The 144,179-nt window shown below is 44.9% G+C and overlaps 3 protein-coding genes across 3 annotated transcripts in view; 1 reads left to right on the top strand and 2 right to left on the bottom strand.

Moving 5' to 3' along the window:
* Positions 1 to 51,277, top strand: part of Piezo2 (piezo type mechanosensitive ion channel component 2) — a 345,375-nt gene extending 294,098 nt beyond the window's left edge. The window contains 29 exon segments of the mRNA XM_042055171.1: positions 93 to 214; positions 1,199 to 1,270; positions 5,395 to 5,501; positions 6,773 to 6,871; positions 10,446 to 10,560; positions 13,017 to 13,076; positions 16,362 to 16,382; positions 16,385 to 16,455; positions 16,457 to 16,528; positions 17,869 to 17,881; positions 19,284 to 19,388; positions 19,391 to 19,445; positions 24,215 to 24,388; positions 26,848 to 27,255; positions 27,865 to 28,123; positions 30,283 to 30,465; positions 33,028 to 33,280; positions 34,113 to 34,245; positions 35,351 to 35,498; positions 35,598 to 35,812; positions 36,858 to 37,016; positions 37,976 to 38,123; positions 42,554 to 42,742; positions 43,319 to 43,411; positions 44,625 to 44,797; positions 46,233 to 46,361; positions 47,923 to 48,002; positions 50,178 to 50,361; positions 51,025 to 51,277. Of these exon segments, the coding sequence (XP_041911105.1) occupies positions 93 to 214; positions 1,199 to 1,270; positions 5,395 to 5,501; positions 6,773 to 6,871; positions 10,446 to 10,560; positions 13,017 to 13,076; positions 16,362 to 16,382; positions 16,385 to 16,455; positions 16,457 to 16,528; positions 17,869 to 17,881; positions 19,284 to 19,388; positions 19,391 to 19,445; positions 24,215 to 24,388; positions 26,848 to 27,255; positions 27,865 to 28,123; positions 30,283 to 30,465; positions 33,028 to 33,280; positions 34,113 to 34,245; positions 35,351 to 35,498; positions 35,598 to 35,812; positions 36,858 to 37,016; positions 37,976 to 38,123; positions 42,554 to 42,742; positions 43,319 to 43,411; positions 44,625 to 44,797; positions 46,233 to 46,361; positions 47,923 to 48,002; positions 50,178 to 50,361; positions 51,025 to 51,277 (4,093 nt within the window).
* Positions 51,278 to 59,913: 8,636 nt separating this feature from the next.
* On the bottom strand, positions 59,914 to 81,913 carry Napg (NSF attachment protein gamma). Its single transcript, XM_038330091.1, has 12 exons — positions 81,762 to 81,913; positions 79,180 to 79,247; positions 77,212 to 77,296; positions 76,375 to 76,392; positions 75,767 to 75,797; positions 74,440 to 74,549; positions 74,256 to 74,322; positions 73,928 to 73,998; positions 67,168 to 67,246; positions 64,943 to 65,022; positions 64,229 to 64,358; positions 59,914 to 62,349 (listed from the first exon to the last, which is right to left on the bottom strand). Exons 1-12 carry the CDS (start codon positions 81,815 to 81,817, stop codon positions 62,206 to 62,208), a joined length of 939 nt encoding a protein of 312 aa, XP_038186019.1. The 5' UTR covers positions 81,818 to 81,913; the 3' UTR covers positions 59,914 to 62,205.
* A 24,089-nt stretch (positions 81,914 to 106,002) lies between these two features.
* On the bottom strand, positions 106,003 to 135,749 carry Apcdd1 (APC down-regulated 1). Its single transcript, XM_038331249.1, has 5 exons — positions 135,666 to 135,749; positions 123,985 to 124,168; positions 120,632 to 121,163; positions 109,411 to 109,732; positions 106,003 to 107,838 (listed from the first exon to the last, which is right to left on the bottom strand). The coding sequence occupies exons 1-5, from the start codon at positions 135,721 to 135,723 to the stop codon at positions 107,393 to 107,395; spliced, it is 1,542 nt and encodes a 513-aa protein (XP_038187177.1). The 5' UTR covers positions 135,724 to 135,749; the 3' UTR covers positions 106,003 to 107,392.
* Between the last annotated feature and the right edge of the window lie 8,430 nt (positions 135,750 to 144,179).

Genomic DNA, 144,179 nt, shown 5'->3' with positions numbered 1-144,179 from the left:
TGGATTCAGATAGTTGGAGAACAGCGTGCATCCACAGAGCTGACCGTGGCATAACTGTGCGTGCACTGCTACTAACCCTGCCTTATTTACAGGATGGATCGCATCAAAGCCCGGCAACAAAAGTACAAAAAGGGTAAGGAGAGGATGCTGAGCTTGACCCAGGAGTCAGGGGAAGGCCAGGACATCCAGAAACTCTCAGAAGAAGATGATGAAAGTATGTCACGTTTTCCTCTACTCGAGTGCTTTGACATCTGATAGGAGCATGCTCTTGGTAGGGCTGTAAGATCCTGCTCATTTTCATTCTGTTAGTTGTCTTGCTGTGTTCCACTCTCCCATCGTGAACAGATATGTTCCTTGGGGCATATTTAGTTAATGAATGATTTTGCAAGCATCGACTCTTCAACATGATACCTTTAATGAACACTGTCTGGTTTAGGTCACAGACATGTTCCTTATGAGACTGGCATGATTTTTGCTTAATTTGCTCCTTTAGGGAATAGGTTTTAGGTATGCTGCTGTTGGTTTCTGTAAATTTAACGTGGGAATTAAAAATGCATGCGTATTTTATGTCACTAGTGCATATTCATAGTTCACATTTCAGCTGTTATGCATTTCAATGAAATTTACTGAGAAACATATAATGTATTATATTTAATTATATATTTATCCAGTTGCAGCGCTAACAGTCTTGTTGTAGGAGCCTGCATGCTTTCCTGCTTAAGGAAATAGAAAAATAATGCATGGTCTCTTTCCAGTTCCTAGAATCTCTTCATTCGCAACAACTATCTTCCAATCATGCTAAATTAATCCAAAGAAAAAAGTCCTATTCCTTGTTCTTGGTACATTTCAATGACTTATTTACCACTACGTGGTTCTTTGAAATGGGCAATAATTCTCTTGAGCTAATTTACTGAAAAAAACAAATCGGTGCAAGACGCATTTTTGGCTAAGAATGCTTCTTTTTAAATGTTTCTTTACGTATGCCCTCAGATCCTAGGAAGAAAGTGAGCATGTCGCTTACAGTTAAGAGCACTCAGCGTTTGCAGCAGACTGCTAGTACATGAGTACTTTTGTAGTTAGTGAACTTCCTTTTCCTGACCTCTGATGTGTTTTGGCAATTGAGTTTTTTAAAAACGTGGTTTTCAAAGCGTGTGTGCTCACTTCCTGAGAATTAATGTCTGGACATATTTCATTTTAGGAGAAGCAGACAAACAGAAAGCCAAGGGCAAAAAAAAGCAGTGGTGGCGGCCTTGGGTTGACCATGCTTCCAGTAGGTTCTCTTGATCCTCTTCCCATCTTGTCAGTTCTAACCCTTATATCCTTGACCAGAATTCAGGCTTCCCGTAACCTGTGTGCCCCATGCATGGTTTGATCCTTGTGACTTGATAGGGGGTCAGAGTGTAAGAACACCACAGTGCTAATGAGCCTCTAGGCCCCAGGGATCAATTCTTCCGGAGAAATTAGCATGTTGGCTGAAGGAAGCCAAAGGTGTGAAAACAAAGAACTGAGTTGTTAACTCAATCCCCAGAGTTCTGCTCCTCTCCACTGTGCGGTTTAAAGCCCTTCCGGATAAATCTGTCTGGTGCCAGGACTCAAGAAAGATGATTGCGCTCTCCTCTAAGTGTCTGTGGCCCTCTTTGTAAGGCCCTTGGCATGGCTGTCAATGAACCTCCCTCTCTATTTTCCCAGAACTGGGATTTCCTTCGCATTTAAGAGTTTCAGAGTGTGTTTAGTCTAAAGAGGTGGGATAACCTAAAATGCGCTCACTTTGTACTTTAACCTCTCCCAACCTCAAAATGGTTCTGCAACAACCAATATCCCAAACACCCAGGCCCAGAATGCAGACTAGCCTCAGATAGGACCAACTAATATAATATAGAATATATATTAATATAATAGCAAAACCAGGAAAATAGCGTCTACTAGCCACAGAAACTGCAATGCATTTCCCTCCTAATGATAAAAATGGGATGTGTGGGTGTAGACACCATTGGCTATATTTGTTATGTTTAGTTAAAAAAAAGTCAGTGCTGGCCAATGGCTTTACAATGGAATGATGAGTGGCCCACTATAATCTAGTCTTTCTGGATTCCTTAGATGTTCTAGAAGACTGAGTGATTCTTATTTTAAAAATAATGTGTAGTATCCTCAGCCTTTTTTGTCTTACACTGCACAGCCACAGCTGCAACTGCTATAATCAGACGAAGAAAGTCACACATGGCTGAGAACAACCCTGCTCTCAGGAAACCTTTAGAAAACTAAGGATATCTATCTCAGTTTGCCACCTGAATTAGGAGAATCACAATGACCTGCACTGGGCTAAAATCGGCAAACTGTTTTAAATGGCATGGAATTTGAAATTTGCTTAGCATCTTTGTATTTAATTAGATTTCATCCATAACGTTGAATTTCAACAGTACAGTTAAAAATAAGAGAGAGAAAGGGAAAGGGAGAGAGAAAGAGAGAGAGAGAGAGAAAGAGAGAGAGAGAAAAAGAGAGAGAGAGAGAGAGTTACAAAAAATTCCACTTAATTTTATGCCCAAGTTCAAAGACAAGGGTTCAAGTTGAAATCCAGTGTGGCTCCTCTGTGGTTCATTGGCTCGTTAGGTTAACAACACACGGAGAGCACTGAATACCTATTCTATCAAGTCACAAGTAAACTGTGCCTACTTTTCTGTTTTTAAAGGGCCTTTGCTGGTTTAGAGTGACCTATCCAATCACATCATATTGAATGTTTCTCCTTCAGCGGGGTAAATTCCCACTGTGGGTACTGCGGTGGTTTCTCCCCTTTGGCATCTAAATTATTTTAAAAAGAATTGGATGTGGTCTTTGACAATCATTGTGCACATTGGTAATAACTTAACTCTCTGTGATGGTTAATGACCTTAGATTTTTTTTTTTTCAATTCATTTCACCCTCATTATATCAGATTTTTCTGGTGTTCAACTCCGTGTGCCGTGTTACAACGTGTTACGGTGCAATAATGCAGGGCCGTCTGTCACGCATGGTTTGGAATCATGTCCTGACGAAGTGGCACGAAGTTACTACTGCATAACATGTTTCCTTTGCCGAATTTGAAAGGAACAAAAGGGAAAGAATGCCCTTGACGGTTTTTAGTCTTTGATGCTCCAAAACGTATCTTTAGATCTGGAAGAATGTTGTTAGAAGCCGTTGACTGATCTGTTAAAGTGATGGGGCTGGGTTTTCAAATAGCTTCTGAGAGATGCTGATTCAACTGCAGCTGCTGTTGTTGATATCGTCGGTCAGCAGCAAAGATGTCAATGTAAAGCTGTGGTGATGAATTAATTTGCCAGTTCCAAACCTATGCACGCACACCGGACTGCATTATTGCTGTTCAATAATACCTTCTTTCTTCCCATGGTTGGGTGTCTCTGTGTCAGGTCCACACCACCTTAAGCAGTACCTAACTCTGCTTTCTTGATAAATATCTGAAGAGCCATGTTTCTGTGGACACAAGCGGTGAGATTCTAAAAGTTAAGTTCCTACTAAGCAATTTACCAATGACACTAGCATCTGTGATTTGTGGCTAGGCACAGCCTAAAGGCAGCGTCTCCAATCTGCCCTAATGTGCACGGGAGGATTTCTTAAATTCTCATTAGTAGCACACACTAAAAGAAAGTGATTTTCTTAGTGTTGCTTCAACAAAGTTTTTTGAAGAACTAAGAGACTTAAAAAAGTATTTCATTTTTTTCAAATGTACCAGTTTCACTTGTTTACATAGTAAATTGATATTACTAATGATAAAATCAATGCTTGAGATAAAAAGATTATTTGGGCTCAACCATATCAATAAAAATGATAGAAGGTATGATTGAATACAACTTCAGCTATCGTTGATCTTAGTGCCTATAATGAGGGTAAAATGTTCCACCTTATGATGCCCTGTGTTTGTCCCAAATGACCATGTGATGTAGAGTCCACAAAACTTCCCTGCAATATCTTTCAGCTTACGTGAAGGCATTACTTTAATGGTCTCCCTCACTGTCAAATGTAATGCTATGACTTTGGTTTGTTCTTGCTTTATTATGATGTTATGTTGTATTGCATTGATTCCCTCAGGCCTGGATCCAATACTCTGGGCCTGGTTTTATTCCTTCAAAACATGAGTAACAAATCACAGTGCTTCTGTTCAAGGATATAAGGCCCAATTCGTTCACTCTGCATCTTCTTGAATGAAGGCTCAGAGTCATCTGATGCTGTAAACAAAATTGTTCCGCTTTTAACCATAGCTAGTGACATTCACACAATTGGTTTTAAACAAGCCAAGGTTTCCTATGACCAAATCATAGTTTAAGACATCACATCACCACCCCTGGGATGACTCCACAGTTTGAAATCCCAGCTATAATTAGAAAACCTGAGTATGCTTCCCCACGATGATGGTACAGTTCTTGTAGCATCAGAAGTGAGTCTCTTCTCTCTATTAAACTTAAAAGTTTTCAAACATACAAAGATGGAATTTCCTAAATTACTCTAAGTCTCTAGACATCTCTGATTTCTCTGTTCCCATTCCTGACACAGACAATATATTCTTGCAGGGCCAGTGTCGGATGAGGCAGAAGCAGGGCCATACTGTTTGTGCTCTGTCCCTGATGGTCATTACCGTTCTCCTTGGATTTCGTGATGCTCTCAGGGAATGGCTTGCTGACCAGAAGCGGGGCAGAGCCAAACCCTATGGACCAGGGCTGCTGCTCCTCAGTCAGTCCCTTCGCTACATGTAGAAGCAGTCAGAATGGATGCTGTTGTCTTGTTTTCGTTGTTGATGTTACCTACCCTTTTCCTCCTTGTGGCAATGTGTTTGTTGTCGTCGTTGTCGTTTATTTTATTTTGTTTGTTTTTTTAACTCTTTCGAATGTCTTGTCTTACGTTGCCTCGTGCGTCACGTGTGGACAAGCCAGGTCTGCAAAGTATAAAGTGAAGTGGGGACTGGTGGCACCCCCCTCTCTCCATCCTGTGTCGCCCTGGTCGGTTTGTCTGTGACAGACCGTGCCAAGTCTGCTACTTCACTTCGGCCTTTGTCTGATTCATCAAAACTGATGAATTGAGAAGCAAACGTTGTCGAGTATTTTGGCATCTGCGCAACAAATGGACTCAGCCCAATAAAGCAATGAAGATGGAAGAAATTGCCAGGGGTCAATGCGAGCCTCATAAATGGCACAGACAAGGCCTCATGCTCTGTAGACCCAGCCATGCCAGCACCATATTGCACTAGATAAGATGGGTTCTTTTTTTATCTGTTTTCTCCTGCTAACAACTCTGGACGTGGTCCTCTCGAGGGCCATCTATGTGTCTTTAGGGAGGAAATTTCATGAATAGGCCCCCAGGTTTCTCATATCTCTTTCCAGAAGTAAGCAAATATTTTGTCTCGCTTAGTGGTCAGGAGCGGAGACTATTATTTATTTGAAACGGATAGTGAAGAAGAGGAAGAAGAGGAGCTTAAGAAGGAAGATGAAGAACCCCCGCGGAAGTCAGCGTTCCAGGTAACTAGAGGAATGTGCACAATGATACCCTTTGCTAGTTAGAAACACTGCGGTTGGTTTTTAAATTAACGAGTCTTGCTTGCAGGCCTAGATGACCTCTTCTGTAGCCTGTGATACGGCTCTCAGAGTCTTCTGATGGACGTCTGGAATTATCTAGTTTTAATTAAACTACAGCACTGTTCCCCCTTAGGAATGCCGTAACTACCACATCATGTGAACGGTGCGGGTCAGCACGCCATCCCTGACATCCAAGCGTTTCTTGATGCCCCAAACAACAATAACAAAAAAAATTTCTCTTGCAAGTAGACAACTTCCTCAGCATTGCTTTGGATTGCTTGGATGCAAGGCTTACAGCTCTCTGCGTGAATGAGTTGACTGTGTAAATAAAATGCATGCTCCTCTTTGAAATGATTGCTTAAATGTTGCATTGGGTTTTGAAAATTAACTTCATTTGTATTGCTAATGATACCAGAATGATTTCGATAATAACTATAAACATCCAGCCTGGTTCTGATTTTTAAGGCTGAGTTCTCTCTGTTCAGGAACCTGCTGTCTCAAACACAGCTCTGACTCACCAGCAAGCACAGTGTTAGTGGCGGGGGTGGGGTGGGGCGCAGGGTGCAGTCCATCCTTCTTAAAGATGAGGCCTTGTCAGAGGACAGGGCATGAACTCTTTCTGCACATTTCTCTAACCTCAGGACCACAGGCTGGGACAGTTATACCCCATGTGTCGTAGTACAGATCATATAGAAAGGTTCTCAGAAAACTTTGTGATTGCCCATGATAAGACCATACACTGCTCCCTAGACAGGTTTTCATAAATGGGCAAGCCCAAATGCCTGGTCTTCCTGATGACATTGAAGAACCAAGCGACTTGTGGCAGTTCTTCAGTGTGGTGCTGCCTCCCTGGCTCCAATGCCCCTCTGTGTGCTTGGGAACATGTTGGTGTGCATGAGTGGGGGTGCTTGCCAAGACTAATGACTTAACAGCCTTACTTTTTAGCTAATGAGTTTTATGCTAACCACCACTCATGGTACAACAAAGAAGAGAATGTGGACCATCTTCACTGTGTTTATGGACCATATGCTGTGTCTGAGTGCGCTCTTCTTCCTAACTTCCAAGCTCAGCACATTTTATTCCAGCTTCAGCGAGTGGCATGTTTTAACCTCAGTGTTAATTGTAGAGACAAGCTCATGTGACATCATATATTAAATTGTTAACTTTGGGTTTTTTTTTCCTACTAATTACTCTTGCTTTGTCCTTCTTTGTAGAGAGCTATTGGGAAGTTTGCCTCAGCCATTTTAGCCTTGCCAAAGTCTGTCATTAAACTTCCCAAAACTATTCTTCAGTATTTAATCCGAGCTGCAAAGGTATTTCATGTTCTACTGATGTGTAGTGTGTGACTCTCTGTTCCATAGAACTTTAGCAAAACCTTTTTCTATCTACATTTTCTCTGTTCTATGAATCGCACAATGAAAGCATCGTATGGATGTGAAACATTAAATTTTCCAAAACAGAGTTTTTAGGAGCCAGACTACTTATCATTTCGCTACTTTGAGAAGTAGACACCAGATATTATAAAAAATAGGAAGAGAAAATGCAGATATACATGGACTTTCTCTCCTCGTAGTTTTGGGTGAGCTACATCTCATCTTAAAAGGGTGGCATCTGGTTGCATGCATCAGTTTATAATGAGTAAAGCATATATAATAATTCTTTCTCAGAAAGCTGGTAAGAAATTCCAAATAAGCCTATAAAAGACTCCTCTGGTTCTGACCCTGCTTTCAGCTTCTAGTTAGTTTCCGGCTTCCTAACGTGGATACAGATGTGTTGTATCCAGCACATCTCCTTTCCCAGCTGCTGATGACCAGAGCACAACAGTGCTTCTCAATAAAGTTTAACAAGGCCCTTGTTCTTTCACCTAATACAGAATGGATGTCAGTCAGCTGTCTGTATCATACTTGCTTCATTATTAAAAACCACAAGGAAGAAATTATCCTCTTGTATTTTGTAGCATGTTTTTCCTTCCAAACTCAGCCCGGAAGGAGCTCTAAAACTCTTGGGTCATTATGATCTGATGGTCGTTGAGTTCACGCAAACAGTTGGGATAGTGACAGAGACCAGTGCACCTGGCCTTTTCCCTGCCATCTTGTTTCCATGCTGATTCTGGTCCCACTGGTCATACAGAACCTGAAATGCAGGGTGTCTCTGAAGCTCTCAGGTGAGACTGTATTGCTGGTCTACCTAGGGCCTCAGAGTCCAACCCTCCGACTGCCTTTCATTCTCCATTCCAGAAGACTGGCTTTGATTAATAGTCACTGTTGCTGTTTCTGCAGGGACTTTATCTTTTCTGCTCTATGAATCCATGTGAGTGTCTAAATTTGTAATTTAGAAATTATTAAAGTGAAAGATGGCAAGTTATCCACCCCTTTTGTTACTTAAAACAAAGCTAAAGATGATTATATGACAATAAAGGTGTAAAGGAACTCTGTATCCCAGTCTACTTAGAGGGCAAATTATAAAATGCTATCAATTCGAGTTAAGGATATCCGCTCCAATGAAATACTCTCTGTTTAAAAGAATGTATACAGTTTTACTTCATGACCTTCTGGTAAAAAGTGAATCTCACTCGCTAACAATAAAGGTAAACTTGGAGATAAATTCAAAGACACACACTCGTGGCGGTGACTATTAACTGAACCTTCAGACTTTTTGTGTGTACTTCCAAGCACTTTCTCCTTCTGGCTGATGTAGTTTGGGGCCTGGCTCCCTAGACAAGCCACCAAATTGGGTGAAAGTAAAAGATACAATGTCATAATTTGGGAGGTCAGCAAAACCCTTCCATTTCTAGACTCAGTAAGGGTCGGAACCCTTCTCTGAAATAGGAGAAGGCAAAGCTGGCCTTCGGTCAAGTGTTTGGAACTTTAAAATAATTACTTTTCAAAATGGCAATCTTAAGATAGCTTTGCCTGAGAATAGGGACTCAACAGCTCACAGCGTGGTTGCTCTGTCTTGCTTCCTGAACTTGCATGACCAGAAGGTTCCTCTCGTCAACAAGACACTGATGGCTTTCATCCCTAGGGGACCAATGTAGGGTTAGTAGTTCTTCTCACCATGTCAGACATCGATGGTCCCCTCCCTGCCCTTCTTAAAGTCTGCGAATCCTGCCCTTCTCAGCCTTCCTCTCTCCCTCCCAGCTGTTTGCTTTTTCTTTAGAACAAAAGAAGTCGTACAATGCACACCTGCTATGCTCATAAATTATTACCTCTTAATTTCTGTTTGGCATCCCTTTCACTTAATAAAACAATGATAGAATAATACTTTTCTTGAAGTGTTTTGTTTTTGAAACCATCCTATGCTGTTCTTAAACCTGAAGATGTATTTATTAGTTGAGTTTCTTTTAAAGCAAACTATATTATGCAAATTTGCTTTCTAATGTCCTAAACCTGAGAGATAAGTGGCTAGACTCCCAAACTGACATGCTCAGTAAGGACCCACCAGCGCTTGCTTTGATCCTTTTGAGTATCGGTTCATGCCCTAGTTCCATAAAATACATTTAGCGTACCATAGGACATTTACCTCCCAGATTTGTTATTCAGAAATAACACCAATTTTACATTGTGTGTGTTACCTGTACAATTCAGATTTCTACCTCTGAGGAAAAAGGAGGTGCTCTTTATTGTACCCTGTGCCCTCATATTTCCATATGTGGAAAAGTTGAATCTCTACTTCCTAGTGGCATCAGAATGCCAATCTGTTTATGTCGTGTCTTTCAAAATTTTCTGAAATATGAAAATAACCTAGGATCAAATGACAATATATGGGTTCACAGCTAGCCCTTATGTGCTCTTATCTTAATTGTGACAGTGGAAAACCCAGCTTCCCTGAGACCCTGGGGGTTGCATGTTAAGCATGCTGGCTTGGTTTTATGATTTCGGGAGGGCTGATTGTATGCATCCTGTCTTGGTTTTGTTGTTTTTGCATGCTTCTGGGGATGTGGAGGGTGGGTTCTTCCAAACTATTGCTCCTTGGTGATTGGTTTTAAATGTTGATGTGGTTGTCCTCGGCTCTGGAATGCAACTGACAAATGGGAACCCGAGGCACCAGTTTCCCTCTCTGCCCTCCTGGGCTAGCTCACTCTCACACTGTTTTCCCTCTCTGCTCTCCTGGGCTAGCTCACTCTCACACTGTTTTCCCTCTCTGCCCTCCTGGGCTAGCTCACTCTCACACTGTTTTCCCTCTCTGCTCTCCTGGGCTAGCTCACTCTCACACTGTTTTCCCTCTCTGTTCTCCGGGGTAGCTCCCTCTAACACTGGCATTATTTCCCTCGTAAAATCCATCGGCTTTTTCAAGTTACTCATAACCACTACCAGGAGAGTATTGACAATGTAAAACTTACTTCCGCCCAAGCAAATGAGAACATTAAAGAAGACATCTTCCTTTTGACTGAGACGTTTGCGATAGGAGAAAGTCCTCTGATGATGCTCGTCAAGACTTCCCAACTCCAGCTTGTAGCGTGCAAAGCAAAAATTCTGTCATTGAGGATCACAAACGGTGGTGGTGTTTCAGAGAAATGATGGTTTGCTTTTACCCAAGTTTATGTCATGATCATCTTTGACACCGAGTGAAGAATGTCCCCACATCTATTTATATATTATATCTTACGGTAGCAAATGAAAAGCAATAAGATGCCTTTAATCCCTACACTTGGAAGGCAGAAACAGCCAGAGTTACAAAGCCAGCCAGGGCAATATAATGAGACCCTGTCTCAAACAAGCAAGGAAAAAAAATCTAGACCAACAGAAGTCAACTTAACATAAGAAGCAGGGAAGCGATACTTGTGAGGAAAAAAAAATATCTTACATGGAAGAAGCTTGGCTTAGGTCCATTTACATTTTAAGTTACTTTTAAAAGTCAGAAATTAATTGGACTTTCTCCTTTCAGTTTGTCTATCAAGCCTGGATCACTGATCCGAAAACAGCACTCCGACAGAGGAGGAAAGAGAAAAAGAAGTTGGCCAGAGAAGAGGAGAAAGGAAGGCGCAAAGGATCTGGGGACGGTGAGTGCCAGGCAGGAAGCAACCACAGCCTTTGCCCCATGGAGGAAGTGTTACAGGGGACACCAAATGCCAAGAGAGGGCATTTTCAAACCAACTGAGTTGAAGATTTTGAAGGTATTATATTGCCAAAGCATAAAGGAATACTCTCTTAATTGGGTTTCTATAAAGACCATGACCACAAACAGCTGAAGAGGAAAGGATTTACTTAACCTCCCAGCTTGTAGTCTGTCACTGGGGGAAGCCAGGGCATGAAGTCCAGGAAGGAAGCAGGAGACAGGAGCTGCAGAGCCCATAAGGAATGCTGCTTATTAGCTTGTTCCTCCTGTCTTGATCACCCTGCTTTCTTACAACACCCAGGACCACCTACCAAGGGGTGGCATTGCCCCACAGTGATCTGAACCCTTCTACAACAATTATCAATTGAGAAAATGTACCGCCGGCTTGATCCTAGACCAAGGTGGTGGGGGCATTTTCTCAATTAATATTCTCTTTTCCAAAATGACTCTAACTTGTGTCAAATTGGCACAAAACTAGCCTGTACATATACTATTCAGTAGTTTCCCAACTTAGTATTATTTAAGTGAAAAACAACATTTTACAAAGTAGCAGGCAATTATTTAAAGCACTAACTGAACAAAGAAAACCGAAGTACTCCAAGCAGTATTTTACAGTTTAAGTGGGTCTGTATTATGGTGTTTAAATGTAAGAGAAGGATTTTTTACAAAGTGTATTAATAACAGCGGCTGCTTTTTAGAAAAGGAAAAATTAAATGCTATGACTAAAAGGACCCTAGGTTTATCTGCTATCATTGATTCTGTACAGAGATAATGTAATCATGAATTTCTTAGAAAATTAAGAAGTCAAACAATCAAGATTTCTCATGCAACTAACTATAAAATTTGTTCACTTTACCTTCTTTCTCTCAGTATATCCTGGTGGCTACACCTGCATTTTATTGATTGTTTACAAAGATAAATTTAGTCTACCTTCAATATAACAAGCCAAGTGATAGCAGGAGATTCAGAATCTGGTGTGTGTCTGCATGCACACACAGACACACACACACACACTTACAAACACACACACACACACACACACAATAAGTCTCCAGGAAAAATGCATCCTACCCAGATGGGGCATTAACCATCTCCCCTTTGGCAAGTACATATTGTTTGTTCATTAACTTTTCAGAATTAATGTGCACAAAGGCAGCTTGTACTTTCATTAGCAATGTATCATGAACAGTTCTCCAATTAACTATTCATGAAACTGCAGGGTTTTTTAATGGCTATAAAAGCTTCCATAGTACAGATATGCATAATTTATTCAATTATTTCACCATTAATGGACAAAAAGATTGCTTCCTGATTTCACCACAACAAGCAATGCTGTAATAGGTACCCTTACAAAAAACATTCACAAGGAGTTATCCATGATGTATATGCACCCTCACAGAGTAGATTCTCAAGAGTAGGAAGACTGGGCTAAAGGAGATGCCTCAAACACTTTAATAGCTTTTCCCCCCACAATGTTTTAGTAATTTATACTCCAATATGTCAGATAAAGGAAGGTACCTTTCTTATAGCTTCATACCAAGGCCCTCTTTGCTCTTTTTATTGTGTTTCCCCCCCCCCCCCCGGGGAAAAACAGATTTCTTATATTTTCATTGGCATTTAGTTTAATCCATAACTAATGATTCTGGGCATTTTTATTTTATATTGTCTATATAATTTGTACTTCAAGTTTAAGGTCCAAATACAGCTGTCATGGTCCTCTGCCGTTCTCTTGGAGTGTTTGTTCTTTGCTTAGTAATTAGGACCGCTTGGGTCTCAGGCATAGTGCCCATTCTGCTGTGTTATAATCATGTCTCCCTGTTCAGTGCTCGTATTTGGTTTGTGATACATGACTCTCTAAACGATGTGAAATCAATCTAATATCGAAACATGCCTAAAGTCATGTTTTTAGAGTCAATATCTCACTAAAGAAAGTCTCTGCCCACCCTCAGTATTAAGCAAATGTTGTCCTGCATTTCCTACTGGTTTTACTTACACCTTGAATTTTTTTATCACTCTGTACAATAGAGATATATTTTCATACAGTTAGATAGATGAGCAATGACGGCAGCCCTACTTATTTAAAAAGTCTTCCTTTTGTGTTAGAAACAAGCAGGAGCCGGCCCTCAGCTCCTATTTTGGCTTAGATATGATTTGGGGCTGTATTCTGACTCTTTCTTCTATTGTCAAGCTCTGGATCTCAGTTGCATGCTTTTGCATTTAATACCATGGGGGTTAGTTTTAATATTTAATGAAGCCAACTCCTCTCACTACATTGTTTTATTCCACGTTGTCTTTGTTATTCTCAAGTGTGTGTTCTGCCAAAGTTTTTGGATATTCTTTAGTCATAAAAACGGCACAGGGCTCTATATAATGACACATCTTTTATCATATATAACGCAGGTCCAGTGGACTGGGACGATCGAGAGGATGGACCAATCAAAAAGAAATCCGATGGCCCAGGTAACAGAACAGAGACAGAGATGAGCTGTGAGCATTTGAAAATAGTACTGCCCTGTGGGATAAGAAGAGCTGTTGCAAAGTGGCAAATCCAGCCGTGACTCCAGACAGAGGCTGCATAATCGCAGTCCTTGACACCTCGTCTCTGCTGAGATGGAGAAAGACTCCTGAGAGCCCATCCAGCCTCATGGGTTGTAAAGTCCTTGGTACCTGCGCCTGCGGATGAGGATGTTAAATGCTGGTGCTGAGTAGAAGCCGCCAGGATAAGAGCATTGAACAAAAATACTTAAATTTTCTTCTTTTTTTAATAGAACTTTTTAAAATTTACCTTAACTGAGATAGAGTAGTGGTACACATGCAGATTATGGTAAACATTTACGATATGGGATCATGACATCAGGTTAACGAATGCTTACGTCATCTCAAATATTTGTCGTTTCTTTGTGCTAAGAACACTCAGAATCCTCTCTGTTAGCTATTTTTAAATATACCATAAATTATCTTAGGGCAGATGTCACGTGACCAAATGTTCAACAACTAATAATGACTATTTCTAGGAAAGTAATTTTGAATGGGAGAAAAAATAAGAACAAATTGTCAAAAGCATTAAGGCCTGCTGGAGCATATTAGTGGCTATTCTTCTATGTCCTTTAGCCTGCAGGGCCAAAACCTCCCTCTTATGTCTGTAAAAGCAGCTTGAGGTCTTCTCCGAATAAGTATGGGATTTACCCACCTTGGTCTAGAGTTTCCTGAAGGGGAAATAAGGGAGGCTGGAGCGATGGCTTGAAAGTTAGGAACTCATGTTGTTTGTCATGAGGCCTGTAGTGCAGATCCCAGCACCCACATAACAAGTCAGATCCTGCACAGGCCTGTAACTCCACTTCCAAGGTGAGAGGTGAGCTGGGGGATTTCTAGGGCTTGCTGACTTCCAATCTAGCCAAGAAAACATAAGCCCTAGGTTCAAGGAGAGAACTTACCTCAATGAAATGGCAGGAAGTTGTGCCAGAGACCACTGGGTGCCCTCTTCTGGCTCCACCCATGGGTACAGACACATATGCACACACAAAATAACAAATAATTAAACTAAATAAGAGGCCAGAAATGCAGAGAAAATGGGGGCCTTGTAAAGTCTCTCTCTTGAAATCACTCTGCTGTGGCATCAGTGAAGCCTCCCGTCATCTCACTTCATGAGGCCCTTCATCTCTGCCTTTGCTACTTTGCTCAGCGAAGGGGACCCTCTGTTCTTTCTCACCCCCTAAAACCTGTGAAAGGCAAAGAGATACCACAGCCCGAAAAGTCCTGAGGAGGAGAAGGTAGCTGCATAGACAGGAAATGGTTCCATGGGAATATCAGAGATCGAGATTCTGGCCCAACCTGGTCCTTACATTTTGCTCTCTGCCACCCCTTCCCCTCCTGCCCCATCAGGCATGGCCTTCACTTGGAGGCTCCATTTCTTGTCTTACCCTTAAAAAAGAGCAAAACTTTACCAGACGTAAGCGTTCCATTCTTCCTAGGCCACTCAGAGCAGTTCTAGTCCTCATCATAAAGCCAAGCTCCGGTTCACACTGTGGCCTTCAAATCAGAGAGGAGATTATTGGGGAGCAAAGGCGGGCCATTCGGTACTCACTCTGAGCACAGTAGACAGAGGCCTGTGTGGCAGACACGTGATTGGGTGACCATCAGCTTACATACGTGATTAAGACAGACAGACAGAATGATCTAGTCCTTCTGTTTAGGTTCTTCCTCATTACACTCAGTAAGATGCATATAATATATGGTTTCGTTGTACCTGTGCGTAGCTAAGTGACTGCTGTAGGCAGCAGATAAACTGTCTGTCAACCCCCCCACCACAGTTAGAGCGCCTTAGGTCTACTTGTTGGCAAATCCCAGCATAGTACAGAATTGCTAATTACCACCTGTCTCTGAGGATCTCTAGAGATAACCCTCCCATGTAACTGCAAGCTTGCCTCGACCCACTTCTTCTCAGTCTTTCCTTTCCTTGGCCATGTACCATGGCTCTGCTCTCTGTTTCTGTGAGTATCACAAGTTTGTGTTCTGAGTGTCAGTGATATCATCTGGAGTGTGGTTTTCCACACCTGGCTTATTCCGTGTAACACGATGTCCTCTGCGGTCATCCACATTGTTACGAATTTTCCTTCTTTTTAAAAGCTGAGTGATGTCCCAGAGGGTGAGCTCACCAGTTGTAAAACCTCCTCCAATCTTTCTGAGTATTCAAAGGGCTTGAATTGGAGCCTCTCCGGAGTGTTGGGAGATGTGTGTGCGTGCCTGTCGCCAATTCCGAATGCCACTGGCCTCCTCTGAGCTGAGCTGCTGTGTGACAGCTCTCCAGGGTCTCCAGTCACAGCTGCAGTCCCGGGACAAAACTCACCACTAGCCATCCCAGCCTTCTACTAACCACAGATGATGGAGCCCACGTACAGACTTCTGTTATTGACGTGCAATCCCATCTGATTGTCTTAGGAAGATGGATCAGTTAAGCACATGAGCACAGGCAGCCTGGGGGAGTGAGCTTTGCCAAATGTAAGATGTTTTGACTGAAGTACAAGCACACGGGCAATAAAACAGGTTCCACCAACAATCCCTCAGACACTTGTAGAAAAGCCTCAAAGGGCCCCACAAGACAGGCACAGGCCGTCTCCGTTCCTGAGTTAATACTAGATGAACCTTTGAACTGCAATCTCTACACTTACTAAACTTCTTACAGTAAGGCTTCTAGAAATGTAGGCTTCACAGCCTCGGATTCATCCAAGCGTTTACCAAAATGTTTTTGGGGGGGGGAATTCATCTGTACTGAATGTATATAGGCCTTTTCTCTGTCTTCCCCTAAATAATGCGGTGTAGCAACCACTATCGTAGTGGGTACCTAGTAGAAGTGATAAAGAGATGGCTTCGAACTATGAGGGAGGGGTGTGTGGAGATTCTATACATAGAGTGTAGTTAGAGTTGCACATGTGTAAGAGACTTGACTATCCCTGGAACATGATATTTTGAGGAGTCCTGTTAGCCCCTGAGGGTCTGTTATGGCAAACATGAAAGATTTTACCTGAGGCTTTGGCTTAGTTCTGCCATTGCATGTATAGAGACTACAACCGGTGCTCAGGCCTTGGTCCCCCTCATTCTCTAAGTATAAAGAGTCCAGTACACATTGAGAGGCATCCTGAAAAATCCAGGGCTGGGTGTGGTCTACCCCACAGTGTCACAACACAACCCTTTGCAGTGTGGTCGTGTTCCAGACCCTTTAACCTGTGTTGTGCTTCTTCTGCCTAGATAATATCATCAAGAGGATATTTATATTCTGAAGTTTACCTGGGTCTTATTCCTGGCCACGGTGGATAGTTTCACCACTTGGCTCAACTCATTCCTCAAGGGAACACATCGATATATCCACAGTTCTGAGGATTGAAAGGTGTATGCTAACCCGAGAGATTAAGAAGGTAATTCCTTTTACTGCTTTCTACTTTCAAAGAGCTGCCAAGTCCCCGTGGGCCGTACATCCCAGTCCAAAATGCATGAGGCAAGAGAAGTTTCAAGTTTCCAATTTTGGTTTTGGATGTGGAAATATTTTCACTTACATAATGAAACACCTTGGGGAGGGAACACAAACATGAGCGTGAAGTTTTACTTCGATTTCATCATATATGTGGCCTGACAGTAACTTCCTAGACCATTTCAAGTGCACTTGGGTTTTAACGGCAACTGTTCAGGAGTGCTTATATAGAATTTCCCACCTGCCGGGCGGTGGTGGAGCACGCCTTTAATCTCCCAGCACTAGGGAGGCAGAGGCAGGTGGATCTCTGAGTTCGAGGCCAGCCTGGTCTACAAGAGCTAGTTCCAGGACAGCTCTAGAAACTACAGGGAAACCCTTGTCTCGGAAAACAAAAAAAAAAAGAAGTAGAATTTCCCACCCGTTGGCATCATGTCAGCATTCATGGGAGTTAGTTCAGACATGGAAGCAATTGGATTCCAGATAGTGTCCTGGTTAGTTGTTTTGTTGTTCTTGCTGTTTGTCGTGTTTTGTTCCCCCAACCCCAACTTGGCATAAGCTAGAGCCGTTTGAGAAGAGGGACCTCAAGTGAGAAAATGCCTCCATCAGAATTCCAGTAGGCAAGTCAGTGTGGCATCTTTTTGATTAATGACTGATTTGGGAGGGCCGCATCACAGCCCACCGAGGGTGACACCACTTCAGTGTAGATAATTCTAGGTGGCATAAGAAAGAAGACTGGAGAAACCATGGCAAGCAAGCCAGTAAGGAGCGCTCCTCCACGGTCTCTGCTTCAATTGTTGCCTCCAGGTTCCAGTCTTGAGCCCCTGCTTGGCTTCCCTTAGTGATGGATTATAAACTGTAAGATTAAATAAATTCTTTCCATCCAGTTGCTTTTGGACACGGTGTTAGTCACAGCAATAGAAACCTAACTAAACAACCTTATCTAAAATTCTAAAATAAAATCCCATCTTTCTGGCCAGCTGTTTCATAACCCTTGTTCTGTGTGCATTGAGGTCTAGCCCATGCTCATAAACAACCACAAAACACACATGCACACATGCATATGCACACACAGAGAGACACACACACTCACACACATGCACACACTCACCAGGAGTCCTCAGAAAATCCCGTTTATTCATTTTCTCTCTTCTATCAGAGTTAATAGGTTTGTTGTGCCCCATAAAGGATTATAATTTTTATCTGGGAATTTTGATCTGAAAACTCCAGAAAAAAATTAGAATATAAAGAGAGCTAACAAAATATACAAAAGTTACATATGACTTATAGATTGTACTTAAAGGTAAGTATTTTTTTATACATATAATTTTGTCAATTACACCTTAACAGGGTTGGGAACATTTTTTTTTAAATATACCAAAATAAAATAAAAATTAATAATGAAAATAAATTACAGAGCTTAAGTTAATCTAATTGAAAACAGATTTGATAATTTTCTCTACTAAGCTTGAGCCGATTTCTGGAAAGTGACTATTGTGAGATAGTAAGGAATTGTACCAGCAGCTATTACCTACCTTACGTTTTGTTACTATAAACTCTCTGGCCAAAGCAATTTAGGGATACAAGGAAGGCTGTCTTATAGCTTGAAGGGACACAGTATATGGCTTGGCAATGGGAGGAGTAAGGCAAGGCCACATTGTATCCGCAGGCAGGAAACAGGGAGAGATAAATGTGACTACTCAGCTGGTCTCCTGGGGAAGGACCACTGTTGCTATGATGAACACCAGACGAAAGCAACATGGAGAGGAAAGGGCTTCTCTGGCTTCTGCTTCCACAGCCACTGCCCATCATCCAAGGAAGTCAGGACAGGAACCCAAGCAGGGACAGGAACCTGGAGGCAGGAACTGATGCAGAGGCCGTGGACGGGTGCTGCTCTGCTTACTGACATACTCAACCTTTGTCCTGCTCTGCCTGCTTTCGTCTAGAACCCAGGACCATCAGCCCAGGGATGGTGTGACCCACAGTGAGCTAGGATCTTCCCTATCGATTAGGGAATTAGGACAATGTTTGTATAGCACCTCGTCTTATGGAAGCATTTTCTTAATTGTGGCTTCCCTCCTCTCCAATGAATGTATCTTGTGTCAAGTTGACAAAACAAAACAAACAAACAAACAAAAACTATCCCCCCCACCATATCTTGATTCCTCTGTTTTTACTTTTTCTTCAGTCCAGGATCCTAGAGCATGGAATGATGTTGCCAGCGCTTGACAACTGGCTCATCTTCCTCAGTTTAAACCTTTCTAGAAATGCCCCTTGGAAGCTGGGCAGTGGTGGCGCACGCCTTTAATCCCAGCACTCAGGAGGGCAGAGGCAGGCGGATCTCTGTGAGTTCGAGACCAGCCTGGTCTACAAGAGCTAGTTCCAGGACAGGCTCTAAAGCTGCAGAGAAACCCTTGTCTCGAAAAAAAAAACAAACAAAACAAAACAAACAACAAAAAAAAAAGAAGAAGAAATGCCCTTGGAGACATGTGGAGATGTGAAGATCAACCATCACATGTAGCAGTACTGACTGACACTAATGACTGTAAAAGGCCTCCTGACATTAATCCCTAAATTAACTAGCATCCTCATCAGTCCTTACTCTAGGTGTGCACACGGGCTGAGAGCTGTCAGTATTGCAAACTGTTGGCATTGTCCAAACAAGTGCTTCTTAAGAACCACCTGTGATGTCTCCTTTTCCACAGGGCAAACGTTCCAACACGGGGAAAGCATCCATATGTACTACCAAAACCACATCATGAACCTTTCCAGAGAGTCAGGACTGGACACAATGGACGAGCACCCTGGAGCGGTTCCAGGGCCCAGGCAGCTCACAGGATGGATAGCTTAGATTCCCATGACAGTATCTTCCAGGTATTTCACTTTCTTAACAATCGGTTGTTTTGTGAAATGAGGTAGATGCCAGCAAATGTGAGAAGTGATTGCGTGAAGTGAAAGCTAACCAAACACCTGGGATCCATACAGCAATGTTGGGGGAGGGAATATTGTCCTCCTCTAGGCTGACTGGGTAACAGCAGGACACCAACAATGAACAGTTTGACACACACATCTACCTCACTGGCACAGTCTAGGGGTTTATAAGATCCAGGCAAATAAGAATGGTTCATCACATTTGGATTTTACTCCTTACTATTTGTGTCAGGCTACGCCTTTACTTCCTCCCACAGGCTGTCTTTTGTTCTACCATTTTCTACCTTCTGTTGATATCACTGACCTTTCCTTTCAGAATTGTTACTTCCAAGTTTAGAATGAAAATTTCAGAAACAATTCTGTTAGAAAACATCCCCCCATCTTCTATAGGTTTCAGGTCTTCCATGCACCTGTTTTGCAGGAGGACAGCAGGCGACTCGATGCTAAGGGTGGTTTGGTACACTGAGCACATACTGTAGCCAGCCTGATTCATCCCTAGAATTATATAAAATGTGTGTGCCATTATTACCCATATTTGTTGCCAAGAAAAAATTTATTAAAGCGTGGTTTAAAGTGTGGTCTAAGCCTATAAGAGCAGAGCCAGGATCCAAAATCCACCATGTTCTATGCAGAACCCAGGTTTTGGACCTCTTGATGTCTCTCCCTTCTTCCCAGGCAAGTGTACTGTCCATCCAGAAAAGCTTCAGGAGCCTCCTGCAGCACGGCTCTAGATCCCTGCTGTCCGTTGTATCGGCTGGCTAATCCAAGTCACTGTCTTAGGAAGAAAAACCGACAATACCCAGGGGGACCATCTGACTGGGTGAACTGCACCATGCAACTGTCTTACAGGCAAAGAACTTTATCTCCTGAAGATAGCTGTGTATTTTATCATCTAACAGCTAAAATAATCTCCTATTCTAGGCCAGGACCTGAACTCATTTCTAGAACAAAACAGACATAAAAGTCATCCCTGAGTAGTGTCGTCTGGAAAAGGCTCTGTAACACAGTTCTTGCCTCTCTGCCTGCTGAGGAAGCACGGGTAGCCCTCCCAGGTGGGTCCCAGACGCGTCACGGGCACAGTGGCTGCCAACCATACTTTTCTTTTGCAGATACTGACTACATTTCATTCTGGATGAAAGGGAGGAGGAAGGGTATCACTTCACCGATAGCAAACTCAAAAATAGAAATTAACTATCAAAGGGACCGAGGATGTAGCTCAGTTGGCCATATTTACATACCAAGCCCATCCAGGCCCAGGGTTTAGTCACTGGTGCCAGAGATTGAAACAAACAAACAACAAAGTCCTAAAATTCAGAATTGTACTCATTGAAGAGAATGATTAGAGAATTTCTTACTTTGAATATAGTTTCTTATCTGTTGCTGAATTATTGTCTTTGAGTCGGCCAATTAAAGAAAACTCAAATACAGCAAGCCACCATATTTGCCTTTGGACACAGACCCAAATCTACTGGCATGGAAAAAGAATTTGTTTTTATTTACACACACACACTCACACACACACACACATACACACATATTATATATGCAATATGTAAAAACCTCAAGCTTTAAAATAGATTGCTTAATTTAACTATATATATGCATGTATTTGCCTATATTGATTTTGTGTAGATAAAACTGTTCATGGATGTAGTCTTTCATCTCTTTCCCAAACAGATGCTCCTTTAAGGTCTTTTCAGGAATAATAAAAGATTATGTTTCCTTATTTTTAAGCTGTAAAGTCAACAATATTTAGCTAATGTGATCTTCATGGAAAGAGGAACTATTTGGCCCCAGACTTCTCTTAGGGTTTCGAGGCCAACCATTTATTTCCTAATTGAGATGGTGCTTCCGATGCCTTTTAATTCCAGAATAAAATAACTGTTAGCAGACAAAGTGCCATAGTAGTAAAATTCATTTTCCATTTCTTTCTTGCCACACTTTTGTACTCTTCTCAGACTTAATTTCTGAAACTAGTTAGTCAAGCCGCAGCCACAAAGAAGAAATGTCAGCGACAGCGTTCAACCCGTTCCTAGCACCGTGTGTCCTGTGAGACCGTCCCACAGGCTTTATGGAAGAGACGCTTTACCCTTTTCTGTCGCAAGGTTTTGGTGAAGCACAAGTTCGCTGTTTATTTATAGTTCACTTAGACAATTGGAAACCATAAGTTCTGTCCTGGAGAGAAGCTTGTAAATCCTCTTCGTCGACTGTGTCCCAACAAGTCTCTCTCTGTCTGGAAATCAAAGCATTTAAATACAATCACTCTAGTTCATTTCTATGCCATGAATTAACATCCATTTTGTCCCCATTCTTCTTAGCGCTTACCTATTTCAGTCCAGCTCACAGTAACTCCTCCCTTCATCAGGGAAGGCCGACTGAAGACGTGGTTTAGTGATGCAGCATAGCCGGTGTCGTGTGGGACACTAGGTTCAGTCCTGACCGCAATACACGTGACAGTGGATGATGGTGCTCAGTTTGAGACTGTGCAGGGCAGATGTGCACCAGTGTGCAGATGTGTGCAGTCGGGCAGAGGCGGGGTGGAGGAGGTAGGCCATGTCTGGATGCCCTGGACACGCTCAGTTCCTGTGGCAGGGGGAGCATGAAGGTGGAGTATAAAGAATCCTCATTTCCAAATACCCAGCTGTAGAACCAAATCATAAAGCAAACAACCATTTTAATAAAAAAAAAAAAAAAAAAAAAAAAAAAAAAAAAAAAAAAAAAAAAAAAACCCATCATGGGAGCAATAGAATAAGAAGAAGAACACTGAGATGAGAAGAACCCTGGGCATTCCTCTAGAGACATTTCCAGATGGGTCCATCCATCCTTCATGCAGGTATTTTTCCTAACACGTACAAGAGCTTTCCTCAGAGCTCAGACCACCCTGCTCTACAAATCCGCATCAAATACAAACTATATTTATTGCTTGGATTCCAAAAAGAGTTCAGAAAAATCTGTTTTACTTGTGCCAAAGTCACACTCACATCCAGTTGCAATTATTCCCACCCACACAGTGAAGAACATATTATATGCACATACAATATATAACTTATACCTTTTCATTTTTCTGTCATCAAGATATGCTGTCTCTTAATGTGACTTGTAATATTTTTTTTAACCAAGCACCTGCCTTTAAATATGACCTAAATAGAAAACCAAGACCAGAATGAAAATTGGGAGTCAACAGACATCACACTTATAGACCATGTTTTAAGAAAACAAATGTTAAAAATTTGCAAAATCATAAAACTGTCATCAGTACTGAATGGAAATCAGCAGCATTAATATTCGGTAATGTATTTTGATTTTCATTTTACTAAAAGGGATGCTAGGTTTACTTGTGAGAAGTCCATGAACCCACAAATTTGCCCTTCACAGTGGCTCAGCAACACTCCCATGTGTCTTCAAACAGAAATTCACACCCATTTAAAGTTTCTGGGGAACCCCTGCACTAGAGAAAGGTAGCGTGTCACCAGGAGAGTCCTCAGACACTGCGCATTTTGGGCAGGACAGGTCTTGCCGCCCTCCTTCCAGGAAACAGGCATGGTTGTGGTCTGTTCCCTTTACATCTTGTGTCCCACACGGTCCACGTCACATTTTTTTTTCCACATAAGACAACATGAGATGGAATCAGAATAAGAACTTAGCAACAAAAACCAGATTTCCTTTGATATTAAATCCTTTAAATCCAGGGTCAGACGGGCGAGCTAATTCTAAGAGTTCCTCCTAAGATCGGGCGTGTGACTTTACCATCTGCTCTTGTTGCTGCCAAACGGTGTAACGTGCGTTCTATGAGGACGCTTTCCAATAAAGGGGTGGCTGTGGTTTGAAATCTGCCACCTGAGAATTGCTGTACCCCTTCCGAGGATGGCATCTCTATTCTGTTCCCCCCATGGCCGGTCCGTGGAGTAACAGGAAATGAGGGATTTAGTCAATGGGTTTTTCTCCTTGGGACGCCCACCCAAACTCGAATCATGATCTTTAATAAAAATTAGTAAAAACAAAACATTAACAGACAAAATATGTCCAACATTACTAGTAATTCCTTTTATTGTTATTGGTGCCATTTTAATATTTACCTTGGTGATATTTCTCGTCACATTATCAGATCAGCGTCTCTTCTACAGGCAAGGAATCTGGTTTGGCTTAGTCCACGTGATTTAGCAAATGAGACGGAAGATTCAGTATGCGGTGGCATTCCTGAGTTCCCGGCTCTTAATTTGAAAGTTGTATTATAAAACTAAAATCTTTCCTACAAAGTGTACATGCAGGTATTCCTGCATTTGCAATTGAGTTGAGACTCTTGGCTCACAATTCCAAAGAAAGCATTTTTAATTCAGTCACAAAAGAACCAATCAAGGACCTGAACGTTGTAAAATGACGCCTGGGCGTGTCCTCATTCTGCTTAGTGTCTCACCCAAGAAAGGGCCATTTGGGAGTTTATCCCTAGCCAGTAAATTTTTGTTTCAACTCCAGTTCTTCTTTTTTATTTATCCTGCCAAACAGGTCCTTCCCTACCCTGGAGGACTCGGTCGTCCATTCCCCCCCCCCGCCCCCTCCACCCCCGCTCCGCCCCCATGCCACGGCCATCCTGCCCGTGGTGCTGTTGTGTTGTGGTTGCCGCACGGCGGTGTGGGGGTCACGCTGCCCCTGTGTGACTTGGTGCACCGCTTGGGTTTAACTCTGTGTTTCTGTAACTGTGTTGCGCTGTTAGCTGCTACACTGAAGCAACCTGCTGATCTCAAGGCAGTCCCACCCTTGATGATTTAGATGGACAAGACCCTGTTCCTAAAACAAGCGAGCGCGCTCGGCCTAGGCTCCGTAAAATGTTCAGCATGGACATGTCCTCCTCATCAGCTGACAGTGGCAGTGTAGGATCAAGGTGCTTAACTTGTGCATGCTTGTTCCATAACCTACGCCCCCCCTCCCCGTGGATGTCATTGCAACATATGAGTTCCTGAGATGAATGCCATTTTTCTTTTCTTTGCCCTTTGATTTTTAAGAATTTGCATGAATAAAGCATAACCAAGCACCTTCTGTGACATAATGTTTCCAAGACAACGCTCTGTGAACTAAACTATGTCCCTTCGTTTTGTCTGTTAGGGATTGATTAAAAACCCTAATTGGAAATGTTGTCCTCCATTTTCAAAGAGTTTTCACTTTTCATTTATAAAGATATATATTTGATATATCTAATAGATACATATCAATATAATTAGGAAAATCCGTTCCAATATATAGCCACTTTCAGTTAATGTAAAATAAAATGTCTATATTTGGCGTGTATATTTAACAGGAAAATTGAATGGTACTTTTACCATTGACTTTTGAAAAGAAACATTATGTAGAAACCTACATCTTTATTGACTACCATCTACCTGTTTGGAAAGGATTATTCTGGGCTTAAGTTTTCTTTTTAAATTCTACCAGAAAGCAACATTCAGCTAGAAATTATCTGCATAGAACTGCAAAACCCTCCCCCCCCCTCCCCCAACAAAATCTTAGTGTTGTTACCGGGACCCTAACTATATTGTGTTCATCCTGGCATGAAAATAACCCAAGCCAAAGGCAACCTCCATTCTGACCCCTGGTTGGTCAGCAGAGGGCGGGTTTGTCTTTCTTTTGCTGGCTGTTGAACATGTTTGACCCTGTGGTGCTGTCCACGGGGCCTGGCTCAGGCAACATGTTTTGTTTTCTGAGCCATCCTCTCTCAGGCACGAGCTTGTTACATCCTTCTACTCTGAAGATCCCCTGAAGACACACCTCATCCTCTGAGGCCCTGAGGTGACCAACCCTAAACCTTGGAGACCATGCTTGACATCACTTAATGACCATGATGGAAGTTTAGACCTAATGTTTATCTGATTCCCATGGCCTGATCATTCCCTGGAGTGTTGCTCAATCCAGTGGCTTCCTACGAGGCTCTGTTTACTGAAATAAGCCTGAGCAACTTTGCCGAGGGCTATCATTCTCAGAGCCTTCTACGGCGTGGCGGGGGGTGACAAACTCAGAACCAAAGTCCTGAGCATGTTTAGTGCCTGCATGGTCATCCCAGCATCTTCAGTTACAAGGTGCCACAGAAGGTGTGTCAGCCATCCATTCATTGCTCGTTGGCTTGTCTACACTGGTATCCTGCAATTTGAGAATCTGTGTTTGCGGAAGCTACTTGCTTACATATGCCAGTGAGACAGCAGTGTGTATTTCAGAGTCTGATACACTATCCTTCCGCATCCAGCAGATCCCAAACATCTTGTCTCCTCGTCAGGGACCAAATAGTTAAGAAAGGCATGCTATGGGTTTCAGCATGCGATGAATTCAATATGGCTGCTTCGTTTTCTGTTCTAACCTTCTTGCATGGGTTTGCCAGGGAAGGCGAGGGAACACCTAGAAATGAGATGAGGAACACTAGAGAAAAGACAACAGGGAAGCCAGCATGGGACTAACAGAAAAAAACAGGGGAATGGATGTGAGGAAACTACAGGAAGAATGCATTTTTAAAAATAAAGAAAGAATGAATGAAAGGAAGGAAGGAAAGAAGAGAGGGGAGAGAAAGTTGTTGGCATGAAAAAGTAGAAAAAGGCTCTGAGACAGAGCAAGCAGCTGAGAAGGAAGAGACAGTAAAGGTGGGCCCCACATGCAAGACCAAGAAACTCACGAGAAATGTCTGAGAACAGGGGAGAAGGTAAAGATTCAATGGGAAAACATGCTTATTCCGAGAAGAAAGAGGCCAAGGACGAGAAAAGCAGAAAGAGATCAGCATTAAAGCAGGGGGATTTATAAAGCATGTGCTTGTTTAGTTCAGCCGACTGTATCTGATGGATTCTGTCATCCTCAGTGGGCCTGGGCAGGTCCCTTGTGCAGGACTGAAAGTAGGCTATGTCTTGATCAAGCACCTAGAGGAAACAATCAAGCATGGCTTCTCCTTCCCATATGCTCTCTCTTTTAAGGAGTGATGGCGGTAGGTACGCTCTGCTAAACGTGTGCTGACTTGGGAATGAACCTGGAGCTCATGGCTGTGGATACCGATCCTGTGTTGAACACATCTATGCATAGACGGGGTGGCTCCTTGCAAGGCGTGTCACTTGCTGCGGTTTGGAAAGGATGTAATGCTCACTGTCCACTCTCGCATCTGGAAGGCTACTGCTTGCAGTTTCTGCAGAGTGGGAGTGCATTTCTGGAAGGAACAAAGCAGATGGGATTCACAGAAGGGGGCGTTTCCCTTTCTCACATGCTTGAGGTTTTGACTTGGGAGTTCTAAGGCAATGTTGTAAGGACTGGGACAGGTTCCAAGCTGGTATAAATGCTAAGACGAGCCCTCTTGCCCATCTTCTCTCCTGACAGCGAGCCCACACAGTGCACCATGCTGTATTCACGCCAAGGGACGACAGAAACCATTGAGGAGGTGGAGGCTGAAGCTGAGGAGGAGGTGGTAGAGGGTCTGGAGTCTGAGCTCTGTGACGCGGAGGACAAGGAGTATGTGGCCGAGTATGAGGCAGGAGTAGAGGAGGTCAGCCTCACGCCGGACGAGGAGTTGCCTCAGTTCTCCACAGACGATGGGGATGTGGAGGCCCCACCCTCCTACAGCAAGGCTGTCAGCTTTGAGCATCTGTCCTTTGCCTCACAAGATGACTCCGGGGCCAAGAACCACATGGTAGTCAGCCCCGATGACAGCCGTACAGACAAGCTGGAGTCGAGTATCTTACCACCCCTGACTCACGAGCTGACAGCCAGCGAGCTGCTGATGAACAAGTAAGAGAAGGAACCACAGAAGGAACCATCACACATATGCGTAGAAGGCAAACATACAATCCTGGGTCAATACCATGACTGAGTGACTGACTCAGCCAAAAGTATCCAGTGACATTTGTGTTCCTACCTCTTTCTATAAGGTCTCAGACAGGTTGAGAATCCCTAATTTGAAAACCCAAGATGTTCTGAAATCCAAAAGAGCTCAAAAGCATCCACATAGTACGGGAGATAGATGAATTTGTGCCATTAATCTCTGTGCATACATAAAACCATTGGAAAGTATTCTGTAAAATGACCGTCAGTCCATATGAATATGGTATATATAAGGCATAGATTAACTGCATGTCGAAACTTGATTTCAATATCCAATAATGTTTCATTATGTAATTTAGTAGTCCAAGATATGTAGGCCCTCAACATCTCAGACACTTCCCAAGTGCTTTAGACAAAGGAGGATCAGCCTGTATGGGGCTGTTTTTCTTATTCTCAGATAGATAAGCATACACAGAGGAGGCATGTGTAGATGCACAACACAAGAGATAATCATAAATGCAAGTCATTGATTTGGAAAAGGTGCAGACAAGGATCCATTTGTGCTTATTTTAACAGGATGTTCCATGATGATGAGCTTGAAGAATCCGAGAAATTCTACGTGGACCAGCCCCGGTTCTTGCTGCTTTTCTACGCCATGTACAACACTCTGGTAGCCCGCTCAGAAATGGTGTGCTATTTCGTGATCATCCTCAACCATATGATCTCTGCCTCCATCATCACCCTCCTGCTGCCCATCCTGATCTTCCTCTGGGCCATGCTGTCTGTCCCCAGGCCCAGCCGGCGTTTCTGGATGATGGCCATCGTCTACACTGAGGTAGGCCGGTCTGCTGCATGGCCTACTTAGACTAGTGATCTTTATCAGCAATAGCGACCTGGTACTGACAATTTCATACACCTGTTCAGGCCTCACACCTTACACAGGGTAGGTTCCGGTGCCGTTCCTGATTAAACACACAAGGAGACAGCTGAGGTGGGATTCAGTAGTTGACCAAAGGTTGTGAAATTGCTGGAGACAGCTTTGGAAGCCTTCTTTGTGAGACCTGTGATATTAACCAGTGTCACTACTGCCGCTGTAGATGTCTTTTGCCAAATTGAGTGGAGTGTCTTGAATCAGTGAGTAGCCAAAGCATAGACTCAGAATTAAACTCACGGCAAAGCACCTCGAGTGTGGTCTGATGGAGCGCCACGCGTGTTCCATCCTTAAAGTCTCTTTCCGTGCATCCCAGCACGGAGCCTTGAAAATCTAAATGGCAGGAGGACACGCTGGGGATGATGCGCCCCTGCTTGAACAGACATGGGGCCTTGTTTGCCATCTTTCCTGTGAAATACAGAAGACTGCCAAGTCTCCTGCAAACTGTGCCCCTTGGCGGGGAGGAGAGGCTCACAGGGCATGTGCCCAGGCTTCTTCAGTTGAAGACAAAGGGACTCCCTGACTCAGAAAAGAAAGTTCACTCTGAAGAGCATTGTGATTCATGTTTATAGTACAGTGCTCATGAAAGATGCACCATTTAATCTAGAACCTACTGCGAGTTTATAAGTAATCATTTTGTAAACAAATGATCTCAAAACTATGTGGATTAAGTATTGATAGTATGTATGTCATATCCTTAATTTAAGAGAGAGAGAGAGAGAGAGAGAGAGAGAGAGAGAGAGAGAGAGAGATCGATCCACGGATAAGTGCATGTCTGTTTCTCTACTTGACCTGTCCCTCACAGTCTTGCCAAAATGATCGTTCCTGAGTATCACTTCCATTACATCCCTCCAGGACATAGATGACTCTCCTAAGGGAGAGGGTGCCATACCACAGCACCCAGCCCCACTGTGTGGGAGAGTTTCCTAGCACCTTGTTCTTAAATACATGGTTTTCATATTAAATAATATTCTTGCTTTTATCTCAGTCTGCAGCTGCAAGAAAAGTATTTGTGCAAGCCAGTAGTTTAGCAGAACCTCCAGTGGAATAAAGACTTTCTATTGGCTATAAAAAAAGTGTGTGTGTGTGTGTGTGTGTGTGTGTGTGTGTGTGTGTGTGTGTTATTGCTTAAGTTGAGTTTTTTAAATTTTCTCTCTCAGGGTAAATTAAGTGAGAAATCCCATTGACATTCCTTCCCTGTATAATTTGAGGTGTGTTCAGAAACCCAAGAGCTAGGCTACACGCAATGAAACAAGTAGAGAGCAAATCCTCCTTGCTTCCGTAGTCTGGAGAAGACTGTGGTAGGAGAAAACGGTGGGGGGGAAAACGAACGCTGTGTGCATCGGACCCTCCCAGTGTGGAGCTGAGGAGAGCTTGCCTAGCACACACAAGCCCTGCTTCTGTCCTCAGCACCGTAAAACACCAGTGTGGTGGCCTGCGCCCGTTAATCACAGCACTCTGAGGGACACCTGGAAAACAAATTCAGGCTCTCTTTGGCGTTTAGGGGCTAAATTAGGCCTCTAAAAACAAGAAGAAAAGGAAAAGGGAAAGGAAATGATGTCTGCCTACACAAGAGCAGGCCAGGCTTCAAGCCTCTCCACACCAAAAGAAACAAAACCTCACCAGCTCCCCACAAGTGCACGGTATTTCAGGAAAATTCACAAAATAAAGCCTTATATAATATATAAATATATTCATATTCGAGTTTGCCCTGACTTCCTTATTTGAATAGCTGGATAATTGAATGTATAATTAAGTCAACATAAAAATTGACCTCTTCAAAAACAGAAAATGATCAGTCATTTCAGGTGGCCGCAGGAGTAATCCAACGGCTTTGCTTGGCTACGGGTGATACTTTTAATAACACAGTGTTTCTCTTATTCTGGAAATGAGAAACATACTACCAACACTTTAAACCCAATCGCGTTAAGGTCATCATATATAGTAATTATACACCGCTAAAACTGTGTAGCAGGCATGTTTTCTTAATTCTTACTCCGCTATTTCTCAGGTACTGCTAGTCCTAGAAGGAATGACTTTTTATTTCTATCATCCAAATGTAGGTGGCGATTGTAGTAAAATATTTCTTCCAGTTCGGCTTCTTTCCTTGGAATAAGGACTTGGAATTGAACAAAGACAAGCCCTACTTTCCCCCAAACATCATAGGAGTGGAGAAGAAAGAGGGCTATGTTCTTTACGACCTCATTCAGCTGCTGGCTCTGTTCTTCCATCGCTCCATTCTGAAGGTACCTAAGTGTTAACAGTTCGTTACCCCAATATTGGTCAGTTTTGTCTGCAACAGTACTGAAGATCCTGAGCACTTGGGATCATTATTGACAGTGGGGCCAATGGCAGGGTTGAGCATTTACCAGCATTTGCGGAGCATCGCATGAAGGAGACGCGGTATGGTTTCAGCACTAGTCTGAGTCAGAGCATCCGAGAACACTGAGACAACGCCTTGTCTCTCTTCCCCGTTTCAACTCCTGCCCATCTTCTAGTGATACTGCCTTCACCAGGCAGTCTCTTATGAAGCTACAACTGGGAGGAAGAGGCTTCCCAGGGCGAGCCATAGACTACTGTGCCTAGAAAAATCTCACCATTGAGGAAGCTGTTGGCCCCATGGCCTGAGGAAGATCTCTGCAGGGCAACAAATCCCAGGCACACTCACTCTTACCCTTTTCTTTGAGTTACATACATCCATCATGCAAGTGTGCACATGCACACACATGTATGTGTATATACACACATATATGTAATATACATGTGTGTATGTGTACATAGTATATGTATGTATACATACATGTTCCCTTTTATTGAACATAGATTCTTCTCATACAATACAATCGCAAAGCAGTTTTCCATCCTCTTCCCCTTCCAGTTATCCCCCACTTACTCTCCCATTGCATCCACTTCCTTCCTATCTCTCATTAGAAAAGAACAGACTTCTAAGAGAGAACGATAAAACATAACGAAATAAAATGTAAGATTCAATGAAAACCATCACACTGAAATTGGACAACAGAAAAAGAACCTCAAGTGAAGGCACAAGAATCAGACCCATTCACCCCCACACTCAGAAGTCCTGTAAAAAACTAAACTGGGGCTGGAGAGATGGCTCAGAGGTTAAGAGCACTGGCTGCTCTTCCAGAGGTCCTGAGTTCAGTTCCCAGCAACCACATGGTGGCTCACAACCATCTATAATGAAATCTGGCGCCCTCCTCTGGCATGCTGGCATACATCAAGGCAGAATGTTGTATACAAAATAGATAAATCTTAAAACAAACAAACAAACAAACAAAAACACTAAACTGAAGGCCAGAACCTATATGCAGAGGTGCAGACCTGTGTAGGTGCCATGATCGTTGCTTCAGTCTCTGTGAGCTCGTACGCACCTTGCTCAGTTATTTTAGAGGGTCTGGTCATCCCAGTGTCCTCTGTCTCCCCTATTTCCCCTACTCCTTTTAACTCCTCTTCTGCAGATTCCCCAGGCTTGAAGAGGAGGGATTTGGTGGAAACATCTCACTGACCTGTGAGTTCCAAGGTCCTCCTCGAGCATAGTGTCTGGCTGTGGGTCTCTGCATTTGTTCCTGTCTGCTGCCTTTCTTTCAGCAGCCACGTGTGTGTTTTCCTTCTCACACACTACAAGTTGTAGACAGGAAGTCTATTGGCAGAAGCAAGCCAATCCGCCATAACTATAGAAATAACTCTACAGTTCCATTTCAGAGCCGCCACGCTTGTCACCGTCTGACTTTTTTCTATTGCTGCCCTGCTCCCTTTTCCAAAATACCCTAAATTTATAATTTATTAAATCAAAACATGCCTTTATCAGTCCTTATCAGATCCTGTTTAGAATAAAACTTGAAGCTTTGCTTTTTTGTTTGTTTTGTTTTCATTTTTTTAATGTATCCTGCGCCTAGCTCAGCATCCAAACCTGGCCTAGAACTCACTATGTAGCCGAGGCTGTTTTCAAAGTTGTCATCCTCCTGCCTCAGCCTCCTGAACTATAGGGTGACAGGAATGTACTGCTAGGTTCAGCATTTTTGATGCCTTAACGATGACTCACAAGGAGAACAGACCAAGGCTTGAGGAATACACGTACAAACAGAGCATCCGGGGCTCAGGGGAGGAGTTCCCTGGAGTTCTTCACATGCAAGTGGAGCCACACTACATACAGTTGATGTGTGGTCCCAACAAGGTCTCCCTCCAGCAAGACCAAGGGCTTCTCAGACTCCAGATCTGTACATTCTTGACCTCTTTAATAGCTCTTTATCCCATTTTCTTACAGCAGAAATCAGGATCTCCAGTAGAGCCAGAGTCTTTGCCCTACACCTGGTCAGCAAATTTCACATAGAATTTTTGCAGTTTTGCTCTGAGTCTTGAATAAGCCAAGGCTCACCCCACCATGTGGGCTGGGAGACGGCCAGAATCATTCTACAAAGCAGAGACACTTGTAACGTGGGATGCTAAGATTGAGCTCACCTGTGGATAGTAAGTGAGCCGAGGCTATTTCTAGTGAGCGCTCTAATATGTTCTAGAAGGTTCTAGAAATCAAGACACTCTCATCTCTTCCTTACCTATCTATCCTAACTATACCCACCTTGTCTTAGTTAACTACACAATCTCTTTTCACCAACAACCATCTCCACTCTCCTAGGACACTCGCACAATTCTGCACAGGCTTCCTTAGATACGCCTCCCTTGGATTTCCGGTTTCAAGGGGCTGAATGTTAGAACCGACACTATAAGAAAGCCAGTTGGCCCATCTGAGATGCTAGCTAGCCTCAGCTGTCACCTTCTCTGCTTCTCAGTGTCACGGCTTGTGGGACGAGGACGACATCGTTGACAGTGGCACGGACAAGGAGGAGTCTGATGACGAGCTGTCCCTGGATCGCGGCAGAAGAGGCTCCTCAGATTCACTGAAGTCCATCAACCTGGCCGCTTCTGTGGAGTCCGTGCATGTGACCTTCCCAGAGCAGCCGGGGGCGGTCCGGAGAAAACGTTCCTGCGGCAGCACCCAGATCTCCCCACAGTCCAGCTTCTCTTCAAACAGGTCCAAAAGAGGTATCCATTATTTGGCCTTTAGGCTGAAATAAGCCCCGGGCAGTCTTATTTCTCCGGTGTCTCCGCATCTGGGAAGGAGAGCCATCGGGTGCTATTGGTTGAAGATACTGTAATATGGCAGATCATCCTCTGGCATCAGACAGACCCAAGTTCAGGTCCTGTTTCAGCTCTGTAGCTTCCTTCATTGTTCAAGGTGTGCAAGCCCATGCAGGGACCAGAGTTTCAGGTAATAGAGGAGGCAGCCAGCACACACGCTAACGTGTACCAATGTAAGGCCCATGACAATTCATTCACCATATATGAAACCTCTGCTGGGTGGGTTATAAATCATAACAGATTTTGAAAATGGGCTTAGATTTTACCAACGGAGATTTGGGAGGGCGCTACTGGGACTGAACCCAGGCATTTATCTTCAGAACCTGCTTTTGGGGCAGATACTGAGAGATCAAGTCATACTGGTTTTCCAATTGGAGCAATCAGAATATGAGAAAAAGTCTGAGTCATGCACCCCCATCTGGAAAAACTGAGACCTAGAACACTAGTGAGCACAAGTAAAGCTAGCTATTCCCCTCTGTGTTTCTTCCTGAACAAATGCTACAGAACCATGCAGAGGAGACCCACTGGGTATGAACCCGCAGATCTATCGCAGCCTCAGATCAGCATAGAAGTCTGCTCCTTGAACACTCAGTAGTCAGTCCTAAAGCCATCCGTGCCCTACATAATCCTCTGGGGCAGGTGAAAGCCAGGGCCCTACACCCAAACTGAGTTCTGTTGACAGATCCACTGTTAACCCTCAAGTCTCTGACCTCTCTCCTTTTCCTGCTCTTCCCAGGTAGCACAAGCACCCGGAACAGTAGCCAGAGAGGAAGCAGTGTTTTGAGCATTAAACAGAAAAGCAAAAGAGAACTTTACATGGAAAAGCTTCAAGAGCATTTCATCAAGGCAAAGGCATTTACCATAAAGAAGTGAGTGGGCAGAAACACGCGGGCTGTGTGCTCTGACTGGAGCTGGGGAGCTGGTACCAATGGCTCCCTAGAAACCAGAGGTGAAGAAGGGAGAAGGCGTTTGTTGCAACAGAAGACAGTGACCCATGGTTATAGGGCTTTAGAAACCATTTCTTAGTGAATGCCTACATCAAGGGTTCACTTTATAAGCTTTCAGGCATTGCTTCTGAAAGCCCAGCCAGGCAGGGAGGAGCATGAGGTTGACGTCGGATGGGAGTCATGATGCCCTCTTTCCTCCAATAATAGGGCTGGGTGGCATTGGGCCAGGCTCCTTGTTCATCATCCTACAGTTGGTCCCTGGCCTTCTTTACAGGTCCCTCTACCTTGCTGGTGATTCAACAAGGCAATGCCCAAGCACAAGCAGGGAGAAAGACACAACAGGACTGGGACTGTAATGTGACACAAGCCCTAATATGGATTAGCTCAAACCTGGAGAGCCTGCAGCTCTTAAATGGGGCTTTGATTTAAATGCAGAAGCCAAGTCACAGTGAAGCTATGGGGCTTGAAGGACAATGCAGAGACAGAGACATGCTTGCACAGTGGTAGTGGCAAAGAAAAGAAACAAAAGCCAAGAGCAGCCAGGAGACGCCATGATGGGCATAAGACTCCACATCAGAAGAGACAGGAGACATCTGATATATGCTCAGCTATGGAACTCCAGGTCTCAGCGTCCTCATAGGCTCCCTCACTTTCTCCTCCTCTGGCCTCAGTCACAGTCTCACCCCAAATTTTATATACATTTAGGGTAAAACAGAGAGAATTCTGCAACACGGGCTTATATAGAATGAATAGCCAGACCCAGACAACCACATACCCAGTGCCTGGCTTTTAGGGCATTATGCAATTCTGTTCGGCTTCAAGTAAGAGAAGAGTCATGGAATCTTCCAGGTTCTACCTGCGTTGGCAGTAAACTCCTCTGTACTCCCTGAACAGGGGTCTCTCCAAGGGTCTCTGCCTCGGCTTGTAGTAGAAGGTGGGGCCTGGATAGGAGCAGGAGAGTGGAGTTGGAGCGGGGTCAGCCATTTTCCCATGCTACCCTTGTGAAACAAGCGGCCTTGTCTTGCAGAACTCTGCAGATATACGTACCCATTCGGCAGTTTTTCTATGACCTCATCCACCCGGACTACAGTGCTGTGACTGACGTGTATGTGCTGATGTTCCTGGCCGACACTGTGGACTTCATCATCATCGTCTTTGGCTTCTGGGCCTTTGGGGTAGGTTGGGCCAAGGGTCCTCCCTCATCCGCTGACTAGGAGAGAAGATTTCTATCTTGAGAAATGCCACTCAGGCTGAGCCTGTTCTTCCCTCCCCAGAAACACTCAGCGGCTGCAGATATTACCTCTTCTTTATCAGAAGACCAGGTCCCCGGGCCATTCCTGGTGATGGTTCTTATTCAGTTTGGAACCATGGTGGTGGACCGTGCGCTCTACCTCAGGAAGACTGTGCTGGGCAAGGTCATTTTCCAGGTCATCCTCGTGTTTGGGATCCACTTCTGGATGTTCTTCATCTTACCCAGTGTGACTGAGAGGTAAGGTCGCCCCCAAAGAGATCCACTGGGATGGTGGAACGGCAAAAGGCAAGGATCTGAGCGATGTTCGGTTCAGACGCAGAGTTGGAGTTCACTCCTCCTCCTCAGTGGATATCTCATCCATGTTTGCAGAAACAAAGGTTTCAGAAATAAGAGAAGTGGCAGTCTCAGATCCAGGGCAGACCAAAGAACTTTGAGCTGTGTTTGTCTCTACCACGCAGCCAATGTCAAGAGGAGCTGAGTTTGGTCTTAGGTGCACCCGTCAAAGGGGAAGAGGACACGAGACAGTGTCATGTGAGAAACTGATGAGAAATGGGGTTATTCAGCTGGTTCAAAGACATATCAGGAGGTGATAAGGGGAAAGTGATAATATCAGACACATGGATGATAATGGAACCCGAAAAGCCCATGTAGGGGACCAGGTAGACCCATTACAAAATGATGTTGTTTCTGTCAGGACTATTGCTAATGGTTAAAATAGACTAAGAATTGGCATGAGTGAATTTATAAAGGGTAGATACTACTGAGCAAGTTGAAGTATACAGTAATCCCAGAATTCAGGAAGCTGGAACAGTCATGAGTTCGAGACCAGCCTGGGCTATACAGCAAGACTATTTCAAGAATAAGGCAGCCTGAAGTTTACTAGGGGTGGGGTTTGAAGGTGGCTACTGGTTTTCCCCTGACTAAAATGGGATATAGATCTAAAAGTCCTCAGTAAGCTGAGTTCCAGTACCTCAAATTCTCTTCCACTTCTCCCATCTCTCCCACACCCAAAGCTCCCCCTTTTCTCCTATATGGCCTTTGGAATCTGTACTTCCACCTCAAATGAGTCTTGTAGCCCAGTTAATAATTAGTGTGTGAACAACTCAATCAATAAATAAAAGAAAAACAAAGCAGATTACTATAAACAGAAGGTGTCCACTCCACTCTCTTAGGTGATGTTATAGTGGCAGAGGGGAAATTTGTTTGTTCTTTATTCTAAACTGTTGCCTTCTGTACAAGAAAAGCATCCCGTTGCTTTATCTTCCATAATTTTGTCTTTTAGGAAATTCAGCCAGAACCTGGTGGCTCAGCTCTGGTACTTCGTGAAGTGTGTGTACTTTGGGTTGTCTGCCTATCAGATCCGCTGTGGCTACCCAACGCGCGTGCTCGGAAACTTCCTCACCAAGAGCTACAATTATGTCAACCTCTTTTTGTTTCAAGGGTGAGGGCACTGCCTTGTCTCTCACTGGGGGAGTGGAAGCAGTGGGGAGGCATTGCGTTTCTTCCACCAGGAGGGAGGAGAGAGAGAAAGCGGGCGTGTAAGGCACCCAGAAACTCTCACAGTGCCAGCCCCACACAAGGTCCTGCTTTAAGCACCTTTTCATACTCAGTCACCGAATACCTGCCAGGAAGGAGCCCGAGAACCATCCACACTGGATTATTTTCACTTTAATAATTTACCTAGTTATCATGATAATGTTTGGGAATAAAAAGCCTTCCCAAGGCTCAAGGGTCATTGAAGGAAGGGACGTCAGGAAGATTGTAAGAGCCCAGGGCAGGGGTTTTGAATGATTAACGACGTGGCTGTAGGGGATCCTAGAATCAGCCTACCTCCCCAGCCTGGCAGGAAAAAAATCTCTGCCATTCAAAGAGCTTGGAATATTCCTCAGAGCCTGCTAGAGCTCAGGGTAGCCCATTCCCCAGTACAACCGAAAGCAGTGAGCCTCTTTAACCTAGGCAAGCCACTGATCATGAGTCCTCTCTCTGGCTCCAGTGACATTCCCTGGTCCCTCCGCCTCCCCCATCCGCTCTCATCTTTATCAGATGGTTGACTCTTTCCTGACTCATCCATCAGCAAAGCCGTAACAACTCAAACAACCTCTGCCCATTAATTCTTACAGTACAAACACGTGTGAGAAAAAACAGAATCAACGTTTAATATGAAGTCCCAGTCGGTTACAACCATCAGAGAAAATAGGGATGAAAAATATCAATCCATATATTCAATTTATAGTGTGAAGCAGTTGTATTCCCAGATGGATTTTGCTGTGAGGATTACCTTGAAAGTTTTTCTTAACTCATCACCTTTTAAACAAATTTCTTCCGCATGAATTTCTGAGGTGAGCTAGACAATGGGGCCATCCTCCAGATGTCCGTCTGACTAAATGTGGTTCCCTGCAGGTTCCGCCTGGTCCCGTTCCTGACTGAGCTGAGGGCTGTGATGGACTGGGTGTGGACAGACACGACCTTGAGCCTCTCCAGCTGGATTTGTGTGGAGGACATTTACGCACACATTTTCATCTTAAAGTGCTGGCGAGAGTCAGAAAAGGTAAAGAGCCCATGAAAGCACCTCGTTCCTGCCAGCCGCTCGCGAGCACCGGTCGGTTACAAGATTCACGCGAATACTGCGTGTTTGCAGCCAAATGGACAGAGGTGGGAGCATGAAACCTGCCATGAGCTAAAAATACAGCATTGATTTCCATCCCACGGGGGTTGTAGGCTTTAAATTTCACTTCTGCCATTGTCAGCAACAGCATCCAGATGTTTCTTCTTTTGGTGATTGTATCGTAATTGATGTAAAAGAAGGGATGTGTTGCCACCTGACCCAGTCACCCTCGAATGCTTCACTGGGGAGCCAAGTGCAGAGAAACTAGGGTTGGTTGGGCAGTGTGGACTCATGCTCGCCATATGCTTTCCTCTGGAGGAGGGATAGGTACTTTAATCCCCCTGGTAAAGGAAATGATTTTTAAAAATGTTCTTAGAGTAGGTAGCTATCAAGTTTAACTATAGTTTAGTCTTACTGGATGGTCTGAAAGCTTGTCATATGGAACCAGAGTATCTTGTATCATGGTAACAGAAACACACAACCAACATTAGCCAAGGAGTGGAACATGTCTTCCTGTCTCCCTTTGAGATACTGTCTTTCAAAGCGTCTCTTCTAATGTGTGTCACATCTAGTGTGCGTTCCCAGCTCTCCCCCACAAACGGCTCCACAGTCTATCAGGAGGCACATGCATTTATGACGTCTATGGACCTGAAGGCATTGAGACCCTGTGAGAGATGAGGAGCTAGAGACATGGCTCCACAATGCCGCTCAAGAATTTGCACTGAAAAATTCCTCTAAATGTTTAGGGACCCCAGCTCAGGCCAAACCAGAATTTGTGACTTTGATGCTGAAAAGAATTTCAGGACTTTGGTCACGAAGCAGAGCTTGGAGATTTTGTTCGAGGTGTTCTAAGACAGGTTCAAGCTTAAGAGCTACGAGCAGGATAAGCACTCGGAAGGAAGAAACCAGACAGCACAGATGTGGGCTCCTCCAAAGAGAAATGAAGCAACCGATTGTCTCAGCATTAGCTACGTATACTCTTTCGATGGTTCTCAAGTTGCATCACGGAAGTCTGCTATGAAATTTTTTCTATTTTCTCTTTTTTGTTAAGTGCATTTGCAGGCTGTCCCTGGCACACTTGTGGTGGGATTACACCCTGGTAAACTACAACTGGAAGTCCCTAAAATTGGAAGGATGGTACAGGGGCACAGAACACCTTCTTTCCCTGAAAATAGGGTTTACGATGAGATTTTTCAGGAAACTGCAGGTTCGTGGCTTGGAGGGGCTGATAGATTCCCCTGGACTGGAGTTACCAATGCTTGTGAGTCACCTTGTGGGTACTGGGAATCAAACCTGGGTCCTCTAGAAGAGCAGCCAGACCACTGAGCCATCTCTACAGCCTCTTGTCCTTATATTTAAAGAACACAAAAACTGAAATGATGCCTTAGTCTGTGCTTTTGTTATTGCTGTAACAAACATCTGGAACGAGGTAATTTATAAAGAAAAAAAGATTTATTTTTGACTACTGGTCCTACAGGGCAACATCTGTTTGGCTTCCTGCCTCTCTATGCATGGTGAAAAAACAAAGAAAGAACCAAGAAAGTGTGATAATAAAGAAGAGGGGACAGCCTCTCGTGATAACCAGGCCATTTGAAGAGGGGACAGCCTCTCGTGATAACCAGGCCATTTGAAGAGGGGACAGCCTCCCCTGATAACAAGGCCATTTCTCAAGAAAAATTGAGTTCATTCATGAAGACACCTTGTTTGGCCCAAATGCCTTGCAAAGGTCCCATCCACAACTTCTCATAGAGAATGTCCCATTCATTGGTCCTCTGAGGACAAACTACACACAACCAGAAGGGAAAACACGAGCATCAAAGGACACAGGGTAATAGCGAGGGTAACGAAGACCCTAGAAATGGCCACATATGAGAACACCAGAAAGAATCAAGAAATCACTTGGCTCACTAGCAAAACATAAGAGGAAGCAGAAGTAACAGCTATTTGCAACAGTGTGAATATTTTAGAAAACCATGCAAAACTAGGTTGATATTTGTGAGACATAAACCAACAAAAAGACAAGTAGTCACAAGCTCCAAAAAATGTCAATGGAAAATAAGACAAGTTGGTTGCCAGGAAACATCCAAGTACATAGACACTTAGGACCCCAGGGTAATGTTTACTTTATGGAGACACTAAGTCTACTTCCATATGTTAGATTGCTGATACTATAACTAAACACCCAAGGCAAATCAACTCAAAAAGAAGAAAGGTTTATTTGTGGTTCACAATTCTGGAGATAAGGGTGTTATCTCCACTAACCTCCACTAGTAAATCATTTCTCTAGCACTCATGATGCTTAACAGCGTGCAGACGCTCTACAAATGGAGATCAGGCTGCATTCTTGAGTGAGTTAGAACAAAAAATAGTTCCCACAGTTCCCCTCTAGCATATGTCATCTGACATTGGCTGGATCCACAGTCATGGGGCCTACAGGGAGAGAGGATGATGGCCCTTCCCTTATCCTCAGAGAAGCCCCAGGTTCCCCTCCAGATGGCCTCACATTCCTGGGAAGCCTGGGGGGCTGAGGCTAAGAGGATTCTCTTCATTGTATCTGCCACATTCCCTTCCTATGGCAGCCCAAATGCCAGGGCATGGGTAAGCCAGAGTGGCTGGAACAACATGTGACGAAGGACTGTAAACGGAAGATGGCAATATGGGGCCTCTGTTTCCAGTCTGCTCTGAACACTGGCTGAGCACTGTCGGTGCGGCCAGACTCGCTACAGCATGCAAAGCCCCAAAGCATAGGCCTTGTGGTCCAGGAAAGACACGTGTGAATATCTTGTCTCACAGTAAGCACACATGGAATAAACAGGTGCTTGCCGGAAAGCAGCTCCTGGGAAAGCAGATTCACCAGTAGGTAGGGAAGCTTCGCTGAGCGAGTTAGTGGAAAACGTGAGTTGACTTGGGGCAGACGGAGCATCTGCTTTTCTGTTTGCTCGTAAGGTCGCTTCGCCAATCCCTGTCTCCTCTCCTCTGCTGTCACAGGGATGTTTGCCGGATACTTTTAAGACCTTAGTGAGTTTCTTTACTCTCTGAAAACTCCTGCTCACTTCTCCTGGTCTAACGCCTTCACAACCTCAAATGTCAAATGTGGCATTTTTAATTTTTTTTTTCCTCACAGGCCTTCCCTAGCTCCAGATTTGGTTCATCTTTCCCGGGGGCCTTCCTACTTCTCTGCACAGCCCATCCAGCCCTTAGCACATTGACCCAAGTGCCTCTTTCTAGTTCTCTGTTGGAAGCTCTGTGATGTGTGATAGGATCATTATAGCACTCTATGAAGCAAGAACAGTTTCCTGAAAGGCAAAGGTTTGCCGTGAACTTAAAATGTGAACTGCCAACTTTGCACTCATCCCCATGAGGCCACTTCCCAGCATGCTCTGGGAAACTAATTAGACATAACAGGAACAGCACCGTAGTTTTCCCATCTTCCAACAATAAGGCACTGAGCTACCAAGAGAGGAATGGGGAAGTAACCTGGGACAAAAAATTGGCAGCCCCTTTGAAAGGTCTTCTCTGTAGTCTGTCAAGGATTGCATATGGAATAAATTAGGAGTCCCGTTCACCATGAAGAGGGCCACCTCTAGTAACAGACTTCTTGTTGGCAAAGTTCCCAGGTGGTACAGGACATCGTAAAGAGAGACAAGGAAATCGCAAGAGACCCAGCTGGACTGGCATTCATAGCAGAACAACTCTCAAGAGAGCCAATTACTACCTTCTCTCCAGATGGGTTCATTCAAGGTTCTAATCATCTCGTAATGCTCATTATGGTGATCACAGCTCAACCTGAGTATCAGAAGGATCAAACCAAACCCCAACCATAGCATCAGCTAACCTGGAAAGTAACTGGGAAAGGGAGAAAAGTTGTGTGCAGGAGTAACAAGCAAGACACTCACATATCTCAGACACTAACTTCTCAAGCAAAGCCAGCTCCTCCCACTCGCCTCCCACCCTCAGGGGAAACTTATTGAGTCTGCAGTGTGGCCTGCGGAGGGGACACAGCCAGAGACTGTGCTGGCTATTTGTTCCTGTTCCTACCACATGAATTCCTCCTTTCCTCTCACCAGCCATGTCCAGAACTCAGAGGGGCTTTGTCACTCACTGGCCACAGGAGGGCCATGCTCGCCAGGCAGAACAACCCGGTCTTTGAGAGTGTGCACTATGCATTGAGTTTAACGGGAGCCTCTTGGGCTTTGGTACAACTTTATACCTCCATCCCAAGGCTGGGATAGGTCTCTGCTGCATGTAAAGAGGAATCAGGACCAAGTCCGTATTCCCCAGGGCAGTGAGGGAAGCACTCACCCTTGTCTGACCCTGCCTCCTCCCGCTTCTCTCGGGCACCTGCTGAAACTTTCTAAATCATTGTGTTGCAGAGATACCCCCAGCCCCGGGGCCAGAAGAAGAAGAAAGCAGTGAAGTACGGCATGGGTGGCATGATCATCGTCTTGCTCATCTGTATCGTGTGGTTCCCGCTGCTCTTCATGTCTTTGATCAAATCTGTCGCAGGGGTTATCAACCAGCCCCTGGATGTGTCAGTCACAATCACCCTGGGAGGCTATCAGGTAACCTAGCTTCCCCCATGCATTAGGAACCTCTCCTAATGCAGTATTCGTTCACGAGAGCCCTGACTGAGGCGCGTAGTGATAGTTCTCAATGCCAGTTTTGTTTTGTTGTTTTTTTCAGGACAGGATTTCTCTGTGTAGCCCTGACTGCCCTGGAACTCACTCTGTAGCCCAGAGATCCTCCTGCCTCTGCCTCCCAAGTGCTGGGATTAAAGGCATGTGCCACCACCCCCTGGTTGATGCCAGAGTTTTATCTAAATGCTCTCTGATCAGAAGACACATGGTATGTGAAAGAATGTGCACACACTTGGTGACGGGGAAGTTGTGTTGCCAAGGATGTGCAAGGGCCTGGGTTTGATCCCTAGCACAGCAAATAGTAAAAGAGCAACAACAGTAATAATAATAACAGTTCATTGGTTTTGAGTATAGGACTAATCCGTGTAAAAAAGAGATCTCTGAGGCCAACTGCCTTTCCGGGATCAGTAGTTCCTAACAAGGAAATATTTTTACTTTAACCCAAATGCGGGGAAGTACCAGCGTCTCCTGTTGAGTGTGCCGTGTACCTTTGTTTTGCAGCCTATCTTCACAATGAGTGCCCAGCAAAGCCAGCTGAAGGTTATGGACAACGCAAAGTATAAAGCATTCCTAAAGCCTTTCGCCACCAACACCGTAAGTAAATGTGGGCAGATCTCCAGGAAGACGGCCTCCACACGGTCTCTCTTGCTGGTGTCAGGCAGCTGGAAAGCTTTGCTGTGCCCCCTGGTGGTGAGATGGTGAATTTTTCTAGGCGCCTCAGTTGCCTGTGGCACCTGACTACTTTGATAACATAAGAAACATAAATGATAGCAAACACAAGTTTAATTTGAAACATTTTAATGAAGTTACAACAGGGTTTTTCCTCATTTAAACACATGCATATGGTGATATTGGTCTTTGATTGGCCTGCTTGCCCTGGGAATCTTGAATTAAGAAAGTAATTCGAAATATGGGAAGGCAATTAGGTGGATGCTTGCTTAAGAACGCATTGCTTTGGATAGCAGAAACTGAAGTGATTTGCATGTTTAAAAAAAGTACTGATTGGTTAAGGAAATCATACCAGATATATTACATGAATCCAGCTGGAACTGGTTCCTCCAGCAGTCCTCCTGGAAAAAAAGGTCTGCACTTCTGGCCATGTTCACATTACACGCTTTGTTATCTGAAGAGATGATTTCCTAAGTAATTTCTCTTGTAATAAAAAATGTCTTTAAGAATCCTATTAGTTTTATGACAAGTTCTCAAATAAAATATAGATGGGAAAAGAATCAGACTGTTACATTTTAAAATGTCAAACCAAAAGAAACGTGTCCCTTTGCTACATAAGTCCTGGATAGTATGCTCGGGGTGGGGATGTTGCTCATTTCTCTGTCGTTTATTTTCCAATAAGATAATAACATGAGTTTCATCATAAAAAAGTTTCACAGACGATAGTTTCAATTTACAGAACCAGATCAGGCAAACAGATGTTTCTATTTCAAATCGTCACCTAAAGTCCATAGCAACAAAGCTAATCTCAAATGATCAGCATCCCTAAGGACAGGGCCTGGTTGGATTAAATGCTGTCTCCTGTGAGGAGGATCCGCTTCCTCAGTTCACCGATTTCTTGGCAATGGGGAAACATGATGTGGATTATGAGGCTCTCCTTTCTGGGTGGATAGGAACGGTTGGACATGTGACGGGAGCTGCCATGTTCCTGCTCTGGGATCCTAAAGCCTGGGCACAGTGTAAACAATCCTCCCTATGGAGACTTCTTCGTAAAATCGGTTGAATGAAAGATGAGCTGCTTCCTTCAAGAGCATCGTGTGTAGAATCCATTCACACGTGTGCGTTTGTGTGTGTGCAGGGTGCTATGCAATTTCTGGAGAATTATGAAAAAGAAGACATAACAGTCGCAGAACTGGAAGGAAACTCAAATTCTTTGTGGACCATCAGCCCTCCCAGTAAGCAGAAAATGATACAGGAGCTCACCGACCCCAATAGTTTCTTCTCTGTTGTTTTTTCATGGAGTATTCAGAGGTAGTTACTGTGTTTCCATGCATCCTTCCCTAACCCTACTCTTCCCTTAGGCTGGGGGAACAAACAGTAACACCGCTTGACACAATCTTTACGTTCAGCCACTTGCCTTTGCTGCTAAAGCTCGCATTTCACTGAGGAAATATGGCTTTTCTAGGAACCAATGACCAGACTAAGAATGGCTTAGGGTCTTTTTAAATTAGGTTTTCTTTTCTAAAAGAGGACAGCAATGAATTATGTGAGCAAGACAGAAGAGTAGAGAAAGGAGGGAAAGAATGGGCTAGAAAATAGAGTCTGTGTGCTTAGTTAAGATCACTACGAAAAGCTGAAGTTTGGCTTGAGTAATAGAGAACTGTGTTTGCAGGCTTGGGTCCCACTAGCATCCCTGCTCCACTAGAGAAGCCTTGGGAGGTCTGTTCTGTGGGTGTGAGATTTGGGGGTACCATAGCAGTCCTGGAAGCAGGAGAGCCAGCTCTACCCCTACCCCACCACAATCAAGCCTGAGCATATGCCCCTGACTTTGCTTTTGTTTGGAAAACCTAAGGATGTCTTACTAAAAGGTCCTGCATCTAGACGTTCCACCCAGTGCTTTAGTCATGGGCACTGGGGGAATCTCAGCACAACAGAACATGGCTAGTTTCCTTTGTCACAGTCTTGGGAACTGTGACAGGACCCCAGGAAGACCTCCAGCAGGCTCATTTGAAACCACAACTTGAACTTCCTGGTGTATCAGAAATCATCATAGCTCACACCTGTAATTCTAGCATTCAGAAGGCCGGAGGCAAGAGGATCACAGTGGGCAGCATGAGCAACACAGCTAGCCTGGGCTACAGAGGGAAACCTTGTATAAAAAAGCTAAACAACAAGATGAAGGGATCATGACAAATTCTGAGGAAATCTTAGAATCTAAAGTGAGCTCACGAGGAAACAGGAAAGGGTCCTTTCAAAGAGGTCGCTCAGTGTTTTCCATAATCTTATTTTCTCCTTAATGTCTCCTCTCTCTCAATTCCCATTTGGACCAGTGGCCAAACACTTGGTTTCTGTCCCTTGCTTTGAAGAGCCACCAAATCATGACAAAAGTAACCTCTGATTAAACACAGGGTCTGCTGGTTACCATGCAGACTGACATCGTTACTTTTGCATAAGAATGTCTCTGAGATTCCCATGAGCTCATCATGACAGTTGCTGCTTGGCCAGCAGACCCTGATCCCTCGATTCTGCCTCATGGGGTTGAGGTCTCCCTCAATTTTATAAATTTGACTGCTTAAGAGGGTGGAAATGGAGGTGGGGTGACCAGGATGGTTGGGATGGAAAAATCTGGACTCACTGAAAACTTGATGAGACACAACAGTGAGTCAAGTATGCACGGGTCTCTCTTCCAGACTTTAGAACAATAGCTAACCTTCAGCTTTTCTTGTTCTTATTCTTTTCATCACAGAAACATGACTCTGGGTGCCAAAGCAGAAATAGCAACCGATAAGCTTTCTTTCCCTCTGGCAAACGAAACACGAAACAATATAGCTAAAATGATCGCCGGCAACGACACAGAAAGCTCAAACACGCCCGTGTAAGTTGTGTAGCCCTGTGCACAGAGCGAGGCTTCTGATGCAATCCAACTCGTTTGAGGATGCAAGTGACAGTTCTAAGTCCCAGGACTCTATCTCCAATTTGCCTGTCGTTACGTGTATGTTGTGAATGACAGTGGGGGTGGCTCCGGGGACATTCTCCATCCATGGCGAAGTGTTGTCCTGCTGTCCTTCCACCGTGAGGCACACTGTTCTCTACTCTGGGTGGCCAATGCCTGCTGCAAGGCAGCTCTCCCTCAGTCTTTAGACCCCATTCTCCACCCGCTGGGGTGTCACTGTGCTGATCCCCCGTGTGTCTCGAGGTCTCGAAACACCTCACATTCTCCTGCATCTACCTGTCCGTCATAATACAAGCCAGTGTTTGCTTCATTTCCCTGCTCCGAAGGTCACTCCCTTTACAGGGTAGGACAAGGACTTCACCTAAATAATTCAGGCTTTCTGACATCATGCCTACCTCCTGAGCTAGGTACCCAGTGAGACCATCTACCTTCAAAGAAAGAAAGCAGGCTGGAGAAGGCTTCACAGATTGCCTCCAGTGTTGAAACCTCCCCTCCCCTGCCTCTGTCTTCCAGCTTAGCGGGCTCTGACCTGACCTCTGAGTAACAAGCCTTGCTCCTGACTGCCACAAATCATCAAAATCCAAGGACAGACCCCTTCCTTTTATGACTCTTGTCCCAGGGCAGCTGAATATTGAACTGGCAGAATGTGGGGGGGGGGGGGGGGGGGATTGAAAGACAGGAGGCAAGAGAAGACTGGAGGAGGGAAAAACACGCCCCGTAAGTGCTCAGTTTCAAACTTACATTAGGTAACTAGGAACTCGCAGAGGGAAGAGGACCTATATTCCAAACCGACAGAATAGTCCGCATGCCCACTGGCAGTTTTCCCAGCGTGTTATTCCAGGCTGCCATGGCCTCATGGTGATGCACTGGACAGAAAGATTACTAGGACCCAGTCATTTGAATACTTAGCTCCTCCTTGACTTCACGAATCCCTGATGTTCCGGGGCTCTCGTAGATCACCAGTGCTTCACTGTCTGCCATTTCCAGAGGAGAGAACACGGAGTCAGGCAGCTCCTCTAAGACAAACAAAACTTAGGGTCCAGGTCACGTGCTGTGTCCTCAAGCTCGCTCTTCACCAGATACTCCTATTGACTGTACGTATCTTTGACATACCAAAATAAATAAAGAAATAAAGTCAGTAAAGAGCTCACTACTAAAGATAACTGTTAAAATAGTCTAGCCAACAAACATGGCTTTTTCTCAGTAACAGGTCCCAAATGTAAGAAAGGCCAGCAACTACTATATGTACTATATATTTCAGACTACATATACTATGAGTTACATGTCTTTCTGGGTAGACTCAATTGACTCTCAGCTTTGGGGAGCTGTGGCTATAAGATCCCATAAATGAAGATATCTCTATGTTATATCGTTGTGTGAGTACTTTTATCATTGCTTTCTAAAAGGTCAAAATGGCAGCAAAGACATCAGTCTTAGGTATGGAAACAGCTAAAGTCCATCTCTTTATTTTCTTAATGTGCAGGACAATAGAAAGGATCTACCCATACTACGTGAAGGCACCCAGTGATTCAAACTCAAAGCCCATAAAGCAACTTCTATCTGGTAAGAATGAGAAGCCATTCCAGAACTGTGAAACTCTTGTCTGTATTCAGTTTTAGACGTCTACCTTTTGAACATTTAGCATTCTGCTTTCTAGTTCTCTTACCCTGTATTACCAGAGCCATAAAGCCTCTGCCTTCTCTTGCCGAGGGGAACCATTGACACACCTGCAAGCCATGTCCTTCCCTTGCTTCTCCCTGACTGATCCGTACCCGTGTTTTATGACTTAGCTCACTTGATTCTCTGAGCAGCCAGATTGCTTACAGAGAATTGCCTCTCGCGTTGGTAAACACGGTGGTTTCTCCCAATAAAAACAACATGAGATGTGCTTGATTGAGCCCCAGGGTCAGTACACACCAATAGCGTCTCAGTTATTGGATTTCTCCGGCACAGGCGTGATGGAAGGAAGGCTGTTGTTTTGGGGGGGACAGATATATGCACCGTGATACTTCGGTCAACCACAGACTACATGCCTCTATAACATTTTTGGATAGCAGCATACACCACGGAACCTGGTTACCAGCAAACAAGTCAGGTCTGGGGTTATTATGCTGGCCCTGTGGCAAACTTTGTACCAGGCTATCTCCTGTCACCGAATGACCGTGTTTGACTTATAGAGAAATTGCTTGACTTCATTTCCTGAAGTTGCTGATCTCTTTGATCATGGCGAAGTGTGATGCAGGTGTCCAGCGTGGATCCTTTCACCATTCTAAGTGAAGCACTCTGCACCAGGCACCATGGGTACTGGCGACCTGGCTCCAGGATGCTCACTTTGAGCTAGTGAGCAGTTACAGCCTCCCATACAGATGGCGCTAGTGAGGCGTGAGGTCAAATGCAAGGCCAAGTCCGTCTCCGCAAGCTGTTCTTCATCAACAATAAATGGGCATGCTTTTATGAGCAGCTGCAACACGCATGGGGAAGTTTTCTTATTTCCCTTTAAAAGAGAAGTAGCCGTGCAACTGTTTAGTGTGAGAAAGATAGATTCTCCTAAAACGCGGTGTGAGTTTTCAAGCTCTTCCCAGCCACTGTTTGAGCAGACGGCCTCCCCACCGGCTGCCAGAGCAGATTCAGTTCAGCCCAGTGGCTGCTCCTGACATACCTCCCTCCTCCTTGTGAAGCGTCTTATTCACAGGGCTCTACTTCCTTCCCTGGAGGTTCAAGGAAAGCTGTGTCCCTGCTCTGTTTTCAAGGCCAGTCTGCCCCCCGTGCCCCACTCCCAGCCTTCTTGGTCTTCCATCCTGCAGTGTCATGGAATTCCCTCCTTCCTTACAGCTCCTGCCATCCCTTACATCCAATGATGTCACCCCAGACATGTGTAGCATAAGCGGATGGGTATCTCCAGCTTACACACAAAGAGATGGATGCTTGAGGCGTGGATGACACACCCGAGAAACATACTCAGTAGAACCAGATCCAAACCTAGAGCTCTCTGAACCCAGGACCAGACGGTCCCCTTGTGACTGCCTCTGAGCTTGAGAATCCCAGTTATTACTACACCCCAAAGTCCTAAGTTAATAATAATAGGTGGCCTAGTTTTGAAGAACTTCTTGATATCAGTCCTTCCTGAGATGAATGTTTCTGTTCTCTCCCTCGACATCCTGGAGCCAGCAAAAGTGGGCACTCATGCTATTTCTCTTTTAAGCTGTCATAGATTCCATCAATCAGAAGAAGTGGCTCTCTCCAAGGGAGGGACCTTGACAATGCTGGCCTTAGGCTAGTTGCCACATGACCGTAACTGTGAACACAGTCATTCCCACTAAAATAAGGAACATTATTATTACATGTCATTCTATAAACCCTCAACAGCTGGTAAAGTGCCTTCCTCCTGACGAGATACGTGCCAAGTGCTGGCAATATAAATGAATTGATCAGTTGCATCCAAGGTTGACGGTGAGGGCTTTGTGTGCACCCGGCTCTCTGGATGCTAAGCACAGCCTCTTAGGGGGTGGGCCCTCCATTGCTCCCCGTGATTTGGCTGTTTTGCATGGGGGTAGCAGTGACAAAACTCTCATCTGAGTGACGCTCAGGGCTCCCTTCCTCTCCACCTGCCTGTCGTGCCCTTCACGTTCTGGAATTGTGTACTTCGTACGTTGGCAGGTCTTGCCACTGGGAACTTCTAATTTGCATCAAATCCTGAGACTCTCAGGCTACCTTCATTTTGTTTTTCTCCTCTTCCAGAAAATAACTTCATGAACATCACCATCATTTTGTTCAGAGACAACGTCACCAAATCCAACAGTGAGTGGTGGGTTCTCAACCTGACCGGAAATAGGATATACAATCAGGGGTCCCAAGCGTTGGAGCTGGTGGTCTTCAATGACAAAGTCAGCCCCCCGAGTCTGGGCTTCTTGGCTGGCTATGGGTAAGGAAACATGTAACGATTGGTAGTTATAGTGTCTGGACGCTGTGAAGTTGGGAGAACAGCTCTTCTCCTACTAGGAGCTGAGTTGTGTCTCTACAGTATTGAAAGTCGCAAAAAAGCCATGCCTTTCCATTTCAAGACCCAGAACAAGAGACCCAAAAGCATCAGAATGCCCCATGTGACTCACACAGCCCTGGGAGACGCCTTTGTTTTGTGCCTTCTTGTTATGGCATGGTTTCACGCAAGTTGGTATGGTGTTACCACTGTTTGTCTTAGGTTGCTTTCTAACCCTGAGCAAATGGATTACACAGACAACACAATTCTGAGCAGATCTAGATCACTTCCTTGCCTTCTAGTGCTTAAATATTACAATACAATACAATACAATACAATACAATATCCCTCTTAAGATACAAGTACAGCATGTTACGTTTTTCAAAATTAACCTCATTTAAAAAAAAAAAAACTTCCCATCCAGCATTTCATTATTTAAAATAGACCTCCAAACAAAATTGTTAAAGGGAAAAGAGCTACTTTCAAAAGAGCATGTGCAGTGCAATTGTGTTTCCACCCAATATGTTGTGCTTTATCACCGTATTGCTAAAATGTGTTTCTAACCATAGTAATTGTTGGGGGACTATCTCTCCTTGCTCTCTCTTTCAGTATCATGGGATTATACGCGTCAGTTGTCCTTGTAATTGGGAAATTTGTCCGTGAGTTCTTTAGTGGCATCTCTCACTCTATCATGTTTGAAGAGCTTCCAAATGTGGACCGAATTTTGAAGTTGTGCACAGATATATTTTTAGTCCGGGAGACAGGGGAGCTGGAGCTGGAAGAAGATCTCTATGCCAAACTGATATTCCTGTACCGATCGCCAGAAACGATGATCAAGTGGACTAGAGAAAAAACAAATTGATACCTTAAGACCCAGACTGCGAAGGGAGCTAACATTTTTTTTTAATTAAGAAAAAGCACAACATTCTCATAAAGAGCTAAGCATTTCTAGTCTGGCAGCAACGGTTTCTCTCTGGCAGGTGGCCGAAAGAAGCTGATTTTGTCACCAAAGCCACCTCGCGCACGAAGGCGCTGTTGAAGTTCTCTGTACTCTCGTTTCTCTGAAATCGGGGCTCTTTGCTTTAGGGTCTTCTCAGTCGACAGTGTCTTGCATTCTTACTGATTATGTGAAGGGTTCATGGAGGGTCCCCTCCCTCAGAGAAAAGGGAAAGGCACCTGTGTCTTACTCTCTGGGGACCTCACCTTTCCTGAAAGCGCAACACACAGCTCTTCCCACACTGGGGAAACTGCTGAGCAGAGAGCCCCGGAGCCCTCAGCACACTCCAGAGGTGCAACAGCAATAGGAGGCGGCAGCACTGCCTAACGTTCAAGAGGAAAGGCGGGACCCGTGACCCAGACGGTGTTGGTGGAAGGATAAGCCTCAGCCTAAGCAAAAAGATAACATTAATGACACTCCTACTGCCTTATCTCAACTGAAGACTAGGAAGAATCTTTCTATTTAACACCAGTGACTTCTCAGGAAAAAACACTCAGCAAAGCAACTCCGTGGACTCTGGCTTTGAGGTCGGGTGGTTGCCAGCCCCAGGCAGCGGTGACCATTCTGCTTCGGAGGGCTCCTATTGCGTCAGAAACAGAAGGACAGCAGCGGTCAGTCCAGCTTGATGGGAACACCTCAGCTTTGTAACTCCAGGGACTGAGGCCACAGGGCTCTTCTGCCTCTCTCCGCCCCTTCTGCCTCTCCCCACCCCCTCTCATATGCTTTCTCCCATCTCCGTGATTTAAGGCAGTGGTTTTTCCAGTATGACATTTTCCTTGCTGTTTTTCAGGCATATCAAAGAGTTTACATATTCCAAATCACATTTTTACATCTAAGACGGGTTTTTTTAAGTTCATAATTATGAAAGAAATATGTATATTGAGCTTGGGGAATTAAAAAAACGGCCTTTTCTTAAATTATTATCATTGGAAACACAACCTCTTCATGAATTAGCAATGTAGCATGAAAATTTATGAGTGAAATATAGTTTTCATTCAATATTAAAATAAAGTTTCTGAGAAGAATCATTGAATGGGCTAGAATCTGTCAAAAACCCACTCCTGTGTACTTGGGGTTCAGGACTGACTTAAATAAAGCACATCTTGCAAAGTCAAGACCTGAAGAGTACTGTGTTTACGTATTCATTATTTATCTGTTTGCCCTTTGCGTGGAGTAGGAAAAGTGGTTCCTTTCCAGATAGCGTACTAAGAGTTAAAATAAGATAAGAAGGCACTTCTTGTTAATGTCCTTTGCCACACAGGTGCTCTACATGGACAATATCAGCAGGGAACAAAGTAATTCACAAAGGGGAAGCAACGATAGTTGGTATGGAACTTCTTAAATAGCAGAGCCCAAATAATTTCTAGTATTTTCTGGAGAATCGCATAGTACAGTGTGCCTCAGCCTGACAATATACACTGTTACAATCGATCATTGCAGCCATAAAATCAAGTCACTTAGCTGTAGAACTCTCTGATGATACCAGGCAGCTAGAATTAGCAGCTAGCCAAGTGGGTCACCTACAAGAGTTCACAAACCCAGCAGCCCCTTCAGACATGCGTAGTTCCTACCTTCATCCACTGATGAGAATGCATATTACCCTGCTCACCCTTAAGGGCTGCCGCCTGTGTGGCCCAGCCTGGTATTTGCTAACAGTCTACGGCATCTCTATTCCCCTCTGCCCCAGGGGTAGTATTGGCATGGTTTGGGTATAGGTTTTGGAGGGGAAAATGCTGCATAAGGAATGATGATACCTTGGGTGCCAGGCTGTGTGCCCTTAGCCTATCCAGAAGTCCTCTGCACTGTCTTTAACCACGACATTCAACAGAAGACTATATTCCAGTTCAGCGTGATTTCAGTGCTATCCTGGCCAACACAGTGGGACTCTGTCTAAAACTAGAAGTCAAAAAGGAGCTTTTAAATATGGCTCAGTGGTAGAATGGGAGGCCCCGTTCCAGCTCTAGATAGCCCATATTCATCTTCATCTGTGCAGAGAAGCCTCTTTGATGAAGGTCGATAGATGCACTAATTTGGGGGTATAAAGATAACTTAGGGGGGCAGTTTAATAACTGCCCATTTATCAGAGTAATAGTTTTGAGTTCTCCCCTAGGGCCTGTGACCTCACTGGTTTTAGTGTTTTGGTCCCCCCTCCCTCCCGCAATTAACAAACACTACCAGGCATAAGCTCCATCTTGTGGAATAGCCCTTAAATCCAATCAGAAAATAAGTGGTTGGTGACTCCCATACGATTCATGCCACATATCCTGCCAGGCTGTTCCCAAACAACATTACTTTTGTGTAGGATAGATTGATAAAATTACAGTCAGCCAAATAGATACAGAGATGTACTACAGCACTTGATCAAAACACCTTGCCTAAGTATCCACATCTGCCAAAACCTCTCCTGGGGATTCTTGTATTATAAACTCCACAAGAGATATATGCATTACACTTGCTTGGGTGCTGATGAGGTTAAAATGGTTCTCTAATTTCTTCCTCATTATAAAGGGTCTTCCTTGAATAAAATGGCATGCCAGTATTCACACTGAAGATAGTGTATTGTTTTGTTTTGATAAAGATATGTACAAACCAAAGACAAAATGACCGTTGTTCTCCAGGCTCACAGATTAGCTAGGGTCCCCTAGAGAAACAGACCAAAAGAACGAATATTTATTAAAGGGGATTTATTAGGCTGGCCTGCACAGTATTGTCAGGAGACACCAACAGTGGCTGTCTTCACACTAGACAGGCAGAGAACTTAATCTCAGTCTATAAGCATGGGATACCCTAGCAGCCCCACCCTGAAGCCTAAAGACAGCACGCTCTGATATCAGCAAGGGCATTTAGCAGCAGTGGCAGCGTTACAGCAGATGAACGCACCAGTAAGACATGAAAGCAACAGGTTAAAAGTGAAGCTTTTCCCTCGGACCTCCTTTTATCTATTTGGGGTGGCATAGGAAGATGCAGCCCACATTTAAGGTGGGTCTTCCCTCTTAAAATAGCCTGATCATTGAAATTTATCACAGGTGTGCCTCTAGCTTATCTCTTAGGTGATTTCTAATCCAGTCAAACTGACAACCGAATTAACCACGTGTAGTTAAAAGAAATCCTGTTTTAGGCCGCGGAAACGTTATGCGGAATTGCTGCATATTCCCCCAGGGAAAGAAAGCAGGGACCACCAGTTGAACCCCTTCCTCTCAGCCTCACTTCATCGGCTTCAGCTTTATCTCCTTGAGGACTTTCTCTTTGTTCTTCCCATTTCTTCCCAAAGAGAACCTTCAGGAGAGGGGATCCTCAGTGACCAGAGAGGGAGGGTGGATCCTGGTTCTCTGTTTGCTGCTCAAATCAGAAGGGTTGTGTAGGATGTTGTTGACCGAGGTTTCTGTCCTGCCCAGTCCTGCAGCCATTCAGTCCCAAAGAAACACACAGAGGCTTACATGCTAAAAAAGGTACCAAGCCATGTGGCTAACATAGACAAGAATAATGGGCTAATTTAAGATGTAAGAATGAGTTAATAGGAAGCCTAAGCTACTAGGTCAACCATTTTATAATTAATATAGGCCTCTGTGTATTTCTTTGGGACTGAACGGCTGCAGGACTGGGCAGGACAGAAACCTCGGTCAACAGGACGTCCTCCTGTATGCTGTGAATATATATATTCCTTCCATTAGTTAATAAAGAACTTGCTTTGGCCTATGGCAGGATAGAATATAGCTAGGCGGGAAATCCAAGCAGAGATAGAGAAAGAAGGCAGGGTCGAGAGATGCCAGCGAGCCACCCAAGGATGCCAGAATACCTAAAGTAATGCCACAGCCACATGGCGATATACAGACTATTAGAAATGGCTTAATTTACAAGGGAGAGCTAGCTGGTAAGAACTTAAGTCATTGACCACGCAATTATATTAATATTAGCCTCTGAGTGAGTGATTGTTCTATAAGCGGTTACAGGGACCAGCAGATGGGAGAGAAACCGGTCCAGGGGTCCAGCGAGACAGAGAGAAGCCTCCAGCTACCGAAGGGTGAGGCCACATTCCTAAGAAAGTCCTTTCCTGAGGAAGGTGCAATGAGAGCAGACAGTATGCTGTGTGGTTGTGCCTCTGTGGACAGAAAGCAGACCAGCCCAGGTGTGGAGTAGGGCTGCTACTCAAAAACAAGGGAGAATGCAGGAGCTGACTGACAGGCCTACATCCCGGCCTTTTCCAGGACTGCTAGATGCACATGCAGATGAATGGTGTCTTCCCTTCCCAAACTCCTCCAGCATCTCTCTGTGGGGTTTTGGAAAACACTCACCTGTCTATATAGGGAGTTCTCTAGCCCTAGTGGAGTAGATTGGATTATCTGCCTCCAGGTCTTTTCTAACTCTTCCCATGCTGTCATAGATACAAACTTCCCATGTTTGTGTCATGTTACATCCCATGGAAACCCAGACCGGATCCCAAAGCCAGTACTATAACCTTGAATATTCATGATGGTGATTTCTTTCCCCGTGAGCATGAGACCGTGTGAGGCCTTCACACGGCAGCTGTTTAAGGTTAGACGAAGGTCGAAGGGTGGAAGAGATGAGCTGTCTCCTGAGAGGTGAACTCACTCCGAAGGGAGGCACTGCGTCATTAGGAAGCGTCTGCACATGCTTGAGGAGCGGGAGGACGACATGGTTAGGTCGCTCGCCAATCATTCACCAGGGTGGTCTCCCGCGTCAGATTTGGTCCTATTTGAACAAAATGGGCTATCAGAGTCTACGAAAGGAAGAGCCTGTTGTCTGGGCAGTGGATGGGACCATGACCTTGTTTCTGACCCTGTGAGCCTGTGCCTCAAAAAAAGTGAGCAATAGGTAGAGCAGGAACAGAACAAATTGTTTTTACTGGGTGCTTTGTGGGAGCCAAATCAGACACCATTTGGAGTAGATTTGTTCCACAAAATAATTGCTGATTATAGAATTCTATAGAGCAAATCAAGGGATCTTAAAATATCATTGATTCTCACAGTGCCTGTGATCTAAAAATTTAGGGTCAGCATGGTAGGTGGTCCTGGTTCAGAGTTTCTGAGGAATTCCCTGGAGCTTTTGGGATGAAGGCCTCATTGTAGATACATGACTCGCTCACACACCAAGCAGCAAGCAGTGGCTGTGGTGGAACCAGGAACTGCCTTCCTGAGAACAACATCCCCAACAAGACACTTAAGTGTCTTGGCAAAGTGGTGGCTGGCTTGCTCCACAAACCCTAGGAACTAAGACTGAAGCAGAAGTGTGTCTGGTCACTTTGCCTCAGCAGACAGCCATGTTCTTCAGAGCTCCTATGGGATCCATAGGTCAGCCATGTTCACTGAGAGAGGAATATGTGAGGACATAGTGTCAAAAGGCAAGGCAACGGCAGACAGTGGAGGCTAGCTGCCATAACGGAGACCCTAAAGCTGTTTGGCAGCTTTGAAAGGAACAGAAATAATGGCAGGTTGTCAGAATAATTGAAGAAAGGCCTAAGGTTTTGCTCCTGAGCAAGTACCATATAGGAAATCATGCAGGCTTGGGCATACGGTGTCATTTGTATCTCAAAGCAAGAGAGAGCTGAGGAAAAGCTGGTTCAAACTGTTTCCACCAGACCACAAGTTCCTTGGGTGCAAACTTCACACCACTCATCTCCATACCGCCTGAAATATGGGAGATGGCTGAAGGAGCAGAAGGTCCTCAAACTGTGCTTACTCAAAGCTACCACTGGCAGAAGATGGGGAGAACCTCACACTTGGCTCGGGGGGGGGGGGCTATAACCACTTCATCTTCCAAAGCAACCTCTGCAAGCCCTTACTGGGTAGCTTTGCCATCCTGGGAAGCAGAGATTGATGCCTGGGATAAACTCAGAAGGTAATTATGCACAAACCTGGTGATACAGATATTCAAAATTAGACTTGCTCATCTTGACTCCCTTAATATCCTTGCATATTGGTAAAGAGTCGTTATGGCAGAAAAGCGGGGGGGGGGGGGGGCAGAGGTCACCATTGCATGGATCTGTATTCTTCTGAGGATGGAAATGCTTATGTTGTGTGTGTGTGAATTTGAGTGTGTAACTGCCAGTAGACCTTTTGAATTGAAAGAACTTGGATGGATTCTTATATTCCTGGATGTTAGGATTAGAGTTACATGAACAGATTTAATGAAAGTTAAGCCTTTCATATTGTATCCCCAAATCTCAGTGGACCTAAGTTGTAGTCTTAAAACTTAAGATTAAATCAGCAAATGCCTAACTAACCTGTGACGCTAACACACCCACCTCACATATAAGAAATTAGTGTCAGATTTTCAAATCCTGAATTTTAAACTCACAGATTATCAACATTACAGTCCATTCCTGAAACTAGAAAGCAGTATTAGCACTGAACCTGACTTGCTCAACATGAAATGAATATTTTTTTGCACCTACTTAGGTTAATTCATTAAATTTAAGCAAATATGGAGAATAAGCACACAGTCTTGGGAGTTTGAATGCAGTAGAGTTGGAGGTGAGGGTATGGCACCCCATGAGGTCTGCACATGCTCAGGGGAATACATGACCTTTGGTTGTTTGTACTCTTGAACCTACCTTTGGGGTTGAACTCTGTCAAATATAGAACAAGTCAACAACAGTGGGTCCAGAAAGGAAGCTGGATCGGTCCAGAAAGGAAGCTGGTAAGATCCTCTCCAGAAATGAGGTTGATCAGAATGAACAGACCTCAAGGCCATGGTCAGGCCTTGAAGTGGGAGAGAGAACAAGAGACAAAAATACCCCAAGAAATGGTAAGCCAAGCACGATGGGGCCTTAAATGGGAGGGGAAGCTTCCATTTAAAACCTGGAGGAGAGCTTCACTAAGAGAAAAATAAAAAAGATCAAGAAAGAGAATCACTTGGGAGGGATGCCAGAGGGAGGGGTGGGAAAGCCAGAGGAACCTCTTCAGAGAGCATCCCTAAGAGCCCCTTCCCAAGAAGATCCCCCTTAGGATCCTCTGGATCCATCTCCACAACACAGGGAAGACTTGACTTTCATTAAAAACCTTTCGGTCTCATGTCACATATGTGATTCAGTTCTACCTAGCATACATAACACGTGCTGTTTAGGGGCTGCTCTCGGGCCACAGCATAGAGAGAGCTGTGTGGAAGAGACGGCTTGATCTCCGGGCTGTGGGATTCAGCCTTTTAAAAGTGAAGTCTTTCCGAGTCAGACTCCAGTTCTAACAGACTTCAGTTTCCCAGTGCACTGGGCCATGGCATATAAAAATCTATTCCCTTGGGGGTTTTGTTTGTATTTTCTATAATCAATGCTTTGTTGTTAAATTTGGAAGAAGGTGGTTCTGTGAAGGACAGAAGGATATCTCTCAATGCATAGTTTGAAACAGCTTTATTGCCCAGTTGGTTTCTGCACCTTTTAAGACTTCACGGATTTTAGTACATAATTTAGTAGTCTTTGGTAAACTCAATCCAGAAGGCAGGATGTTGATCTATGTAATAGAACAGCTGCCCCAAAAATGTGATAGTCACATTTATGAAGGCAGGCTTCATTAAAAACAAACCATCAAAAGGGAACCATGTTATTCTGCATTAATCACTCCCTACTCTGCCTAATACAATCAAGATTTTTATTTGTGCCGTGTGTCTGCCACAGGTCATCTGAGAGTTCTGCTCTGGCAGGACAAGTGAGCACTGTGGGGCACAGGGCCAAAGAAATGGGAACCTGAGTACATCATGTGCCAGCAGCAAGTTGTCTAAGTGAGAGACCTGTGGTTGTCTGAACGAGAATGCCCCCACAGACTCACACTTTTGTAACACTTGCTCTTTAGTGGATGGCTGTTGTAAAAAATAGGAGGCATGGAAAAACGGGATTGCTCCATTTTTAAAATCAATGTTTGCCTCATTTTTTTTTTCTTTCAAGTCGGTATGTCTTTAGATCATCAAATCAAAGTGCGTCTGGGATGTTTGCTGGCAGTAGTCATATAAGAACAAAGGCCACCACTATCTCTCAGCCCCTTTATGGGACTACAAATGCTCTGGTGACCAAAAAGGAATTTGAACACGTCACCGGATCCTGAGAAACATGAATTCAGAGTCTAAGAATCTCTCTGGACTATTATTTTTACAACTTATCCTAAATTTAAATATCAAGTTATATTATCAATTTCCACTCAGAGTTAGGGACAATATTGTATAGCAAGTGTCTAATTGTCGGTTTTACATTCTAATTAAGTCTAACTGCGAAACAATACCATTCACATTTACCTCATCTGACCCTGTGATGAACTCTTCTTTTGGATGGTATGTTCATTAGTCTTCGACTTCCCCGGAGAGCAGCCTTTATAGCAGTATGTTAGGACATAAATGACTGGTATTTTAAAAGACTCAATATACAGTAACTCTGACAAAGCAAAAACACCTGAGGACAGATAAATACTGTTGTTCTTCTGGAAGATAACTAAAATAATGTAAATGATTAAGAAAATGTGTTCTTAAAGAGAATGAACAAACAAATAAAACTAAAAACATTCAGAGACTTGAGTTTTATTTTCATAATTATCTTCCTTCAGAAGTAAACATCTAATTTCCATTAACAACATATTAATATTTTACTCACCAAAAATCTGGAAAAATATGATAATGCACAGATTCCATACACAAATACCGTATTCTGCATATTTACAAATTCAATATAATAAATGTGTCCTGTAGACTGACTTCACCTACTATACACTAACTAAACACTAAATGGTTCTAGCGTATTCATGCAGACTTTCACTTTCACAGAGGGTGTTAAGAGTTCCAGAGAACAGTTCTTGTTGTAAACACTAGGTTTCCCAAGTCTGACTAAACTCTCCGGAGTGCAGACTTAATGCAGGTAGAAAAATAAAATGCTAGATACATAGACCTCTGTAAAAAAGAAAAAAGAAAACGTGTACACACGGAACAAAAGCTCCAAGACACCACCCAGAATAAGCGACACAAAAACGAGCTGTAGATCCTGAGCGCTGGCTCCAGGCGGTGGGAGGTGCACGGCTGTCTCACCCTCCGCTGCTTTACACCTGAGCTGCAGTGCTGCTCACAGTGCATTCATGGTTCCTTTTCGTTTAAGATGTATATGAGTAAAACTGACTCCCTGAAGGGTTTTATTGGATAACAGAGGCCACACAATTGTCTAAAGTAACTTTTAAGTACTTCCAAATCTACTTTTATAGAGTATTAATTTGCTCAAATAAGCATGATGTTTCTGGTTGGATCTAAAGGTAAACACAACATTGACATCATCTTTGAAATACCAATTTCCTCTTTAAATAAAAATGCCAAATACAGCTTTAGTCATAATTTCAATGCAATTAAAGACAATGAGCTGGCAACCCAAACAACTTCCAGGTAACTTAGGGGAAATATAAAACTTTCATTAGTGTTTTGCGTCAGACCTGTAGTCCGTGCAGGGACTCTCCGTGACATCCACCCACTCAAGCACGCCTGGCAGAGGATGCTAGTCTGAAGGTCTCCCACTAGGACCAGTATCATAAAGATACTTTCCTAGACTCTGGAACGCCAGCAAAAGCAAGCATACTATATGCAAATACGGTGTGTCATAGAGAGCCAGCGGTGGAGCTCGGCGACAGGAACTAGCCCTGTCGACACTGCCGCCTGGTGCACGCGCTGCTGCTGTCTGCATCCTCTTCAGTCCACACCAGCTCTGAGAGGGTCGAAGCCACACAGGTTTAGAAAAAGAGGAATGCTTCAAAACTAACTTTTAGGAAATAAGCATGGAAGGCCTTCTGAGGTATGAAAAGACTGGTAACCCAGTTCTAAATGTATGTCTTTCAAAAGCATTGTCATACACACATCCCTACACATCCCTACTAGCTTTTTACTTTTTGTAGTATACAGAACAACTCATGCTAAATTATGAACTCTAAATCAGAACTGCTTTGGAGGTCAGAAATGCACACATACTAGACTGAAAGGAACATTGCCTGTCATTCTGGACTCATGCAAATGGTCTTAATCAGTCCCAGTTTGGAAAACAGCCATCCTTTTTATTGTTGTTAAAAAAGAAATACCAATACTCTGGCTTCCACATTTTGTGGTCATGTGTTGAACTAAATATTATAAAGCTTTTGTCCCAAACCTGTCTCTGAAAATACTCAATAATTTAAATGTATCTAATATGGTGATGAATAAATTTTCTTTTCAGAATGAGACAAGTCCTCTGTCCACAGGAACATTGCTTTCATTCTTACATTTTATAGCCCTAAAAAGAGAACCCCAGGTCTTCGTCTCCGTGTTTCTGTCATGCTTCTTCATGGTCCACAATGCCAGCTACTGAACCTTAGTCAGACCATGCATGAGTACCATGTGACAACACTGAAAGATGGTGGGAAGAACCAGACTAGTTTTGAAATAATTATTTTTACCAAAAAAAGAAAGAAAAAAGAAAAATCATGTTTACAAGTAATGTTAAATAAAATGCAATGACAATTATTTAACAATAAATTACAAGAACCCATGAGAAAAGAGATTTATGCCTATTTCCTGCCTTGCTTATAATATAATTTATCTGAAATGTGTCTATACATTTTAAAACCAATTATTAAAGTAGGACCTCTCATTTCTGCTCTTAGAACGGACAGGACAGAGCTTCACAGGCAGCAGACACAATGGCTGAGTTGAGGAAAAGGCAATGAACTTCACATATATTAACACTCAGCGTCACAATCTCCCGTGAAGCAGATGACCACAGATGAGTCTTAACCCCATCAAGAGGCTCGCCAGGATTCCCAACTTCTCATCTCTCCGCAGGCACGGTCCTAGCACAGGCCTCCTGAATACTCGTCTTCCTCCTCCTCAGCAGCTGTGCTGGCAGCTCCATCAGGCTTGGCCTGGGGTGTTGCTGGTGATTTCTTCTTGATTCCCCCTCCTGGAACCACTAAGCTTAGGCCCAGCTTAGCATACTGTCAACAGTAAAACAAGTTATTAAATCCCCAGAACCCACAGAAGGAGAGGCAACTTCACACAGTTGGCCTGACCTCCACATGTGTGCTGTGGCACCTGTGCCCATACACACTTCATACAAGCACAGAGCAATAAATACTAGTCATCCATCCTCACGAACTAGTATTTTGAAAGAAATGCCCTGTCATTAGAACATGGTGCAACCTGCTCACAGCTGTAGATGTATCAATTATGTACCTAACTAGGGACCTGCAGGTAATATGGACATACTCATAATACTTCTAGTAATTAGGAAGAAAAAAACCTGAGTAAATGAGAATGTAAACGAGGGACAATTTTTAAAAAATACAAATTTGGAGCTGGGACGAGAACTCAATTAGTAAAGGTCTTGTTTTTCAAGCCTGAAGTCCTGAGTTTGATCTCCAGAACCCACACTTTAAAAATAAATAAATAAATGAATGAATGAATGGATAAATAAATAAATAAGTAGCCTAGAGAGATGGTGCAGTGGTTAAGAGCACTGACTGCTCTTCCAGAGGTCATGAGTTCAAGTCCCAGCAACCACATGGTGGCTCACAATCATCTATAATAGGATCTGGTGCCCTCTTATGGCTTGCAGGTATACATGCAGAACACTTATAAACAAAACAAAACTAGGCACGGAGTTGGGGAGATAGCTAAGTTGGCAAAGTGCCTACTCCATAACCAAAGAGACTCAAGCCCAGTCCCCAGCACCCACACAAAAGACAAATGTAGTGACAAAAGCCTATAATCCCATCACTGGGGGGGCAGAGCCAGGAGGATCCCTGGCTTGCTGGCCAGCCAGCTAACCAAGTCAATGAGCTCCAGGTTCAGACTGTCTCAAAACAAGGTGGACACTGTTGAGGAAGATACCGCATACATATTATTATGTCACAAGCATGCTTCCAAAAGCACATAAGCAGCTTGGTAGAGCGGTACACACTTGGACTTCCAGCACTACTTCAGGGTACTGAGGCAAGAAGGCTGTAGGTTCAAGGCTAGGTAGTACTATACACCAGTGAGACCAAGAAGAAAAAAAGAAAAGTATGTGTAAGAATTTACCTAGAAAAAAAATTATTGTTTCTTTACCTCTATCATTATAAGAAAATTCAAGATCTTAATTTGACATTGTGACAGAACTCTAAGGTAGTAATCAGATAAATATACAGAAGGGCTGAGAAAAAAGATTAAGAGCGGGCTGGAGAGATGGCTCAGAGGTTAAGAGCACTGGCTGCTCTTCCAGAGGTCCTGAATTCAATTCCCAGCAACCATATGGTGGCTCACAACCATCTGTACTGAGATCTGGCGTGCGGGCATACGTCGAGGCAGAATGTTGTATACATAATAAATAAATAAATCTTTAAAAAAAAGATTAAGAGCTGTGGCTCACTCAAGTGTAAGGCTATTTCTCACAGAAGATTCTTCACAACAATCTAGGAGACAAACTGAGCTCTTCCACTTTACAGGTTAGGCTTGACGATGACTATAACAGCCTGTCTCACACAGCTCTCACAGACATGGGGTGCCCACAGGCCTACAGCTACCCATCTACAGCTATGGCCTCTTTCAGGTAAAAAAAACCTAACAGCAACTGGATAAACCAAGAAACAGGGCAGGAGGAAAGAGGTAAGAAATGGGGCTGAATTTATAATATGCACATGACAACACAGCTAGGGAGCAAGTAAGCGCATACAGTAGATAAATCACCTACACAGGGTAAAGTTCAACTAGATTGGTTGGTTCCTTTATGAGCACAGTTTGACGTGAAAAATACAGGTACAAAGGTAGAAAACTCTCAAGTCCACAGGGGGAGAATCTCTTCAACAGGAAGAGAGTTGACCCAAAAGGCCCACTTACGTCATTGTCCATGTACTTGAAAAGAGGTGAGTTGCAGACATCTGACACCTGATCTTGGTCTTGCTGGTCATACCCCTCTAGGAGCTGTTCCAGCGCAGCACAGTCTTCACTGCCATTAAACCCTGGGATGCTATGGAAGCACAAACCACACTTCAGCTCTCCCTTGAGACTCCTTCACCAGGGGGCACTGTCCCTGGCAATGGCAGAAGGTCTGCAGACATTCTGGCTGTTACAAGTGTTGGGGTGCTACTGGCAACCAGTGGGTGGAGACCAAGGATGCCATTAGGAATCCTATAGTGCACAAGACACTCGCACAGTAATAAATGATCAATACTCATTCGTGCCCCCATCTGATTTGCAACATATCACATAGCAATTCTCCTTTACTGTTGTCATTTAAAAGGCAAAGATAACAAAGTAGCAAAAAACAGCATAAGCAGAAAAGCAACTTGTAAAACTTGTAAAAGCAACTGGTACCATAACTGGTGATTGGCACACCCTAAGCGGGAGCTGGAACTGGAGTTCAGCTCTGTAGTAAGGGCTTGCTCAGCACACAAGAGACACACAACAAAACAAAAGAATCCAGCAATGGCAGTCTTATCTCTTAGAAGATCTGTAAAAGTTTCATGGCAAAAACAAAACTTGTCTAGGTAGTGATGCCAATTCAAGAAATAGGAAAGTCAACATCAGTCAGTGAAAACAGCCAGGACTTACCTGTAGCTCTCCCTGACACACCTCTCTGCAGCCACATAATCATTTCTGTGTAGATGAACCAAGACCTGAGCAATTGTTTTCTGAAACGAGAGGGAAGGCTACGATGCAGATGATACCTATTTTCACAGTCACTTTCCTGGAGTACTTAACACAAGGAACCTAACTCTCAGAGCACTAGCTCATACAGGAAACACACACAGTTCCTCAATAACTTCCACAGGACACCTGGGAGGAAACAGGCTGGACTACTATGTAAGAATCTAATGGTGCACAGAGCACACAGGGATTTGGGGAGACTGAAGGTGGAGCAGGCCTGAGCCTGTCTGCTCTCACCCACCAGAACCAACTGATATTGGCATTAATGGTGTGAGGACAACCATTTTACCTCAAAGTCTAAGAATGCAGTGCAAGTTTACAGAATTTCTTTCAAATATCTATATTCAATTAGTGTTAAAAAAAAAGAATAACACAGAGAAGACCTGTAACTCTACAATCACAGCTTGAATTTTTTAGATAATAAAAGACACTAGAGAAAATTCTAGAAAAGAGAAACAATGGGACTGCTCAGAAGATCAAGGACACCACAGATAACATCTTACTGGGAGAATAGTTCTTCATAAAGCAGTTTACTTTTTTGTTTGTTTTTTTTCTTTCTTCCTTTTGGTGGTGTTGTTTGATTCCTGAGACAGGACCTAACTATGCAGCCCAGGCTCAAACTCACAATCCTCCTGCCTCATCAGGACCAAGATTACAGACACACACTAGCGTGCCCAGCCTACACAATTCACTTAAACCACCCCTGTATAATCTTTCACTGATCCATCTTCAGTATCACTGAGTCTTAGTTGTGAAGGTCAATACTGACTGACAACTTAAAAGGATCCAGAACAACACAGTGTGAGGGACTATCTCGGTAAGTTAACCGAGAGGAGAAGACCTGCCCACTGTGGGTGGCAGCAATCTAAGGTGCTGAACTGGAAGAAGGGGGGGAGCGCATAACCCCTGTCCTGTGTCCTGACTGCAGACACAACATAACCAGCTGCCTCAAGCACATGTAGCCTCAAAATGTGACCCCAAACAAATTCTGTTCCCAAAGTTGCTTTTGTCAGAGCATTTTGTTGCAGCTACAAGACAAAGAGGTATTAACAGCTGTCTTCACTACAACATTAATCTTATCTAGTAATTGCTTTCAGATACCATGTCTCAAAATTTTCAAGTGGCTCACTTTTACAGCTTCTATAAAAGTATTTTTCTCTATCAAAATAATTCATTTCCATTCAACTGTGTCCACTTTTATGTTAAACAACAGCTACAGTAACTGTTTGGAGGTCTTCTAACTTGAAGTGCTAATTCTAAAATCCAGCTCACTAAGTAGTGTTGTTAAGTTGTCTTTGTTCCAGGTTTGTCTGATGGGTATTTCTGGACTATTTCCTAGACTTCTGTGAATGCTACAAGGCATATGATGTATGATGTTGTAATGCTCAGGGAAAGTGTGATGTTTCAACCACACTCAACCATCCTGGGTTCAGGCAGCAGACACGGGACATCTGGTGGATAGTGGTTCTGATTTGCTGGAATCTTTTTGCCTGTTCCATACAGCAGACTTTCGGGTCAGAATGAGACTTAGTAGCTCAGTCTGATTTCAATTCTCAGAGCAAGCAGTCACTCCTACTTTGGGTCTGCCCCAGGCGCACACGGCCAAGAAGTGCATGGGCCACACACAGTGATTCCCTTCTCCCACGCTCTCCTCTTGGGGATCTGTCCCTGCTCTCTTGGAGTCACATCAGCTGCAGCTCTATGACCAGAGCTCAACCTAAACCGAGTGGGGTAGGAGGCCTCTCCTAACTTCAGGGAGGAGGGCTCTTTGCCTAGCGCCATGATGAGGGGCCTCTATCTCTCAGGGCAACGGACAAGAGAAGACAGAGCTCCCAGGAACGCACGCTCCTGAGCTGGTGGCTTCATCCAAGTACTGGGCGCCATCTGCAGGCCACCCATTTGTATTTACTGTCCGGAGTCTGAAGTAAATACTTTTAGCATTTTGTTGAAAATTTTATTGAAAGAAAGGATGGCTAGGATGGTTTTCTCCGTCATGGTCAGAAACATAAAGATCATAAATTACTGATTTATAGAAACAGACAAATATCCATAGGATCTTATCTTAAATACTTTAGACCAATGTGTAAAATATCTAAAGTGAAGTCAAGCCAGATATATTTAAAGAATACCTTATAACATGTTGGATAATTCTCAATTTCCTTATAAATATTTTTTTCTTTCTGAATAGACAGTGCAGCCTCATCAAACCTAAAGACAAAAGAAAGAAATGTCAAAGAGGGCAGATGTGAAGTCCCCTGCGGATGCCACTGCTACACTGCCCTGTAGCATAGACTTTAGAGGACAGCATTTGTCAGCTGCTCCACAGGTTTCCATTGGTTGTGCTCATCACACTTCTCTCTCAAATGCCTGACTCCCTCTGAGGCATCAGGGCAACACAAAGGAAATGAAAGGTTAGCATGAAAGAGGTTTTTAAGTTTGGTAAAACCACCCATTAATATGTTTCTAACTACCTCAATAAGTAGCTCTGTAAAATTTTCTAGACAATCTAGACTGCATCACCAGGCTTCCTTCCATCTACAGGAAAAAACATGAAGGTGCCCTGACCACTCCCTTGTCTGCCATGTGTCCTAGCTCCCTGCACTGCTGCTCAGGGATCCCAGCAAGCTAACCCAGTCTTTCTGTAGGCCCTCCCACACCTTGATTTCAGCCTGCTGAGACCCCAGTAGAGACTTATGGCCACAGAATCCGTGAGATTACATAAGTGCTGTTTTAAAGAGCTGGGGCTGTGGCAGTCCACTACACAAACAGAAAAGTAATGAAAGGTCTCCCGTGTGCTCACATCTCTCATGACTGTGAGCATGAGCTCAGCATAGACCCTGCAGAAAATGAAATTACAGGAACCAGACTATTTCATTTCTATGGAAATCTCACTATTGGAAGCTTTTCACATCTTAAAAACACAACAGTGTATCGAATAAGAATAGTTAACCTTATCAATATAAGATATAGTCATACTCCATCTCTAAATATGTTTGACATATATTTTATAATGTGTAGTTATCATGAAGAAAAACTTACTTTAGCCTTGGAAAGGGATTGATCCAGTCCTAAATTTCTTGAAAAACTACACCTATGGCCTTTACTGTCACTGCAGAGATACGGGCAAGTTTAAACTAAGATATGTGTCTCCTTTAAGCAGTGCTAGACAGACAAGTGGGGTGATTATTCCCTTAATGAGATGCTGTACTTCTTGTTCTCAGAATTCCCACCCCCAGAGCAGTGCCTATAAGCAGCTGTGTAGCATGATTTTTCTTTACCTTTTTTCTGTCTCTTCCAGTTGTTGGTCAGAACCCAAGTTTCTGATACATGGATTATAGAAATGGGTTAATTTAAGATATAAGAGCTAGGTAGGAATATGCCTAATCTGTTGACCAAGCAGTGCTGTAATGAAGATGGTTTTAAATGTGATTATTTGGGTCAGGGCGGCCAGGATATGTAAGCGAGTCACCGGCTACATGAAGAGGTTAGCTATACTCTAGAGGACACGAGGAATAAATAACCCCAGTATTATCAACAGTAAATCAGGGTGGGAGACAACGATGACACTACAACAAAATAACAAGAATCAATAAACACTGCTCATTAATAAGCCTCAGCCTTAATGGGCTTAATTCCTCCATAAAAAGACACAGACTAACAGATTGGATACAAAATCAGGATTTATCTGTCTGCTACATGTAAGAAACAGACCTCATCATCAAAAATAGATATCACCTTGGGATTAAAGGATGGGTTATTCTAAACAAATGGGCCAAAGAATCAAGTAAATGTAAGCCATTTTAATATCTGGCAAAAAAAAAAAAAAAGACTTCAAACCAAAACTAATTTGGAAGAGAAGAGATAGAAGAGGACACTACATGCTCATCATAGGAGAAACCCAAGAGGACATTACAATTCTAAACATTTATGCACCGAACACATTGACACCTAGGTCCATAAAAGACATATTACCAGGGTTAAAATCACATGTCAGCCCTCGCACAGTGACGGTGAGTGAGTTCAAAACAGAGCTCTCACCAACAGACAGATGGTCTACACAAAACTAAACAGAGAAACATTAGTTAAATAATGGCATAAATCAAATGGACCTAACAGAATCTACAGAACATCCATCCAAACTCTAAAGAATCTACTTTCTCCTCAGCAGCTCACGGAACTTCCCCCAAACTGACAGTACACTAGGTCAGAAAGTAAATCTCAACAGATACAAGAAAACTGAAACACTTCCATACCCATCTGATCACCATGCATTAACGTTGAATATCAAAAACAAACGTCAGAAAGTACATAAGCTCATAGAAACTGAACAACTCTGTCAAGACAGGAATCAAGAAAAAAATTAAAAACTTGTAAGAATTGAATGAAAATGAAAACAGAACATATCCAAACCAATAGGTCACAATGAAGGCAGTTCTGAGAGGCAAGTTCATAGCACTAAATACCTATATCAAAAAACTTGATATTTCATATTGGTAACTTAATGATACACCTGGTAGCTGTAGAAAAACAAGAAGAAATAATATCCAAAGGAGAGACAGGAAGAAACAATAAATCAGGGAAGAAATTAATGAAACAGAAACAACAACAAAAATACCAATAAAAAGAATCAATTAAAGGAAGAGTTGGTTCTTTGAGAAAAATCAATAAGATTGATAAAACATTAGCCAAATTAGCTAAAAGAGACATACGACCCAAATGAACAAAATTAGATATGAAAAGGGCAACATTACAACAGAAACTAAGGAAATTCAGAGAATCATGAGGCCACACTTCAAAAATCTTTATTATACCGAACTATAAAATCTAAAAGACATGGATCAATGTCTTGGTACATTTGACTTAATCAAAGTTAAGTCAAGATGATACAAGCAACTGAAACAGATTCATAACCCCTAATGATATAGAGGCCATAATTAGGAATTTCCTAACCAAAAATATCCCAGGGTCAGTTGTATTTGGCAAAGAATTCTATCAGACCTTCAAAGAATTAATGCCAATATGCCTCAATTTATTCCACAATGCAGAAACTGAAGGAACATTTCTTAATTCTTTTTATGAAGCCACTATATAGACCAATACCCCTTAAGAATATAGATATAAATGTTCTCAATGAAATACTTGCAAACCAAATCCAAGAACATATGAGAAGATTATCTATCACAATCAAGTTGGGTTCATCCTAAAGAAGCGGGGATGGCTCAACATACATGAATGTATAAATATAATGCACTGTATAAAATAAATTGAAAGACAAGAACCATATGATCACCTCATTAGATGAAGAAAAGGTCTCAACAAAACTGTACACCCCTTCTTGATGAAAGTACTAGAGAGTGGGGATATGAGGGACACACCTCAACATAATACAGACAATTCAGAGCCCATAGCCAACACCAACCTAAAGGAGAGAAGTTCAAAGCACTTAAACTCAGAACAAAATGAGGTTGTCAACTCTCCCCAAACCTATTCTATATAGAAATTGCAGTCTTAGGGCAATTAAGAAAAGAAGAAAATCAAGGGGATACAGATAGGAAAGGAAGAAGTCAAATATGCTTATTCGGAGATGATATGATTATGTATCTAAAAGACCCTAAAAAACTCCAGCAGGAAACTTATAGAGCAGATAAATACATTCTAACTCACAAAAATCAACATACAAATGACAAATATACTGAGCAAGAACTAAGGGAAACAGAACCTTTCAAAACACACACATGCACAAATGAACACATGCACGCACCCATGTGTGTATGCGAGTACCTTGGGGCAACTCCAATCAAGAAAGTAAAAGACCAGTATAATAACCTTATGATATCAAAGAAAGAACCTGAAGACACCAGAAGATGGAAAGACCTCCCGTGCTAGTGTGTAAGATTAATATTGTGAACACAGCCATCTGACCAAAAGCAATCTACAGATTCAATGAAATCCCCACCAAAATTATAACATGGTTCTTCACAAAAATTGAAAGAACCATCTTTAACTTCACATGGAAATAAAAGAACACAGGATAACTAAAACAATTCTGAATAATACAAGTATTACTGGAGGTATCACCGCTGTCAATCTCAAACTCTACTACACAGCTACTGGAATAAAAACAGCATAGCATTGGCATGAAAACAGACATGATGATTAATGGAAGCAAACTGAACATCCAGACAAGTCCACACACCTATACACAAATAGATTCTTCTCTATCATTCTGCACAAAACTCAACTCCACATGGATCAAGGACCTCAACACCAATAAGACCAGGTACACTGACTCTGATAGAGGAGAAAGTGGGGAATAAGCTTGAACACATGGTAGAGGAAAGAGCTTTCTGAACAGGACACTAGTAACACAGGTACTAGGACCAACAATTAATACATGGGTCTGCAGGGAGCTGAAAAGCTTCTAAAAGACAAAAGACACCATCATTTGGGCAAAGCAGAGGGCTAATATCCAAAATACATAAAGAACTCAAAAAATTGAACATCAAGAAATTAATTTTCAAATGGGGTACAGTTCTCAAAGATGAAACACAAATGACAGAGAACAATTAAATATTCAATATCCTTAACCATCAGGAAAATACAAATTGAAACTACTTTAACATTGCCTCTTATCTGGTAATAAAGAATGGCAGGACAAGCTGGAGAGGATATGGGGGAAGGGGAACACTTACCTCCTCACTGCTGGTGGTAGCACAAAGTGACAGTCACTGTGAAAACCAGTGTGGAGGCTCCTCGGCAAGATGAGAATCAATCCACCTCAGCTTGATTCTCATCAAATATCAGCAAGATGAGAATCAATCCACCTCAGCTTGATTCTCATCAAATATCTGGCTCTATCATTCTTGGGCATATACCCAAAAATCTCAGCATCCTACTACTGCTACTCTATAGCCAGAAATTGGATAGCCTAGATGTCTAGCAACTGATGAATAAAAAATGAAAATAAAATATATTTACATACCTAAATACTATTCAGCAGCTAAGAAAAATTAAAATTATAAAATTTACAAGCAAATGGACAGAGCTAGAAAAAAATTATCCTGTGATAACCCAGAGCTCAAAAGACAAATATTATATGTTTTCTCTTATATGTGAAGTTAGAGCTTAAGTTTTTGATATGTATGCTACAATCTAATTAACCCTAGGGGTTAGAAACCTAGCAAGGGGCCCTGGGAGAGCAGAGGATCTCCCAAGGAAGGAAAAATAGAATACAGTGCTGTGCTGTGGAAGGGGAAACCAGAATAGGAAGATTAAACAGGGAGCAATGGGGAATGAGATAAAGAGTAAAGGAAGTAATATAGGGAGGGAAAACTAACATTAAAGGTCATTTGAAAAGTCATATGTAGACCTACTACTAAAATGTAAACATATACAAAAAGAATCTAAATGGAGTGGCCATAAAATAGGGGAGACAATGCCTCAAGTAGATTCCTTATGCCACCAAGCAAAGCCTCCAGTGTCAGCAATGGGTAACATCTTGCTGAGTCACTGGCCAAATGGGGTCCCATGAAAACTCCTCCAAATCACAGGCTACTGTCAAAGCTATTGGTTGCTCTCCACCTTATGGCCCTATTGCTGAAGAAAACATGTCATCGAACAAGGAAAAGTCAAACTGGTGCCTAATTAGAAGCTTCACCCCTACTGACTGGTTTTCATGGTGCTGGAAGGTATTCTGCATGATGCCAAAGGAAAACGGCAAAGTCAATAAATCTTGCAACCTAAAACAATAACCTGCTTATAAGATACACTGGTAAAATAGTAGCACAATATTATGGGAGTAACCAACCATTTTCTTTTATTGGATTTAAGGCCCATACCTGACACTGTTAAAGTAACTAAGAGACTAGATAGGTCATGGACCTAGAGGAAAACCTAATACTATTATTCTACTAATGTAACATAGTAATAAAATGATGTCTAGCAACATATTGTTATAACCACAAATCAGCTCAACCCACATAAGAAAAGATTCTTGCAGTATATGGGGATTTAACACAAAGACCCAAACTGGACAAAGTGCAGCATGAGAGACTTTGGAACACTCAGTCTTCATCAAATCCCTCCCTCCAAGGCTCCCAGATCTATGTGGAAGAGGAGGAAAAAGACTGTTAGGAACCGGAGGTGATGGAAGTCTCCAGGGAAACAGTGACTTCCAGATACAATAGCACTGATGCACATACGCGCTCACAGACTGTGACAACACAAATCATACTACACAGTTCAAGCCAGTCAGGGTCCCAGCACTGAGAGGGGTAGGAGATCTGGGTTCCTAGCCCTAGTGCAACAGAACCCACTGGCCATAGGACAATCAGTGTTCTCCACTGGAATGCACACCACAGCAGGTCCCATGTTCAGGAGCAGTTTTGTTTTGGCGTTTCTGTCTTACTGGTCTTTTGCGTGTCTGTTCTTATTTTTGTTTTTGTATTTTGGTTTTGTTTGAAAAGGAGAATGAAAAAAACAATATAAAGTTGTGTAGTTAGGCAGGTAGAGAGGTTTTGGGAGTACCTGGGAGAGGGGACAATGACCAAAATACTAAAAAAAAAAAAATTAAAGAAATACTAAAAAAAAAAATTTATATTAAATATCCTATTTAATGACACAACCGTATCAAAAGCTGTCGGTTTTCATGGGTATTTAGGACACGTTGCTACTTAATCCAAGCAGTGCGGAGGGAGAGCACAGGAACTGCTCTTTCGCTTCACGGAATTACTGTTAGGCAACAAAAGCATGACACAGTTTAAAATTATGATAGAAAACAGGTTTTAAATCCACATGCGTACTCTTAGGAGATGGTCACCTTTCCACGGTTTGTCCGGTGTAGACAAGCTATAGCCAAGGCTGTTTACAAGGCGCAAATGTAAGCCATACCTTCGTCCTCGCACCAGCAGTCGGGAGGCCTTTCCCAGTAGTTCCACTGCCTGCCGGAGGCGCTCCTCATTCTGCAGGAATCAGAGAACAGGGAGTGTGGCAGAGTTAATGTGGAGCTCTTCTGACCCTGCAACAGTAACTGCACAAAGCAATGGCCATGGATGGTAGCACCAATGCTGCTAGGCCATTCGCTAACCTCTAGAAGAGAGAAGGCATGTAGCTGGAACACAGAGAAACCTTAAAAAGCATTCACTGCATTTTTCTTTTCCTATATATTATGAATGAAAATATTATGAGTAATTAAAAAATAAATAAAATTCTAACTTACTTCGAACACATTGGCTGTCTGCTGATACAACTGCACAGCCTTCTCTGGATCTACATTTTCTATGAGCCTGAATTAGACAGAAAACACAATTTGTGAGAATTAAGAAACTGTTTCTTAAAGGACTTTAGCAAGACAAAAGGAGCCCTCTGCAAAGCAGGGCATCCCACACAGCGTGCGCACTCACTTCCCAGCTCGCTCCAAGGCCATGGCCGCTGTATCGGGGGTGCCGTTCTCCAGGTACATCATGCTGGCTTTCTCGATCAGCTGGACGGCCTCAGGCAGTTTCTGCATCTCCTTCAGGAAAAGCATGCAGCAACTTAAAAAACGGAGTTTTAACACCTGGAAATTCAATGATTTTACCCACACACTTCTTGACACACATACAGCACTACAGAGTAGGTACCATCTGAGATCTAGGTCTAAAAATCAACAACAAAAAGCCCAATATATGATATACACTTGTAATCTGAGTTTGGGGAGGTGGAGACAGGTACATGCCAGGAACTACCAGTCACCCATCTAGCCGACATGCGAGTGTCAGGCCAGAGACCTGGTCTCAAAAAAGAAGGTGGGTGGTGGAAGACACCAAATGTTGAGCTCTGGCTTGTGTATACACACACACACACACACACACACACACACAACCCATTTCATAACTAAAACAGATAGTAACCCCTAACCTGCTATAAAGAAGCATAAATGTAGCATATCAGTCAAAACATTCCATTGTTCCATTCAAAAGGAATAAAATAAAGTGACAATAGCTAGTTTGAGACTCTCCTGACTCCAGCCTGATATTGATATTATAAACCAAAAAATTAATAAAGCTAATTTTCCTTTCCATAACCTACAAGTAATTTAACAAAACAAACATCCGTGTAAAATAAAGTTTTACTACATCAGCCGCCCTCGGGCTGTCTCAGCAGCGCCCTCTCCTGGCTGCAGGCTTCCCTCCCAATCCACTGCCTTTCACAGGCACTTTCTTTTCTTTTCTTTTTTTTTTTTTTCCCTCATGGTTTATTTTTTTTATATTTAAAAATTTCCATCTCCTTCCCTCCTCCTCCCCCCTCCCTCCCCTCCTCTTCCCCCTTCCCTCCCCTCCTTCTCCCCCTTCCCTCCCCTCCTCTCCACCCATACCTCCCCTCCCTCCCTCTCAAGGCCAAGGAGCAAAGGACAATGGCTCTGGGCTCTGAGTCTTCTGCATGGTCGGGCTCTGTGGGAGCCTTCTCAGCTTGGTCATCACCTTCCTGGACCTGGGGGGAGTTGGGAGGACCCTGGTCTTAGCACAGGCACTTTCAATCCTCCACAGGAATTGCCACAGGACGCTCACTATGGGTCCAGTTAGCGCTAACCTGGGCAAGACCTCGTAACATAGCCTTTGCTCCCACCCCCACACCCTCACTCCTTCTTGCTTTACAGGGAAGAAACTTGTCTACTTCAACATGAACTCTGCCTTGACAGCTTGCTAGTTCACTTTACCGGCACAGCTGTTCTGAAACAGTATCACTAACCTTCAACATCATGCCAGCTTGCTCGTAAGCTCTGCAAAGAGAATACAATATCTCTGATGAGACCTTAACGAAGAGGGAGAGAGCTTCAGGTGAAGATGCTGGTCACCTGACCAGCAGAAAGGAGCTCAAGCACGCGTGTCACTCCGGGCCAGACCGCCGCACTAGAGTGCTGTGCTTTTCCTTTCATTCATTTGCTTTTTAGAGCACTGATGCCTTAGGAACATCAAACACTAAAAGTCAGTCTCAGGAAGGCTAAAAGGCAAGCCCAATTCTTAGTTTTAAAACAAATGAATATGGTCCACCAAAGGAGAACGCTCCCATCTCTTCCGTGGGCACCTGGCAGCCAATAAATAAAGGGAGAATTCAAGTCACCTGTGTTTCCACAAGCAAAAGATTATGCAGAATTTAATTTAAAAATTAAATTCCTTTCTTACTAGGAGACACTTGGACTTTAAAGTTCAGCCGATGGCTAAAACAAATGAAAATAATTATCTTAATTAAATTTATGTAAGTATTTAAAACACAGAGCTTGAGAAAAAGTTCTCAGCCTAGAGAGATCAACTTTTAAAACATCTGCAAACACATAAAAAGGGTGAAAAGTTACTTACTTGGCAGCATGAAAAAGACTGAATGAAGACAACGATGTCAAAATTAAGGAAAAAAGAAGAAATCAATGGTCTTCAGAGACTAAGTCACTGGTCCATCTGTTTCCAAAGACAAATCCTTTGAGTAAAGCAGCCATTCCCAGCGCTGCTGCGGGCTCTGACCACCCCATCACTGACAAACACTGTGAAGAGCTTTAAACTACTACATCAGCAGGATGACATGCAGAATACTAAGACTACATTTGCACGGGAGATAAGTGGACATTTATAATTGGTAGCCCTTACGACACACCAAGAACATTTTGTTCTAGAATGTTTACAAATCTTCAAAGACCTGGGGAAGCCTATTTTTCCCAAAGCAGATTATGATCTTCAATAGCTGTACTTTCACTTTCTTTATCAGCACACGCCTAGAAACCTCATTCCCTCATCTCAAGTCAAAGCCCTCTCAACAAAGCCAGGAGCAGGAGGAAATAACAGGCAAATGGGGCTGCTCACACCAGCATGCGCTCAGGCACACTCGCTGAATATCCCCATGACTATAAAGCACACACTGCCCATCCTTCCCTGAATATCCTATGGCTATAAAGTGCACAGTGCCCATCCTTCCCTGAATACCTCATGACTATAAAGTGCACAGTGCCCATCCTTCCCTGACTACCTCATGACTATAACACACACACTGCCCATCCTTCCCTGACTACCCCATGACTATAAAGCGCACACTGCCCATCCTTCTCTAACTGAATATTTCACTTCAAATGCTCAATGGAAAGGTGGTGTCAAAATCTAGCCGTTCCATTTCCTTTTAAAGCTAAAAAAAAATTTAAAAAAAGATACGCCCTGTTATTTTCATGGGCAACAGCTTCCCGTAGGCAGGCATCTTTTGCTTGCTCAAATTGTTTGGCATTTTTAAAAGCAACAGCTGAAACAAGAAAAGAAAAAAAAAAGTAAGACTTTCTATTTCCATCATTAACCATCCTCAAATGAATCATCACCCAACTCTGCATTATGTGAGAAGTAAAATACAGACTTCAAATAGGGGCTTCATAAAAATGTGAAATATTACTTTTATCTAAAGCAAGTTATAGTCTTTTTGAGTTCACTTTTAGAAGCCTTTTAAAGTTTTAATTGTTGATTTTTAGCAACACAGTGGTGCTGCTTCCATCAAATACCAAAAGCTCCTTCTAGTGCCTGTTCCACCCAAGAGCACACCTCACTCCCAGTTTCTTTCCTTCCAGCCCACAACTACTGACAAACCGAAGCCCAATCAACCATCAGTTTTGTACTAAATCTCCCCTTTGGGCACAGTCCTTAAGTGCCAACAAGTCATTTGCTTCTCTATTTAGTTATCTCCACCGCTTGGAGAGCTGACCTACACTGCCTTACAACGGGGCTCACCGGGTGAGACAATCAGGATGGCGCTGAAAGACAGTATTAGTCTTTGGAAAATTCATCAAAAGTGGATTATGAAAACTAGAGAGCACAGTGACTTAAGGGAGTGGTGTCCTTGTTTTGTCATCTGAGGCAGGGTCTCCATACATGGACTCCCCAGTGGGGGACTCAGCCATGCAGCCTTGACTAACCTCCGACTTGAACAGATCCTCCTGCCTCAGCCTCCCTCTAGATAGTGTCCTCAACTATTATTTCTTAAAACCACACTCTCAGAGAACTCTTTAACCAAGTGTTGAAAACAAAATATTCAACTACTCCTATTCTTGCTTGCCCCAACTTTGTTTTAGACGATAAAATATCCCCAAGAATCCATATAAATCTCAACTTTAAACAAATTTATCTTTAAATACAAAATACAAGTAATTTGCAGAATGTAAGAAACAAAACTTACACAATATTTAAACACAAGGCTAAAGACTTCTGTTCTCCTTTCAAGTAGAGAATAAGCCTATGCATAATAAGGGCAGTTTCAAGGTACCTGGTTCGTTTGGTTGTTTAGTTATTCATTTGGAGATAAACTGAAACTAAATTTGGTGGAAAGTACTTGCTCTGGAGATCTCAAAGTCAGGCTCACTAACATAATCGCAGATGAAAATGTGCGTGTGGAACTTCAAGCCTGTGGTGGTCAAAGGCGTGCGTATGGAGATCAGAGACCATGTGTGGGAGTCAGACCCTGTCTGCTCGTGGACCCAAACTCAGGCTGTGGCTCAGCAGCAAGCGCCTTCACTCTGGGCCATCGCACCAGTCTCAAAATACGTTTACTACGTTAGCGCAAAATGACAGCAGCCTTTCAGGGCTACCACAGCATTTCTTAATAAAACTAAACTTGTACTGAATTCCCTTTGTTGCATATTTCAGGTATTTTATGCTTATAGACAGGTGAATTTACTGAAATGGGCACAAAGGTTTTAACTCTTTGTGAACACGTGTTTCTCAAAATGAAGCTCATAAACGTTAATGTGGGAAAACACAAGGTCTGCAGATCTCCTCTTTAAGTTTAAAAACATTAAGGAATACCCTTTACTCAACAGCGGGAAGGCTAAGACGGAACCATGCAACACTCATGGACTCCAGTGGATGGAGCTGGCGCCCACGGAAGCAATGCTAAGAGCTGGACTGCAGACACCACCCCATGTCTGCGGTCAAGACCCAGGACAAGAACTGACTCAGCACCCGCCAAATCTGCAGAGTGTAAGTCCAGGAAGATGCCCAGGCCTGTGCAGTTGCTCTGCTTTGCTCTTCTGTTATAACTAGTAAAGTTGACAAGAACCACTGAAATTATTACGCTAAGACAAAGCTATCCGATTATGCTAATGATATACACAACAGCAAGAGGACTCCAGTCACAAATACCTGCTTTTCCATACTCAGAAGCAGCACTGTCGTAGTCTGGCTTCCATTTTAAAAACCCAGTTTTCAGGCTAGAATGAAAGAGAGACATTTCTTAATAAAAGGTACCATCAGGGACAGGTCCCCACCTTCTCAACTCTTTCTCGACTATTCATAATAAATGCACCCTTGCCTCTGCCATCCCCACCCATCACAAATGCAGTTTTCCTCCTTCTGAAATGCCTATATACCATCCGAACAGAACAAGCATGGTCCCCAGACCAGCGGCATCAACACTGCCTACCCCAGATCTACACAGCCAGAAACTGCCTGGGTGGGTGCCACAACGTGTGCTTTAACAAGCTTGAGAACGTGAAGTAGACCATCCTTTGCTGGAGAGAGGCTACTGGGAAGAGGACAGGTAAAGACCCGTGAGCGCCTGGTATACCAAGAGACTGCAGAGACTAAGGGACAACATCCAGATGGAAAACACGGGAGTAAAGCAAAGGCTGTGTGAGCGTCAGCCGCCACTGGGCGGGAGGGAGAAAGAGGAGAGTATTAGGACAGCAGGGAGAAATGGCGGTCCCGGATTGACGCTGGCCTAGAAGCCAGAGCAAAGGGCACATAGTGTTAAGTGTTTATCTTTCTTGCCTTTTTTTTTCCAGTATTCTGTTTTTATTTTAAAAATAATTTCAAACTAATCCAGTAAGTCTCAAACTTGGGTGTGTGTAAGAATTGCTGAAGGCCATCTTATATTCTGCATTTCAATTCAATTAGTGAAAGCCTGCTTACATATAACACTGCTCATATGAATCCAGGGGCTACTGAGAGACAGGGACCTTAGAAGCACACCCTTCACAGGTCCAGAGAAGTTCCTGTGACCCATGTATCAACTACCCAGAGCCTAACTCTGAAGTTACTTTTCTCTGTAAAATGTATTTAGTATGCTTAACACGCAACATACACATACATATTATAACAATATTGAAGTGTGTAAACAGATGTTCAAGTCTGTGAAGAGTTTCATCTCTGGGAGAAATAAAATTCTTCAATTACATGTAATGTCTAATGTATAAAATTGAAATAAGCAGCAAAGCAAAGTTCCAGCTCTGCCCGTCATGAAAGCACCTACTATGCTCTACAGTAACATGATTATGGAAGTCTCACCCAAACAAGATATAATTCAATGTGCTGGAGAGAATTTTAAAAACTGCCGATCACCCCCAGGCAGTAGGGCGTCACTAGTTAGTAATGAAGGCCCTGTTAATGCCATTATGATGTCTAACCTGTTATGAGCCTTGACTGTTTTTGTCCAAAGACTCAGTAAGAAAACTTCCCTAAGACAAAGTGTTAATGAGAGCCACTGCCATCAGAAAATAGAGTATAATCGACTGCCTCTCCTACACTCTTGGCCCATTTTTCCTGCCACCCCACTGCTTCTCTACCTAGAGCAACTTCAATCACCCTTCAGACCTGAATCCATACACCCCACAGGAGCCACAAGCACGCCCAGGCATCTATGACCCCACCTTGACTGAAGGACCCTCCCACCATTCTTCTCCCAGCAGAGACACCTAGAAGCCAAAGGCTCAGCTCCACACACAGCTGCCATGAGGATTAGTTAAGGCTATTACAGAAAGGATGCCAATCCTGGTTCCTATTGTTCCTTTAACTCAGGCGGATCGATCACTTCTCCCTGGAGTTCCCATAATCCAACTTTATTATGGCTGACAGCACATGCTCTGGTCTTTTATGTTTGCTCCCACCAGCAAAAGGGATTGCTGACATCACCCTCCGCACCGATAGCTGCCTTCCTAGCCACTGGAGGTAATGTGGTATACAAGAAAGAGCTTGGGGATTTCCACTGCGTAAAACTGGCCCTGTTCTGTTCAGCTGAGCAGCCTTGGACAGGTCTCCAGAAAGTTTCTGGCAGCCTCTGTTTCTCCTTTGTAAAGTGAGGACTTCTATTTGGAAAGTTGGTAAGATCTTAGTTTATGGTGCACCTAACAGTGTACTAAGAAACTTCTTATAGTCGATAGTCGCTAAATATGTATGTTGTATTTCACGGAAGTGGGTTAGAGGGTGATGTTAGTGTCAAAATAAGGAGAATTCGCAATTCCCAGTACAGCTGGGTGCCTACTGAGCCCGGAACCAGATGGTGGCACACCCACAGGGCTAAGGAAGCAGAGACCTTGTACCCCAGGGAAGAGGACGTCTTGAGGGTGAGAGTTCCCAGAATCAATCTACACCCCCGCATGGCACCAGGGTCTCTTTCCTAGCAGTGGCTCCCCACTGGGCGATTTCATCCGTGGGGTCACTTCTGGCTGTCATGAAGAGGAAACAAAGTGGCCACCCCTGAGCCCGCAACTACTCTACGAGCAGAGCGACCGCAAGCCCTCGGGAACCGGCGCCGGGCAGACGTGTCTGTGATGCGGGCACCTGCTGCAGATGCCGAGGCGCAGGCCCGCACCGCCGACTGCAGGGGATTGACCCACAAGGAACGGCGCCGCCCCGGGACGCGGACAGCATCACGGCCCTCCCTCCCGATCCGCCCACGCGCACGGCCAAGGGGCGCGGGTCACTAGCCCAGCGGCGACTCCACGTACTACTTCTCTGCCTTCGCCAGATGCTCCAGCCCCTCGTTTATCTTCTGGGCTGCCATGGCCTCGGTCACTTGCTGACGCGAAGAGCGAAGCCACCTAGTGCCCCGCAAACCTTGGAAGCGTCGGCGTGGGAACGCCGCGGAGGAAGCCGGGAAGGGCGCCTACGGGAAGCGAAGAGCTCAAACTTCCTGTGACGAAGCTGGCCCGGAAAAGGGCCTGGATTGGGGGGGGGGAGGGGGAATAGCGCGCAAGCGCAGTCTTGCGGAACTGGCCTGGTGGGGCTTTAACTCTGGTTGGGTGTTAAAGTAGTGCCATCTTTAGAACGTTTGTTACTGTACTCGACAAATATTTAAGGAGCAACTAATATGTCAAGTACTGGTCTCTATTAGTACCGAAAAGCAAAAAACACTCCTCCCTCACGGAACCCAGCTTCTCCACGCTGTGAAAGTGCTGGGCTGCTTGATTGCGGACTGAACCCTTTAACCTCTTTTAAAGTGTAGCATCTGAGGCATTTGTTACAGCCACAGAATGCTGACTGGCACGTACTGTTAGAATCTGACCCCCCAAATTAATGTTAAGGAAATGGAGGGGGAGTTAGGGAGGTGATGAGGTCAAATGAGGTCATGATAGCAGGGTGCTCATCACAGCATTCACAGTTTGATAAGAGGCTAACACACATGCCCCGTTGCTCCATCTGAGAGCCGAAGGCCCAGGCTAACAAACATGCCCCATAGTGCCATCTGAAAGCCTCTGCCATGTTACGGTGCAGTAGAAGGCCCTCACCAGATGCAGGCCCTGTGATCTTAGATATCCCAATCTTCAAAGTCATGAATGAAATTAATTTGTATTTTTTTATAATTTACATGGTCCACAGGTATTTTATTGTAACAATAACAATGAAAACATGGATTAAGACAAAAGCCTTATGTTTAAAGTCCCGGGAAGAACCCAGGGATTTTCTAAGGTATCTGTAGCCTCCTTTTCACTCTCTCTTATTTCTCCTTTTTAATTAAAGTTTTTATTTTATTATTTTATGTATATGTGTGCATTGCCTGCATGTACATCTTCTCATTAAATGCATGTAGTGCCCATGGAGACCAACAGAGGGTGTCATATTTCTTGGAACTGTGTTACAGACAATTGTGAGGTCCTTGCAGGAGTCAAAGCTGAGTCCTCTGGAAGAGCAGCCAGTGCTCTTAACCACTGACCCCTCTCGCCATCCTCTTTGCATATTTTAAAGTTACTACTTACTATTTCTCAACTCTGCTCAAAACATTAGTCTTGTGCTCCTGGGACACAATTGTTAAGCAAGGTGTGTGTTTCCTGCCCTCATGGAGTCTCTGACTTACAAAGGGCACAAAGCTCACAATATCCATATTTGGCACTAGCAGATTAGGTGTGGAAAAAGAGAAAGATAGCCATGACAGCCTTTGTGTTATTTGTTCCCAAAAATATTGCCTTCATTAGGGAAACCTTATTAAATACATAATAACTCCTATTCACACTGAAGAGAGCCAGAGGTGGCCTGGGGACACTAGAGGAACGACACAAATATCCCACCTTTTCCCCTTTTTCTCCCTAGATTAATAAGGCAGAGATGGTTCTAGGAGAATTAAGCTACCGTTCGGAAAATTCCTTCAAGGAAAAGAGCAGGGAAGAGACAGATGGCAGTGACAGGCCATATGGTGGCAGACGGAGGGAGAAGTGGCTGACCTTGACAAAGTATAAACAAACAGAGTGTGTGAGAATAAGGAGAGAGAATGACACACAGTTCCTGGGCACTGAAGGCTGGCATGACCGTCAGCCCGTGAGGAAGCAGCTGTAGCTGTGTAGTGGAGCCCAGAGTTGGAGAGCAGGAGCAGACACTGGTCAACAAGAAGGAATTCTCCATATTAATCTTCCTGAGACCTAGGAATTATTTTCTAATCAACATCATTGATACTTCATTAACTTATTAATTACTACTTATAAAAATAATAAATCACAATGGATGGTGTAGTTTTATTTCAACAAAAGCTAAGAATAATTCTCCAAACTCCCATTCCAGTTGGAAGAAAATAAGATTAATTCCAAATCTTTGTTTGTAAAATCATTAGTTGTTGTACAGAATATGTTTTCTCAGGGAAATGACATAACAGCTCCTGATTCTGTTCTTGGGTCAAATATTAATTACATTTGTCTAACTATAGCAAAAATAATACCTGCAAGAAAAACGTTAGAGCAGGGTGAATTGTTGTAGCTCACAGATGCAGGAAATTCAATCGGTACTTACTTGACTCTACATGCTTGGTCAGAATATTAGAATATTGTGTTGTTGGGAGAGTTTCAGGGTCATGGGGTCTGTCACTCAGATTTCTGAACAAGGCTGCCAATGCCCTGCAAGCAGCCAGTGGCACACAGGATGTGCGAATCTGTGAAACAGATGCTTTAAAGACTCCAGGATGTGGGTGGAAGCTTCTTTGGCCTATGGCAGTGCAGAATAGAGCAAGGCAGGGATTCCAAGCAGAGATAGAGGAGAAAAGAAGGCAGAGTCAGGGAGATGCCATATAGCTGCTGAAGGAGACAGATGCCCTGGAACTTTACCTGGTGAGCCACAGCCAAGTAGTGATACATAAAGGAATAAAACTGGTGAATTTAAGATGTAAGAGCTAGTTAATGAGAAGCCTAAGCTAATAGGCTGAGCAGTATTTTAATTAATACAGTTTCTTTGTGATTATTTTGTGTCTGGGTGGCTGGGAAACAAACATGCAGCCTCTGCTTACAAAATGGCATGCCAATGTGGAACCACTACATTCACATAAAACCTGAGACAGCTTAGAAAAAATTTCTAGACACAAAAGAACAGAGTTTAGCACAGTTTCTTGGTAGCTGCATTTTTCCCCCAGATGGGCTCTGTTTGCTGGCAGTAAGCAGGGGCACCACGACTCCTTTAAAAGAGGGCTTCCTGACTCTGCACTGGTAGTAAGGCTGTGAGGCCTTCTTTAGGGGAGGACTTTCTGGTCTGTGTTGGTTGCACAAACAACTCTGGCTCTTTCAGGAGGTCGAACACTTAAATGGGGTCTGTGAGCGTGTTACAAATTGCTTAATGGTTACATGAACCTACTGTGACCCTGGAGCTGGGTTAGCCATTTGGACAAGAAACTGTTCTTGTCTGGACTGCTTGATGGTACACTGCATGAACTGGATGTGCAGGACCCACAGAAAAGTGACTGCTGAACTAGCCTAGAGGTGAGATGGTCCTTTCGGGGTTCTTGCATCATGAAAGAGTCTGTCAGATGTTCTGCAGGACACAGAAGAAAGTGACTGACAAATTGCCAATAGAGGTGAAACAGTCTTTCAAATTTCCTGCTTCATGGAAAAGTCTGACAGATACTATAGGGCTGTGAGCTGAATATGGATGCCTCGAAGAACATTGCAGAAGAACTTGGGGTGACTATTGGGCAGCAAGATGTCTCTGTCAATTCTAGAGTTTTCGAAGTTGCTTACAATGCACTTCCTGTTTACTTAGGTAATAGTATATCCTTCTAAAGTCTTTGATGGAGTTGAAGAACAGATAGTTACAGTTGTATTTTTACTTAGTTATGATAAAAGATGAATTAGATATAAACCTTAGATTCACAAATATAGGATATATGATAGAGTATTTTCCCTAACTTGCCAGATGTAAATAGACTAAATATTGTAGTTCTTGCTTGATAACTGTTTTGTTGTTGTATGTAATCTTGCTATGTTAAAGTTAAAACCTTGCTTTTTATTTAGACAGAAAAGGGGAAGTGATGTGGGATACCACTCTGTATGCTGTGAACATGTTTTATTGCCATTGGTTAATAAAGAAGTTACTTTGGGCCTATGGCAGTGCAGATAAAGCAAGGTGGGAATTTAAGCAGAAATAGAGGAGAAAGAAGGTGGAGTCAGGGAGACACCATGTAGCTACCCAAGAAGCTAGAGGTTACAAACCACAAGCCTCATGGTAAAACATAAAATAATGGAAATGGGTTAATTTAAGCTATCCAAGCTAGCTAGCAATAAGCCTAGGTGATTGGCCAAGCAGTATTGTAATTAATATAGTTTCTGTGTGATTATTTTGGGTCTGGACAGCCGGGAATGAACAAGAAATCTCCAACTACACCCTTGTGTCCTGCTTGTTTTATCTAAATTTTATTTTATATGGACTCATAGCTAAGAGTTGCAAGAGACTTTCGATTTGGACTTTTAAATGACTTTGAAGCTGTTGAACCTTGGGGTGGGGTAGAGGGGGTGTGAGCATGAAATGTGTTGGTCCTGGGAGGAAGTAGGTGACTAGAGGCATACTGTTCTGCCTGGGCACCAGGCCCCTTCCCTTCCCCTTTGCCTTCTATCCTCCATGAACTTTAAAAAAAGGGGGTAAGTGAAGAAACAGGGTACATGAGAAAGGCTGTGGGCCACGAGAAAGACTCTGATCCACACACTCCTGCTTGTCATTTCCCCTCAGTAAAGAGGCTCAGACCTGTGTGAGCAAAAAGAGTCACCCACAGTGCAGTCCGGTCCATGCCAGCCATGGGGAGCCGAAATAGCCCTCTGAGCTTAGCTGACCCTGAAGACTCCTGATAGAGGCTGCCAACTAAAACCAACCAACATGGTTGGGAGGTGACAGGAGGGGAGGAGAGGGGAGGGAAGGGGAAGAGAGGAGAGAGGAAGGGACGGGAGGGGAAATGTAGGGAGGGGAGGGAAGTAGAGAAGACGCAGACACTGGACAGCAGTCACTTGCCAGAAGCACTGCCAAATGCATCAGGACCCCACTATTGCCTCTTTTGACCCAGAGACCAAGGCTAAGAAGCTAACAATTTGCTCAAGGCCACAAGCTAATTCGTAAGCTCACAAGCACCTGACTCCGAAATCTATACGTGATGCATTACAATCGACTTTAAAATAATCCTTCACTGAGTAAGTAGTTTAATACACCTCACATAAAACAGCTGCTTATTTTCTTAAACCAACAGATCTTCGAAATGCTTTTAAAAAACAAAAACAATGCACATTATAACTGCATAACAATTTGAAAGTTTAGTAATAATTTAAAAAACTAGGGTTGGGAGTTTATTACTTATGACTGAAGTGAGTCATCAAGTGACTGAAGAAGAAACCACCCCCAACTGACGTCATAAACAAAGTAGCCTTGAGGCTGGCTTATCCAAGGGCCCAGCCCCTTCCCAGTTTTCATCCTCTTTGCTCACAGTTTTGTAGTTCCAGATAGTGAACACACGGTGGCGCGATGTGCACACGTCTTAAGCTCCCACAGCAAAAATGGTCCTTGCTGCATTGGGAATGTCTGGGACATTTCGAACTTGTTACTGGGAATTCTTATAAAAATAATCGGTCTCAGTTTTGAACATCTGCCCGACGACTGGACATCTGGAAAACTCTGGATCACTGGAAGTGGGTAGTTACACAACTCTGTCTCATATGCACTTTAAGGAACACAGGCAGTCTCCTCTACGATAGCACTTGAGAAGACACGGAGCTACTTGGCTAGACCAAACAGATTTTCTGACTTAGCTCCATGAAGTCCTCCTTTTTTACTATTTTTTCTTTGTTGGGCAACTTGTTACCAACCTGGTACTATATGGCAAATATTATCATTGCAAAACAGACCCCATAAATCCACCAGTGAATGGGACTTTAACCTAATCATAACCCTTTGATCTCCCTACATGGGACAATATAGTCACATGATTATATTTATGAGCTTGTCAGCAATACACAGGTGAAATAAATGATTACTTCTACCGCATATGACTATTTCAAAAGTAACATTTATCTTCCAAATTAAAACCACTTCAAGAATGCGTCTTTGAATCTGTTGGGAACAGAGCCATGAACTGGATTTGTACAGCCCATTCCTGAGACATCCACTCTGCAGATGTGTGCAGCTGCTCAGCCAGAGCTGTGCTGGCACTGGGACACAGCTACAAACACCACAGGCCCAAATACTCACCTGCTTCTCTATACGTGGGGGTGGCATGCTTGCTCGAAAAGGGTTGGTTGGAGGTGCATACAAACAGGAAACACACTAAGTTCACGCATACCAAACGCTTGAGGGAAGACAAAGCAGATATGGAGACATGATGAAGCGGGTGAAGGTGTGACCGTCTTCCTCACTGGGAAGGAGACAGCTTAATAAAGAGCTGAAGGCAGCAATGGCCTGAGCCCTTGAGATCGCTACACCATGAGCAGAAGCAGCAGCCTGTGTGGGGGAATGGACTGGGAGCGGGAGGCTGAGCCCTCTTGAGAGGCCCTGGTACCGGAAGGAGAGTGAAGGACTCTTTGCTAGGACAGCAGCTCGGGTCTTCCTTTGTCAAGAGGGATCGAACTCATGGCAGTCTGAAGCTTGCCAGTCTCCTGGGATGCGCTGCTATGACCCTTCTCCATGTCTGCAATTCAGAATTAACAAGTGTCAATAAAGGAGTACAGTGGTATACTATTTGTGTTTTAATAAACACATCTTGCCTGAAGGCCGCAAAGCTAAAGTCACTAGAGGTCAGAAAATGCCAATCTTTAATGCCAAAGATTTCGGAGACAGAGGCAGATTAATATCTCTGAGTTCAAGGCCGCCCTGGGCTACACAAAATCAATGGAGAAACAAATCCAGGTGGTGGTGCCTAACCTTTAATTCCAGCACTAGCGGGAATATAAAATGCGAGGAAAGAGAGGCTCAGTCTAGTTAGTTTGCAGATGCCCAGCCTTGGTAGCGGTTAAGACTTCTCTAGTAGCTTGACTGCCTCTGGCTTTTGGGTTGAATCCCAATTTCTGTCTCTGGGTTTTTATTATTCGTGCTACAAAGGAGCCTGAATGTGAAAAGTTTACTTGGACGTGACGTTTTCAGAGCCTGTAAAAATGCGATAGGCTACCATAGCAACAACCAGGCCCTTATTCTGGGAGATCCTGGGGAGCAGAGAAGACAGAATATACTTTAGGACTCGTGCAGTGAGAGAGACAAGAAGGGTTAAGGAAGCCCCACCGCTGTGTGCTGGCAGGCGCATGGTGAGACAGCCACCCGCAGAAGTGCTTAGTAGGGCTACAGATCACTAGTGCCCAAAAGCTTGGGCTTCTCCCTCTGGGTGGCGCTCTCAGCCTACAGCTTACAGCAGAGGAGGCTGCGCCTTCAGAACTGCCATTCCCGGGTAAGAAAAAGATTTAACACAGCTGATAAAGGAAAGAACTTTCCAGATCTGGAGAGCAGAGGGGAAAAAAAGGCAAAGCAAAGTGCCCTCCTTCTCCAGTCCTAAGGATGTGCGGATGAAAGGTGGCTGTACCCTGGAAAGCAAGAGAATAAACAAGCGCTCAAAATGGATGTTTTCCCTTCTACATTTGTTTTTGCAAAGGGTTTTTCTTCCCTGAAAAACAAACCACTAAAATAGCAAGTTGTGTTTTCGTTTATAAATCCTTCTCGGGAGGAAATCTAATAATAACAAGGCTTCCCATTGGACTCCAGCTTCGTTTGCAATGTAAATACTTTCTGGTCCTCTGGGGGAAGAAACCCGCCTCCGGGCCAGGTACTTTGCATTCGTTCATGTTCTGTTTGCGTCCACTGTGTTTCTTCTTACCTTGAGCAACCTCTCTGGCAGAAGAGACACGCTGGCCGTGTCAGACGCACACGGGCTAGACCACACTCTGCTGTTGGTGACACGATTGCCGGAAGATGGCACCAAAGTGACTCACGGTGCCTTGTTCGAGGTTCCATGGGAAAGACAGAAATGCTCACAAGGGCTCTTCTTCAGCCAAACATGCAGATTTCATGAGAGCGGCCTTTATACCGAAAGGAGATTTCTAGTCAGTCATTCCTGATCCTCATCTGAGCTTCTTACAACATAAAAAACTGGCTTTCTCCATTTCCTCTTTTACAAACTAGGAAGACTAAAAATGATGACATAGTGGGTTAAGATCAGAAGTTGGGGCGTGGAGTGTCCCCCCAGAGGCTCATGTGATACTGAAGGCTTGGTCCTCAAAGTAGTGCTGTAGGGATGAATTAGATGCTATTAGGAGGTGAGGCCAGGTAGCAGAAAATTAATCATTAATAACGTGATCTTGAAATGAATCTTGGGGTCCTGACCTCTCTCGTTTGGTTTCTCAGCTACCATAGAGTAACCCGCTTCCTTTGCCAGGTGCCCCCACCATGAAGAGCTGCCTTACCAAACCAACAAGGACTGAGACTTCCAAGACCATGAGCAGAAGTAAACTTCACCTCTTTATAATTTTAGCATCTCTGGTACTTCGTCACAGCTGTGGGAAGCTGTTTCAGCTTTGCTTCTGAAACTCCTCCCATTGAGAAGCAGAACTTGTGGGTGTTGTTGTATTCGGGGTGTAGGGGGGTTCATGACTGACTTCGGAGCCTGAAGGAAGTGATGGTAGTACAGAGGAACCTAGCTCTGGGGTGCAGGCATGTCTTGCGTCCCATCTGGAAACAGAAAACACAGGCTCCTAGAACTTTGGCTGGTCCTGAGATGATAACAACAGGAGAAGGCTGAAGCTAGCTAGTCAGAGAGAGCTGGCAACCAGCCCTCGGCCATACCACCTGAGATCCCATTAAGTTCAGCTGGCAGCTATCTTCTGACATGCTTCGTCTGAATTCCCAATCCACACTGTCACGTGATCAACAACCAACTGTTGGCTTAAGCCTCTGAACATTGGGCTAGTTTGCCAAGCCCTAGGTAAACAGGCTAAGTGCCTGTCTGGTGAAGTTTCTATCAGTTTTACAAATAATGCCTCCAGGCACCCCAGTGAAGGCCCTATACCCATTACCCCTACTGTTCTTATTTCCCCTAAGAGGTCTCGTTAGACAAGTGGGCTTTGAGTCCTTTCTATACTGACGGGGACACTGAAACCTCTTGCAGTTGACGTGGGCGTTCACCGGCTTTGGGATCCCAGATCCTCTCGTAACCTAAGAAAGTCAGGTGCAGGAAAGCCATTAAGATCAGCCACTGCTGGCACAGCCCTGGAACACATGGGGCTTAAGCCGACACCGTGCCGCCCCAGCGTGCCAGGGACTTCGTATCACACACAAGCCAGAGCCTGCGCTGTTTCTGTTTGTCTCCTGTTAATCCCTCTGCCTCCCTGAACTCACCAGGCAACTGAACAAGCTGAGTTGAAAGCAGGCACGCTAGCCTGAGGGATCACAACATACTCCTACTAATGCTAGATCGTGTGCCTAACTGGGTAAGGAGCAACTTACCAGCCCAGAGGAGAGGCTCGCAAGACACCCAGTCCTCATGATCCCTAAGAAACCTGATCTTTTGAGCACAGATTTTCAGGGAATGTTTCTAATGGCAATACCCTGAGCCCTTTGAGACGACGGTAACACTAGAACATAAAGTAGTCTTGGTGTGTGAGCTTTGAGAATTCAGACATGCTAGGATACCGCATGCTGATTCTCCAGCCTCCCCTGAGTGGATCCAATGCCCATCCCGGTCCACCAGAGCCTCTTCTGGACCTGCTGGAGTAATGCTTCTCCTGACCCTTCACCCTGACTCTGGCCTCTATAACTTCATCATCCTCTGCATCACACTTCTTAAGGGACACATGTCCCCATGCACTCATGTCCCTCAGCCATTCTCTGGTGGAGCCCTGATTGTTGCTTCCTGCTGTGGCAGGTGGCCCAGGGGTAACACTGGGGAGCAGCGGGCTTTTGGAGATAGGATGAGGCAGCCTAAAGGCCAGTGGGGAAGGCAAGAGCAATTGTTTGCTTAAGAACTTCTTTTAGTCATCCTTTGCCTCTGGCCTAAGGAGGGAGCTTGGAGACCAGCAAGTTAGTGGAGCACATAGTTTTTGATGGACACTTTCCTTATTGATCCCCTGGAACTGCATAAAAAGGGGAAAGATTAACTAAAAGCAGAGCTTGAAACAGCAGAACCAGGAAAGGGAACATCACCCAGAAAGATTTCATGTAACGAAGGGACATACCCAGCCAGGCACCTGTACTTGGCTCTGTGTCTAAGGAGCATAGTTTGGCCTGAGGACTCCAAGTAGCCACCAGTTTCCTCTCAGAAGCAAGATTTCCACCTGTCCTTCTGCTCTTCATTGTCCCAACCCTGATCATATGTCCTGCACCTTGCCGCTTCCAGCCGACTTCATGGTCCATCCAGCATCCTCTCCCGGCTTGGCTTGCTTTACCTGACCTGGATGTGTGGACCAAGCTCATTTCTGTTCTCCCTGGGGCCTTGTTAACGTGAGAGGATTCTTCATTGCTTTTCACGGCCCCCAGATGACTTCCAGCTGACTACCAAGTTTATTTCTCAGGACAAGGACAAGAGAGTAAGCAGTTTCCATCCAACCAGGTGTGTTGTCACCACACAGGGTCACCAGGAGTACTTGGGTTTGTGGGCTTGCTAGGTAAAGGATTTCTACTTTGACAAATTCCTATAACCTCCCGTCTCCCCGTGACCAGTGGGTGAATAGGAAACACCCCAACCTCGTCGTGCCAAGCGAAGAGCCCGCGGCATCCTGAGCAGGTTTTCCTCATCCAATCTTGGTTTCTTTAGGCTATGGCCTTTGCTACTATAGAATCTTAACTGTTGGTTTTGATACTGGAGTCCAAAATTGGACCTTGGACTTATAGTAAGGGTTCACTGAGCAAATGACCGAATGCAGCTTTGATACTCAAGATGGACCTTTCCAATCAACCCTTGGCTTCCTCTTTATTAAAGTATGGGTTTCTAAGAAAGTCCAACGGCCTTCATGTTTCCTGTGTCCAGATTCCCACAGGAGGCCTTGCCTGGTGAAGGCCACTCACCTTGGACTGGCTCCATCAGGTCAGCTGAGTCAGCGCCTCGGGCTCTCGGAGGTCAGTTGTAGGTGCAGAGCAGTAAGCATGAGGTTCTAGGACAATCGGCTGGCTCTGCGATGCTGAAAGTCCGGGAGCCCGGCTCCCTGGCTTGTCAGGGGCTCCACATGAAGGACATCTGTGGCTGAGACTGTGACATTTTCCCAGAAGAGATTCTTCTCTCTGGTTCTTACACAAATGCCGACACTAAGTAGGAGAAAGGACTTTACAGTGTGCTTTGCACCCGACAGTAGTTTTAGGTCCAGGATTAAACTAACACTCATATTAGGAAAAAAATAAGTATATATTTTTCACAGACTTGAATGTTATGAGTTGACTTGCAAGACAGTTTTTGATGTAAAAGTTCTTCAGTGTCTTTGCCAGAACTCTGATGAACTCTGTTCACGCTCCGGTTCTGTTTCATAATATCCTATAACTTTAATTTCATGTAGAGCAGTTTTTAATGAATCAGGGCTTTGGGGTTGCTAGGGAACCAGAGGGCCTAGTGTTCATTCCTTCTGAACATCATCTTTATGTGTGGCTGTTGTAAGTAGAGGCTGCATTTTATGGGAAGAAAGGGGACAAAAAGAATTACTGTAAGTCTATTCTGAGTTGATTCCCACATTGCAAGTATTTCTCAAAAAGAGTGGGGCGTCTCTTAAAACTTTGGTTAAAAAAAGAAAAAAAGAAAAAGAAAGGTATCATATCTGTCTTGCTATGGAACTATTGCCCCTGATGACAGAAGACCCCGCTCCCACAGTAAGGACCCTAAAGGACGTGCAGGTAACTCATCAGAGCTTCCTTCCAAATGCTGTTTCTGTGCTTCAGCAGGTGACATAGTGGGGAAGGAACCCCCCACTAGACCCTGGATGGGGACTCTACACCACCGTACAAATGAAAAGGCTGCAAGGCAGACCCTGTTCAACCCAACAAAATGAACATACTGTACATGGACACATGTGCATGTATACATGCAGAGAAGGACATGCAAACATGCAAATACCCCACAGAGACATACAACACATAGCTTCATGTATGATTACACAAACACATACTACAGATACATGTGTGCAAACACATATACAGAGCACACAGTCACACACATACATACACACATACCACAAAGACACACACACACATATATATATATACAAAACACATAGCAAACAAATATAAATATATACACACATACATCCCACGTAGATACACATGTGTACATACAGTGACATATAATGTACAGACAAGTGTACACACACTAGATATTAATATATGTGCAAACATGCCACACAATCACCACAGATACACATCTGACACACTCCACAGTCAGAGACCACAACCACACAAGCTATCTAGATAGACACAGATACACACACCATACGGACACACACATTCATACATAAGCTGTGGGGAGCAGAGGAAGGCCTGAGTGGATGCGTATTATTGACAAGGACCCAATTGTCTTGGGTGCATGGGAACTGGCAAAGTCTTCCCCAGGTCAGGCCCAGGCAATTGGCAAAGCCTTACTCTGTTCCGTGTGTAAATGTTGACAGAGTGTATAGAAAGCAATGACAGAAGCTTCCTCCTCCTGGATGTTGAGAGCCTGAGACTGCTCCCCTACAGCGGCCTCCCATGGAGAGGAGCTAATCCTTCCTCCTGTGCTGTACTTAATAAAAGAGCTAAGTCTTCTGGTTGTTGCACACTGGCGAGTAGATCTAGTCACCCAATCCCAGATTTTCTGTGCGCGTGTCTGTGTGACTATCTTTCTCCATTCCCCCATTGCCCTAGTCAGGTTTCCAAACCCAAGGCATGCTGGATGCAGCGATAAATGCATGGGGACAGAAACACAGACATATTCCACACAGAGACATACAGATACACAGGACATACGGACACTCACACACTGACCGACACATGTACCAGGAAGACACTAACACCCTTACACACATAAAACGCAGACATGCACACACACCTGTATTAGGAGGAGCAGGCATCTCTTTCCCAGAGAAGAGGCTGGCTTCAAGGAAGGACTTTTAACAACAGTCCTGTGAGCAAAGAAAGGTGACTTGAATTAGGAGGATAGGGTGAGGAGGGAGAATGGCCAGAGGGGCTCTTATCTTTCTTTGTCTCCAAGGCTGTCATTTCCTGGGCTTGCTGGGACAGTCTGTGACTGGTGGAAGTAAGACTTCCCATCTTTAATGTTTCTCTGACTCCTGAGACCACTACACTATGGTCTACTGCATCTGATCAGGGTTGGCTGGCTAGTGGGAGGGACACAGGAGGAATGGACAAAAGGAGAAGATGCTTATGCAAGCCCATGCCCATGGCAGAGGCCCCCAGGAATGACCATATAAACAACAGCAGAAAGACACTTCCTATCCCCTCCTCCAAACAGTCCATCTGAGATCTTTAGTGGGTATTTTTAGAAAGCGGGGACCCTTCTGCCTGAATACCACATGGTAAATGCTTTTGCTTACAAAGAGGTAGAACAGGTTAGGGCTTTAAACCTGGAGCAGCTTAACCAAAACATAATGTCAGGCACGCAAGCAGCAGCGCTAGCACACTCCGCAGGCAGATGGCATCCTGTGGGCATTTATTGACACCTAATAATAGCGTGCCCCAGTCACTTGAAAGCTCAGAGACAGATAATTAGACTCTCTGAAGGGAGCGAGACCTGGCCTTTATGACTCGTGCAACTAAGAGCCTTGCTCTACCGGTCTGCCTTTTATTAGCACATAATAACATCCCACTTTATGGGAAGTTCCTTCAGTTGACTTTCCTAATTAGATTTAACTGAAAGATGAAAGTCAACCTCTGCTACACAAAATCCCTGGGAAAGAGCCCCGCCATGGTGAACACAGTAATTCCACATAAAAGCCACGCACATCAAAGGTGTGCAAAAATCAGAGAAGTACGGCTTCTAAAGCTCCATGGGCCAGTGGAGGCTAATTTCAGAGACGTCCAGAGCTGTAAACACCACTGAAAGCCCTCACGCTTGGGCCGGACCCAGGAAGATATCCTGATTCCATTTCCAAAAGCTATCCAACAGTGACCTCTAGGGCAGCGGGTAGTCTGAAAAGATCATTTTGCCTCCTTCTCCCTGGATAGGAATGGAACACACCAAAATAAACAAGAGCTTGTTCTTTGTTAAATGAGCTCCCCAAGGGAGGCAGAGAGACCTCTTCTTGCTTGTGGAAACAGTTACCCTTTTCCAGAGCATCTGATGTCTTTGAGTCTCATTCAGTCATGTTACCACTTCTCTTCCAGAGAGCTTGGCATTGACCATGGCTCACCTCTCGCTAGAGTTTCCTAGTGGACAGCCTATCTCAAAGCATACCAAGGCCACATCTGGATTGTTCTTATTTCCGTGGCCTTCCATTCTGGCTGTCCAGATGTACATAGCTATTTTTATACTGTTTGGTCTTGTTGAGTTGTAGGTATTTCCGTAAGCTGCCTTGAGCCATTTTTGGAATAAAGTTGGATATAAATAAGTAAATAAAGAAACGCTGATTACACATTGAGGAGCTCAAATGATTTAACCATGCAGCCTAAGCTAGAGCAGGAAGATGGAAGCCAAGAAGGCAGGTCATTCACTGAGACACAAATAACCATGCAAAGAGACAAGCAGAAGCTGAGTTGACAGCCCACCCCTCTGCTCCAGGCAGAGTCCTTCCCATCAGACCTAGGTGCTGATCTTCTGAGGAGATGCACAACTCTCAAACTACTTCATTTTCATGGAAATAACCCCCCAGTGTCCCTGACTCCAATAGCCTTCTAATAGCAAGCATCATTCCTTGCCGTCTAGAGCATTCACTACAGTAAGTACTTTCTGTGGTCATCCACAAGGGCTGAGCCAAAGGTAAAATAGTTTAGTAGATATCTTCAGATGGTGTGTGCTTATTTTGTGGATTTTGAACAACGCATTCCACGAATGCTGGGCATGAGGAGGTAAAGCTGGCATAGCTTCCAAACAGCCATCACAGCTGCGCACGACATCATAACTACATGCATGATTTTTTTTCTTTTCAAAAAGTTGGAGTCTTCTCAATTGCTTTTTTTAAAGCAAGGAGTGGGGATATGGATATGCCGGGACGGAACGTAAAACTTGGTACATGCTATGTGAGCATTCTATCATGAGTTACATCCTTAGCTGAGCCCTCTCAGAGTTCTTTTTATTATTATTATTATTACTATTATTATTATTACTACTACTACTATTATTATTTTGGTTTTTCGAGATAGGGTTTTTCTGTAGCTTTGAATCCTGTCCTGGAACTCGCTCTTGTAGACCAGGCTGGCTTCGAACTCACAGAGGCCCGCCTGCTTCTGCCTCTCTGGTGCTGGGATTAAAGGCGTGTGCCACCACCACCCCGTGAACCCTCACATTTCTATATCACATTGCATGAAAGAGACAGACTCACTTTTGAAGCTTTAAGGAAAAACAGTTTTGAAATGTAATGTCTTATTTTGCAAACAGCCACTTCTTTATTTCAGTTATTTATTCAGAATTGATCCAGTTCAGGAAAAATGTGAATCGGCTTTCTACCACTACAGCTGACATAATCAACTTAAATAGAGGATTTGATGTTGTTCACAGTTTTAGGGATTTTAACCCATGGTCAGCGGCCCGTCGCTTTGGCTCTGCAGCAGCCCAGCATTATCAAAGACATGTGGCAGAACAAAATTGCTCATTTGCCATCAGGAGGCAAAAGAGATGGAAAACACTGGGTCCCCCCCCCCCCAAAGCCTGTCCTTTAAGGACTCTGTTGTCCTAACTTTGCTCCTTTTTAGCTCCATTTCCTCAAGATTCCATCAACCTCCCAATCTCTCCCTACTGAGGACCCAGGCTTTGCTTCATGGACTTTCGGGCTACACTTAATGGCTGGACTCTATAGGGAGGCAGCATTACTAATCTAATCTAAACTGCCTCCTGCGCAGCAGGGGTGGGTTACACAGCACTGTCAGAGAAACTTTTCATCTGCCAAACTGCAACTTGAGTTTAAAAACAAAAGCAGGGCAGGGATTTGAATCACGGGTGTCCAAGTGGGATTGGGAAAGTGTGAAAGACTGCCCAGAGCTCCGCTTTCAAAGAGATCAGAGCAGGAAAGACAGCCCGTTACTTGAAAGCTAACCAAGTGGAAGAAGAGGCTAATATTTGGACAGAACTAGGACCATGGGTAAAAACACAGATTTCAGCCCACGAGAAGGAAGAGTTTCTTAATAGCTCCAAGTTTCTAAGTGGAATAAGACGCCTCTGAGAGTTGAGTAATGTCCCTGGGAGTGTTCAGCTGGCACTGGCCATCCTCCATCAGTTCCAGTGTCAAAGAATGGCTACATTGGGTATCGGCAGAAACTGATGGAATCAAAGCTCTCTTTATGTGTACAGTCTTATTTTGTTCCTACACATTTTCTCCCCTTCAGGAGTGGAAGGGTTAAGCCTCCTTGGTCAGTTTATTTCACATTGGTCCTGTAAGAATGGGTAACTGCCGGAATAGGTGTTTAAACTTTAGAATACTTGGCTTAAGTTGGGGCACCTGGGACTCGCTTCCCTGAACCTTAGTTAGCATGTCCTCTGCTAAAACACCAACTGGATGGGTACATGGAGGGTAAGGGTGGGACCTCGGATACAGGGGCGTGGCTGCTTCTGTACGCGCATGCTCAGAGCGTTTTTTTTTTTTTGAGTGCCCACCCCGCAGAGCTGCGCATAAGGCTGTAGAACTGTAGGTTGCAACAACACGGTTCCTTCTCATTATCAAAAGTAACCTAATGATTATAAAGAGTGATGTCCTGCTCCCGGCAGCTGTCCTTTTGTGACAGACAGAATATTATAAAGTAGAATTAATTTTAAAAGCCCTAAAATTCATTCAAACGCCCAAAACTCAATTTTTTTTAAGACTCGGTTGAATGGGTGAGCAGATGTACCTTGGAGGCATCCAAGGATTTCCATAAACACAGGAAACAGACCATACTTCTGCACACGTAATGAAATGTTTATGAAAATTAATTCAGAGGGTTAGCAAGGCCTCAAGTGTTCAGGCCAAGGTAGTTTCTGTATCAGGGATTATTTTTTCCTGAGATCAACCGAAGTTATGTTATTCCATACAAAACAGAATCAGAGTTCTAGACAAGATGAAATAACCTAGCATAGGTAAATCCAGGGACAGAAAACAGATTGGTGGTTGCTGACTTGTGTGTGCGTGTGTGTGCATGTGTATGTGCTTGTGTGTGTACATGCATGTGCTACACATACATGCAGGTACCCAAGGAGACCAGAAGAGGCTGTTGGTTCCCTTGAAGCTACAGTTACAGGCAGATATGAGCTTACAGACATAAGTGCTGGGAATCGAACTTGGGTTCTCTGTAAGAGTAGCAGGCCTTCTCAACCACCAAGTCAGTCATCCCTCCAGCTCCAAGAGTCACTTTCTAAAGAGGACTTTCTGTGTGACAGAATGTTCCGAATGTAGCTACTAGAGATGGTTGAAGCGGTAGGGCACTGTGTTTCGTGGAATATACCCTTGAAGATGGTTAAAATGGTGTGGTTTTCAGATGGTTAGATCTTTACTTAAGAGTTATTTGTAAGTATTGTTTTTATGTAAGTATGACTGTATGCCACTCTTTCCTGAAAACGCACAAGAAGATTCACAGGAAGCCTTAATTGACATCACCTTATCAATACTCAGAGGCGAGCCTTTGAAGACAAGTCAGCTAGTTCACTTCACCCCTTTTATTTCTCCTGCTGCCTCTTTCAATCTCACGCACGTGATGGTAAAAGACAGGACACGCACCTCCACTGGCAGCAGATACCTAGAGACTAATCATGCTCTCCCTCTAGCCTGTGTATCCATAGAACTTCCCCAGGGGACCTCACTGAAAAGCAGGTTCAGGGGCCTGGACAGAGCACAGAATCATGCTCCTGCGGCAAACCATGGGTGGGCACAGAGTATGGACACCTTTACATGTGTGTGCAGGTGTTTTTCTTTTTAAATCACTCTCTGCCATACTTTTGAGACAAGGTCTCCTGTCATGGATCTAGCTAGACTGGCACAGCCAGGAAGCCCACAGGATCATGCAGTCTCTTCCACTAAGTGCTGGAGTTATATGTCTGCCCCCAGTCAAGCGTTTACTTATATTGTTTTATTATTAACTAAAATCTGGGAGTCAGATATCTGGGTAAAAGCCTGGTGGATCAGAGAAGTAGCGGAGAGGTGACAAGTGACCTCCTCTCTCTCTCTCCTTCTCTGACCCAAAAGGGCCCTCAAATCTTTTCAAGTACGACTTCCTGTGTCTCTCTATGTATCCTGGTTCATCCAAAACTTCTCTTCCTAATTCTGGTCAGCTAGTAGTTAGCTCTACCTGCTGATTCAAAGTAAACTCCATTAGCAGCCTTGGAGTGTCAGTGTGAACAAACATCCCACAAAACACCAGGGATCTGGAATAAGGTGCTCATGGTTGTGCAGCCAGCAAGCTTTTTTACCCACCGAGCCTTTTCTCCAGGCCCCTTATTATATAATTGAGGAAGCCCAGCTCAGAGATGTTGAAGACTTCCACAAGGGTTCATGGACAGCAGGGGGAGCACAGAGTCACACAGGTAGTTTGTTTTGCTTCTGTTTCACAGTGTGTGTGTGTGTGTGTGCATGTGCGTGTGTTTTCACACCATAGTACACTGTAGAAGTCAGAGAATACCTTTGCAGGAGCCAGTTGGTTCTCTCCTTTTACTATGAGGGCCTGGGGAATTGGAACTCAGGTAGGTTGTCAAGTTCAACAGCAAAGTGCCCTAGCTGGCTGGCCCATGCCTTCTTGCTTCTCCTTCTTCTCTAGGAAGCTAATTGTTCTGAGCATGAAAGATGCTCTACTTAAATGGAGGAAACGGACCCGGCTCCTCCAGACCTTTTCAGACAGACCAGTCAGGGGGGAACCATTTCCAGGGAAAGGCCTAGGATGCTCCCTCCTCCTTATACACCATGAGGTCAGCTGAAGGCAGGATCCCTCTGTTGTCCTTACGTGTATCATCTTGGGTTCCCACTTTCTATTTAGCTCCTAATTATTTCAATCACCACCATTTCCTCAAAAACCCTGGTGTTTCTCAAGTGGATTGAAACTGAAAAGTTTACATATTGGCTCACTGCGGTCTGGAAAAATGATCAGAAACAAAGGCCATTTCAATGAAAAATTTGGTCTACTATAAGGTCCAATTTTTGTGTCTGTGTTGTTCCCTTGGAGAGCGCTTGCTCGGGAGCAGGAAGGATTGCTGGCTTTAAACCGGGCTGATCATTTGCATTCATATGCCCTGCTTATTTATGCTAAACTGCACACAACTTCCTTGGATATTCGGCTCAAACATCACTTTGATGTTTTATTTATTGATGCAAAAAATGTGCTTGCCTTTCAAGTATGTTATCTCTCATTTCAATGGAATTTTTCAAAGTATTAAGAAACGATCTGCCCGGTTCTGTCTACTCAGTTTTAAATTGGCACTAGATTCTGAAGTGTTATTGGTGCCCCTGGGTGTTTCCTGCCATTTAGTTTCAGGCTAATAAGGAAACACAGAGGTTGGCTAAACTTTGCTAAGAATACTGGAGTGTGCTGGAATACACTCAAAGACAGCTCTTTTGAGAATGCATTTTATCATACTAGGGACTTTGTTTTCTTGGCTATTGAAAGCCTTTTGTATGAGAAATCAGAATATTTCTCATCTCTTAGCAAATCTTTCACGAAGTCTAAACTTCCGTGTTTATAAAACCCTCTGTGACATCATTAAGTGGTTTTCATGATAAATAAACAATAGGCAGGGAAGGGACCAATATAAAATGCCATATATTTTAGAAAGAAATGTCTTTAAAAGTCCTTTATTTATTTTTCTGCAATTTGTGCCTTTTACTGCGCTCCAAGACATCCCTATTTGTTTGTATAACCCAGAATCTGTTACTGCAGCTGAATAAAGTAGATCCCTACTACACGGCTCCTTTTTCAGGAACATAAAACACCCCCCAAAGTATTTTAGCATCTCCTTGTCTTTTGTGGCTTGCTGAATCGAAGCAGCTGAATTTGAGACAAGTTCAAGACCATTTCTTTCAAGGATTCATTCTTTCTTCTGGGCTTGAGAAAGAGAACAGACAATACTTGTTCCCATCCAAAGGGAACATCCTGGGCAGGGGTCCTTTTCACCCAAGATATTTCAGGTTTTACCAGTGGAGCCCAGAGTCATGCTCTTGATTGTGGCCTGGGCCCGCCTAGAAGGTGCGCATAATTACAAAGGAACAGTAGCTGGTTCCTTTTTACTTTCCCACCGGTTGTCAACCTGCAGCCTCCTTTTCTTTCCAAGGGAACAGCGTTTTGGCCTCCGTTCCCTGATCCCAGGGGAGTTTCTGTGAGAGTCTGATCTGCTTGCTTAGAAGACAGGAAGCGAATCGTAAAGAACCTCTAGGCATACACCTGTTCACCATAACTCAGGCTTTCTGAAGACTGGGTTTCAATGGTCTTTACTCATATTGTCCTATTAGCTGCAGAAAGACCGGGCGCTCTGTGCCTAAAGTCCTTAGGAAATACAGATTTCTGGTGAATTCTCTGTCATTGATTTTGAAATAAGCCTTACTTTTACTTCCTTATTTATTTATCTAGTTAGTTAGTTATTGTGTGGGGGTGTAGACAAACCTTGGAACGTGTGTGGAGGTCAGTTGGTTCTCTCCTTCTACCATGTGGGTCCCAGGATCAAATTCAGGTCATCAGGCTTGGCAGCAAGTCCCTTATACTGAGCCATCTCCCTGGCCCCTCAAGTATTGCCAACACACCCTCAACTCAGTGGGTACCCGTGGCTTTATTTTTCCTGCTACTGGGGATTGAACCCAGAAGGACTTTATACAAGCTGGTCAAGCACGCTACTACTGAATTACATCCCTCAGCAGTTTCTTTCTTCCCTTCCCCTTCCTTCCTTCCTTCCTTCCTTCCTTCCTCCCTCCCTCCCTCCCTCCCTCCCTCCCTCCCTCCCTCCCTCCTTCCTCGTTTCTTGTTTTTGTTTTTCAAGACAGAGTTTCTTGTATAGCCCTGACTATCCTGGAACTAGCTCTGTTGACTAGGCTGAATTAGAACTCAGAGATCCACCAGCCCCTGCCTCTCAAGCACAGGCATCAAAGGTGTAAGTTACCATCACCCGCTGTTTTGTTTTTTGACTAAATGAGAAAAAGTCTAAAACAATTTCCTGTTTGGTGGCAGGGGCAAATGTGGCCACTGCCCCTGCAGCTCAGCAAGTGAATGCTAAGCTGGTGTGTTGGGTGGTAGAGTCAGGGAAGCCAGGATGCCCTCGGTACCCACAAACTCCCTTGGTGCCAAATCACAGTTCTGTGGTTAAATGGAAGGGGTCAAAATCCCCCCCCCCACCCCAATGGTATTTAGAGAGTGTAGGGGTGTGAAGTCCATGTATGCTAGAGATCAGAAGCAGAGATGACACAGAGTTATAGAAACTGTAGGTTTGGTTTGGGAAAGAGAAGCCACCAGCCAGGCCCTCCAACTGGCTTTAAAGAAAAGAGCAGGTTGGAGAACAGACGTAGGGGTGTGTGTGCTGCATAGTTTTATGTCAACTTGACAAAGCTGAAATCATCTGTGAGGAAGGACCCTCAAGTTGAGAAAATGTCTCCACTGTATCAACTGTGGGCAAGCTGTAGGGCATCTTCTTAACTAGTTATTGATGGTGAGGGCCCAGTCCATGGTGAGTAGTGACATCTCTGGGCTAGTGGTCCTAGATTCTATAAGAAAGCAGGCTGAGCAAGCAGGGAAGCAAGCCAGTAAGCAGAACCCCTCCATGGCCTGTGCATCAGCTCCTGCCTCCAGGTTCCTGCCCTGTTGGAGTTCCTGTTCTGATGTCCTTCAGTGATGAACAGCAATGCTGGAGTGTAAGTCAAATAAACCCTTTCCTCCCCAAGTTGCTTTTCAGTCATGGTGCTTCATCCCAGCAACAGACACCGTAACTAAGACAGTGTGTCTGGATTCATACATACCTTTGGTGGTGCATAACTTCTCCTATTAGGTTCTCTGGAATTGAACTCAGTATAAAATGTCAATCTGATCACATCCCAGTGAAGGAGAAGTGAGAAGCCACAGCTTCCCCTATGGTCTTCTCTCTAAGATTGTATTATTTCTGCTCGCTGAAGCTTCACATAAGTGGGACAATGCGTGAAAGAGTTACCTTCATAAGCAATGACTGTCCGGCAGGCCAGCGGCACTCTTGGCCCACTGTAGAGGTTTTTGGACTTGTGGTTTCATAGGTAAAGGAAGAAGGCTCACGAATTTCCTCTAGAATCTACGTGTCTGTAGGCAGCATTTGCCCAAACTGCTTTCATTTGTTCTTGGTGTAGACAAAGTCTTATGGGAGCTGTCTGGATCTCTGAAAGCTCGGGTGTCTATATAAAGGCTGGGGATACTGTATGGGCTCTGCTCGCTCTTGTCTCCATCCAACCCTCTAGCGCCCTATGCCTGACTAGAGTCCTTCTTGGTTTCTAAGTCTCCATGTCATGTGCTTAGAACTCTGGAGGGATTGGATGTAGCATTGAAAATGAAATTGAAACTGAAGGTCTGTGTGGGCAACCATGAAAACATTGCGTCCAGGATAAATCGAAAGAGATGGTAGAGACCAGATGTCTCTTTTACTGAAGCTTCTCCCTCAACCAGAAGCCACAAGACCCACAGGTTGTTTCTGCAGGCCATCATGGACATCCGGGAATGCCAGCAACACTAGTTGTGGCTCTTGATGTTGGCCACTGCTGAGTTGCCCCATGTCTGAGAAAATAGACCCTTTGTTCTGTGGTGCATGAAGGGGAGACTCCAACAGTTTCCTTTTTGAACTGGGGTGGGGGACAAATTGATTTTTAGGTTTGAAGTCTTGATTACATCCAGATTTTACTGTCAACTCAAGGGACTGTTTTCTGACCCTTCCCAGCATGCTCCTCAGTAAGCAAAGAAGCCCAGTGCTATGCTTTGACTGTGTCTTGCTGAATTTATGATTGGGAACCCTAATTCCTCAATGTGGCAGGGTCAGGTTGTGGAGCCAATAGGTGTAGGGGTCAACGGTGGAACCACGGTGAATGTTTCTTGGCAGTTCTCAATCTCATGGAGTTGGATTTATTGCCAGGAGAACAGGTTAGATAAAGCAAGTCCACCCTTCATGCTTTGCGTAGAATGCACCTGCTGCTTGCTGCCAAGTCGGAGCTGCAGGGGCCCTCCTCAGATGCAGCTGTCTGATTTCAGACTCCCAGAACTGCAAGCCAACATAAACCCGCATTCTTTACACACCATCCTGTCTTACGTTCTGTTCCAGCAATGGCTTAAAGCCTAGCTAGCTGCAGCTGATCAGCACGGTCTGCAAGAACCTTCCATGATCTCTGACTTTCCCCAGATCTAGAATTTACAAGCAGAATCACCCGCCACTGACTGAGAGTGAGACTTGCCGGGCCCTGAGCACTTAACTATGGTGTACTTCAAACTCGTTCTATAAATGGAATATTCTAGGGTCAGTCATACCTTCCTCAGAAAGCATCTTGTTCCAGGCCAGGCACAGTAGACGTGGCCTGTCAGCCCAGCACTTAAAGGGTGGAGGCAGGAGCAGGAATTCAAGGCCAACCTGAGATACTTAGTAAAACACTGTCTTAAATGACACAGGAGCTGGGGGGTAAAACCATGCACTACTCTTGCAGAGAAGCAGAGTTTGGTTCCTCTCACCCACACTGGGTGGCTCACAGCTCCCTAGAACTCCAGCTCCAGGGGATCTCTGTGCACTCTGTGGGCACGTGTGCTCTTATGTGCACGTCACTACCCGCTCCACTATATGCACATAATCAAAAACAAGGCAAATTTAACAAACAAGCAAACAGAGCATCTCAGTCTTGACTTGTCAGTTTTGACCCTTGAGCCTGGAGGCCCTAGAAATTTATTGTGCATTCAAGGTCACTGGGAATTCCCTATCAGCATGGGTCACATGACGTTGCTCTAGAGACAAGTGAATCTGCTATAACCAAGCTGAGATGAACGCCCATGGGAAATACAGCAACATACTTTAGTGTGCTGGTGAATCGTGAATAAATGGCTTTCATTTCTCTGTAAAGACTTATATCACATCAGAAAGTGATCACGCAAACTTCATATAGACTCATCGTTCATGCACTGTGTATGTGTTGATATCTATGCATTTGGGGTGGTATATATAACATATTGTTAAAAAGTAGAAATAGGTGCGTCTAGAAGGAAGGCAGGGAACTAAGTGGCTATAAACCCAGCTCCTGGACAATCCCTGAATTGTGTCTTAGAGTCCGTAGAGGTTTTCACTTTGAAGCCAGTATCAGTATCAATTAAATTGACAGATAAGACATATTTCGTGGGATTCCTTCCAAATTCTTTGTTTATTAAACTTAGTAGACATTAAGTTAGTATTTTCATTTTGGATAAAAACCCCTCAAGTATGCACCACGACTTAAAATATAATCTAAATATAAAGCACTCTGGTGCTCCATGCCATCGTTATAACTTAACACCACACGGACGCTACTGCTCCATAAAGTGAATCCTTAAATACGTGACCGACTGCTCCTGGATCGTGGCCTCCATGTCTGCTTCTTTCTGTGTCTCGGCGCCTGCCTGCATGGCTCGCCGTGAGCAATAGCACTTGGTGTCTACAGCATCAGTTGCGATAACACAAAGGAATGGGCGGCCATCCCCTCCTCCTTCCTAAGGACCACGAAGCAGCTAACCCTGAATAAGATGGCTCTGGAGCTCACAGCTGGGGCAGAACCAAGTAAATGCAGAGAGGAAGCCGAATCAAGCCTTCTCATAAAGACTCCACGTTGCACAGAAACGGCCTCCAGCAGGTCCCCAGTGAGGATGAGTCCCACCCAGGCCTCTTTCACCAGTGAGCCACGGGAGCACTGAAAAGCTCTGTGTCTGTGTGAGAGGATGGCGTGGCGGAGGTGGGGTTCTTCTCCCCACCCCAACCACAGTGTGAGCCAGGAGACGGATGCCTCACCTGGAGAAAACCGCCACAGATCTTATCACTCCCGTGGCACTTAACACACCCGAGCTGCCCTTAGCACCGCTGCTTCTGACTGTCTGGGAAATGGGGCCCTTCTGAATTCCCCAACTGGACCAGTCTACTCCAAGGGTTAAGCAAGCAGCAGGCTACAATCTGAGTCACCAGAGCAAGTATATGGCACCCATCTTTGCTCAACAATTGAAAACTAGTGCTAGTAAACCTGGTTTAAATGACTTTGAAGATTTATAAACACCTCTCTACTCGACATTCTGAAAGTGGTGACTGGCATTAAGGCTGGACCAATGATTTAGCTGAACCTTGAACCTCCTATGTACACATCGATACCCATATCTTTTCTGTATTAATACACAGGGTCTTGATGGCCGTCCCAAGCCAACTCTTCACTGGATTCCAGTGTAGAAAACTTGGAGAGTGGAAGGGGTTTGAAGAAATAAGAGAAGCAATGGCAGAGAAAGCTGCAGCTTGACATGTCTATGTTTAAAGCTCAGCTCAGAGATACATAGGGAAGCAGGAGGTTCAGAGTTAAGAAGCTAGCTACCATCCTTGCTGCCACTCCAACACACATTAGCTCCGACTCTCTGCAGACTTAAAGTGCAATCACTGCTATGAAGTTCTCAGGCCAGGGATCAGGCTGGAAGAAATTCAAAGCCGAAACTTCAAACACACTGCTCAGGACTCAGAGGCTGGAAGAGGGGACAGGGGAAAGACAATGGCAGATCTCAGGCCTTCAAGTGCATCAAAAGAATCAATGTTCATTCTCTGCGTGAAGAAAAGTCATAAATGGTAGAGTCTTGCTTTAGAAAATGTCTCCTATCGGAGGATGCTCCAATGTGGTAGAGTCCAAAGGCAGGCAAAGGATGTAAGCACCAGGGGCCCAGCTGTCCTCCCTGCTGCCCTGCCAAACAGATGGGCCCGACTGTCGTCCAAGTCTTCAGCTCTAGGGGAAGAAGAGGCACACTGGACCAAGGGCATCTGGTACGATGTTGCCCTCTTCTCAGGCCTGTCTGGACTGGAGCCATCGCTGGGCCTCTGGCCATTGAACAGCAGATAGCGGCCCCGGGCATCTTGCTCCATTTTGAAGATCTCATATTCTGTGTGAGGTAGTTTGATGCCCAAAGCCACACAGCCATTGGTGTGTGTCACGTCCTGCTGGATACCCACTTGCCAGGAGCCCTCAGCCCCACACTCATTCCCGCTGAAGACATTGAGGAGGGAAGCTGTGGCTGCATCCATGGGCGTGACCTTCATATGATTCACTGTGGACAAGAGAGATATCCGTGACTCTCGGGGGGACAACTGGGGAGGCAGACACTTCCGGCAAATGCTGGGGACACTGTCTCATCAAAGCTTCCTTTTTAAAACAGTCTAATTGTTTGCCCCCACTGACCACAGTAACCACAAGAGCAAGCTCAGGTGGGAAGGTTCATATGCTGATCTGAATGGCGGTCACACCAAACAGGGTCAGTCTGCTCATAGTATCACACACTCTGAAGCCACGGCTTAACTACACAGCCTCATGGTGCTACTTCAGGTGTCAGAAGCAGCCTAGACATGGTGTAAAGAATAAGGAATGTGCACCTTGGTGTTGTGCAAGGCTCCTCATTTCACAGAAAGGACTAGAGAAACTCTTGAGTTTTGGTATCTCCAGGGAGTCCTGGAGTTAATTCCCCATGCACACAAAGGGATAGCAGTATACTGTAGATGTGGGTAGAAAACATGGCTGACATTTGGTGAGCCCAGTGTGCTGCTAATCACACCCGTGAGTGTGAAATAAAGAGCATTCCTCTAAAGTGTTCTTTGGGACACATGACACCCCCAAAAAATGTTGACTAAAACTCAGATTGTATTTCTAAGAAGAGGTCTTGAAGCATCCGAATGGTCTCACATCAAACATGTATCAGAATGAGCATTTTCACAGACTAACATGGACCCATCAGATGTGTGTCTAAATGCAGCTATGTGCAGACAAGAACAATATGAAGGGATAACTACAAGCCCTTGTCTTTGTGGACCCGTGGGGTCCTCTCAAGGGACTACACTTTGCATATATCACAGTGGGATTTGGGGTGAGCAGACAGATTTTCCTTGGTTAAGTTTACAAGGCCAGTGTACAAGAGCAAAGTTCCTCATCAATGGAGGGCGGTCATGCTCAGGGCTTCCTTGAGGCAACCAGACAGCTCAGACTGCATTCCAGTGCTGCCCTGGAGGGGTCACCCAGTGACTTAGCTTCCCTCATTGCTTGGTATTACAGGGTTGACACTGCATTATAGACATTCAGACTTAACACTAAAGCAGCAAGACCTCCCTTGTGGTAGGGGCAGGCGCCTCCTGACCTCAGCTTCCCTGCTTGGGTGAGCAGTGCACAGCATGACCTTTCAACCATAATGCTCTCGCCTTCAAGCCTGGTTCAAGTTCTTGTGTGCAGCCCCAGCTCAGATTGGAAGTACCGACTCTGCGCATCAAGTCGTAACTGACACCTGTTCTGGATTCCTCATTTAGGAAAAGTACCCAGCTCACAATAAGCCTGATGCTATTAGAGAGGCTGTTAGGCTCCATTGCAGACACATTCTTGACTCTTGCATTACAGAGGCCCGCGTGATGGCTTGGGTCCCATTGTATCTGACTGTCACATGGATGCCTGGTACTAGCCTGCTCTGAGTAGGAAGGAGCTCAGATAGTATCGCCAAGGATGCTGTGTGGCAGTCATGGCTCTAGTTTCATTCCCAGCATCTCAAGCAGCAGACACCGTTTCGCTGAGGTTTTGCCCTAACAAATGTCCCAGAGCTGCTCGTGAGCCGTGCTGTGAGAAGTAGGGACAGAAGACTTACCTTTGAACACAAACTCTGTGCCTCCCATGACCCTGGAGGAGAGCACACCGCGGCTGTAACGGCCTCGAGCGTAGATCGTGAAGGTGGGGTGTTTGCAGACAGGGTCCGAGTAGTGGTAGTAATGGCCCTCCCAGGTATTATTGTTGTCGTGGAAGATGAAGTGGCGGGTGAGGAAGAGGACTTCGGGCCGCACCTCACAACGCTGGCTCACCCATTCCCCGTGTAGACCGATGGTCAGGTCAGCCTTGGGGGGTAGGATGGGGGGGTGGTGTTCGTCAGAGCGGTAAATGATCCGGCAGGCTATGCAGGCATGGTTGTGGTTCTGCAGCAAAGAAACAAAGACATTTGGAGACTTTAGTTTTCCCATGACCTCAGTAAGCATACACATCCCTGAAGATGGGGGCAGGGAGGTTCACCATGGTTAGGAATGGACATTCAGGACACCATCACTTAACCCCCCAAGCAAATGGTTGTGAACCAGCATGTGTTTGTTGGAAATTGAACTCGGGACCTCTGGAAAAGCAGTCAGTGCTCTTAACCATTGAGCCATCTCTCCAGTCCCACAATTACATTTTTAAAGCAAGAAACTGCAAAATACAGTAAGGAAAACAGAGCTGGCTGCGACTATAGATGAGCGGAATCTCTGGGTCCCTTTGCTAAAGTGAATGCAGGAGGTAGAGGAAGCAGACAGGAGGGAGTGGGAGGTCTCTGGAGCATGTGCTTGAGCTGTCCATGTGTGTCACGAGCCCGAGGTTCAGAGCTTCTTAGCTTTCGAAATGTCTGCTTTTCCAACCTTCTGCAGCTTAAGGTCCACAGAAAAGCCATGCTCTCACTTCCAGGAGGCGTGCCCTGTGGATGGTATTTTGGTTGGTGTTCATATATTTCACAGATGTGAGCTCTGATTACCCTACTTGCCTGGAGGCTTCAGAGCTGGCACCCAAAATCTCTGGCTATAAGTCAGTCAGGAGAACTGGTCCTGGCCACAGCACCATGAGCCCGCCACTTAACCCAACCCACAGGACAACTGTAACGCAGGGGTCTTCTCCAAGTTTCTGCTCCCTCAGAGTCAGTACAAGGCTCCCCAGGGTGAACAGAAAATGGGCTAGGGCCTTTGATCTCAGTCCTCTCACCAGGGAGGCACAGCTCACGGGGACCTGCAGCCCCACACTCCCAGCCCATATGTATCCAGGCCCACAGTCACACCTTGATCCTTCCCGGGACGGGAAAACACTTGTTCTCAGCATTTTTCCTGCAGTCAAAAATTCACCTCCTTCACCAAGGTAGGCTTGTTACCCTCGTACCTGTGACTTGGCAATGGTGACATGCTTGCCTTTCTGGAAGACTGTGGTAAGGGTGGGAGGGTAGGCGGCTGCCACCTGCCTCCTCCACACCCCCACCAAGGGGAAACCCTGTACTCACTTGACCCCCTTCATCTATTAGATGAGCTCAATTACAGCCTATAGCAGAGAATGTGTCCTTTGTTCAGGTGATGTGTGGTTTGTAGATGGTGAGATATCTGGGGCACAGAGTTAAGGAGAAGACCCAGGGTCCAGGTGCTTTTCCTGGCTGGGGTTCCCTGCAGAGAACCTCTGGGCACACAGGAGCATATAAACTGAGCTCTAGTCTGTGATCAGCAGACCATGGGGAGATAACAAGCACACAGCCCAAGGGAAGCCAGTGCTGATTCTGGGCAGATAAGGGTAGCTCTGGCCAGACCCCAAGGCGGAAGCCAGCCCCACTGCCTGCCCCGCAGCTGGAGGCCGTGACAAGTCAGCCATTTCTCTCTCCTTCAGCTTCCTCACTTACACACTTGGTGTCTGTCACAAGGTACACTCTGGGACTCCTGCACAGAGCAGAGTATGGCAGAATATTAGCACAATCACCATGACGCCGATTCACAATGGCACCGAGGCCCTGCCCAAGCATGGCGGTCTAAAGCACCTGCAGGTGGCCTGCACACTCCAGAAAGAGGAGGCATCAGAAGCTGATGTTCAGTCAGGGTCAGAAGTATGGACCCATAGGGTCTCCAATGGTCCACACAGAGCTGGGGCCCCTCCTTGCCACCATCTCCACAGCAAAGATGCTTGCTGCCTACTGTGCCGGCGCCCCAGAAGGCCCTACCAGGTTCTGTGGGCTGAATCACTTACTTTCACCCATCCCAACCTCCACTTCTCCTCCATCCCACTCTTCACAACTTGAATTTCTGCATTGGCTGGGAATTTAGGGACATCCACTGTGCCTCCTTCACTTACGGCCTTTCGAGAAGTTAATTCTCCATCCCTGAGAAGATGTGTTTTTCCCTTCAGCACTAGTCTTGGTTCAAGGAAAGCTCAGTGCTGATGGGAGAACATTGAAGATCGAGGCTTTTTAGTTCAACAGGAAAAGACTGTGTGAGGGGAGGGCACAGCTGTCACCCAGGCTGCTCCACAGTGGCACCATGAGAGGCAGGTTGGATGTTCATGAGGAGCATTTCTTTAAGAAGAGGAGGCAGGAGTCCGGGACTCCACGAGAATTCCCTGTGGCTCCTCCAGATGACGGGCATCCCTGAGATAAACAGTTTCAGTTGGGCAGAAGTAAAAAGCAGGCTGGGCGTGTTTGAACCTGCGAGCCTACAGGATCTGGGTTCATGTGCAGTGACCAGAAGGAGCCTGGCTCTTAAGCACTAGTATTACCAAATTCTTAATCTGGTTGTTTTTGTTTTATTGTGTTTTTTTTTTTTTTTTTTAAAAAAAAAGGCTAGAGAACTGATCATCTTAGTAAATTTTAAGTGCATAGTTCTGTGGCATTAAGTACAGTCACATGGTTAGGTGGCCATCACCAATGTCTATTTCTAGAACCTTCTCATCTTCCCCAACTGAAATGACTTTCCATCCCTCGCTTTCTTAGCCCCTGGCAACCAACCTTCTACTTTCTGTCTTTGAATATGACCTGTTACAAGGAGACTCATACAGTATTTGCCATTTTGTGACTGGCCAATGTCATTAGCAAATGGACTGTAGGTTAACGCATGCTGTAGCATGTTTCAGAAAGCCCTTCCTTCTAAGGCCTAACTATTCCACGTAGAGACACATTTCATGTAGAGACACATGTTGTAACATGTTTCAGAAAGCCCTTCCTTTCTAAGGTCTAATCATTCCATGTAGAGACACATTTTGCTTATCAGTTACTCTGTTCGGAGACACATGGACTGCTCCCCATCTTTTCACTTCAGTGAGTAACGCCATGAACACGGTTGAACGACTATGGATTTGTATTTCTCTTTCAATCTTTTTGAGTATCTGCCTAGACGTAAAAGAGCTGCAGCGTATGGTAATCCAATGTTTACTTTTCAGAGGAACAAGCCCGTGTCCTGCAGTAGTTGCACATTTGAGCCTTCTATCAGCAACTAGAAGAATTCCAATTCCCCCACATCCTTGCCAACATTTAGTTTCCCTCTTCCCCCCCCTTTGGTAACAGCTGTCCCAATGGGCAACTTGGTATCCTATTGTGGTTTAAATTTATACTTCCTTAACTATTCGATAAAGAACATACCTGTTATTTGTATGAATTCTTCGGCGGAAAGCCTGTTTTGCCCCCCCCCCCCCCGAGTCCCGTTTAAAACAACTTTGCCATTACCATTAAGCAACCAAAGATGTCATAAGCAGAGGCAGTGTTTTTGGCCTCCACGGAGAGAGATCGACAAGGTGACAGTTTTAGTCATGGGTGTGTAAGGAGATACTTTTGTTTGTGAATTAAACGTTAACAGTGCTGTTCATAAATTCTCGTACTCCTCAGCATGAATAAAAATTAAAGGCACCTATAGCAGTAATTTCACAGGAGCAGGGTGCAAAGCCTACCTGCTGTATTGTTCTACAGCCCCCTTTTCTAGGGTGGTTTAATGAGAGATCCTTTAAAGATTGGCAGATAAGAACAGCATAGGGAGACTTTTTCAAGTGAAAGTTGATTTATACCACTGACGTGCTTTACACTTGAGAAGTATCTTTTCCTGAGCTCACCAGCTTGGTTGTGTAGGGCTCCATTTCCCTCCAGGCTAGAAAGGGCTATTTAAAGTCAGGGATTCTGTATGCACATGATATGAAGGTTCCAATCAGAGGAGCAAGAAGATATTTCCTTGCTGCTATTCTTTACACCCACTATGAAAAGCTTTAATCTAGGGACCTTGGGCGCTGTGGAGAGGTAGAGTACTTGTCCAGCATGTAAGTGATTCTGGGTTCCGTGCTCGGCATCAGGGCTGGGGTGTAGACTTAACTCAAGAGGGCTGGAGCTAGAAATAAGCCCCGTGCAAGTGTTCTCTGAAAAGAGGAACTGGTGTTAAAAATGGAAATTGACCTCGTAGCCCCCAAGTACACTGCGCTGCTGGCAGGGAGCAGGGTTTGCCTCGTCTGCGCACTGCAGTTCAAGAACTGCAGCCTGTGCATACGGACACGGGATTCGGAGGCATTAAAGCACATTTACTTCTAAGGCTTTCCACCCTCCCAACGGGAACCTCGGCGCAGCTCCTAGCCGAGGAAACCAAGGTGCAGAGGGAGAATGACTTAGGCCAGATGACCTCATGAACTTGGCTCTCTAATTTGGTCCTGGGGCTTGTGGAGTGCGGCCTTCATCTCCTTCAGCCCTTAGGCCTGAGGTTCCGCAAACAGCAAATGTCCCCTCAACAAGGACTACAGCCCCATGGAAAAGGGCTCTGGGGCTGATGACTGATGGGGGCTCTTCAGGCTTCTCCTGTTTCCTGCCAACATTTATTTCGGGAGGGTTGGTCAAGAGCATCTGCTGACAGTGCCCACTTGTTTCCACGGACTTCCCGGAATGGAAGAAATTACATGAGAAGATCTTGTGAAAGATCAATCAGAATAGCAGGCTGGACAAAGCACAAGCCTTCAAAGCAGCAACTCTTGGCTAAAAGTTTTGTTCAAGGAGAGAAATGAGAGTAGATGATGGAAACTTCCTTTCCATTGGAGCAAACTTCCTTTGCTCCACTGCATTAAACAAAAAGTATTCATGATTCTCATACAGAATAACCATAAGTAAGCCACGGCCACCAGAAGTCTCTGGTGAAAGCTCTGCTTGCAACGGCAATTTGCAGTGTGCTGGGTGACATTTCTGTTGCACACAATCTCATGTGATCACCCTCCCTGGCGTCAGCTCTCAGGCCAAGCCCAGAGAGCTCCCCCTCACATTTTCCAGGTTACCCGTGAGGTTACCCATGCTGGGCCTGATGAGGCTCCAGATGGACAGACTGACAGGGAGAATGCTGTCACAGGATAGGTGAGAAGGAGCTGAATGACAGAAGTCACATTTGTCCACCTGGAGAGATGTTGTCTGTGGGGGCAGCATCCCACAGTGCTTCCTGGGTCTGGATTCAGAGTCAGGGACATGGTCAGGGATAAGGACACTCGCTGCACTTGAATTTGAATTTCTAAATTTCTGTATGTGTGTATACACGTGAAATCAATAAATGTAACGAATAAATCTAGATTCAGATTCTAGACCATGACCCCAGGTTCATTTAGATCCCTTAAAGGGGCCAAGATGACACTGCTGTCCACAAAGGAAGCATCTTTGCCTGCTCCCCCTCCTGTCTCCCTAGCTGCTGAGACATACTTTTCAAATGGCCAATTTCCTGCTTCTTGGGGGTTTCACTCTGGCCTCTCAGTGTTCTTGCCTTTTAAGGGATGAAATGTTTACCGCTTGCATTGTCCCTGACAACAAATCTTTCCTAGCCTGCTAGCTCCTTAAATAAAGCAACCCTGCATGCCTGTTTGTCTGCCAAAAAATCTTCCGGAGGAGTCAAGAAACAACAAGATCCCTATCGGCAACCAGGGCGTGGCAGCAGCCCCGCAGCATAGCCATGGTGTGCATGTCAAACCAAGCAAGCAGTCCTAACAGTCAGCTCTAGGGCTGCAGCTACTGTCAAGCATCTGCTGCGGAGTGAACACTGAGGCCCAGTAGGGGGAAGAATTTTCTTTAGGAAAATTTACCTAAGAATGGCCTGGGAAGCTATCTCAGGCCACGACTCTCCAAACCTGAAGCCTTGTACCACCATGTCTATCTCCCATCATCTCTGCAAGGCCCTTTTCCTTTCACAACTCCGGCAGAAGAGAAGGCGCACAGGGTCCTTCCACAAGTACCTGGCTCCTTCCCTGAGCTAGTGTTGATGTGGGATGCCCTTCTGTATATGTGTTACTTTTATTGGCTAATAAATAAAGCTGTTTTGGCCAATGGCTTAGCAGAGTAAAGCCAGGTGGGAAATCTGAGCAGAGATATAGAGATAAAGAAGGCAGAGTCAGGTGAGATGCCAGGCAGCCGCAGAGGAAACAAGACATAAAGAAAATGAGGTAATGCCATGGCCATGTGGCAATACATAAACTAATAGAAATCAATTTATTTAAGATGTAAGAGCTAGCTAGAAATATGCCTGAAACATCGGCCAAACAGTGTTGCAATTAATAGAGTTTCTGTGTGATTATTCAGGTCTGGGTGCCTGGGAAATTAAAGTGCAGTCTCCGTTTACATAGTGTCCTGTCTTCTCGCCCAGTAGTCTCACAGCATGGACTCAGAGACCTAACAACTAACCTAGCCTGCAGCAGCAATGGGCTGAAAAAGTCTACTGCCCACAGAGCCTGCTCCAGGCCCCCTGAGTCATCAATACCAGGAAGTTCCATGGATCGCCTGTCCTTTTCACACACAGTCAGCCCTCTTCATGCATGAGCTTTTATCTGAGGATGCATTCAAATGCAGACCAAACCCCGAGGGGGAAATACTGCACCTCTACTGTTCCTGCTTGCTGAATCCTGAAGGATAGTTTGCCAGCCATTTATATATACTCGCATCGTCTCAGAGACTGTAAGTCTACCAGTGATGGTTTAACATCTAAGGGAGGTATATAGAACATCTATGCACACACACTCCATGTCACAGGACCTGTGCTGTCTTTTGATGTCTGTGGGGGTCCTGGAACCAATGCCATGCAGACAAAAGTCAACGCCTTGTAGAAAGCCACGATTCTCAAAGGAGACTGAATTACAAAGTGATGCTGGTTCCCAGCCTGACTTCTGTAGAACTGGAGAATGTGTCAGAGCTCTGGCTCTTTTCTTCCTCTGTAGGGGTCAGGAGCTGTGAAGGCCTGATGCTACCCTCTCTCCCACTCCCAAGTAGCTACACGGTTACAATATGTAAGACACACAATGCTTAGGGGTTGCTTTTAGACAGCCCCTTTGATTTACAATCCTATGGATGAATCCATGGAGGATTTTGGAGAATGATCATTCTATCTGCTTAAAAGTCTTGCCCTTTCTAAGGCTTCTGGCAATGATTTTCTTTTAGAAGTGTATTGCTGTACTTGAACTTGGGTGTACACTCCAACTACATGGCTCTAGTGAATCGAGGCAGAGGGCGGCACTGTGCTGGGGTTAAACTCCCACTTGGAGCATCTTTTTGGGGTTATTTTAGGCCACCCTGATTTTTCTTAATGAAGAGCAGCCAATGTCCTGCTGACAGAACTCCCCACACACCTGAGTCCGCAAACAGCATTGATTTGCCAGTGGACTCGGAGCCTCAGCGGAGCTGTGTAAAGCCTAGAAAAACAAGTTGACTTGAAGTTTCTATTTTTACAGGGTGTCCTGTTTCCACAGGGGCTAAGACTAGTGGTTTCAAACTCAATTTAGCATTAAACTAATTTTCAGCCAGGTCTCCATGGACCAGCAATTAGGGGGAGGCAGACAGTTCAAAGCTAGAGATTCCTGGGCCCCCTGCACAGACGTGTGTGTGTGTGTGTGTGTGTGTGTGTGTGTGTGTGTGTGTGTGTACTCTTTGAAGACACTCACTCCAGGCTACTTCCTGTCCTGGGCCAGACAGCCACAACCAGCCCAGACAACCTGCTGCTGGAATGTCCCATGGGCACAAGCAACTGGGCTTTACCACGTCCAGAGACTAGAATAACACCGGCCAAGTCCATTCACTTTTTCTCTTGGGGAAGGATCTAAAAACTTCCTGAGGGGCATCACTGTGCACTGAGGCCAAGAGGCACAAGGCAAGGGACAACAAGAAAAGAATGGGCCCTTTCAGCTGCTCAAGCCTGAGGCCTTTCACAACCTTGCAACCATTCTGGCTGGGCAGCCACAGTGGTCCCACAGCATAGGTCTTCCTGGGCTTCCAGGGAAGCCTAAGCTTTTCTCTCAGTGGCTACAGCTGTTTATCCATGGCTTCACCATTCCTTAAACTTCTAGCAGGGCTTTTTCTTTATTTGAATTTTAATTTTGCATGGCAGTGGTGTTTAGGTTCTATAAGACCATGGAACAAATTACAGAAGGCAGCTAAAGGAAGCCTCAGACCCCCACCTCCACCGCTCTTCAGAATCCGTTGCTAGGTTTCTCCTCCTCACAGCCTCTGTTCCTCCCTTTCTTCAATTATTAGTTTCATAGAAATGACATCACCTGAAACATGCTACTCCTCCCCTTCCTTATCCCTGTTTGAAGTATATTCTGGATAAACATCACTTCCTCAAGATCTTCCCACCCTTTACGTTTCTGGAATCTTAGACCTGGACCTGGGGTTTGAGGAGTCTGATTCTTGGGAATCTGGAGAAATTCTCCCACAGCTGCCTCACCAGAAAGGAAGGAGAAGACAGGCGGAAGTGTCTCGTGGCAGGCATCAGAGAGCGCTTGCACATTCTCCAGCCAACAAAGCCTCATTTCTCCAGGAGCTGCCAAGCCAGCAGGGCTCCTCTCTCCAGTCCAAGGAGACAGGATAGACAGCATCCTTACAGTCCTCCAGGGCACAGGAAAGAAGTGCAGGGCTTCTAGAGGGTCAGGTAAAGAGCGCTCGCCCCGACTGATGCCAACAAGACAGCTGTGTTCTAGGACTGGCTCCCATTTCCAAATTCCACATGCTTGCCAATTTATCCAGAGTTCAAGAAAATATTTTAACCCTTTAGAAATAAAAACTCCCCTAGAGAAGGCCAGCCTCATGCCTGTCACCCTGAAATCCCATGCCAGGGCTGGATGACTGGCTCTGAAGACATCCCCCCCCACACAGGAGCCACAGCCAGATAGACCCTGACCAGGGAGGAGCATTGACCAACGGAAAGGTCCTCCTGAAGCACAGACTGCAGCCAGTAGGTAAGTAAGAGCCTGGAGGCACAGCAAAGAAGGTAGGAGGAAGAGATTCAGGTAAGGGAGGTGGGGGAGGGAGCAGGAAATAAAAAACAATTCTCCTCCTTCTGACATTTAAAAAGAGCTTAAGACATCAAAGAGCCAAAGTGGGCACATGTTGGCAAGGAAACAGAACCAGGCCCTGGGTGTGCAAATAGTGGCATGAGGTCAGATGGGGGGCAGACAGCCTTACCTGACTACCCCTCACTACTGATGGGATGGGATAGTTGCTGATTCTTTGGGTTTTTGCTTGTTTTCCAGATAACTTAGCCTTATACAGCAGCTTAGGCTGGCTCTGGTACTCAATACCCCACCATGTCGCCTAGGCAGACCCCTTCACTCTCCTGCCTCGGCCTCTTGAGCGCTAGGATTAGTCATGAGCCGACACACTCGGCTCACAGCTGTTCTGCTCTCTGGTAAGTCCGCTGCAGGGATGAAAGAGCTGACAATGGCTCTGCCTGCTTGGCAGATTGCCACCACGGTTTGGATCAGGCACATGGTCTGTTAGGGTGGGGTTCATGGACACCCCGGACCACTTACAGTCATGACGAATAATGGCAAGTCGGTTGGTTAATTTTCACTCTAAGGACATCTCACATGTAGGTGTGACGTTCCCTTCCCTGCCCCTATTTCTAATGCGGTTCTAAGCAAGATGGTGTGCACCTGTGAAGCTTGAGGCAGAATATAGATAAGGCTACCAGCCAGCCAGGACTCAGAACAGGGCTGGAAGCCAGCAGTTCTTCTCCATTTCCCTTAAAGATCTGCTGAAGCCTGGCCTAGGAAGATACCTCCAGCAGCTAGCGGCAGCCTGGTAATCAGTTCCTCCCTGCGCCACCTGTACTGTGGCTCCCACACACTGAAGGGGCAGAGCTTCAGGCCCCTCGCTCATCACCATCAGAGAATCCCAGACATTCCTCAACTACAGGCTTCCCTTGCCTCTTGGGTACTCCTGAACACTAAGGGTGGAGCCCAGGAGATCCGCTTCCTCTTCCATAAAGGAAGGAGGCTGCAGGAGCCCTGCTGAGTCCTAGTGGGGAATTTGTCCACAGCAGGACAGCACAGCCTCAGAGAGTCTTGCACATAGCTCGCACACAGGGCAGAATTTTCAGTTTTCATAACAAAACTCCATGATGGGAGCTGACAGTGACGGAGGGAAAGACAGGTGGCGCTGCCACATCTCCAGCAGAGAAGAGCCTGGGGTGACTGATGAGAGGAGAGGAGACTCTATGAATACCATGAAGAAGACCTTAAACAATGAGTACAAGCCAGCCCGAGCTCTGTGTTTAGATTCACCGTTCTCAGCTCTGTTCCACCGAGGCTGATTCGTACGACTGGGGGACCCTATAGAGTAAACCCCTGATGCCTCCACCAGGCTTGAATCTGTCTGCTCCTCCAAGCCCAGAACTCCACAAACGCCTGAGTGGAAACGAAACTGTTATTCATTGACTGACATGATTTGGAGCTTGGGGGAGGAGACAGCTTGTGAATCCCAAATATTACTAGAACATAATTCAATAAAGGAGAATTCTAAGGCGTAATGGCTTCCTGCCCTCTTCAGTCCCCCTTCTAATGACAGTGGCTTCCCAAGTCATTTTAAAAAAATGGGAAGAACTCGGGTCTGGAAAGAAGAGATTTGGTTCAAGCATTGGCACTGAAATCTACCTGACCCCTTAGGACCTTAGAGGGTCATGGTAGGGTGTCTCAGGAGGCTTCTAGTGGTAGGGTGTGTGGTGCTGATGGGAGTCTTTCGCGGCATGTTGTCATGGTACCCCTTATGTTCCTCATGGAGTCCTCTGGGCTGTAGTTCTGAGATTGTTAGTTATTTTTCATGAGCACCCCAACTACCCCCCAGAACACAAAACAAGCGGGTGGCAGTCCCAGGACTCCCCGCTACATGTCACTTCCCAGCATCCCACACTTCATTTGCTTTCCTGAAACACCTCCTCTGTGAGGTAGAACCCTACGTTCCTCAGGTCCCCTGGGATCTCTCTGACATGCCCCATGAGCCACCTGTTTTCCTTAGTCCAGGAAATGCAGAATCTGCAGGACTCTGTGGTTAGGTGGGTGGGTACCTTGGCATTCTGCAGGGGAGGCTGGTAACTGGATGGCCGGTAGAACACCCTCTGGGTAGCATCGGTGTGGATGTCACCCAGGAAGAGCTCCTCCACCAAATGGTCCAGGTTGTGGTGGGGATACTGTTTCTCCACACGGATGAGCTGCAGTTCGTGCATGGCAAAGTTAACAGCCTTGGTGCACTCGTGGCTACTGTCCTCTTGCCACAGGTCATAGGCTATGTCCTGTACCCAGAGACTACCAGGAGCCAGGAAGCCTGGGCAAGTTCGGTTCACCAGTTGACTGAGTTGTTCAGCAACTGCCTCCGTATGGCAGATGACTTGGACGCCGTGAAGCTGATAGTCGGCCTCGGTGCCACCGCGGATGATCCAGGATGCCTGGCGCAGGCGGATCTTGCCTCGGATGATAAGCGTATAGGTGGGGTTTGTACAGCGGTTGCTGCCATAGTAAAACTGGTAGGCTTTGAAGGTGTTATTGTTGTAGAATCTGTAAGACCTCGTGATGAACTCTGGCCCCGACCTCACTTCACAGCTGTTGAAAGAAAGAGCAGGTAAATCTTGAGTAAATCCAAGGGCACGTGGAAGAGAGTAAGGCCGCGAAAAGTCAATCTATTGAACGTTCACAACAGCTTAGGTATCCTGTCTGATGACCATTCACATCTGAGGAAACTGAGGCAAAAAGAAACATGTTCAAGATCACACACACACTCACAAAAAGCCAATTGCTGGAGCCTGACCAGGAATCTAGACAATGCAGCCTCCACAACTGAACCTAACTATTCTCATCTAAAGGTTTCTCACTCTTTGTATGTGAGGAGAAACAGGGGCCTCACAGGGAAGTTCCCTTCTCTCTGGATAAGAGGGGACAGCGTGCTGCTGGTCTATACAAGGAACAGTTACCTGGTAGACCAAAAAGGATTCAAGAACACTTCAAATGACAGACCTTGTCTAGGGTGGTATGAGATGTCCTTTGTTCTGAAATGGAATCTTGGCAGATCTGAAGTTTGCCCTTCTAGCCACTCAAAAGTATTATTCTCTTGGTGGGGGAAAAATAAAAGGCAATTAAGTGGAGCAAAGCTAACATAATAAGAGAGACCAGGATTCCTTTGGTTTGTGTTGGTTGACAAAGGAGAAATGTCCCTAGATCAAAGCTAGGCTCCCAAGCCAGAAATGTGTGACTGGGTCTATGGAGCAAATAGCTCATGGGCTCAGGGATATTTAAACATGGTTTGTCCTCAGTCCACATAGACACAGAAGAACCTGTATCAGTGGAGGGAGGAGATTCCTTGATTTATTGTCCAGAGTTTGACTATGAAGTGGGTCAGACCTGGTCTTTCCAGTGCCGACTCAGCTCATCAGAATCCCGCCTCTGCACATCAAGAACTCTGAGCTGAGCTGACAGACAGTATGGCTAAACCAAGCAACCGGGATAAAATCCCAAACACAGGTGCTTCTTAAAAGCATCAACAGTTTAGATTTTGAGTTGGCAGACCGATGAGCAGTAACTAGTACTTAATATGGGTACTTCTGTTGTGTAAATATATCCATTGATGTTGAATAATGCCTTGTGGATATAAAACACATAATTCTTTGAGCACTGGTCACTGGAGGCAAAAGAAAGAGGCAGAGACTGCTCTAGGCTTTTGACCCAAAGAAACTGGAGTTTAGTGTGAGCTGCGCTAGGGGTCAGTGGAGGCAGAGGTGGGAAGACCTTTTCTCTTTCATTTTGTTCTCTTAACCTCATCATCAACAGCCTGGGGAGTGTCCCTCCTGACGTCAGTGTATCTCAGACCCAGTCATTTCTCCATTGCTCCCCCATCCCTTCATTGAAGCCAACACCAGCTCTAGCAAACATGTGCGAGGCTCCAATAGTCACTCCTGGCTTTTGGCTGCTCCCATATATTTGCCACGAAACAGCTGGAGCACCCTTTAATAAAGCTGAATCACATTTTAAGCATGCTCCAGGCATGACATCATTCAATCACTTTCGAGTTTTCCTAGATCAGAAGACCTGTTAGCTGGACACAGTAGCACATACCTGTAGTCCCGGCTACTTCAGAGGCTTAAGCAAGAGGATCACCTGAGCTCAGGAGTTCAAGGTTAACCCGGATGCAATGTTGTCTCAAAAAAAAAAAAAAAAACAAAAAACAACACAACACCACAAGAAAAAGCTTTCCCCAGATCAACAACAGTAACAAAAAGATTTATTCTGAAAGATAGTTCAGAGTCACCTGCAGGGAGCTAGGTTGCAGGTCTGGGGTCAGTGAGGTCTCCAGGGTGGTCAGGTCATGCTGACTCTGCATCCAGCCATAACTTGGCTAATTTCTCTACATAGATAATTCTTCCTGCAGGAAGAGACTAGACATTCAAGACCCATCCTTACCTTAAAATAAGGCTCTCTCACATTCTCCTTCTGTACCTGCTGTCATTCCCCCCTGCCTCCCTGGGTCTGCAAAATCTCTGACAATAGGGACGAAGTCTGTCTGAGTCACCACTATATACACAAAATATACACAACGGCTTGGCCCACAGCAGCCACCTAGTAAATGACTATTTTTGGATTATAATTTTACATTTAAAATTCATATGCAAAGAATTTATCACAGTTATTTTAAGAGACCCATATTTAGGAAGAAAAAAAGCTCAATGTCATCATTTAATAGAATTTCTTTTGTCTTACATCCATATGTGTTTGGTTATTTTCCCCAAGGTCTCTGGAGGCTGCTATCCATATCCCAGGAACTGTGTATAGGGAGGAGGCATCAGATCCCACTTAGTCTTAGAAATGCTCAACCATTTAATGGGTAGAAAGAGAATCGCTGATCTGCCTCTGGGCTATTTTTAAAAGCTCTAATGGAAGATAAGCCAGAGCTCAAACTGGGATTAATCTCAGCTTCACAACACAGTGAAGAATCTAAGAACTGGTTAGCGGAGGCAGCTCTTAGCTTACTCCCAGCGCCCTGAAGCCATAGATTAAGTTACCAGAATATGGCGAGAATATTTAGACCATAAGAAGCTTTGCAGTCATGTTTCAGGGCTGGTGAAACACAGACGCTTAATTTCACTTGCTAATGGTTTCTCTTTATAAGCGAGTGGTCCCACGGAGTTCAGTAAACAAGGATCTATTCACTCGCCTATGTAGTTAGCAGTGCTATGATACCGCTGCTGCTTTTGGCGTAAGATTTCTACAGCTCGTAGCTCTGTTTGCTTAATCAACCATCATTTCCAAGGGTTGCCTGGTTCTCAGTTTCTGCATATTGCACAAGGCCAGCATCTAAACCCACCAGAGGGTCTTCCTTAGACCCCACTCCCAGACTTCCCTCTCCCCTTCCTATCTCAGGTCCAGCTCTTACCCTGTGGACACCCAGTGGCCCTCAATGGTTGGTGGCATCTGCACAGTGATCCGTGCACCATTGTGGAGATGCTTGAGCATATGGTGGCACTGTGACTCCTTGAAAGCCCTCCAGGCACTCTTCTCTAAGGACCGAGGATGTGATCTGCTGTCTGGATGAAGGAAGGCAGAACCCTCTCCCAGCCCTGAAAAACAAGAACAGAAAGTAAGCAAAAGAGGTGGCAGCAGGCCTGAGTCAGGTAGGCAGTCATGTCTATAGCTGGGAGTGACGGCTGGGGCTGCACACGGGGCTCATGTCAAATGATCACACTGGGAGATCATTTCCCAGGTGGAAAACGGAGCCCGGGAGCATCATAACCGAGCTTGCTTGGGGCCACCCAGTGAGCTCCTTGCAAAGCCAGAGTTCAGGTTCATTCACCAAGTTTTCTTGGTCTTCACAGGCACCTGCATGGTAGAGCCTTGAATGGACCTTACGAGGTCAAATTCAGAGAGTGGTTCTCTGCCTTCCCAATGCTGTGACCCTTTAACATACTTCCTCATGCTGTGGTGACCCCCCCCCCCCAACCACAAAACTATTTTCACCGCTACTTCATAACTGTAATTTTGCTACTGTTATGAATCGTAATGTAAATATCTGTGTTTCCTGATGGTCTTAGGCGACCCCTGTGAAAGGGTTGTTCCACCCTCCAAAGGGGTCTCGACCCACAGGTTGAGAAACACTCTTCTAGAGGCACTGAAAAAAAGGGGTGGGGTTGAAGGGAAGCGGCAGGAAGGGGTGTCAAGAAGGGAGTCTTCACAAACTGATAAATTTAGGTGCAGGACTAGAAAAGGCAAAGAGACCAACGCTGGTGAAAACATAGCCTGGGAGATGTGGGAAGAGAAGGGGCCAGGGGGCAGCTCTGGATCCTGGCAGGCAGGGATCTGCTCCTTGGCCAGCCTCCCATATCCTTATACTGAGTCACATATTATCCGGCCACCGCAGACTCCAAATGGATGCCCTTGTTATGGTTTGTCTAAAGGCTTATGAATTAGAATCTTGGCTTTCAGATTTGATGTTAAGAGATGGCCAGACCTTTCAAGAGGTAAAGTCCAACAGGAGGTGTCAAGGTCATTGTGGGTGCCACTCTTGAAACCAGCAGGCTGCTCACATTCAGAGAGCTGCTCTCAGTGGGTCCAGCGCTCAGAGGATGGGGTGAACTCTCAGGGCACAGTCCCAGCAGTTAGAAGATACAGGTCTCTGTATATGAACTCTCAGGGTTCTCTTTGTAAATTGCTGCACTGTTGACAGAGCAACCGCGTCTGCGCCTCAGCTCTCTTCAAACACAGTTGGGAGCCATGAGGTAAAGGCTCCTAGGGGCACTAGCCAACTAATGGAAACCTGAGTGGGAGATTCCTGACCTAAGCTGGTGGCGATATGTCATGGTTTGAATGTGGAATGTCTCCCTACAGGCTTATGGATTGAAATGTTTGCTCCCCAGCGGGTGGCATTATTTCGGGAAGCTGTGGAACCTTCAGGAGGTAGAGCCTAGCAGGGAGACGTAGGTCACTGGGGATAGGCATTGGAAGGTTACAGGCTGAGCTCTGGTGTCATTGCTTTCTGCTTTCTAGTCCCTGCCTGACACATGCTCCCGCCGTCATGAACTGCACTTCTCTTCTCTACTTTCCCTGCCATGAAGGATGGAGCCTCTCTGACAGAAGGAGCCAGAACGAAAGCATTCATTCTCCTTTGCTGTTGTCAGGCATGGTGATTAAAATGAGGCAAAGTACAGTCTAAGGCCAACACCACTGCTATGGCCTGAGCTGCTCGCAGGCGATAATAAAAACAGGCAATTGTTGTCTAGTGACATCATTATTTACAGTCATAGTCATGAGACAAGGGCCTCCATTTCTAGGTTTTCATGGAGGGAAGGTGCTTCCTCTAGCAACGCTCCTAGCACCACTTCCTATCTCACTTGTCCTCTCCCAGATGGGCCTCTCTCTCTCTCTCTCTCTCTCTCTCTCTCTCTCTCTCTCTCTCTCACACACACACACACACACACACACACACACACACACACTAAGGACCCTGCCTCTGCTGCTGCTCAGATGTGGCACTGAGCCAGGCAGGAAGTCTGACGAGTCAGGAGTGAACGGCTGGCAACTCTGAACTCTGTGATGGACACCATCTACACTGTGTGCGCCCATGGAGTATTTACCACAATTCTGATCGTTCAGTCCTTATTTTCTGACATCCACATTGATCTCTCGTTTGGTTGTGAACTAATGTAGGATGCAAAAGTACCATGCATCATACCTCCACCAACTCCAACAGTTAGAGTTAACCCGATGGCATTAAACATTCCTACATGCCCCTTGTTAGGCAATCAAAGAACGGAATGTAATATAATCTGCTATCTGGTGGGTCAATAATATGATCAATTATAATGTGACTAGCTTCAAATAGATCTTAATCAAAGTCCTGAGGCATGAGAGCTGGAGAGGATTCTATTTGAAATGTGACTCCAGCATTCAATAAAAATGCCAACATCTCAGTGATGACCAAATTATGTTCTAAAATTTGATTTTCAAACTCCTTTACACTCTATGAATGCTTTATCATAAACTCCTGGCTAATAAAAGCCAGAAGTGCAAGGGATGGGGGTTAAGTAGCCTGAGCTGGGCAGCCTGAGTTTAAAACTGGGTTTGCTGCTTACAGAATTTTATTCAACCCAAGACTTCAATGGCAGTTGAGATGCATTATTATTTTACTACCAGAGACAAAACACTTGCATTTAACAATGACATAATGCTTCAGCAATGCCCATGAATCATTCACAGGAGCCTCAGATGGCTTCAACATTTATCTGTTCAAGGAGACTTGGAATTTTCCTTTGGACTTTAGGGGCAAATGTTTATTTGTCAAGTGTCTATGTACAAAACACAAACACAGCCTTATATTTTTGTGGGCATCCTCACTTTCAAGCCACCAAATATGTTGGGTGAGAAAATATGGAATTGCAGTTATTCTACCCATGACAAATGTTTGCCCCATTGAGGACAAATTAACATCCCTTGCTTTCTTATAAGACCCTTCACAGTGATTTGCTCCTCAGGCTCTGAGAGTTAATTATCAGCAGCTTATAGAGAAAAGGTGTGCGTACTGACTCAATAGTTTACCTTCTGATTTTCAAAACCAACCTACTTGCAACTAAATTCAAAACAAGGAGTACACGATACCTACACAGGAAACAAGAATAAGGGAAAAGGGAATATTTCTGTCCAAGTCACCACAGGCAAAAACAATGTCACGGATCAGGAGTTTAGCCCAGTGGCAGAGTCCGCCACTCTTCCTAACTGATACCTATAGACCAAAGAGACTGTGACCCCCATCAGTGCTAAGATGCACACTCGCCACAAAGATCTTAAAGCAGAACAAAGGGAGGGAGGGCATCTTGCAATTGAAATACACTTTAGGTTGAGGAACTCGCACAAATTACTCAACCCCTCTGAGCTTCGGCCCACTTATGTGTAATGAGCACACAATGCCACTCCTCTTGGACTTGGTCTAATTTAGCACAGTGCATATTATGCACTGTTAGCACTACTATTCCAGGTAATAATAGCACTCTTAAGCCAATCTCAGAAATTCTCTCCTAACAAACAGTTAATGGTGGCCCAGAGCTGGCCTCCCTTTGAGCTCTGAGGAGAACCAAGTACTCAGAACTAAGCCTGTGCTGGCAGACACCATTCTATGATGATTCTACAGAAAGGAGCAAAGGGTGGGGCTGGCAGCCTGTGTTCTATAATGATTCCAAAGAAGAGATCAGGGAGTGGAACACACGGCACCACGCACATGGTTGTTGACAAGTTCTGCCCAGCTTAACAAATACCTATTAACTATTTGTGTATTTTAGAGTCAGGAAGTACAGTATGATTTAAGGTAAGTTTTGTTGACTTGGAGGTCTGGATAGGAGATGGTAGAGATGACTAAGGGGCGCTCTGGGAATAAAGCCAGGGGTTCAAAGGCAGAGGCAGGAGTGATGGTTGGTAATTAGATGGGTCATTCAAAAGAACGGACTCACATAGGGAAAGAAAGTTATGGTCGTGTTTTTAGTCAGCAGTAAATGAAGTAAAATCCATTATGCAAATAATTGGAAAGTAGGAGACAAATGCCAACTACTATATGGCTCTCGGTCATGAACACAGCTTAGCAACCTACTGAAGCAGCCGGTTCAGCCAGGGAACAGACGGCCAGCAGGTGTAGAAGACTCAACAGGTGTGACAGTGAGCTTTTAGTGTGTGTGTGTGTGTGTGTGTGTGTTAATAATTGTATAAATTTACTTCCCATAACAAGCTACCTGAAGCTAGAAATTTTTTTAATTAAGTTTATTTTTGAATGTAGAGTATGGCATTGACTTTCGCTTAGCTCTACTGGGGGTGTGGCTTCTCACACTGTGGTGGCCCATAGCATCCTTGATAGCACTGTGAAGGGAACACACTCAAGAACAGGTAAGGGCTTCATCTGATCTGTTAAGGCAACTTGCTTTTGAAAGAACCTAACTCACTCCCAGAGACCAGCATTAGTTCTTCCCAAGGGCAATGCCTCCAGTGATTTAACCCCTTCCCACCAGGCCTCACCTTGGGGGCCCACCTAGCAAAAGAGGAGCAGTCCTGGGAGCTGTGTGCATGCTAAGATCAAGCCTAGAGATTTGGGCATGCTAAACAAGTACTCAATTGCTGAGTATTCCCACCCTCAGCCCCTCTTCTCACTTCTTTACAGGGTCTCACTAAGTGGCCCGGCTGTCCTTGAACTCACTCTGTACCATACCTCAGGTTGGCCTTGATCTTTAGAGTCTTTAAGAAACTGTGATTATAGGCATGTGTCAACACAGCCTGACTTAGGCCACCCTTTAAAGGTTCCACTACCTGACTTCACCACACAGGTTCATACGCATGAACCCTTAAAAGACACACCATGTCTTAAATATATTCGTGTCTGTCTTCTTTCTCTTTGTAGGTGGATAACACTGTCTCTGGATTTTTTGGCTGTCGTGGAAACTATGGATGACCTTCTTTCTGGGGCTGCTTCTGTTTAAGGTCCAGGATTTAGAAGATCTATTGATGGAGCCTTTCCAGTTTTGGGAGAAGCGAAAGTCAACATCGTTACACCTCACCATTCTTTTTCAAGGCATAGCCTTGATGGGCCAGTCAAGGAGCCGAGGCTTGGACTTCTGGTCAACCCAGGGGCCTCCATGGTCACACACCACTTGACAACTCACTTTTCACGTGGTCTCATTTGGTCAATCGCTAGCTACCACTTAGACAGGGAGACACTGAGGGAGATTTGTGAACAGTTGGCCACAGTGCCCACTGACAGAGACGCTCCCACCATTGTCCCCATTCCAGGGAAATTCTGAGTAAGTAAACCATCAAACAACTTCTCCAGAAAATGATCTCAAGCATGGCCTGGACCCAAATAAAATCATTATGGCAAAAGGGTGGTTTTTTTCTTATTATTTTGAGGGAATGCAAGGATAGGAGTAACGTGGAAGTCTGAAAGGCAACTGTCCACCTATTGAAAACAAATTAAGTTCTGTGAGGTTAAGCATTTATAGATTATCACTTTCCAAATATTACACGGATCCCAGAACTGTGCTCACATGTATGCACAGGGGCAGATGTGTGAGTGACACACTCCCACGGGTGGGAGAGTGACTGCACCCCCGGACTCTTAGATTTTGCTGTGATCCTCTCTACCAACATACTCAACAGCAGCCTGCTGCTCAGTATAGCCAACACCAGCAACTAAGACCCAGATTTGCTTGAATAAGGGGGAAGCGCAAGGTCGACTTTTACACTGAACTTTGTATCCCAAATAACAAGCCTAAGTGCCCAGCTGTTCGCATCACTTGAAGACACAGGTGATGCTCTTGGAAGGTGGTACCTGGCAGAGCTTTCCAAAGGACGGCACTGGGACTTCTACTGCTACCCACACATCTCCTTCCTAGACCTGTGGTGCTCTCAGGAGCACGCCAGGCTACTGAGAAACCAAAGAAGACCCCTGAAGAGATGGGAAGGGAAGGGAAGGAGGCAGTGGTTGCAACATTCATTTACTCAACAAAGGGCAAAATAACTACCATGTGTTTGGTTCTTCCTTATGCAAAGTCCATAGTTGATATATGGAAAGTATATGGGTTCAAATCCTTGATTTTTCAATAACATTTTAAGAACTAAATTATCTAGATAGGTTCTGGTTTCCAAATGCCTATGTAAAACCGACTGGGAAATAAAATCTTCAAAGCCAGTTTTTAGATAACACCATGCAAAATTTGCTGGAAAATAATACTTTTCAAGCAAACTTGGGACTGAATTAATTTTTGGTCAGACCAGTCTCCAGAGACATACCCTAATACTTAAAACACAATCTTAAAAAGTAAATAAAAGTAATGTCAACACATTTGAGATACTGTCTCTGAGCAGAGGGTTTTGAAGAATCCTTTCCTCAAAACTCATTCTGTGGCTTTCCCTACTTTACATAGTGTGTGTGCCTTGATAATCAGAGGGGTGTAGCATCTCAAGTCAGCACTAGTGCTGATACAGAAAATGAGACTGATTAGCTTAACTACAGGTAATTACTTAGCCATGAAATCGCCCTGTCCAATTAAACAAGCAGTCATTACTGTAAAGCATGCTTTGAAGTGGATACGGGGAGATAAGTTCCAACAGCGCTCCCAGGTCCTGGAATAAGGGCTGTGTGCCGCAGATGGCACCATGGCTGAACACCACGGTGCCCTGGTGCACACCACACTCTCTTTTGTTTTTAATTCCAAGTTTCTTTCTAATGTCAAAGAAAAATTAAGAGAAGTGCTTGAACAGTCTGTAAATCTTCATACAGAAAATATGTATCCTTTAGAAAAAATAATAAAGTGAAGATTTCACATTTCTGGCTATAAAGATTTGATTAGTGGGCATCTTTTAATACCTACCAAGGCCTTTGGACTGGATATAGGCTGAACTGAGATGGCCAAGTCCTCTGTATGTATGTGGTATGTGTGTGTATGTATATATAATCTATATACATATATATGTATATATGTGTGTATACCACATATAAATGATAAATGCCTCTGTAACATATATGTATGTGCTGTGTACAGTATATGTCTATTTATAATATGTCTTCATGTGTGGTTTTGTGGTGTAGGTGGGTGATGTTTGTGTGCATATCATAGACAGCTATGATATCTGTACCGTCTATACATGTGTGGGTATGTATGACTTTGTATCTGCGTGTGATATGATCTTTGTCCTGCATATGTTGTTTGTGTGTGCGATGTACATGTGTGTTTTATTACACATGAAGCGTGTTTGTGGGGGACATGTATGTACACTGTCTATATGTACATGTGTGGTATTTGTGTATTTGTGTGGTACACGTGCGGGATTCCCAAAAGCAGACTAGTACAATGACTCACAGTGGGCCATCCTCCTGGATCTGGGGTTCTCTGAGTCATTTCTTCACTACCACTAGATATTCCTCAAGAATTCTCAAGAAAAGGGGAAGCCCCTCCTCAGCCCTGCACCTAGTAAGCAGTGGGTTCATGGGCAAACCTTCTGAACAACAGCTCACTGAATGAATAAAACTGGAGGGTACTTACAGAACGGACAACACCTACCATACAGAACCTTTCTCATCATTAGGTAGCTGCCACTCTCTTTTCCAGAACAATTCACCCTGGAGCTAGGGAGAACCCAGCAATATCCCACACGCCTACAATCATGACACAGAAGTACAGGGTCCTGGTAGACGCTGGCAGGTGTTCTTCCTAAGGCTCCCGTGTGATCGCTGCAAATCTGCCGAAGGCACACCTGCTCCATGTGCCCTGTGCCTCTCCACATCACCAGCGCCATGCCAGCACCTATCCCTCTTCTTAACGTTTTATGCTTCACTTCAGTTGCCATGTGTCGCTAGACAGCATGCAGCGACATGGTCACACCACCCACCTGTGTTCAGCTCTTTTATCTTTTAGGGGCAAAGAATGCCCATGGCTACCACTGAACTCCTCAGCCACATGTGAGGCAAGTCAATCTATTTAACACGCGAACACTTAACATCTGTTCAAGGTCCTTGCCCCCGACTGTGCACAAATAAGTTATGATCCTTTTCACGATGACAAAGAGGAGAAAGGAACAGGGAAGAAAATATTTTGTTTGTTACAAAAACGATTGTCAGGAAAATGGCATTTTGAAGATCTCTAGTGTGTTCCATTTGAATGTTTTCTTGAAGTTTGTTGGTTAACCACTGATTTGGCAATTGGCAGTTTTTAAAAGTCCACCCACTTAGCCCCGCCCCATGTGTGTATATGTGTGTGTGTGTGTGTGTGTGTGTGAAGTTCACGTGGCTGTGTATTACTGTGTGTGAAGGCCAGAGCACAACTTCAGGTGTCAGGCCTCAGACATAACCTACTTTAGACAGGCTCTCACTGGCCCACTGATCAAGCAGACTAGCCTGGCTGACCAGGAAGGAATATGCCTGCCTCCACCTTCCCAGCACTGGGGTTACAAGTATGCTTATGCAGGTTCTTGGTATAAAACTCAGGTCCTGTTGCTTGTAAGGCAAGCCCTTTACCAACTGAGCCAACTCCGCAGCCCATGAACGTCTGGTAGAATGAATTAAATCCAAGGGAAGACTTATAAAAGGTCTCCACTTCTCTGAGACATCAAAGGAGTCTACAAAAGGTAACAGGGTTGGAGGAACAGCCTTCACGGAACATCTACTCCGTGGTGGAAGCGTGCTGGCTGCACTGTCAGGGTAGCCCCGTGTATTCCGCACACCTTCTCTAGCCTGTGTCTGGAGCTGAATGAGTTCTAAAGTGTGACATGCGAATCTCACCGCCTTTTCATCTCAGCAGAGAAAACGGTGATAATGAATAGCTGCCAGCTGTGCACCTCTGTGACACTCAGGAGGTTTTATTTGGATTAAGAAGGGCAGTTGTTTGCAGACTCTGAGGGGGAGGAGAGCAGACTGATGGGCACACTTCCATGCACACTTTGAACTTGGGTCTTGAGCTACATTTACAGTTGTATGAAAGAGGAAAAGTCCAAAGCTCCAGGTCCCGTGAGAGCTAATTTACTCACTGATAGGATCTGGGGGTGATTGATGACTTCTAGTGAATTGAAATCGAAGTGGCAACGGAACTGAACAAAGACTGGATCCCATATGAAATGGCACTCCCACCAATATCCTCGCCGGAGTCCTTCAGAAAGCCTCCTGTGTTTTTCTCATTAACCTCGCTTGTCCATGCAGCAAATCTATACACGCAGTCGGAAATGTTTTGAAGTTACTACATGTATATTTAGAACCATACAACACTTGGTTTTATCCACAAAATTGCTGTCTATCATAGCAGTTAGTAAAGCATGCCTACCTATCAGGAAGGAAAGCATTAACCCATTCAGGGATTTCCTCCTGGCTTGTGTCTTCTACTGAAATGATTGAGCAGGCTCTAGCTTTTGCTACAGAACTTTTCGGGAGCCTATAAAACTCCTATCTCTCAATGGTACAGCTCGCCAAGCCACTCTCTTGGGTTAAGTTGATTAATACCTGTTTTCTCTTAAAATACTTCAGACACATAAAAACTGGGGAAAGGAGGGATTTCAAACCCTTTCTGGCGCCTTATACTTACATCCTAACTAGTTATAGCTAAGCTTTCTTAGAGCCTGAGCATTTGTAACTCGAATAACTCCTCCGTGTGTTAACTTCTTGCACCGAATCCCACAACCCCCTCCCTGGATCTAAGTAGATCCTGGGGCAACTTTTCTTTTAATAACTGCATCACTGGAGTCTCAATGTGAAGTTGCATTGCTTTGTGAAGGTTTATCCAGGCTGTCCATTGAAGCTTTTCCAACCTTCAGTACTTGTCATGAACACACGCGCGCGTGTACACACACACACACACACACACACACACACGTGCGCGCTCTCTCTGGCCCTGTTCCTGTTCACAGCTCAGACTGCCTCCTGCACTTACTCCCTCTGTCCTGTTCATCTCCTGGCACCGCTGGAGAGACTTCCCCAGAACCCAAGGAGGAATCATAGACTCCTGACTTAAATGTGGGAGATTTCTGGCTACATCGGCCCGAACGATACACGCGGATATGCCGGCTCTTGCTATCTGCCAGCTATTCCTATCTCAGCTGGATGGATAAGTGGGCATATCATTACAGCCTGTTTCTCAAGAGTTGGAAAAAAGGGCTCAGAGTGGGGTTATAGTGTATTTCTGAGGATGGGCCCTGAAGCTCAGCAGGCAATGATTTCATGCAAAATAGTCTACGGACATGAAACTTCTAAGTACCTCTTCACTTGACAGTACTATCTTCTTCCACAGACAGTATACAGTTTTTTTTTTTTTAACAAGGGGCAATTTTGCCTGTTTCATCCTCTCTTTTTTTCTTGTGTGTGTGGCAGCTGCTGTTTGATCTGCTCATTGGCTCTGATTTGTTTCATGTTTCAGCCAAAGATTAAAACTGCTCTGTAATTCTAAGCAGATGGGCCTAGAAGTCCAACCCTATAATTATACCTTCTCTCTTTTGCCCTGGAACTGCAAGCGTTCCATCCTGACTTTTAAGACACTGGGGTGGCTGGGACTCGGTGTACACCTTGGCAATCAATCGGGCAGGCAGGTTCACAAAGCCTTCAGGGGATCTTCGAAATCTGTCCCAGCAGGACTACAAAGAAGCCTGTGCCTCCCTTCACTTCCCTTGATTCTCTTGGTGGATGGGGGCGCGTGCCCCCACAGTCCTGGTTCCCGCAGAGTCAGCTGCAAGTTTGAGTGTCTTCAGTGGGTATTGAGAAAGGACAACAGTTGAAGTCACTTGGCTGTTTGAAACGTCAGGTGTCTGACCACTGCTCTGGACAACAAAATGACCAAACACCACTGCCTGCCACAATTATCAACAACCACCTGTCATAAAACACGCCTTGTCTACTCCAATGCAATCGTCTTATTTTGCCCAGTGCAATTTCTGGAACCCCTTTCGAGCGCAGATGTCTTGCTAAGGTTTTTTCTACAGCCTGGGGAACCAGCGCAAGCAGCACCACAGGAAAACTTGACCCACACCAGCGCGAGGGATCCCGGCGTGCAGCTCCTTCCGTCTAGCTTTCAAGACCCGCTACCAAGAATCCCCTAGCGCCCAGAGAACTCAGCAGCACACACTGAACTTCAACGCGGAGCCAAGGTGCAGGCAGACTACAAACACTGGTCCTCAGACAGCAGACAAACACCCGCGAGACGTGTCCTCCCCATAAACCATCACAGCTTTCTCTTTACAGTCTCGTAAAGGCCAGGACCTCACCGAGAGCCCCTGCTGCGCTCTGACAGCGGTGGAAAAGGGACCACAAAGCCCGCGATTTCGTGACAGTTTACAGCTGGAAAGGCCCACAGAATGGAATCAAAAGTTTTCTGTCGCCTTGCAGCTACGGATGTGAGAGATAAAATGTGTCTGGGCGAGGTTCTCATCCTTCCAGAAAGAACACTGCCTGCTGCTGCAAAAAGCACTGTAGGCGCCGCTGGGGGAAGGGGTTCTGCGCACCGGCCGGATCGGGCAAGCAGACGCACTGTGTCCCGGGCGACGGAACTCTACTCCCACCGTCGTCTCTGGGCCGTAGGAAAGACGAGACCCCCCAACCACCTCAGGACTCACCGTGCAACAGGAGGGCTGGGAACAGATATCCGAGCAGGATGCGGAGCACGCGCGACATCTCCGGGTTCCTCGGGGCCTCGCTGTCGTCCGTCTCGGTCCCCTTCTTGCGCGCGCGCGGGTCGCTCCGGTGCGGGGCGCGCTCGGCTCCTCGGCCGTAGCCCCCGGCGGGCGCCCGCCAGGCCCAGCCTCAGGCGGTGGCGCGCCCCATTGCTGGTGGGCGCAGCGCGGGACTGCGGGGCGCGCGCTCCCTCGGCGCCGTCGGGCCCCGATCCGCGTTGGGTTCCGGACTACAGCCCGACCTCTCCGCGTCCGACCCCGATCCCTTGGCTCCCAGCCCCAGTCCCGAGGCCCGCCCCGGCACACACAGCTCGGAGATGCAGTGGCCGCTACTGCCGCCGCCGCAGAGTCTCTTCATATTTGCAGAGCGCCGCGAAAGGCTCGGAGGCGGGGCCAGGGAGGGGCGGGGTATCGATGAAACCACGCCCCCACATCCCGCCCCTTCTCCCTCTCTCCTAGCCCTCCCTTCTGCCTAAGGGCTCCCGGCCTCTCCTCCGCCTACTTGCTATCTCCTCCCACTCTCTCCCACTTCCTCCAGGGCTCCTGCTCTTTAGCCTTGTCTCTCTCCTCTCTCAAGGGCCCGCCTTTCCCCTCTGCCCGGGCACACCTCCATCTCTTCACCCCTTTTTCTGCGCTTCTGCTCCGTTACCGCCCACTCTGTGAAAGATGAGACCCTTGGACCAAGGAGGGAATTGCAGCTTGTAAGGACCGTCACCTTCTAGCTAGGAAGGCCGTGTAGTGAGCCATTCATCCTCGCGGTCTCCAACCTGGACAGCTCGGGATCCATTGCACTTAGTACCATTTGTAGAAGGCATTTATTTGTAAGGGAGTAGTGAGGAGGATCGTCAGGAGTCAGGTTTTCATCAGCGAGGCGGAATTTAAAAAATTGGGGGCTGGATGTGAACCTGAGTGCAAACTTATGAAAGAGAGTGGAGGGAGCTGAGTTCTGGAAAACTGTTGGACACAGTGTTCTTTGCAGCCTACTACCAGTTTGTGCCTAGGCGCCTTGGGGAAGCACCAAAGCCTTGTAGCTGGCCCCTGTGTGTCCAGCGCAAGGTTTATGCTGCGGGAGTCCTTTCTTTTTGCCACCCCTTTCCTGTTAGGCTCGTTGAAACTGGAGAAATTTCATAGAAACTTGCATGGCCCTTTCTGAGTCGTCTTCTTTCCCAGCGTGAATAACCACTACTACGAAGCTGTTTTTATTTGTGGTCTGTGGTCTGCTCGAGTTTACATTGAACTTTATATCCCAGGACAGGGCGGCTTCTTCTCTTTTACTCCTCCCATACCGGACAGTCCCGTAGCTGACTTACCTGGGAAGCCTTTCCTCTGCAAAGGCCTTGCCTGGGCCCCCTCTTCTCCCTGGAACAAAATTTACCAGATTCCAAAGATGACCATCAGGTCCCCTTCTCCTCAAATTGGGATAAAGAGCAGACATGAGACCAGATGGAGTGGAAAACATTTCTTGATTCAACTCTGCTGGTGTTTTTCCTAAATAAAACACTTGAACTAAATGCTTGATTTCCCAAGAGGGTTTTTCTGTCCCTTTGAACAATGCAATAATTCAACTCCTCCGGCATTAGACTTTCAAAACTAGCTGGATCGTAGCATTAGCAGAACAGAAAACAGATGAGGACGTGTCGGACAGTTCCCACTCTTCGAGGCTTCTTTCCTTGGGCTGGCCACGGGTGTTTTGATGTGACGCTACTGAGAGCCTTTGATGGGCTTTCATTCTTGTCATCAGTATCTTTCCACCATTAAGAGTGGATCATAATGCACAGCAGCTGCCCAGGGCACACGGATCTTGAGAGATTTACCAGTGCCACCGTTTGCAGATCCTGAAGACGAAAGAATCTCCGTGTGGGCAAACATGAAGATCCCAGAAACGGCCCTCGAAGAGCGCAAACTGTACTTTGTCTTTCTTGCTCTACTCAGTTTTTCCAGGCATTGGTCAACCTGGTTGTTGGTGTTGATGATGACTTTGGAGATCTGAGTGTTTCCCAAGGATCAATTAGATTTTCATCTTAAACCTTGACCTTGATTCCTTCGTAAATGTTGGGCATCTGGCAATGGCATGAACAGTGCACTGAAGAAGAATAATGGCTTTGTCACCAGGAGTATGTATTAAGTAGTACTGAATTATTCTACATCTTTTTATCACTCGAGGATTAAAAACCTGTTAGAGAATATTTGAAATGAGCAAGGGAGGTGGTGTGTTTTGTGTAAGCAAAACTGTGGAGGTCATTCAACACCTATCAGCAGAAAAACTAGGTAACTCACTCTACTTCAGTAATGATTTGATTGTATTATTTAAATAAAAAAAGAATAATGCTAAGAGGCTAGCTGTAATTTGGCATCTTTTTGACAGTCAAGTTCTTTCAGCTTTTGTTTTCCTAGCTGGTCTTACTGATGTGGCATAAACACGGCCTGAATGATATCAGCAGTTTGAAATCTGTTTGGTCAATTGATTTTCCCCCGTGCACTCTCAGAGATCTAAGTGCTGGACCATCTCAACATGATTGTTCTCAGACATGTCCCAGTGGACTCCTGCCTACTGAAATCTAGATCCATCCCGACAATGGAGCTCATTGTCTTCATTATCCTCCCTCCTTTCCTCTTTTCTGCCTCTTCTTCTCCTCCCCTTTCTCCCCCCCCCCCCGCCGCTGCTCCTCCTCCTCCTTCTACTTCTCCTCCTTCTCCTCCTCCTTCTCCTCCTCCTCCTTCTCCTCCTTCTTCTACTTCTTCTCCTTCTTCTTCTTCTTCTCCTCCTCCTCCTTCTACTTCTTCTCCTTCTCCTCCTCCTCCTTCTCCTCCTTCTTCTACTTCTTCTCCTTCTTCTTCTCCTCCTCCTCCTCCTTCTACTTCTTCTCCTTCTTCTCCTCCTCCTCCTCCTTCTTCTACTTCTCCTTCTTCTTCTTCTTCTCCTCCTCCTCCTCCTTCCCTCCCCTTCTTCTCTTCATTCTTTCTTCTCTAGACCATATGGAACATATTCAACGTGTTGCCCAAGCTGCTCTTGGACTTCTAGAGTTAAATGATCCTCTGGCTTCATTCCCAAGTTAACTGGTGCTACAGCTGCACCACCAGCACTTTGAGTAGGGAGTAGCTTTTAACATCCATTGTTAGCTTGCCTACTTCTAGAGAATAATCGTGAAAAAGCACGGTATAAATCTGTCCTGAAGTGATTGTGGTGGGCTCTGTGACCCTAGGAACAGAATTGGGGAAAACATCGCTAAGGAGACGAAAGGGCACTTATTGAATCCAGAATCCCCAGAGCAGTGAGTGAGAGCCAGGTGGTTCAGGTCTTGGTAATGATGGGAGAGCTGAACAGGATTCTCTAAGTAGAATCAACAAGTGTGTTGGAATATTTGAGCTCCTCACAAAGTCTTTGAGTCTGTTGATGGAGAAGTTGTGTAAAGACCCGTGTTCTCAGCCACGTGGCACACTCCAAATTCCCAGGATTTGTGCAGTTTCCAACTATTCTTGAGTGTTCAAATTGCTGACATCATTCAGGCTGTGTTTATGCCACATCAGTAAGACCAGCTAGGAAAACAGCTATTATTCACCAGTCTATCCTTGAGTCTCCCATCTGTTGGGGATTCTGAGCAGGAATCAGTGTCGTAGGGGATGTGGTACAGCCCACAGCATTCAGGGTTCAATTTGGCTTGATTTGCAATGGTTGTTTGAGACGTCCTGCATAAATCTCTGGCATTTGAATGCTTGGTCCATTGTTGGTAGCCATATGGAGAGGATTAGGATATGTGGCTTTGCTGGAGGGAGTATGTCACTGAGAGCAAGATCTGCATAGTCAAAAGATCAGAGCATTTCCTATTTGTGTTCTGCTACCTGTGTGTAGTTTTGAGATGCGAGCTTTCAGCTGCTGCTCCAGCCACCTGCCACCTGCTGTCTCCACTCTGCCATCAGGGACTCTAACCCTCTGGAACCGTAAGCCCTAAATAGATCATTCCTTTTACAAAGTTATATCAGCCGTAGTGTTTTATCAGAGCAAATGGAAAAGTAGCTAATACATTTGGACAAGACGTGTCACAACTTTGAGGCATCAGAAACGGTAACAGCAAGCCTAATGTCACTGTTGCTCAGCAAGTGAGACCCCTGTGCCACCATTTGGTTTTCCAATACAGTTCTTACAAAAAACAAGTGAACAGTGTGTAACTATGTGAGCCGTTGGATGTTCCAAGGATTCTGGGCTCTCTGTTCTTGAGAAACACTGTTAGATTTAAGTGAGGGCGAAGTAACAAAGAGCATGCATTCCCAAACATGCTTGCTAATAGACACACATGAAAACGCTTTGCGGCCTCTGTCCTCAGAGGCTGGAAGAAGTCACCAGGGATAGATCTCCCCTCGATGCACCGCGTGTCTGAGGCAGGCCTGTGAGGTGAGTAGGTTCCTAAAGACTAAAAGCAGGGAAGTCTGGAAATTACTTGGCCTTAGCTCTTGTCGTCTCAGCCCAGGGCCGGGGTATCCTCAGAAAGGATTATATTGAGAGTTGTATTTTTAAAAACTCACTAACTAGATCAAACTCTATTTAAAATACTAATAATAAAAAATACAGATGAGATGTAACTCTGAGTGGCAGAAGCTCAGACTTTAATCAATTACAAGTCACATCTCATGTCAGATTTTGGGGGGCTTCCAGAGGAAACTGACAAAGAGTGTGAGAAGGCAGCGTATTCTTTACTCAGAAGTTCAGTTGTGGTGTGCACATCCCAGTGCACTCGCCGGCGGCAGAGGGACAAGTACACACAGAAGCCTGTGTATGCAAGGCTGATACAGTTCAGCCTGCCGCTCACCTGCTGCCACCGGTTTTCTTTCCTAGGAAACCATGACTTTGAACACTTGGGGTCACGCCACAATACCCATCTTTGGGAGATTTGTAACTCCATGACTCCTAAAATTGTCATTCCCGCAGGCCGATTGTCTGCCCGTCTAAAAGCTTGGTCTGCTCAGCCAGAGCTTTTGGTTCTTTGAAGGTGGGAAGAAAGTGAGTCTTGTTTATTTGGTTTTTTTTGTTTTCTTTTGTTTCTCCTCCTATGGTATCGTCCTAATCCTTCATTTTGTGAACTGTCAGCTGGGTACATAAAACAGGATAAGCTCAGACAATCAGTGCAGAGTCTTAGGAAGGCCAGTAATAGCATAAGCCTCTGAAAATACACACCATGACAGTCCCAGGAAGACACAAGAAGACTGGTATCCACCAGGACCTGCCAAAAGGTGTAATGACAGATTTAGTAACACTCAGATACGGCCGGACCAGCATGGTTGCTCAGTGTGCAAGCCTTGCTTAGCATGTGCAGCACCACAGATTCCATCCCCAGTGGTGCAAATAACAGCCACAGTAACAACAACCCAAAAGCAAAGGAGCCGTGTCATTGGGCTCCAACCTCTTGGCTGTGTGACTTTAGGCGTGTTACCCTGACCAGACTCCAGTATTCATATTTGACCGGATGCTTTCACATAGTTAAGCATTAGATAAATTGTTCATAAAACTCACTGACAAGAATGAATTTAGACTACACCATGCATTCTCAACCGTGGCAAAATCACCCCCCAGAGGGTGAAGTGCTGCTTTGCTAGTCATTGTTATTTATAACTTTTGAAGAGTATTTTATTTGCTACTGTGGGTCATAAACTACAAACAATTCAAAATGAACCATAGTTATGACTGACCTACAACCCATTGTTTTAGTTTGACATTATATAAATTTTCATTAACCCAGGCTTAGCTTGAAAAGGATGTAATTCTGAAGGTTGTAAAGAGATCTAGGTAATGTGTGTTATTTATACTTGTATTGGTTGCTAATATGATTCATGTTTAATGAACTAGAAACTTAAGCTCATGGACAATGAAAATCATTTTATTGTTCCTCAAGCTCAGCACCCTACACTTGTCATATGCGACTGCAACTTGAGACCACTTGGCAGAATCTCAACATATTTATTTGAAGGGAATATTTATTTGAAAATAAATTTAGAGAGCTGAAAGCTGACATTCAGACAGAATAAATTCAAGGACATGTTTGTATGTGATAACACGGTTATTGATTCCACTTAGAATCTAATTTTCCAGAGATAGAGTTAAGCATCTCTCCGTCATGTGACTACCCATCCAAATACCAAAGTCAATGTCAAGAAGAAAGTTCCAATCTGAATTGCATGGCAAAGACCAATGGGGCCTTTCACAACAGTATCAGGGGTGGCTGTCTCCTTACAGGCTCAGCAGCTCAATCTGAGCTTGTTTGTCTTCAGTTGTGCTAGCTCAGCTAGCGCTGTCTATCTTTGCAGATGGGAAATGAAGCCAAAGAGAGAAAATGGTCTACTCCAAAGTTACAGCTTCATAGTATTTCCTCCGTAAGTTTTCCAATAGTTATATGCCACATGTAGCTCTAGAGCTCTCTCATGCATCTCCTACTCCCCGCAATTAAAAACATTACATGTTTGTAGATATTTACATACTTATTGCATCGTTAGTGTCGTAGTTTAATGTGTGAAGAAGTAGACACTTAATTTTAGATTGGATAACACCATCTGTAAAGTGAGCAGGTGGATCCACCTGATGACTAAAAGATCTCCTGCTGCTCTCAAGCCCTGAATATTAGGGATACAAGTAGTCTACACCTTTGTGCAGCTGTGTTTTTAACTGTGTGTATAAATAGAAATGAATTATGTAGGAAAAGTCCTGGCCAATAGCATTCCATCTCTCTGAAGCCTGGATCTCTTGAAAGAGGTCACATCAGCACCAGATCCAATACAGTCCAGTAGTGATGCCTAATCTCAGCCTTGTGTGACACTTTCTAATTCTCAAAAGACTTCCAAATCTCTTGGTTTTCATGTAATTTGGAGACGTCCAGAGAACATCAGGGCCATTCTGAGGGGAAGAGAAAGACTACCCTTAATCTAGAGGCTTCTCTGAAGAATCTGGTGATTCTGATGCTCTTGTCCTTATGGAGAAAACAAGAGACCTCCTTGAATAGACACAAGCTCTGAGAACCACCAGTGCTCTAACCATGTAGACTGAAAATGAGCTAACTCTATAAACATAGGAAACTGTCATATTCTTATAGTTCATTTTTCAGATTTGTCTTCAAATTTTTAACAGGCTATAGCTAGCACCTAAATTATTAGTTATTCGCAGATTCTCGGTGGATGAGATACAACCAAATATTTAACAGCCATGGACATACTGAATCAATTGAAAAACAACAGAATTCTGGCAAATGAGGCTGTGAAAGCAGACAGAAAAGTAAGACACTCAAGCACACAACTGAGCCCTTAGGGAGTTCCTGAACCAAGAGTCAGACATGGTGACAAGTTCACCCAGAACAAGCCAAAGGGCTGGCATAATCAGAAGGAAGGACTCTCTAAGTGTGGACTAAGAGGGCCCAGATGGCTGGTTTTGCTTCATAGGGGAGGCCACACAGTCATGAGGACAAGAATACCCCACGGGGAGGATGAGTGTCCCAAAGTACAGCTTCTACCAGATGCCCAGGAGACACAGCAGAGAGTCACACCACATAACTGCACCACCCTCCATTCTTCTTCTCTCTTGGAGTTCGAGAATGTCAACTCCAAAACAATCAGTAGATGCAGATAGAAGAAAATGCTGCAGTGGTGGCTTTAACCTGGAGAGGCAGCATCTTACTTGCAGTGACTGGTGAGGGTGGGGAGCAAGCCAGGGGTGTGAAAGCCATGAGGACACCAAGGCCCTTCAAAGTCAGAGCTCTAGATTTTAGACCTGAGAATCCAGCTATCTTCCCCTCCACCTTTTACTTCCAGATTTCCCCTTATAACAAAAAATTGGAAACCGTAGACCTAATGACATATTGCTTGCTAAATTGTTTAGTCAATTCTGTATTTTCTTTTAACCATGTACTGTTGGCCTTTACTATTACAGATTCAACCAATAGCTAATGGAACACTTGGGGGAGAGGTCGCACTGGAAATGAACAAGCACGGGCTTTTTCATTGTCCTCTATCCCATAGAACTAGGGTACACCGACCATTTACATATCATTTATGTTGTCAAATCATCTAGAGACGGTTTAATGGATACAGGGGGTGCTATGCATATAGCATGTCTATGTACCATGTGGTATGGAAAGTTGTATTATGTCATGACTTGAGCCTCTAAGGATTTTCTTATCGATAAAGGGTCCTCAAACTAAGTCCTTTGTAAGTACCAAGGGACCCAAGTCTTTCCTCTGCATCTTATTGTGGATGTTGGTACTTCTGAAACTAAGTTGAGCTTTCCTGTCCAGGCAACCCAAGTAGTGTTTTACTTTACCATAAGCTCCTGGTTTTTTAACCATTGGGCATGTAGTCTTGTTTTGTCTTTATCGTTTTGGCAGGGTCTTACTATATAACTCATGATGGCTGTAAGCTCACAGTCCTGCTCAGCTTCCGGAGTGCTAGGATTACAGGCACATACCACCACACATGTTTCTC

This window comes from Arvicola amphibius, chromosome 5 (assembly GCF_903992535.2).
Source record: "Arvicola amphibius chromosome 5, mArvAmp1.2, whole genome shotgun sequence".
Lineage (NCBI taxonomy): Eukaryota > Metazoa > Chordata > Mammalia > Rodentia > Cricetidae > Arvicola > Arvicola amphibius.
The sequence above is the reverse complement of the archived record's forward strand: the minus strand, read 5'-3'. Positions and strand labels throughout refer to the sequence as shown.

Excerpts from the sequence above, each read along its gene's own strand:
- Napg (XM_038330091.1), bottom strand. The coding sequence starts at position 81,817 with ATGGCAGCCCAGAAGATAAACGAGGGGCTGGAGCATCTGGCGAAGGCA. Across the intron at positions 65,023-67,167 it reads ATTATCCAACATGTTATAAG|AAAACAATTGCTCAGGTCTT; the intron begins GTATTCTTTAAA and ends CTCTCGTTTCAG. Across the intron at positions 64,359-64,942 it reads TGTGTCAGGGAGAGCTACAG|CATCCCAGGGTTTAATGGCA; the intron begins GTAAGTCCTGGC and ends GTGCTTCCATAG.
- Apcdd1 (XM_038331249.1), bottom strand. The coding sequence starts at position 135,723 with ATGTCGCGCGTGCTCCGCATCCTGCTCGGATATCTGTTCCCAGCCCTC. Across the intron at positions 124,169-135,665 it reads CCCAGCCCTCCTGTTGCACG|GGCTGGGAGAGGGTTCTGCC; the intron begins GTGAGTCCTGAG and ends CTTGTTTTTCAG. Across the intron at positions 109,733-120,631 it reads CTCCCCTGCAGAATGCCAAG|AACCACAACCATGCCTGCAT; the intron begins GTACCCACCCAC and ends TCTTTGCTGCAG.